The sequence below is a fragment of the Barbatula barbatula genome, assembly GCF_947034865.1.
Source record: "Barbatula barbatula genome assembly, chromosome: 20".
Lineage (NCBI taxonomy): Eukaryota > Metazoa > Chordata > Actinopteri > Cypriniformes > Nemacheilidae > Barbatula > Barbatula barbatula.
In genome coordinates, this window is record NC_136783.1 from 3,674,294 (window position 1) to 3,818,472 (window position 144,179).

General features: G+C 39.6%; 2 protein-coding genes across 2 annotated transcripts; both read left to right on the top strand.

The window, feature by feature from the left end:
* Positions 1–3,669: 3,669 nt before the first annotated feature.
* atp2b2 (ATPase plasma membrane Ca2+ transporting 2) lies at positions 3,670–78,514 on the top strand (the record flags this gene model as incomplete). Its single annotated transcript, XM_079482383.1, has 23 exons — positions 3,670–3,860; positions 23,350–23,920; positions 44,738–44,935; positions 49,079–49,336; positions 52,606–52,731; positions 53,421–53,546; positions 54,042–54,074; positions 55,650–55,742; positions 57,140–57,181; positions 58,245–58,409; positions 58,722–58,936; positions 59,428–59,670; positions 64,307–64,548; positions 66,474–66,702; positions 67,924–68,103; positions 69,249–69,336; positions 69,900–70,006; positions 70,979–71,170; positions 71,718–71,931; positions 72,017–72,228; positions 73,017–73,124; positions 73,388–73,570; positions 78,206–78,514. The coding sequence occupies exons 2-23, from the start codon at positions 23,722–23,724 to the stop codon at positions 78,512–78,514; spliced, it is 3,762 nt and encodes a 1,253-aa protein (XP_079338509.1). The 5' UTR covers positions 3,670–3,860; positions 23,350–23,721.
* Positions 78,515–95,737: 17,223 nt separating this feature from the next.
* On the top strand, positions 95,738–117,383 carry slc6a11b (solute carrier family 6 member 11b). Its single transcript, XM_079482517.1, has 15 exons — positions 95,738–95,895; positions 96,304–96,540; positions 96,788–96,922; positions 97,038–97,178; positions 97,264–97,345; positions 98,902–99,034; positions 102,931–103,065; positions 107,725–107,828; positions 108,601–108,725; positions 109,610–109,722; positions 109,973–110,110; positions 113,270–113,372; positions 114,239–114,339; positions 114,473–114,643; positions 115,597–117,383. Exons 2-15 carry the CDS (start codon positions 96,318–96,320, stop codon positions 115,744–115,746), a joined length of 1,854 nt encoding a protein of 617 aa, XP_079338643.1. The 5' UTR covers positions 95,738–95,895; positions 96,304–96,317; the 3' UTR covers positions 115,747–117,383.
* The last annotated feature ends 26,796 nt before the right edge of the window (positions 117,384–144,179 follow it).

Below are 144,179 nucleotides of genomic sequence, written 5' to 3' on the forward strand. Positions count from 1 at the left end.
TCTTGACCTTTACGTTGCTTCCAATAGGCTCTCTCCTCTGCCATATCCCGTTCTTCCAAAGTTCCAACCAAATCATCAGGTGACTGTGGCCCTTAGAACATTGGCGAGTAGAGGATTACAGTTCCTTAGCGTTACTTAGAAGTATCTCTCTTTCTGTCATCGCAGGTCTTAGTCTCAGACATAGAGCTGGATATTGGTAATCAAATGTTCGTATGGTTTCATTCATCCCTTGCTTCCTCTCTCTTATTTTCCTCGCAGCCTCTACTTCGTGGTAATCGGGTAGAAAGGAATGTAAAAATACACTGTCTATCTTTACAGCCGGATATGCATGAGACACAGAAGTTACCTGACCACTCGGGAATGATGTTACAAAGGTTTGTTTTTGTTGGGCTTTGGGAGTAGAAACAGCATTTGGAGCTGAATAGACCATCGACTTAAGCTGATCATCTCTTCTCTTCAAACAATCCATCATAGCGTTACCCAGATCTTGCATCTGTTCTCTAAGACTTTGCTTCAAATGACAACACCGCCTTTCAATTTCCTCTGCAAGCTCCTTATGACTAGAATCAATTAGTTGTGCCCAAATAATCGCCTGTTTAGACATCTCAAGAACCTGTCCTTCTATGGTTTTAAGACAATGGTCATGACGGCAAAGTTGACCTTGTATGCCTTGCTCCACTCGTCTGACACACTCCACATTATCCTTCTCCATCTTATCCATTCTCATGGATAGCTGCTTTACCTTGGTCGCAATGGCACGACTGATAAGACTTTCATCATCCTCTTCTATCGGTAGAAGTGGTGGTAAACCACTTAGATCATCCTCCTCTTCCCTCACTGCTGCTTCTCCTTCAACTTCAAAATACGAACTATCAAAGGATTTTATTAGTTCTCGCATTGGTTCATGGCGAGTCATAAAAAAGGTTAAGCAGTGAGGTCTGGGTCCGTACCCACATCAACTTCAGCAGAGGATGCATCTATGATTTTACACTCAAAGGAAGGTAAATAATTATATCTAGCAGGTTACCCCAAATAAATGAATCTCACATTTGCAATAACAATCATCAAATGTATCTTGCTCATAGCCCCTTAACCAGAAGGTCCCTGTTCGGGCGCTATTAATATGTAACGCATCTATTTTAGTCACATATATAAAAATGTAATAAAATAAGGGGGATCCATTCATCTGAGAGTAGAGCCAAGTATATTCAACATTAACAGCGGATAACCCAACCATACAAAGATAAATTCTTTACAACATCATCACTTTGGGCATTTTAGACCAGACTTAAGTTTGAAACCAAACCAAGAGTTCACAAGTCCACAGTTTGAGAAAGAGCTTAACAGTTCAACAATCCTTAGTGTAGAAATCCAATATATAGTAATCCGAATGAAAAAGCATAATCCAGTAAAGAATCAATGTGATCGAAGGTGAAGAAATTATAGTCCAGAGGAAATGTCCATCTTGTTATATTAATGAGGCTAACAATGAACCCCCTAAAACAAATATAAAAAACATAAATAAGAATAAACAAACTCACAATACGGCCAAGTACAAACAGCACAAAATATACACAACTTATTATTAGCCGTAGAACCAAATAGGCTCCTCATTAGGGGGGTAATAATAGCATAAAGTTGAGCCTAGCAAACTCCCACAGCCATGCTTGCACTTCCATAACCAGTCTCACATGACCATTTTTAAAGGGACAGACCTCCTAAGTCTCTTCCTATTTCCCCCTTCAGGTGTGGAGAGGCATTACAATAGAAAAACATGGAACAATTTATCAAGACTGTTACAATATTTTTAAACATTAGTTTCACTTAAGTGTGTTCCAATTATCATGGTATATGTCCGCCACCCAGTGGCCATTTTCCAGTATTGAAGTTTGCGCAGTGTTGAGATTTAGAGCTCATTCATCGTACAGCAGTAGCCTAGTTTCGGTTCACAACGCGCTGTAGTTAAACTCTGATTGATATATTGAAAGAATGTCCTATCGAATCACATGCACACCCATGTGCAGATTGTAAATGTAATGTAAGTAAACATTCAGGAAAGGATCAACTGCTTCGTGTGTTTGTTTGCTAGCAATCTAACTTCTTCAGAGTTACGCAGTTGCGAGGACAGCATAGTCCGAGTTAGTTTATGGGTGGAGTGATACAAACAGTCTGTGAAGCGGTCCAACGGTCAGTTCCCGTGATGATCCTGGTGGAATATCGCACAGCTAGAGAACTGATGTGTAATAGTGTGTTTGTCTATCTGTCTATCTGCCTGCCTCTCTGTCTGTCTGTCTGTCTATCTATATATTTAAAATATCTACAGTATCTGTCTATCTATCTCAATGGCTTTTCTGGCTATATTTCTGTCCGTCCGTCCATCCGTCCATCCTCCATCCGTCCATCTATCTGTCCATCTGTCTATCTATCTCAATGGCTTTTCTGGCTATATTTCTGTCCGTCCATCCATCCATCCGTCTATCTATCTGTCCACCTGTCTATCTATCTCAATGGCTTTTCTGGCTATATTTCTGTCCGTCCGTCCATCCGTCCATCCTCCATCCGTCTATCTATCTGTCCATCTGTCTATCTATCTCAATGGCTTTTCTGGCTATATTTCTGTCCGTCCATCCATCCATCCGTCTATCTATCTGTCCACCTGTCTATCTATCTCAATGGCTTTTCTGGCTATATTTCTGTCCGTCCGTCCATCCGTCCATCCTCCATCCGTCTATCTATCTGTCCATCTGTCTATCTATCTCAATGGCTTTTCTGGCTATATTTCTGTCCGTCTATCCATCCATCCGTCCTCCATCCGTCTATCTATCTGTCCATCTGTCTATCTATCTCAATGGCTTTTCTGGCTATATTTCTGTCCGTCCGTCCATCCATCCATCCTCCAGCCGTCTATCTATCTGTCCATCTGTCTATCTATCTCAATGGCTTTTCTGGCTATATGTCTGTCCGTCTATCCATCCATCTGTCTATCTATCTCAATGTCTTTCTGGCTATATTTATGTCTGTCTGTCTGTCTGTCTGTCTGTCTGTCTGTCTGTCTGTCTGTCTGTCTGTCTGTCTGTCTGTCTGTCTGTCTGTCTGTCTGTCTATCTATCTATCTATCTGCAAGGTTCACACCCCTCTCTCTCTCTCTCTCTCTCTCTCTCTCTCTCTCTCTCTCTCTCTCTCTCTCTTCCTCTCTCTCCCTCTCTCCCCCTCTACTCTGTTGTCTAGTACAGTTCAGGCAGCTTGTGTGTGTGCATCAGTAATGTAGTCAAGTCAAGCTCTCTCTGTACAGATGCTTTATAGGTAATTACAACTCTGTGACTCACGGCGTTGTGGATTTGACACGATCGCCTTTCTCGGTAAGTAAAACTGTACCTATCGGTGCATCCTTTTGCCCTTTATGCATGTGCCGTGCAGGAACGCGTGTTGAAGAGCAGCTGTGCTGTCCTGCGTCTCTGTCCTTGAAGAGTTGGCAGGTGGGGATTCCTGCCCTCCGCGCATTAGGTTTCATCCAGCCTCTTACACAGGGCACACGAGCCAATGGAGTGCTTGAGCAGTGTTGCCGCTGTTTTTTTTCAACTTTAGAAGCTCCTGTTACAGTTGAATGGGATTATGTCAAACCTCTCTTGCATGGGTGCCCTTAGATATGCCTGAGCGCTGACAGATTTTGTTGCGGTTGAGCACTGTTGAGGCAGACATATGTTTCAGAGTGCATCAGGCAGGGCAAAAGTTTGTTCTGCGGAGAGAGATTTCTGACGTGGAGCAGGGCAGAATTACCTCAGGGGACGAATGGCAGTGACCTCCAGAGCAGTATCTTCACTGCGACAAGTGAGATTTTTTGGAAACGGTGGATGCGCTAGGTAAGAACACAGGGTGTGTTGTCCGTACTGATGTTAGATTTGACGATTTTCATGTGGTAGTTTTGTAGTTGGAAGTTTTCATTGTCATATGATACATATTACTACAGGGATAACAAGTGTAACAAATACAAAGATATTTAATATTCCTATATATATAATCTGTTTTTTTTTCAAAAAGAAAAAATATTTTCAAAGACTGAAAGAATTGATGTAAGGATATGCAAACTCCTTGACCTTTTGTCTAATCACAGCTGTATTTGTGTTTTTGGTAGCTATTTCAATATTTTTGCCTATTTACTGTTACCGTATGCCGCAGTCGCCGCATACACAAGTGCCGCGATAATGCAGCTTCAGCTGTAAATCTGACTCATAAATGAGTATCTAATTACTGCAAAAATTGACCGTCGCTGCTGATTTGCATCATCCTTCATCGTGTCAGGCAGTGGGGAGGTTTGCTCATTACGGCGCATGTGGGTGTGTGATTGTTTCTATAGGGGATCGGGTTAGCGCATGTTGCATTCTGATGCGTCATCCTAACGCACACATTGGACGTTAACGAACCCACAGCTGGGTTATGACAGACAGAAGTGTTGCCTGCAGTGGTGGATCGCCTGTCACATGAAATGAACGTGCGGTGGATGAGATCAAATGCTTTGCATTATCCTGGAGGGATCTTTATCTCTTTACTCTTTCTCTTGCCAGCTTAGCCCTCGCCTCTTGCATTTTGTGCTTATGGAAGTCTACGGTGTAAATAATGAGCTAAGGGATTGCGGGGGTTTCCGGCAGAATGGGGGGGGTTCACTTTTTGTTCACGTTTAGAAAGTGCTTTGTGGAATCATATATGGATAAGGGTTTATTTTTAACTACTACTTTCTTATACTTGGGGTTGGTTATTTGAACAGACCCTGCTAAACTTTGACTGCAATACTGCAATGAGACAGACGATATTCCTTTTCTTTCATTACAGCGGGTATCCATAAAAATCAGGGGAGCCGTTGCAGGAACTGGACATAACATGTGCCTTAAGGCTGCTTTATACTTGTGTCTCCAAGGTGGAGACTAAGACACAATCTTACGCCTAGTCAAAGGTAGACGTACGTGAAAATGCTTAAAATGTTTCTATTGAAAGAAATACAAATAATAGAGTATAAAGTTGAGATAAGGTTTCATTTCAGCAGCAAGGAATTTTCTGAATGAATCAAAGTATTATGCTAGAAACCACACCTATGCATGAAACACGGGGGTATGGAGGAGTGGTGCATTGACTGTTATCTTTTCAACATATTTCATCGTTGGAGGCAATTTATGTAAGAATGTCACAAATGTCATCTCAACTCTCAATGCGGTAGAATGTGCCCGCAAGGACATTCATCAGCCTCGCTGCACCTGGTCGTTGTTTTAGACGGTGCAATAGGTGTAAATATTTATCACAAGACTGGACATAGTTAAGTAGGGCTTACAGGAGTTGGTGCAGCCGGCCCCAGAATATCGTTAGCAGGATTATTTTAACCGAGCACTCCATTAGCAACCTCACACTGTAGCAACACTGGGAACTGCTCAGACCACAACAAGTCAAGTCAAGTCAGCTTTATTTATATAGCACTTTTGACAATTTTCATTGATACAAAGCAGCTGTACAAGAAAACATTGACTATAAGTAAAACATAAAAGGTTATGGAAGTCAAAACACAGGTCAAATATCAGACACACAATAAATTCCTATATGCAGAGTTAATTAAATAAGACTATCAAATTCTAGCAGCCCCCCGGGCCAGGCAAACAGTGCAAAACAGTATGCAAACGGTGGCGAGGAACCCAAAACTCCATTGGAGGGAAACCAGGCCTAACCAAGGGATTCCAGTTCCCCTCTGGCAAAAACTGCTGCCTCTGGACAAGCTCGACAGTGTGCGCACAACAAGGCAAAATAATAACCGCACAACAGTTTTAGAAATATTTGAGCAGCAACGCCCTTGATCGAGGTTCTCCTGCAGTTCAGATATAACCCCAATCAAAGACAGCCGAACCGTCTAAAAGAGTTAAGGCAGACAGGGGTGTTTAGAGCAGATTGGATTTAAGAATTGGAGATCCCTGCACTAAATACCACCCACAGGAAACTAGAAACCACCCGATACGCCTTAGAACACCCCCCAAAATATATCTATATGAATATTCAATTAAATGAAGTCACATTTGTTGAGCACAGCAGTAAATAGACCGTCTGGCTCCGTGGGACCTGTTCTCCGTGTTTACTAAAGAAACAATGTGATTAATGGTTTTCGGATATTTATAATTATTGTATAAAACATAATTCCTCACACTTACTGTAGATGCTGGTTTTTACAAAATGTTAATTTGGAAATAATGGGGTTCAAAAATGAATCTTTAATTCCCGCTGGTATGTAGTTTAGTATGAGCAGATGTACAGAACTTTTTTGTATTCTCTTATATGCTTTTGTAAGCTTCTTAGATCACCTTATTGCGGCAGTATAACAGATGCCTGGCAACTTCTCTCTGACACGCACACACACACCTAGACATCAAAGAAAGCTTTTTGTATTTTTAGATTTGAAAAATATTGTCCTGTACGATTTATAACCTTAACTTTGGTCCCCACTGTGACACGAGTCATATAAAACACGGGTGACATGGGATATAAAAACAAGGCCATGCACGCACACGCAATCTCTGGATAACTGCTTCATATTAGCAGGTGTGCAGTTCTTCACATCATTTAGTCGCACATCCACTCAGCTACATCTTGCTTATTTCTTGTAGATTTAGCAGCAGAGAGAAAGAAATTGCCTTTATTGTACTTACATAATAAAATGGACATAAAATATAGTTTGTTGGTGGCTTATCTACCAGACCAGACAAACAAGTATTATTAAAGTGAAATATTGACTTTAAAAAGTCAATGTAAAAACGTGTGTTCATTGTTTTAAAAGGTGTCATAATGTATTGAAATTATATTAAACATATCCCTTAAAGGTCTCGTCTAGTTGCATTTCTAAGGAGCCCCTTTGGGGACATGGTGGTGTTAAAAAAATGAGAATATGTTTTAAAGCCTTTGTGTTCCCCTGAGAAACGTTGCATTCCCAGGCAAAAGTTATGAGTTCACAATTAAATCTTGCGTGTTCAGACAAACACTTCATGTTTAATGTCCCGCTGGCAGAGTTTGAGACTAGCTCCGTACATAAACATTGGTCTATAGTCGCATATTCCCGGACCAATAACTTGTGAGCTAAACGTTCTTATGTAACGTTTACAATGAGATACAACTTAATTTTCCACAAACCGTGTCTTGTATTGATCTAAGGTGGCTGGGTTCGTCTGTAAAGTGCATAACCTGAAGATCATTAGGCTACAAAAAATATCATTAACTTCAGTGCTACATACTTTTGTATAAATAAAGCCAGCTTAAATTCAGCAGGAGAGCATTAATGTGTAATCTGAATTTGGTGACACTACTGTGTGTAACATTGAAGTTATTAATGGATTAAAGGATTTACAGTCACTTTGCAGACAGTCCCTTTGTCTATGTCGCCTGCTCATATAGAGATCAATTTATATTCTCGTTTTGAGGAAGACTACGTTGTAGATCATTGTCTAAGAAATGATGGGTTATTTGTGTTACAATTACATTTAGCTCACAAGTTATTGGTCCGGGAACCTACTGGTCCATTGTTAAAGGTTCTGTGTGTAAGTTTCAGAGGCCACTATTGGCGATGTAGGAAATTGCAACCTACAGCTCCGCCACCCCGCTCCCCCTCCCATTAGAGAAGCTACGGTTGCCGTAGCAGGACAAAAGGATTCCGTAAATAATAACGGCCACTATCGGTGGTGTTGATAATTGCATTCTACGTCTCACAGGCGAACAACAGACTGAAGCTACGGACACAGGACAGAGATGTCGTCGTCTGAGACAGCAGAGAGTAACCTTTGCAAGTCAAGTGACGAGGTTTATTTACAAAGAAAAATAAATTAATTAAATTGACGTAATTCATCATTTACTCTAATCGTTATAGTGAATATTATTGTGTCAGTGATTTATTCGCTTATTTTACATGCCGTTTTTTGGCACGGTAACTTGGTTCGTAACTTACTGCCTATTGAAACCACGTGCTAATGCTAAAGGAGTGTAATCTAACCCGGGAAAGTCTGAGCAGACGTTTTTCTCATCATCACAGAATCAATCAGAGGACTTAACACAGGTAGTAAGAGGGAGAGGGCGGAGAGGTAGGGGTGTTGGAGATGCAGGCAGGTCGAGGACAGGCTGAGGAGCTAACTTCACCCGGGAGGACCGCACAAGAGAGGATTTTTTGTCTCAACTTCACCTTGCTGCATCGTATTTTCTCTTTTTTGACGACACAGATTGACGCTCTGTCGGCTCTTGTGCAGAGTATGTGTGGTCCGCCATTAGCGCAAATTTTACTTCTTATTGCAACAAAGAACCGTTTATATTTCTAATAAAAAACACGACAAGTTGATTTTCTTGTTGTTCTTCCTCTTTTTCTGCTAATCCTTCTATGCAGTAGCTTTGCAAGCTTCCTCCAAAAAACAGCCGAAGAAGAAGACCATAGTCGCTCAGTTTGTCCGTGTAGTGCTACTATAGAAACATGGCTGTGCAATTTTATAAATTGCATGTAAGGGTGTGCCCGCGGTGTATATACATAAAATGGCTCATTGTAAGGTAATATAAACATTTCGGTTCATTTTGTAAGGCATTTCTTCACCACTCACAACATAGTTTTGTATTATATATTACATTTTGGCAAATAAATCCTTCAAAATTCTACACACTGTACCTTTAATGCACGGAGCGGTGTTTGTCCGAAATCACGGAATGTTTTGCGAGATAATGCAAATATGTTTTCTGAGAGAACTTAAACGTTTTGTGCGAGAACGCAAATATCTTTGCGAGACAGTGCAAAGGTTTAGCGTGGGATCGCAATGTTTCTACGGGGGAAGGCAAAAGTTTTGCGAGATATATAAAAAAAAAATCTTACCTCTCATATTTCTTTCCACCACCAAGTGCGTAAAAGGGGCTCCGTTCATTTCAGTCTGTTAATGTTGGTTATTACAGGTTTCCAAACTAAATGAAAATACTGCATTATTACTGTTACCAGGTCATTGTATGCACTGGCCTCTGGTCATATTATCTATAAGAGGCTCGGCTCTGTAATTGGAGTAGACTTTCTCTGAAAAAGAGTGTGTCTATGTACAGGACAGTATTACACATTACCAATGATACGGAAAATTTATTTTTGTCAGCACTGCAGGTTAACGCTGTAAAGCGTCGGTCCAAAGGGCCAAATGATTTGACAAAGCTAGAATACTTTATTTCACAATGTCAAGCGAAATGTCACTGACAGATTGTCCATCGACAAAAAGTTGATCGTGAAGGTGCGTATCAAACATTTCGCAGTTATTCATGTTGGCCTAGATAAAAAGGTTGGAAATCAAAATGATGACACCTAATCATTTGTATTTTATTGAAAGCTATTGTTGAAGTACAATCTTCGGAAACAGTTGGCATATTAGTCTGTAAATGAACAGCATTACTGTTCTGGAAAAGAACAAATCTCTGTTACACAGCCATAAACCTCATTTACAGAATTAAACTCACAGCACAATGACTCACAGTGTAATATGATTCAAACACCTGTTTAATTATACTTCATTATCAACATGTCATCTGCTGTTTTTATCGTGAAGTCACGAAGAATGAAGGATGTAATGTAAAGATCAAGTAGTTTACAGCTGCATGAAAGCTTACGAACGTTTATCGTCCACAGTTTAGTAGCTCTTAGACGTTCGTCTTCATGATCACTTTTGTAAATAGCAGTATTTGTTCATTTTCAAACGCAATGCATAGAAACGCATATTTTTCCTCTTAAACAGTTTTTGTGTAACATGCAAGTTATAAAACATATCATAGAACAAATGGTTTTTAGCATTCAAAATCAATACACTGGCTCATGAATAAAGTCTTTGAAAATCTGGTTTTGACATCATCTTGAATGTGTTCTTAAGGCTGTGCTGCATATGCATGCTCAGACATGTTTACATGCTGTGAGAGCACACGGATGAGAAAACTTTGACAAACATACATAAGAGACTGAATTCCTCTGAATCGATACATCACATCAGGGAAGAAACTTCCTTTAAATGCCCTGTCACGACTGCCAAATCGAATTAGTTTGTCCCGAAAAAATTTAGGAAAACGTCCAACTAAAATGTATTGCAATTTAAATGCGAGGCCTGCTCGCTGTACGAAACGTCCGGCAACCCTAAACCGTGAAAAAGTGTGCCACGCATCCCACTTCACTTCCACTGTAAATAAATGAATCCCAAATGTCCAAGATATGGCTGCTGACATATTGTGCCGATGACGTCACTTGGAGCCACTCAGTAGTGAGTGTTAGGTGGAGGTTTAATGTCCCGCCCATTCGACTTAAACCAAACTAATCAGTGAATCAAATACTTCACTGTGTAAGAAGAACCCATAGCTGGCGAAACTAAGTTCGAAGTGCAATTTTTTTTCATAGTTCAACGCGATTCCCATCCGTTTACATGGAGAGGGCGGGTTTATGTGACTTGTAGCGTGTTGCTATACATTGTAAATAGTATGTGTGCTAGTATTAGTAATCATTTTATTGGTTGATAGTTTTAGCTATATTGGAAATAATTTAATACTACTCTCCTATTATTTCTGCAGTATAAACTGTACAGTAGAATGTATGTTTGCTGTGACCCTACACCTTTTGGGGGTATGTTTTTGTGCTTATTTTCTTTTTAAATGCTTTCTGCATGTCACAGCAGAAATGATTTTTCCAGCAAACATAAAGTCGTCCTCACACACCGGCCCACTGCAAGCCAAATCTGCAAAGCAAAGGTGACATCCTCTGCGCCAGATCAATATGCACCGTCAGCACGTAATGGGTCCCCGGAGGACACGCAGCGGTGGATCGGGCACAGCAGACCTGGAGACGTGACATCTGAGAGGGTTTATACTGAGCGAACCCACCGGCGGTCCTCTCACAGAGCCACTGACGCCAGCGGGGAGTAGTGCGTGTGGCCCGGAAGTGACATGTCATCTAAACCCACCTAGTGTATTAAAGGGCACAGCTGCTCTGAATTCACCCTCAGCATCATGATAACGCTGTCTAGCCCATCTGTTTTTACTATGATCTGTCGCTGTTATATAGAAAGATTTCCATTTACTACTAATACAGTAAAATCTACTAAATCACATTCATATAGCTCAATTTTGCTTTTCATTTCAAATGAAAATGTTATGCATGCACGTCTGTTTGGGTCATTTGGAGAAAAGTGTCTTCCAGCTGCATTGACATATACATGTAGAGGCCAATAGCCCCTTAGAAACCTTCTACCTTTAGAGACATTTTGTAATGTTCAACCACAGAAGCCTATATTTTTATAGGAAAGAAATGGCGTATAGTTGGCTGACAAATGTCTTGCTGTATATTTACCGTTTGATAAAATGGACACTTTTAGGGATGTTACATGTTTCGCATTGGCGTAGGTTCAACAAATGAATCGACTAAAAGTCAAAAAAAGCTGACAGAATTTCTTCACAGTATGAACAACTCGAGTTGTGTCCACCTTGATGTGTCTGTGGGCTTCTTTAGTGGCAGCCCTTTTACCAGCGTTGGCACTGAAGGGCAGGACACATTAAAGTCTTGGCGGCAACAAAGGTTGATCTCTCCGGTCGCGGTTTGTGTTCAGTCATGTGAGAGACATAGCGGGTAATATCCAGCACTCTCCGCAAACGCCTGACAACCCTGAAGCGATCCACGCAGCCATTCTTTAAAAGACCCTCTCTCGCCGTGGACAAAAGAGGAGTCTTGGGAAGAAAAGGCTATGCAATCTCTTTACCCTTTACACCAAAATGACTTCAGTGGCAGCCTTTCATTCGGAGCTATTTGTTTCAGAAATAGCTTCGTCTCTGTAGGGGCATCTTTGCATTCAGTCCTCTTGATGTGCGGGACCAAAACACAATTAAAAATTGCAGTGCCGCACAAAGACAATCTGTTTGCAGTGTCGAAATGCCTCTTGAGAATTTGGCGAAACAGAGAAAATGTTTTGAAGACAGTGTGATGTCATACTGTTTTATACAGTGTAGATGCATAAGATAGGAATTTAAAGGTTAAACCCATCCTTTGGGTGTTTTTAAAGGCGTAATTTACTCAACTCTTTATTGTCATTGTAACAAATGAAAGTCCAATGAAACTGTGTGGGTACTCACAGTGCAGGAACAATAAATAAAGAAGATTAGACATACAAGGTATTTCACAGGTAATGCAGATCGACAACATTTCCAAGACAACTGCATCTCTCAAAAAATTGCACAGATAAGATCTTGCGCGGACAAATCATTGCACAGATTAAATATTTCACAACAATTGCACAGTTTGCATGAACATTCTTAATGCAAACACTGTCATTTGGTATTTAGAAATTGTATAGCTACTGGGTAGAAGCTGTTTCTATAGCGATGTCCTCGTTTTTAGGGCTCTGTACCTTCTGCCATCTCTAATGATATTTTGAGCTTTTTTAAGGCAGCGGGCACTGTGTAGGTCTTCTAAGTGCACGGGGAGAGGACACCCAATGATTTTCTCCAAAGACTCTGAAGCTGTTTTTTGTATGCTGCGATGCAACTGAGAAACCACTAAAGGAAGGCAGTAAGTGAGAATGCTCTCGATGGTAGACCAGTAAAAGACACTAACAGAGTCAATGTTTCACTTTACTTATTAGACAGAAGGAAACGCAGCTTTCGCACAAACATGCCAAATATAATAAATTAACGGATTACAATGTAAACGGTTATTATTGTGTACATAAAAATTAAATTTGGACTTGTCCTGTAGATGGTCTGCTCGCGCTTTAACCTCACACACAAGCAGATGTGCTTCCTCTCTGGAGAAGTGTCCAGTTTTCGCTCTTGCAAATTCCGCCGTGCAAATAGCAAATGCGCCATGGCGCGAGCACAACTGTCTCTTAAAGGGAGTTAGAGATGAGACTCTGATTGGTTTACGGCACGTTACGCCCCAAAAAACACCCATTATTAATGAAGAGAATCGGGTGAACCCGTTTAGACCATGCGCGCCAACCTTTAAAGAGTACGTAACATTGGATTTTTAAGGTCCTACTTTGGTTTATGGAGTGTCCAACAAGTTTATGTACACACAAGGTGTAAAAACACTATTATGTCGTAATGATGGGAAGTTTTTCTTACCTTACTTCTTGACTGACTCTCAAATGATTCGTTCAGCGATTCATCCATCTAATTCCCTCCTTTTGCTCATCATTGAAATAAAATATTATTTTTACTTAAAATACTGTAAATACGTTAGTAATAATATTATTTTGTCTTTACTGTGCATTATTATGTTACATAGAGCATTTTAGACCGTCAACGTTATAAAAAATTATTTTAGTTTCACCCCTATATATCTCTATAGGTGCAAAAAGAACATTTACACTTCTCTAGTAACAGTGTTATACTTGGACTACGGCATACAGTGTACGGTGTTCGTATCTTCAGATGTTATTACAATACAGATAGTTCTCCACCCAGTTCTTGAAATAAATACTTTGAGAGTTAATAGATTGAACACTTAAATTAGCTGAGTTCATAGCTAGATAAACAAACTGTAATAACCCAGAAATAACAGTACAATGTTAATGTTTGTCTTATATGCATTAGCTAAACATATAACACATATATGCCTTAGCTAAACACCCTTTGTCACCGGTTCTGTTCGTAGTTTTTATGGACAGAATTTCTAGGCGCAGCCAGGGGCCGGAGGGTGTCAGGTTTGGGGACGACACGATCTCATCTCTGCTATTTGCGGATGATGTTGTCGTGTTGGCCCCTTCAAACCATGACCTTCAGCATGCACTGGGACGGTTTACAGCAGAGTGTGAAGCGGCTGGAATGAAAATCAGTACCTCCAAATCCGAGGCCATGGTCCTCAGTCGGAAAAGGGTGGCTTGCCCACTTCAGGTTGGTGGAGAGTTCCTTCCTCAAGTGGAGGAGTTTAAGTATCTCGGGGTCTTGTTCACGAGTGAGGGAAGGATGGAACGGGAGATTGACAGACGGATCGGTGCAGCTTCTGCAGTAATGCGGTTGATGTACCGGTCCGTCGTGGTGAAGAAAGAGCTGAGCCGCAAGGCGAAGCTCTCAATTTACCGGTCAATCTACGTTCCTACTCTCACCTATGGTCATGAGCTTTGGGTCATGACCGAAAGGACAAGATCCCGGATACAGGCGGCTGAAATGAGCTTCCTCCGCAGGGTGGCTGGGCGATCCCTTAGAGATAGGGTGAGAAGCTCGGTCACCCGGGAGGAGCTCGGAGTAGAGCCGCTGCTCCTCCACATCGAGAGGGGTCAGCTGAGGTGGCTTGGGCATCTGTTACGGATGCCTACTGGACGCCTTCCCCGGAAGGTGCTTCGGGCCCGTCCGACCGGGAGGAGACCCCGGGGAAGACCTAGGACACGCTGGTGGGACTATGTCTCCCGGCTGGCCTGGGAACGCCTCGGTGTCCCCCCGGAAGAGCTGGAGGAAGTGTCTAGGGTGAGGGATGTCTGGGCATCTCTGCTTAGACTGCTGCCCCCGCGACCCGGCCCCGGATAAGCGGTAGAAAATGAATGGATGGATTAGCTAAACACAGACATAAGGTACACAAATGTTTATTTAAGTTAAGAATAAAAAGTCATTCGGTGGAGCTAAATGTTCCAAATAAAGTTGGTATTTCCCCCTCCTTCAAGCATAGTTCGCGTCTCGTTTGCGTGATTCGGAGTCGACTCCCTTATTTACAAGCCAATAACTTTGTTATTCATTTACCTTCGGACTTACAACTTGGCAGACTGCTTACTTTCAAACATGGCAACATAACACACAAATGTAATTTTCATGATCTAACATCTGCGCCGTATGCTTTAGACCATGCACTTAAGCCCTTATTTAATTAATCTACCTGTGGTTTGGTCATAAGCATTGGGTTGGTGGTAGACCTGGCAACCATGGTAATCACTCCGCTGTAATCTGTAACGTTTGCCCCTATATCTACATCTTTGTTTTGTAAACACAATATTACATGCTAATTTACATAGTTTCCTTGTTGAAGTTAAATGCCATCAGTCTTTTTCCACAAAGTTTGGACAGCTCAAATAAAAAAATTTGTTTTGGAAAACATGTAATATAGAATCTATCTTGACGTGTATCTCTGTCAAAGCTGGTGTGGGCACAGGCTAGTTTAAGCAAATGTCCAACCAAATTAGTTTTCCTATTAAAGTCCCAATGAAATAAAAAAATTACCTTTCTTATTTTGTCATGAAATATTGCAGCGTTTACAGGAAATAGCTTTTCAATGTACCCTCATAATTCAGTTAAAATCAGAAAATGCACCTCCGCCCTGAAATTACTATCCATCTCAGATGACATAAATTAGACTGCTTGGCCGGAGCATATGTTAACTCCTCCTCTTCAACTGTCAGTCTGCTTCCAGTTTCATTACAAAATCAATGCAACAGCAAACACATCCAATCAATTCGGAGTGAAAAACGCAAGCCACGCCCGCTAAAATTCCTTTTCAGAAGTAAAAATGATGGGAACTTCCTGTTCACAGGGACTTTAAATTCAAAACGAATGTTCACCTTTAGCAATTTACACTTGTACAGTAGGTGGCGCACCCACCATCCAGTGGTTCAGCAGCCTTTCGTTTTTTACCGCTTTGAAGAAGGGACAGTGGAAACTTGGCGCATATCATCCAGAGAATTGACTTTTCTGTGCTTTAGCGCCACCGTCTCATTGTTTTGAGTTACGACATTGACTGAAAGGTCCTGTGGAACCAAAAATGGTTGTTTTATGGCATTGCTGTGAAGAACCTTTTTAACTTTATTTTTGGGAGTGTAGTTTTCTAATGTGTTTGTTACGTCGAATCGGATCTGGTGTAGACATGACGTAAGGAGACAGTTTTAAACAGCCTTTTTTTAAGGCACTTGCTCAATATCTTTTATTTCATTTTTAATAAAAACGAGTTTAGATTGAGACTTTAAACTTTTTTCATCGAGCAAAATTACTTTTTGCTTTCGTTCCCAAACAGCTCAGATAGTCTAGACTAGAATGCCAGAGGCGTACTGTAGACATAGAAGGGGAGTAAAAACAGTAAAAAAAATCCTAGTGCCTTTATGCTAATTATCAGTCATTTTGCTTAGCCAATTAAATAAAGGTCGTTTAACAGATCTCAAAATGATTTCATCATGACCTGTTAAAGAACTGTCTAAAATGCTGATTTTGCAAAGAGATGCTTATTTACATGTGAAGACAGTTTAGGATACAGTCGACTAATGCTTATGAACAGTGTGCAGCTGTTATGGTGAATTGTGTGATGGCTGTGCTGTGCTGGTGCCAGCCTGATACCTCATTCCCAACTACTCATCATTACCACCATCATTAATGTCTTTCCTCATTTCACATGGTGCAGGGCACGTCCTTACTGCATCGTCCTGCCTGGAGATCAGGAGGAAATGATGACGCCCCAGCTGTCTTCAGGAGTTTATACTGTGCAGCTACAGTAGGGGGCAGAGCTTTAAAAGTAACCTCTCCAAAATTAGACCTCAGACACAATGTGCATGTGGTGATCACAGTTCTATGACACGAATCACAGTTCTGCTAACACTACATCGTTAAAATGCAGCTTAAAACAGCCCTTTTAACACCCAGTTAATAGTTTAGTTTGTCAGGTAACATCGTACAACAATACAGTTTCAGCATATTTTTCACTTTATATCAAAACCTCTGTTGGCATTGACAATATAGAGCATGAGAAAATGAAAGTGATTACTGCTACAGTTGGAATATTTGCTCTGTTCGCTACTTATTGACTACGTTTTAAAGCAACAACATAAACAAACGTTACTGCGCATGCGTGCGTTCGTGGACTGCAATTAACTTCCGGTTCACATTCACAAGAAAAAGAAACAGAGAAGAACCGATACTTGGCTAAACTTGCCTCTCCAATATGTTGAATTTGGACTGCGATACCAAGCTCAACCGCTATATGTCAATGTACCATACGGTTTGTTTAAATGTGACCGAACTACAGGACCCATTCAACAAATTGTTTATTTAATAAAAAAATTCAAAAAAAATAAATAAATAAACAGGTTACAGTATATTATTAGACACTAGCCAGACCGATAGACGGACCAGAAGTTATCTGAAGTCCAGGCACACGCATCCGATAACATTTTTCATAAAAGGCACACCTGGACACGTTTTACTTTGTGTTTTATGCAATAGCTAATAACAAAGTTCAACAAACAAAAGGAAAACAGTTTGAATAGAAAACAACCTCATATAAAGGCGTCTGACACACACACACACACACACACACATATATATATATAAATACTGTATATTATAGAGTTACTGTTTAGTAAATATCAGTTTCTTCCAACTTAGCTTCTTAAGGACAAAGAGCAGTTAACAATAATTATCCAACCCATATGACCTGATTTAACATTTAAAGGAACAATTTAACAGTAAATTACATGTTCCTGTTCATTTAGAACAATTAAATGTGTCTCATGAAATAATTACAAGCCTGCATTAATAATGAAAATGCCTGCACTTCCTCGAATTGCTCCGGCATGTCAGCTATTATATTACTCATTTGAAGATGGCTCAGGAAAGAGGAGATACTGAAAGAGATACTGGTCAGAGAACCGCAGAAAAGGAGAGTGCTCTTATGGATGGAATGACGATAAACAGGCATGTGACCAATGCAAAAGAGAAACAAAAGCCAGAGGACTGATTTTCTGTTTTATGGACGGATAAACATTCTCCTGTTCACTTTGGCAGAATGTTTATATATATATTCAGTGTACATTTTATTTGACTTTACAGCATTGATTGTGTGTTGAATAGATGGCAGTTAATCACATAGACATAATAGACATTCTTTAACGTCTGGGTTTAGTAACATAACATTAAAGGTATTTAGTAACATAAAAACTGGGCTGCGCTGTTTCAGATGTGATCTCTGTCTTAAAGGGTTTTCATCAATGTCAAACTGTACTGATGGCCAACCAATCAAACGAAAGAAGGCGGCGGTCCATTAGCCAATCAAACGGAAGAACGCTGGAGCGAGTCTATAGCTAATCAAATGAAAGAAGGCGGGAGTTACTATTCCCAGAAGCAGAGCGCGAGATTCAACGCGATACTTCTTCAGTTGTTAACGGTTTAAGATTATGACTACAGATTCATAATGTCTGATCCGCATGAATATAACGTGAGAAATGTCATTTGTGACACTCTGTGGTCATAAGGCAGCGCTTCTTTGAATGAACAAGGGATTCACATTTAAATACAGCCGAAATTTCTATTTTACGGAGCCCGTCTGGTCACCCGTCGGAGAAAATATTTAAATAATTAATAAAAAGAATAATATGAATAAAAAAATATCAAAAGGGAATAACTTATACCCACAAAACTACAAAACTAACTGTACAGTGTGTATGTGTGTGTCAGCTATATGCACAATCTTTTACATTATTGAGTATTAAAATAAACCATCAAATTATATGCACATGTTTCTTTACGTATTGCAATTGAGCTTTAAATAACGGTATATTTGTGTATGAGACCATTATACACAGGAATGTTTGGATGTGATTTGACGGTTTATTTTAATACATTTCAATAATCTAAAAGGTGTGCATTCTATCTAACACACACATGCACACTTTACAGTGAAGTCATTCCCTTTAAATGCTATTGAGCTTTAACATTTGTATTTAATTCATATCAATAATGTAAAAGTTGTGCATAATAGCTGACACACATATGAACACTGTACAGTTAGTTTTGTGGGTATAAGTCATTCCCTTTAAATGCTTTTGATGTTGGAAAAAGGTATATTATTGTGCATGTAACTTTAGAGATGGTCCCTAAATTCAGGAATATCTTAATGTCAAACCAACTTTACGACAGTGAATCGCGGCAATGACATATGTTTATGTAAACACATTAAGACAATTTATAATATAATCTAAAATCTAACAGTATACAATATTTGTTAATCTTCCTGTTCTGTTGTTTCTCAACATAAGTCCGTCATGTTTGGGGACACGCTCAACAGCGTACGAGGAAAGCAAATTACGGAGCCGGTCTGGTCACCTGTCGGGAAAAAAAAGCATGCAAATCCGTGGCCATGGTTTTGTAATTCATTCCCTCAGTTTAAAACCTACTCACAGATTCTAAAACTGTTCCCAGCGTTTACAAAACCGTGCTCTCGGATGAATAAACTGTACCCATGAGTTTCCAATCCGTGCTCTCTGTTTTGTAAACAGGCCCATCAGTTTTTGAAATTTGTGCCCACAAATGTATAATCTGTGCCAACGCTTTCGCAATCCATACTCGCGGAATTGAAGCCTCTGTCATAAGAACTGCATATACAATATAACGTGACAGTTACAGTAACAAACTGTTTGAAAATATGCTTAATTGCTAAATCTAATCAATATTAATAATCGCAAAAACCATGTCACATAATATAAACAATTATTATTTTGCCATAACCATGCAGCCCTACCATAAGGTATTTCATTATTGCAATCAAAGTTATTATTTTATGAAATAACACTTTCTCTTTAAGGGGAAACAAATGTGTGTTTACCCAATATATTTTTTATTGAAAACGAATTGTTGGGTCCTGAGATTAGATCTAACATTGCAGTAGACTGTTTACACGTACTGTGTTTGTCAAAGTCAACATCTGTATCTGACACTCCCCACATGGCTTTAAAATGTCTGGCATACGTTTTGAGAGCTTCTCAAGGTCTAACACATCATTTGTCTTTTTCAGTTCTATTTTTTTCATCAAAACTGAATGGGTCTCATAGTGCAGGTGCTGGATACTTTATTGAAGTATGGTTGGAACGGTTTTGTCGTTTTCTGTACATCGCGACATCTTATGGTGATATTGTTTAACAGATTTCATACCTGCTTTGGTCACTATAGCACTATGAATATCAGTCTGTTTACAAACCTACAGACAATTATTTTCACCGCTAGAATTGCCAATCTTATGAAAAATCCACAATATATTCTGTGTATTCTATGTAATTTCCTGTTTTAACTAATGTCTTTACTGTCTGTAGTACTTACAGTATGTGCATTTACTGTACAGTTGCATTATAAATAACATATTCATTGAAAATGGCATTACATTTTCAGAATACATAGTATGTTCATTGTTAAATTACTGCAGGTGTCATTGTTACTCTTGGTTATTCTGTTGGAATAAGGTGCAACTCTTTACTCCGCACTGACAGCACCAGAGGAAACAATCCTCTAGAGGGATAGTTAGGCTATTGTGCCCTGTCACTGCATCCACATAGAAGCAGCTGAAAATGTATTATTACCCACATTACCTGTTGGAACAAGCCTCTGGTGGACTTAATTATACCTCCCAGAGGAGCTCGGTTCACTTTCATGGGCACAGTTGGTGGAGATGGCGTTGAGCACAGGGGTGGGTGAATATTGATGTATCCTGGTATGGGGTTAGGCTTTGGGCTGCGGCTTCTTCCTCTGAATTAAGGGTTGGTTGGGTGTTGGTGTAAGTGAAAAGTAGGACTGGGCTATACAGTATACCTAGAATAATATCTTGAGCTTTTAAGATTTTGCTCTCTCTCTCTCTCTCTCTCTCTCTCTCTCTCTCTCTCTCTCAGAGTAATTAAAAAGATAAGATCCCAGGCATGATATTTAACATGAATTTTGTTCCATAGCCAATGAAATATGTTGATCCTAAAGTACTTGGGAAAGTGTCAGTGGCCAAAAAAAGGGATTCGGACAGATTGTATTGGTCAGCATAGCAAGTCTTAACTTATATATGCCTGACAATAAAGATAGTGCCTGTCCAAAAGAGAAGTGCTGTGTCATGGTTGACGCATGACAGTCTATGAGCGTAAAGCTGAAGACCGTAAATACAAGTATTGCTTTGGCAAACGGAGATTGCATGTCAAATCTTTTTGTAATGAAGTTCTCAGGGAAATGTGCAGTATTTGTTCACAGCAGAAACAGTATTGATGATCTGCCCTCATTGTTCAGATCTATGAGAGTACTCCTGGATAGTGAAGTTAATGGAGTACTTGCACCTAGTCTTCCACATTCTCCTCGATGCGGCTCAGTCATTTCCGGTAACAGTGTTCAGCATATCTACATGCCAATAAATCCTGTTTGTGATGTTAACATGCTTAAATGGGTTTTTTATGACAGATCTTAAATTAGCAGAAGTTCACCTCCTAATATATTTTATAAACGTATCGTATACTCATCTCCTGAATAATAAAGCCCTTGAACAGCCCTTAAAGGGATAGTTCACCCAAACATCTGTCATCATTTACTAACCCTCAGGTTGTTACAAACCTGTATACATTTATTTGCTCTGTTAAACACAAAGAAAGATATTTGAGAGAATGTCAGCGATCTTCAGTTCTGGGACATCATCTACTACCATAGTAGGAAAAAATATAGTATCTTTTTTGTTCTGTGGAAGTTTAAGATTTTGGGGTGAACTATCACTTTAACTGGGCAAACTTTAAACGTTTAACAATTTTTTATATTGGCCTATAGCTATTGACAAAAAAATGCATGACATATAAAAACACGTCTCCGGTTCCTGTCGTAACCTCAGTTCCCTAAGAAGAGGGAACGAGACATTGCGTGAAATACTGGGGGGATGCCCTAGAGTTTCACGCAATGTCGAGAGACAACTCTCGAAAGGGAACAACACAACATATTGATCCAGACATTTAATAAGAACGTGTTGGGTGTGTTGGTCAGGTCTTTGCTCTCTCACGCATGAAACACTGCAGTATTTGAAGTCTGTGGTTATTTAAGACTACCCTTTAAGAGGCAAATGCAAGCTGAACTGGCAAAGCGGTCTGTGACGATTGTCACAGAGAGATCTTAGCATCTAACGCCTATTTCGCCTAGCAAATGAACACATCAGCCCACCTTCAGTCGGTCTATCAAACTGTGAAATGTGTCAATATCAGCATTATTTAAAACACAGTGGCAGGTGTTTGACTATTGATGACTATTGATGGAAGACAAAAAACAGAAGTTTACTAAAAAGCTTTTTTCAAAAGCTGAAATAATGTCCTTGTTTTATTTATTAGTTAAAATAGGTCAAACTCAATATTTTAATGAATTGCAAAAACTGAATAATCGATCAAAGCCTTCTCATTATTCTGCGAAAATAATCAATGATTAGTCGAATAATCGTTCTAATAATCGTTAGATTAATCCATTATCAAAATAATCATTTGTTGCAGCCCTAGTCGCCGATAATATTTGTGCATATAAATCTTTTTGAACCGTTTAGGTTTCACAGAGAGCAACGCTCAATTGTAAATACATATTACCAGAACCTAGTGAGCCGCACGATTTCAAGTTGGAAGTACTTCACAATGTGCAAGTAGTCCATAGGCTTGTTTCCAGATAATTATTCGTCGTGTTCGGTTTGGGTGGGGTTAGGTTACTAAACCATGGCCATATATTTAAATTCGAGCATAGCTATTTTGAAAATGCTTTACATTTGCTCCATGCAAGGAACATTGAGAATTTTATTGTAAATGACCTCAAAGGGATAGTTCACCCAAAAAACTAAATGATATCGATATTGATTCACCCTTATGTGGTTCCAACCTGTTTATGACTCTTTATTCTGTGGAACACAATAGAAGATATTTTAAGAAATGTCTTAGTGGTTTTGTGTTAGTTGGGGGCCTGATTGTTTAGCAATGTTCTTCAAAATATATTATTTTGTCTTCTGAGAAAAGATTTAAAGTCCTGTAAGTTTTAAGTTAGGGCAGGAGGGTAAATAGGAATTATAGATTTCTGGGTGAAGTGTCCCTGCAACGTCATTTTGTGTCTCCAATTCCAAAATTTCTAGCATTAGCTACAGTAGCGTTTATCGCGCTTTATGTTAAACAAATCCATTAGGATTGAATTATATAATTGTCCGCCATTGCTAGATCCCCACCAGCTAACATTGCTGCAGTGTACGATGCATTGCCCTCCATTTCTTGATAGTGTTGATCCCTTTGATGCTCACTGCAGCCTCATTCAGATCCACGGAGTCCCTTTAGTATTTCCAGGGCTCTGTATGAAATCAAAGCACAGCACGCTGCAGCCACGCATGTGACATATGACGAGGAGCATCACAGGAATAGATAGACACCCTCCTCCCACCTCCGTGTGCGAATTGAGACGCAGATGCGTCGACGGCACAATGCCGTGCTTTCCTAGCACCTTTCTCAGTTTTGTGCCACGCGCAACTCTGCGATACACTCATGCATCTCTCTCTTTTTTCTTCCCCCTCCCTCCCTCTCTCTCTCCCTTCCTCTCCCTCGCTCTCTCTCCCCCTCTGTGTGTCTCTTTCTGTCTCTGAAGGAGTAATGGAGAGGTTCACCATGTAGACAGCAGCCGACTGGAAGCAGGTAGAATGGGAAACCACGTATGGAGTGCCGCCAGACTGCAGCCGTGGTGAGCGCAGACGTCCTCAGGACCTCATTCGGGATCTCGCAGATGGCTGTCCCAACCTTGCTCGCTTAATGCTGTGGAGCCTCTCTTCAATTCAGCGGACTGGATCTGTTTTTTGCTTCATCCTCCTCTCTTACCTTCTGCGGTCTTCTGCGTTGCTCTAATTTTATTAGATACCCATTGTCCAGGCACGCCGGGGACTCCTTCTCTGCCCGTGTGGCGTTTTCTCCATTTGTCTAATCTCAAGTTCAATCGGCTTTGAAGAAAAGCTAACGCATTACCATGGGGGACATGACGAATAGCGATTTTTACTCCAAGAACCAAAGAAACGACAGCAACCATGCGGGAGGCTTTGGCTGTGGGCTTATGGAGCTCCGCTCTCTCATGGAGCTCAGAGGAACGGAGGCAGTGGTGAAAATCCAGGAGGACTATGGAGGCATTGAGGGACTGTGCCAGAGGCTGAAAACCTGTCCAACAGTGGGTGAGTGTGGGCTTTCTCTTCTGTTACAGTAACTAGACCTACATGAACACACTCGAACACTGTGACATTCTGTCAGATGATAAACATGCCATTCCCTTTGCGGTAGATTTAAAGATTCCTCAGACCGTAGTTTTCCCTCTTGTGGAGTTATTAACTAGAATGTGTCTCCCAGGTAACAGCGGAGAGGTCAAACTAAATTTGAGACTTATAGAGATTATAGTGTTGCTGGGTAAAAAACAGTACATGATTTGGTATAGGATTTTATACACATATGACTCTTCTCCTAGCAACACTACACGATGCCTTCCAGAGCGTTTCCTTGGACCACAAATCAGTCGCATCACCTTCACAGTGAAAAGGCCCTTGCACACGTTCATGAGGAAGCGATTGGTCGATTTGTTAAATGCTTTGGTGCAAAAACTATTGAAACGTGTGGCTTTGGGATGTCCAAACATGATGGTGAATAAATGGTTTCTCATAAATTGTCATAAATAATTATGAATTTCTTGAATGCAACCAGTTGGTAAATCCATTCACAGCCCCAAGCATGACTACCATGAAATAGCTTACTTTTTCATTAAAAAGAAAATGATCCACCGGTCGTCATGTCCATGCCTTACCCAGGAGATTACTGTAGCACTAGGTTGATGGATCCATCATATCGCAAGGCAGCATAATCTTGCCGTCTTTGCAAACTATGTGTTTGGGTGTTGGGAACAGGCTGTTGCCCTGCCGTGCTGGAGTGACTTGTGTTGACACTCCAAGTGCGATGTGATAATGAAGACAAATGGTCACATCTTGTCAGTTAGGCATTCACTCTGTCAGGACAGTCATCACTACCCAGCAATGGCCGTTTAAGACTATCATAAACCATCAACTGGATTTTGTTTCAATCTTTGCATCTAATGTCTTTGCAAAACACAGTGTTTTCTGTGAATCTATGTGTTAGACAGGCACATCATCACATTAAAATGAGGATGAGAATGGTGGTGCTCTTATTTATACCTTGTTAAAAAACCCAGCGTATGCTGGTTAGGGAGATTTTGAATCATGGTAGCTGGTTTGTGCTGGTTTAAGATGGTCACGAGGTGGTCCTAAACTGACCAGCACATGACCAGCTAATGACCAGCTTAAAGGGATACTTCACCCAAAAATGACCATTCTGTCATCATTGACTCACCTTCGAAATCTGTTTAAATTTCTTTGTTCTGATGAACACAGAGAAAGATATTTGGAAGAATGCTCATAACCAGATCCCGCCCCCATTGACTACCATAGACGAAAATAATTAGGGCTGTTCATTAATATTAACTTATCATAATTAAAGTGTTATGGAAAATTAACCCGATTAAATATTTTAAAGCATTAAAGGCACCCGCCCCAGACATAAGTAGGCCATCTTACATCCATTTCATACAGTTGACCCATGACAAATATGATGCTGACAACAGCTTACTGTGGGATATTACATACGGAGTGTCAGAAAGAACCTAAAATTAAAGATATCTGTGCAAAAATTACCCTGAATGAGCTTTTGTCTCATATTTATTTAGTTATGCAATCACACAAGCACATATCATTGCAGCGCTATTTTTGTTCAGAGTGCATGTCATGTTGTTTTTATACAACAGTTAATTAAATAAGAAATTAATTTTAAGACATATTTCATAGACCGCATTGTCTGTTAAGTTTCTTGAGCGAATCAATTGGGTGAATCAATGAATCAGCTGCTTGTTCATAAAGAGTCATTTACTGCACTCCTGAACGAATACAGGGAATCTAATGAATTAATGACATTAACCGCCACGTACTGGCAGTTTTTCATTCTTCAAAGAATTTGAACAGTATTAAAATAAAAAAGTGAAATAATAACAATACTTATAAATTGGTGATAGTTTGCCCCAGCCAAAAAAATCTGCTTTTACTTACCCTTATGTCGTTTCATCCTTTAATCTACGTTTACCTTAGCATAGAACGTCACATATCAATGCTGAAATCTGGGTTAATGGTTGTCTATACTGAATAAAGAGATTAGTCCGTGTGTAGACATGAATCTCCTGCATCCTCAATTCTAGTGCACTTTGTGTGGATATTATGGAGCTTCTAGAGCGCCCACTTTTCTCAAAGTTGTGGGTGTTGGCCACTCTCACAGTGAGAGTTCCTGGCAGATGGGAGCTGGGCAAGATATTGCTGAGTCTGGCGACCTCCCAAAAAAGACAAAGCATCTCTTTTAAGGCAGCTTGCTATGGATAATACCGCTAAACGACTCAATGGACAGGTAACAAACATGAAGAAGAATCAGGCACATATTTGAAGGACAGTGAGAGGTGGTCCTATTTTTACACTGTGAATGGAAGTCAATGGCTTCAGATTGTGGAAAAGACATTGCGGTATAGTATAAGATTCTGATGGTATGAAAACCTAATGAAAACTATCACGGTATTGGTATTGCATCTCTAAAATGTTTTATTTTTAAATTAAAACAGCCTTTTTCTACGGAACACAATATGCATTGTTCACAATATCCATCGAACTTAGTTGATTAGCCATCTTATTTGCCTCGGTAGAAAGCCAAATAGTATTTATTTCAGCCGGCTAAACACTCTAACTCTCTTAGATGGTTGCAAATGGCCGTGTTCTGACTTGACTTCTTTTTTTAAATTGCTAGCATCTGATTTACATTATAATTCTATGGAGTAAACGTCACGAGCGCTTTTTTAAACGATAGCGGCGACGTCTTTTTCTGAAGCTCAGAGCGTCTTTAGAGGTTGAAAAAAGTTAAAAGAAAAAAAAACTCCCTATGTCAAGCTCTTTGGAGCATAGTTTTGTATAAATGTAATTAAAATTTTCATTCAAATCTGATTGCATTTCTGTGGAGAAATTAGTATTGCAGTTTTTAAATATATTATAAGTTATTGTTTATATTTCAAATAGACTTCCGTTATGGTGCCTATCTGTTTCTCTGGGCTGCCTCCGTGCACAGACGCTGCCTCGGAAGTCATGGTGTTCGGCTGCTATTTGTAACCAAATGCTGGGAGCGTTTTTTTAAGTTCCAAGGATTCATCTCCTTCGGCCATCCTACACACAGGTGACTCTCACTCACTGACCGCTTGCACCCACAGGAGGGAGGACGCTACTCGCTGCACTCAACCTGAGGGAATCCTGTACTTTCCGTCTTTGAGGACGAGTAAAAAGCAATGCGTACCGCAGGAACGGTATAACAGGACATTTTAGTGGTTTTGAAACCGCAGCTTGTCAAAACCACGGTATACCTTGAGACCGGTAATCGGCCCATGCCTAATGCTGTCGTATCTGCAACAACAGTAAACAAAGAGGTGGGGTGAGGTATGACTTTATGAAATGTCTATTGTATGCTAATGTTCTAGTGTGCAGAGCCAAGCAGAAGTATCTGTTCCCTTACCACGACTGTCCTCCCCCATACCAGCCTTCGTTCTCATTTCTATTTCAGTCTGATAGCCCATCTCACTTCAATGCAGTGCACATCCTTACCTAAATTAGCCTGTTCAAAAGTAACCAACACTTTGACTGTCTCGCTAATCTTGCCGTTCAAGTTTCACACATCCTGATGCGTCTCTTGACTAAATGAAGGTTAACATACCTTCTGAGGCTGGCCCAAATGCCACGAAGAGGTATGCATATATATCAGACACAGATCTGAGACTTTTAACTTAACTTTCAAATTTATTGTCTGCGGAGCAAATGTCAAAAGCAGCTATATGTATAATTTTCATGTTTGTAAATATGGGCTATTAGCTGCTTTTGACATTTGCTCCCCACACACTAAATTTGAAAGTTATATATATATGAATGAAACAGAATGTGATTGTATAATGAGAGCGGAATAAATATCTCAAATTAGGTATTTTTAAAGCGACTGTATAGCTTTTCTTTTTAAATTAGCAATGCACAAGGGTAAACAAGTTGTTTTGTTGGGTACAGATTCACAGGAAATATCAGCTTGACATCATTTGACTTCAACGCACGTAAAGAACAGTATGTGAAGTCACCTGCAATTTTCTTTCAAACTAAGATGGAGACAGAGAGGCAAAAGTTATGGATTGCGGTATTAAACTGTAAGCTATACAGCAGTGAGATTAAATAGAGCAAATGGAGGTCTCTTGCTTTTAACTGTGATTTAATATCATATGTCCCCTCTAAACCTATCAAAGAGATATCATCAATATGCTCAGTTTTCCCCAGATTCCACATTTTTTGGTATCTGGGAACAATTTTAAGACTGTTTTGTCTCAAGAACAAATTATCTGAACAGTCCTATTCAAGTAAATTTTTATGTTCCTTCCTTTTATACAGTATATGATGTTTTTATTTTGTTGAAGGAATTTTAGGGGAACACAGGGTGTCCGCGTGGTAGTAAAAATAATCTTCATCTATACGGTGCTAACAAGAACCTGAGTGAGTCGGAGTTGATAGCAATGACGTAAAAGTAAACTGTGTAGAGTTCCGTGGTTGAAAGGCTATCAGCGACGCCAACAACATTTTCCGCCTTTTTGCCTCAGTTGATATTAGCCACTTGCCTCTATTTTTTACCAAATTTACAGTGTGAAATGGGGAAATGTAAGTTTTCGTGAACTTGGGTTGACGACCCGTCATTTAAAGACTGGCTTAAGCCCGTCAGGGGGAATGACCGGGTAGCATTTTGCACCGTCTGCAAAAGAACTATAAATGTTACCTGGAACAGCATTACCGCTATCAAGTCACACAGTGGATCGAACATTCAGCAGCAGCGACTTCACGTGAGGGGGGAGCAGCTCCCTATTTCGTTGTTTTGCGATGCTAGCAGCACTACACATGTCGCGGCAAATCATGCCAACTCAAGGTCAGCTGTCGTCGCACCACCTCAGCAGTAAACCAGTGCCACCAGCACTACCACGACAGCGATAGCCAGACCGCAGACCTTACCGTCACAAACATCAGCCCTCAGGGTGCCTGAACCATCATTCATATAATTCGAATCAGGGCATTGGGGAATTGTTCCAAAACATGTTCACTGACTCCGATATAGCCAAAAGTTTGTCGTGTGTCAAGGATAAAACGGTGTACATATTGGATTCAGCATTGCTCCACATTTTAAGAAGCTTCTTATAAATGGCTATGGTTAGGATAACTCAAGGGCAAGGGTTAAGGTAAAGACAACTGAAACTCAACCCTTCAAAAAAACATAATTCACAATGACAATACTTAATGATCAAAATTAAACATTAGTGTACCTAATATGTATTATGGGTGTGACAGTGTCACACTTATACCTTATAGTAAGTAGTAAGTGGTGCTTCGCATACCCCCACCCCCCAAAAAAAGGGCTGCTGCTGGATGTCGTGTTGGTAGTAAAAACATTGTGGAGGTGGTAAAAAAGGTAGTAAAAGGTAGTAAATTCATCTCTGATTCCTGTAATACCCTGGAACATCTTCGACAACATTGAGACCTAAATAAAGCACGACCAAGCCTTCCAATAGGTATTGTGAACTTCAATGGAGCAGCCTCTGAGCAATAGAGTTTTCCTCCGGGTTAAGCACTTAAATGTAATGTGATGCGGTGTTCAAACTGTAAGCAGCTATGAAGGTCAAAGTGAGCTGGCAAAACATCACTGAGGCAGGCAGCAAACATAACATGACCACAGCTCACACAATCAGCATCAGCCGGCCATGACACCCAGCCGCCCTTATCTGTGCCTCCATGTCACCTGACTGAGCACAGCCGATGCTCTGACATTGCGTTGAAGGTTCACACGGTTGGTTACACACCCTGTCTCACCCCAGTTCGGCTTAAAACTCTTCCCATACCCTTGATCAGCACACTAATCTAGTGCGCCAGTCTGTTTTCTCATTCCCCTCTGATATATCCCATTTAATCTGAGGTCCCAACAGGAATTGCTCAGAAGGAGCGCAATCTCCTCTAATAAGGACAGTTCTGGTGCCCTCATTACGGCAGCCGGTCTTAAAGGGAGGAAGCATTTCCTCCGAGGACAGATTATAAATAAGACCAGGCCGAAATGATGCTCTTGAATGGATGACCTTGAAGGTTGATGTCTGTCTTTTACACAGAATAGTATGCAGTTCATTAAAACATTTTTGGAATGAGTCACATAGTCGGTCATAAGTGAGTTAATCTACTTTTCATTTTGGTACTTGAATTAACTCACTAACAGTGCAGTGTTTCCACTAGGATTGTGTGAAACTGTGGCGATTGATGACGTCACATGCTAATTCAGAATTCGTGACATCATTGTGTAGTTTTAATACCACGTTCAAGACACCTCTGAAGTCGGATTTTTCCCACCACAAACCCCAAAGTAACGTCTGGAATTACTAACATTAAAAGTATTTGGTAACATACATTTTACTGATGATTTAGTAGCTTTAAAACATTACAAGTATCTTTTGACATTAAAAGAGCACTGTTCCATTAATTATTTTAGGGTTGAAGTGGGAATTATCAAATTTCCGAGAGCATGTGAAGGCAGCAAAGTGTGCCGGTAGTAAGCTTTTATGTGGCAGTAAATGATGAAGCTTTTATTAAGGTAGACGATAGTATCACAGTAATTGAATGCATAACAAAAATTGTGCCATGTGAATCCACCAACAAAAATTGTGCCATGTGAATCCACCATTACGCAGCATAAATGGAGTGTTATTTTATCCAGTAAAAGGAAAAGATAAGGCACATTTTTCTCGGATTCGGCAATGCCTGGGGTATGCACCGGCGAGACGAAAGAACGGAGACGGGAGCCCCCGGAGCGACAGGGACGAGAGAGGGGAGAGAGGAAAAGAAAAAAAATTGTCCGGTTCCCTGACACGCTGTCACTCGGTCCTCAGCCCAGCCGAGAGGCTCTTCCTCGCGGTGCGATGCGGTAGTGCTGGACGTCGGGGGGACGGCCCGATCCTCCTTCGCCTCCTGGCGGTTGGCGATGGCCCTCAGCGTGAGGGCAGCCAGTAGCGGGTCCCCCGTTTCCTGTTCCTCACCCTCATAGTTGTTGGACACAGGATTCCGGCCCACGGCCAACGGCGACGACCCCTCCGCTCCCTCCTTAAGGCCGCCATCCCACCTCGGCCCAGGAGCACGGCAGCGGGCTCTCCGTCCCAGCCGATTTTTCTTGCTCCAGCACCACCGCCTCGGGCAGCCGCCGGCGGACGTCCCTTGTCCGCGCTGCCCGAACTCCTCCGCACCACGATGCCTCTCGGCAGCGAGGGCTCTTCGACAGCATGCCCCTCCTTCCTCCCGGGTTTCGGCACCAATGTAACAAAGTTCGTAAGATGGGAAGGAAGAAAGCGGGAACCGGCGAACATTCAAACAATAAACTTTAATTAAATAAACAATTAACACTGAAGTAACTGAAACATACACACACTAAACACAGTTCCGGGCCCGGTCCTCTCTCGTCAACAGTCCTGACGAACATCCATTTAAGCTCCCAATCTCCTCCGTGATAAGATGCGGGACCGGTGCGCGCACAGCTGATTGCACTTATCACTCACGCCACCGGCCCCGCGTCACGGCTCTCGTCCCGCCTTCCTCACCACAGCAACTATTTGCCCAATAAAGCTGTTGCCATTTACATATTTTCTATTTCTGTTGTCAGTTCTTTTTTATAAGCAAGATACATTATCTGATAAAATCCACATGGAAACCAGGGCATTAGTATTAGCCATTACACTTTTTGACTAAAGGTTGTAGGCTCTCCATTTAGCGTCTTTGGCGTCTCTCTGCCTCCTGCGGCTTGCTCACTATCCTGCACCAGAAAAGCGAGACGTCACGCAGGCGTGGCAATACTGACGACAGTTTCCCACTGAATGAACGGTTTATCAAAAAAGACACTAGAGTTATCGTTGTACGTGCTAAAGGGTTTGGAAAACTCGCTAAATCTGCAAATTTAGCAACAATGGCCGGACAAATTATGACTGAATGGGAAACAGTGCGTCACGGCAGAGAGGATTTTTCGCGTGGTGACCTGCCATAGCGAAATGAATGTAGCAGAAACACTGCAGTGTGCTGTAGTCCGTGTACTTAGGGGTTTTGTGTTCACACCATAGAAGTAAATAGGGTCCAGTGTTGTTTGGTTACCGACATTATTCAAAATATCCATCTTCAGCTGTTGTTGGGTCATATGACTATACGCAATGCATGTATCCAGAGCACATGATCTTTTGCAGCGCCCAAGCTTACGAAACAGCTTGGGGCTACCTCTATAATATATTGTCCCGTCCGAATCGGTACATAAAAATCACAGACATCGCGTTGAACAGTTTTAACTCAGACGTCGTTTAGAAAACTAGTCCCGTCCGAAAAGGACTTTAGATTTCTTAGTTACAAAGTTCCTAAAATTATAATTTTGGACTCAAACGTATGCATGAGAACAAAAATGAATGCCCTTAAAAGAAGGCTGGTGGCCTCAATGACGCTGGCAGTGGGCGAGTGTGCTACCCCTCATGAAGTGTGACAGCTTCATTTTGGTTTGTGAATCACATCTTGTTCTTCGAACTTTGGCCTCCCTATCCGTCATTCCGCTAGCTGGAGCCGACCTGATGTCTACCGTACACTGTTAACCAGAGACGAACACACTTACTGATTTAGTTTTATATTGTAACCTTCTCACTCACCCTCTTCACCTTCACGTTTATTTTTGCAGCTGTTTGTACGTTCTGTGGCATGTGCTTTATCATCCAGTCCTTGCTGTAACTTTGAGTTTTGGCACTTTTCAGGGATTTATAGATGGTTTGCCATTGTCAGAAAATGTTCTTGTCAAAAATGTTGCTATTGATGCCAAGGTCATGGGGGACACACACAAACGGGTTTAACATTGAATGCACTGTGAGGACTGAACCTGGGCACACTAAAAAGCCAAATCAAGACCATGGCAAATTACTTACAAAAGTATCAACGTATAAAACACAAGATCACCGTTGAATGTGACACGAAGAACACAATGATCCGAGTCACGCTGGTGTGATGGAGCTTTCTCTCGGTATAATATTCAGACCTTACAGTATTGCTGTCAGCTTTGATATACAACATCAAAGTAGAGTTGTACACGGGACATTTTAATGTAACCTTTGAACACCTTCTGAAAATACATCCGTGGTTGGATTGGTGGATTAATAGTAAGTAACCACATTTAATCTACCGAAGCTTTAAACTACTAAATTAGGGATGCAAGATAAATTATCGGCCATATTGGTTTCGGACGATTAATGGTCATTGCTTAATGTTACCGGTATTGGCTGATAATAAAAATTTAGGCTGATATATTATATCGAATAATTTCCTCTGGTTGAACCACTTTAAGTTCACACTACTCACAGTTAAAATCCAGTACAGTACTCTCTCTCTGTCATGATCATTCAGCGAACAAAAGCCGTTTGCTGTCCTGTAGCTCAGTGGTAAAAGCATTGTGTTAACAACGCAAGGTTGTGGGTTGGATCCCAGGGGATTGCAGATACCTATGTATAAATGTATAGTATAATGCAAATGCAATGTCGCTTTGGATAAAAGTGTCTGCCAAATGCCTCAATGTAACTGTAAATGCTTGACTTGTGGCTGTTGAGAACACTTCTGGGTTGCACTGGAAGAACATCTTTCATTTGTTTATTAAATAAACATTACACCAGAAAAGTTTAAAAATCTTCAACTAGTGTAAAGTAGGCTTTATCTCACATCCTGCTTTTTCTGCTTTAACGTTTTGTTTCACTCCAAAATGCCACATTACATTACTACAGAAGTCAAATGGATTTCAGGACTTTTTAAAATTGTTTAAAATTGTAATTATTATGCAGTATTTTTCGATTAATGCAGTTTAAGCCCCATTAAGTATTGTAAAGCCTACTGCGGGGTAAATTCAGCAGTGGTTTTATGCATTATAACATCATGTGCTAACATTTGCCGGCATAAACGTTACAGTGCTTCAGCCTGGGGTTTGGCAGCTAGATAATAAGCATTAGATGTTCACTAACCCATTAATTGACAGCAGCGGCTAGATTAAATGCTAAACTGTGCTTGTGTCCCTTTGCAGCTGTCTAAGAAACATCAGCATTTATTAGCTTTTACATCAGAGATGTGCTTCAGTCACATGCAGTTCTCACCAAATTAGGTTGAATGTTAGAATCTAGGGCTGCACGATTTGAGGAAAATGTCACATTGCGATTATTGAGGTAAAAATTGCGATGTGAGATTACAATAAACTGGGTATAATGAGTCAACTTTCTTGATATCAAGGAAAATGCACACACAGATAACTGAAAATGCTGAAATTTGTATTTCTCAAATGAGATATACAGTTCAAACAAGCATCAAGAACTAGAAATGCACAAAATTTTCAAATTCAAATAAAATGTTATAAAATGAAATAACATTTGCATTACTGAATTAAGTTAATTTAAAATATATATATATATTCTCAACAGTAGAGGTAAGTTAAACGAATAGAACTTAAATACGGATGGACACATTTTTAGGAAAATAATCCCAACAAACGGACAATTAAGCAGATTGTAACATATACTTGGTATGAACTATTTTGAAAAAGAAACTGGAAATAAACTTAAACCTCTATAATCTTTTGTCACGATCACGGGGGGAGACACAGACAGAGGACCCTAGTGCAGACAGCGGGTATGGGGTTAACAGAAACTTTAATATAAATTACAAAACAAAGACCCACGAGGGGGTAACAGAACAGAACAGGGGAATATAATAACATGACAGGACAGGACTAAAACTAACTACACTTAAGCACAGACTTAAATAAACTCTTGACATGAACTACAAATAACTAAACTAACAAACACATGACCTCACAACACAACCACACTGAACCAGCACAAGACAGACGACACAAGGGCATTAAATAAGGGACTAAATCAAGAGGGGAACAGGTGTAGGGCATTAATCAATAACGAGAGGATGGGAACAGAGACGAGACCGGAGAGAGTGTATGGAAGGCCATAAGGGACATAACTGCACACCTCCACACAAAACATCAGACTCTGTCATGGTCCTGCCACTAAACCAAGAGAAACATGACATGATGCGGCAGAAACATGACTATCTTTGTCGTTACTTTAAATGTTTGTTACTCAACCAACTGGTTGAATCCTCTTTATATTTAGTACTTTATTTACAACTTTAGTTTAGCTAATTCTGCTCGGTACCTCTCTGTGCTTAGTGTCTGATATCCGGAATATATCTCTTAGAATGGATGTATTGTCACGTCCACGAATGCACTTGTTTCTTTAATATAATCGCAACATTTTGCCGTCATGTAATCGCACAGCCTTCCCCGCCTATCTTCTGCTTTACGGCATATGTCGCGTTTTACTGTGAGCCTGGGAGTATTTAGCCAACAGCAGAGCTAAAATAAAGACAAAACTAACCAAAACATCTCCATGGCAGACCCAGCCAAAAAAACCAAAGAGTGTTTTGTCGGAGAAAGCAAATAAAAGAAAGCGAGAGAGTCAAATCAATATCGGATGGGCTTACACTCGGTGGCGTGAGCTGCAAGAGGCAAGGTGTTGCAAAACGGATGGAGACCTAGCGGTCCTGCTCCTGGATTTGTAAGTGTTATTTATACATTTTTTGTTACTGTACTTTTGAACGTATTTGATATTAGTCTGTCATTGGCACACCACCGGTTCACACTTTATAACCGTAAGGTAGCTGAGAGATAATAAATTGTTGCCGGTGTCGATAGCTAGCGAGTTCTCGTGTCTCGTCATGAATGTGTATAGAGCTTGTAAATGAAGACTAAAAAAACACAATAAAAAGTAACAGATTCTTTAGTTCAGACCAGTAAACCCCGTAAATGTGAACAGCTCAGTCATTGAGTAGGCTAATGTTATCATTATATATATGCATGCTTTGCACTGTTTTCATAGCGAGTTGACTGTAGTTATAACATATATTACACAAAACACAACGCCTGGTCACGATTGTGTTTAGTGACTTCCGAAAAAAGAACAAAAGAAAAGTACTTTAGGTTACAAAACACATTCACGTCCATGCGTTGTGTTTAGGGTAATTACAAATGTTCTATGTAGCTAACACGCAATGTGCTTACTTCTAACAATCAGCCGAGTCTACTACAGCCCATAGTGTTGGTGCCCGTGTGATATACATCGAAGATGAAACGCTGATTTAAAAAACAGTTCAGTTACATATACAGTTTACATATACGTATCTGTGTCCGCCGGGGCTTTGTAAACAAACTCACGTGTATTGAGCTGCCAGCGGGAAATCTTTGTGACAGTTTTTACAACACTCTAAACAGACAATTCCGTTTATCAACCACGTGGGGCAACAGTGAGCAGGAGTAGCTCGTTGTTGCTTTAATACCCTCCATGATTGATAAAGAACAAAGGCAAGCAGTAATTATGATTAGTCTCAGAGCCGTACGTTAACTGTTTTTTGCACACAGCACTGGTGCTACACAGGCCAAACAGTTTTAAGCTTGTAGCATTAAAAAGGTGTTCATCCCTTGTTCATTACAGGTGTAAGCAGATAACTGACAAATGGTATTAATGTCACATACAGATGGATAAATATGGGCCATATACATTTTTGATTACCTAAATTTGTTACCTAAAAAGTTCTGTGTATTGAATTTTTTACAATATATTGTATGTTTGTCTACATACATTACTGTAGTATACTATATATTTACTATTGTAAACTGCAGTAAAATTAACCTTTAACCTTAATATAGTATAGTTCAGTGTGTACTACAGTTTATCAATTTTCTACAAGGGTATATATCGACCCTTATCATCGGATGTTTTTTCAAGCGACACCGATTATTGTCCGATCTCTAAAAATGATCTAAAGAGTCACTTTCTATTAGCAGTTATCTAATCCTGACTGCCCTGACCAAGTTTTGGAAAGTCCTCTTCTATACGCTAATTTCTCATACGATTTTCATGAGTTCAGGGGGCTCCTGTTTATTTTAATGGGCACAATTGTGGCAGAGCTACATCTGAGACCAGCACCAGAAACCTGACTCTGACATTCAAGCTGAAGAGAGAAAGAGAGAGAGAGAGAGAGAGAGAGAGAGAGAGAGAGAGAGAGAGAGAGAGAGAGGGGAGGGCTACTGCGAACAGCTCTTCCTACCCAAACACACACACACATACAAACACACACACACACACACACTGCCCACGGTAGCCACACTATCATTACTCTACACAACAACAGTGTGAGCGTGGGTTTAAAGATCACTACACTTGTTCTTCATGACTGCTGGTGCATCGGGGGTGTTCACGTATAAAGAACAGAAGAATCATCAGTTCTTCAGTTCTCTAGTCTGAACAGGAGAAGCCCGTGTCAAGACACACGTTCACATCACCACCACCGGCAGATGTCTAATTAAATTGTCCCTAAACAGCAAGAAAGCATGTCAGCCTCAGCATCATGATGTTCTCAGGTCTTCTAATGAAGTCTTGTCCGCCCATCACTGCCTCGAAACAACCTCAACAGAATGAGCTTAATTTCAACACACGTCGCTGAACAAACCTTTTTTTATGAATATGTACAGCCCATTCTACCCAGTAAACTACAATAATAAAATGCAAAAGTTATATTGTAAATGTAGTTACAGGGCTCCAGACGAACCTTTTTTTACTAGAAACTTGTGTTTTCACGTTCTTACAATCATTTTATTGTGTATTAAGGACACTTTTCCTCTTGTTCACACGTCACATCTAAATATAACGTCAAATAAAACTTAACAAAGACAATTCGCCTGTCGTTCGTTCTTGCTGTGAACGGATTTGAAATGATCCAACGGCGTCTCAAATAATCAACAGATAAATGACGTTTCCTGAACACCGCAGTAAATTTTGTTTTAAACGTCTCATATATCTAATCGTTCGTCCTCGGGCTCAAGAAATCCGTCACAGCAAACTCATAGTAATGCGCTCACTTGTCAATGATGAGCTGGATTGTGCACAACTGCGAAAGGCGGGACACGTTAATGATGCGAGTGACCCGCGCAGTTGACTATCACTCACAGCCTGCACTGCTGGCAGGTCACGCTTTACTCGTCTTTCCACATGAAATAACAACGAAAAGAAATTCAAAATTTGCAGGTCGCACATGCGCGAGCCCTGAGTTAAGGGCATTGCATGAGCTGCAAGTTACAATACAGAATAGCCTCATGTGCCATATTGCTTTTATGTAACGCTGTGATTAAAGTTAGCTGCAGCCTGATTCATGAATACAATGCTCTCTATTGAACAGACTGCACACGTAACACTCTCACATCCTCATTTTCATTTGCACGAAACAGAATATGGCGTCTTCCCTGACTAAGATCTGTTGCTGTGTTGATTGAACGTTTTCTTCTACTCGTCATGGTAGATGGGATGAAAAGTATGGTGAAAGTCGCATAGCAACATGAGCCCTGTGACGTACTGTTAGGTCATTCAGACGTACATAAATGCAGGTGTTATGAACTATATGTCATCTTCATGTGCCTGCACTGCTCTTAACTAGCTCCCGTGTGGAGCGCCCAGCCGATACCCAGAACGCTTTATGTGTAGGGTTTCCATGGTGATCTATATTTAACCACAGTGAAAAAACGAAGTATGCAAAGTGTGTGAAAAAAGAAAAACGCACTCTTGCTCTCTCTCGCTCTCTTTTGAAAAGGGTCTTTTTGACTATTCTATCAAACCAAATGAGCACATGCTCGGTTAAGGTTGGACAATCTTTAATATTTTTTACTTTTACAACCTTATTACAACAATATATGTTTTATCAAATGGAGTCTTTATGTGTCCTGGTTTTACACCCTAATGAATTTAATATTAAGTGGTGGCATGAGTCCCCAGTGTGGATTTACACTCTTTTAGAGACTAATGAGGTCAGCACTTACTTTTGTGGCTTTCACTTCATTTAATGGAAATGACTTTTCTCATTCTCTCCCTCATTTTGTCTTTATCTTAATGCTGATTCCACCGCTTCTCCGAGTGCCGTATCATTGTATCAAATCGAAAATGATCTTTCTTAGAGCCCTGTTTTTACATTTTGGAATGATGATTCGTGATAAGCCTGTTAGCTAAATGGGAATCCATTTATATATTTTTCAAACCCATGTCATATAGTGTACTTTCTTTGGTGAAGCACAAGGGGGGATATTCTAAAGAATGCCATATTGCTCAATTTCATTTCATGAAGGGGTGACAAGATTAAGAATCAGCTCTTTGTAGACTACTGTATATATACGTGTGTTGAACACCGAAATGTAATTCTAAGTCGCAAGGAATTGGCAAGAGTCCGATGTATGTTGTTAAAAGGATAGTTCACACAAAATATTCTTTCATCATTTATTGACCCTCGTGCCATTTCAAACCTGTATGAGTTCCTTTCTTCTGCAGAACAAAAAATACGCTATTTTGAAGAATGTTGGTAACCAAACAAACAACATTAGACCCAATTGACTTCCATTGTATGGACACAAAACTTGTCTCAAATTTCTCCTTTTGTGTTCCATTGAACAAAGAGTCATATACAGGTATATGTAACCATTCTGGCACACATCGAGCTCTTGTGCATTCATTTTCCTATAGAGTACTGTACAGCTTTTCACTGCACGGCCTTATTCGATTTTCACTACATTGTATAAACTGTATGTTTTGCTGTGATTTGAATCAGTGGCAGTCACAATGTGCGTATCGTATAAAGTGGACCGCCCCCCTATAGATCAGCACCCCCTGTTGTCATTTACCGCCCGGAGATTGCTCCCAAACAATAAATACTTATGTCATCAACCCCCACCAATCTCTGCACAACAGATATTTTTGTCACAACCCCCCGAAAAAAAGTTTCACCCCCCTTTCGAGGCACTTTCAGTTTATTATACCTGGACCGGTTTAAGGGTTGTCGTAATGCCATTAAACAAAAATGTCAAGCTTGGATTTACAGTCACTGCTATACACTATTATGCTATAAACAATGACATATAGCTCAGGATATTTAAACTAAAATGGCATCACAAATCAATATATTCCACCATAAATGTTGAGCGTGATATACTGTATGTGATCTCCAGGCTACCTCAGCGTGTAATAAAAGCAGGTGCTAGACAGTCCTGAGACACTTTCATTGTGTGGCACACGCAATGACAACATTTCTTCTTATTTCCTTTTCACCATCATGTTTAGCACAGAAGCCGTTTGCTGACACCTTCTAATGACTGCCGTTTATGAAACATTAATGTACAGTAGTTACATCTCCCCACGCTATCTTCCGGTTTCCTTAAATAAACCTTTAACGCCTCTTTCACGTGATGAAGAGTACGACCACGCGCCCTCAACACCTGCTGTGATATCCGCTTATTCAGTCATACGTGTACAGCTCATCGTTTCATGACAATCACAGGAATATAGCAACACAACTCTCATGATGAAAGCAATGCTGAGAGTCACAGACACAGCGGCGGGTGGAAGGGATGCATGAGAGGTCTCCTCCATGCAGAGAATCAATTAAGATCCAATGTTTAATGAGTTTATTTTTAGCCCACTGTGGAATTTGCAAACTGGGTGGCAGGAATTGTTTTGTGCCAGTGTTTCCCCCTTTAAATTTCTTTTTTACACAGCCTCACTACGGTCTATGGTGTATGGGTCTCTGTCATTCGGCGTTCCCATGGAAGCAGCCACCATCTTATTTCTTGTCACTTCAGCTCCGTGTCAGATTTGATGATACTTTTTGTGTCAGCCTCCTGTCAGTCGCAGAAAGTATTTCATCCATCCACAATTCCTAGAAAATCTCAAGGTCATTCTCAATGATTAAATGTAATTATTAGTACGTTTTGATGTCGAGTCCTTCATATATTTCCGTTCACATATTTGGTAGATGCTTTAGATGCATTCAATGTAAACACTTGATCAGTATGCGTGTATTATTAGGAATAGCGTATTTAATCAATAAGTGTAACAAAACATAAAAACATTAGTTAAGTTAAAAATAAATCCATTCAAATAAAAAGCCATCAGCCTTTGTGATCCCCCCCCTCGATCATGACCCCTGAGGTGTATACGTCACATCAGCAACTGCATTTGCGCAGAAAGTCAATTTACATCACCACGGTAAACATTCCCATACGTGCATGCCGATTATTTTTCTGTCTTTAAATTTAGGATATTTGTATTTGTTGAAATGAAACGTTGGTTCATTTAATGCAAGGAGGCCAGCAGCAGAGGTCAGAGAAGCGCTGCCGTCAGAAAGGCTATCATCCTCAGGTAGGCTACAAAAAGAGGCCGAACATCCATCAGCGCTCGAATCAGTTGTAGCACTTTTGTGTTGTCATTATGCGTGTGTTTGGATAGACCTAATTAAGTGCATGTGCACAGTTACGTGCAATGTTTGTGCACGTTACCCACCTCCGAGGTTAGTGGGGGTCTCGAGGTTGGGAACCCCTGGTATACAGTACATAATATATTCTTTAACACTTCAGTATAGGGGACAATTCTCATTATATACTAGTCATTATTGGCATAATGGCTGTTTATTACTACTTATAAAGCACATATTCTGCATGACCATACTCTACATCCCTAATCCTACCCAACACCTAAACCTAACAACTACCTTACTAACTATTTATTAACAACAAATTAAGACTCTATTGGGGAAAAAGTCGTAGTTAATGGTTTGTTAGTTGCAAGAATTGCTTCCATACTTAAGTGTGACCGTATATTCTATAAAGAATCAAACCCATATATGCTTCTTTTTAAGTTGTTCGAAACATTTTCTGAGCAAGTTGGAAAAATGCTTGAAATTATAAAACAATACAGCACAAAATTAAATAGCTTTAATGTATTTTATTGTTGCTATATGGGTGTGTATATCATTTGTTATGTATTAACTTGCAGCTAAATGTTCTTGCATAAGTTATCGTGACACATGATGCTCTAGTTTGTCATCGGCACAGTTAAACAGTTGATGTTGACCAGAACAGTGTTTAATACCAACATTTGTTTTATACTCTATTTTATACCATGCCTGGACAGAGTCAATGATAACATGGGCGGACACAAAGAGAGGACAGCTGCTGGTAAATTATGATAGGCCAGGTTTTTGTTGCACTGGGACTGGGAATCAGCACAGCACAGCTGGATCCACAAACCGAGCACATGCCACAAACCCCGTTTATCAAGACCCTGGAAAACAAGAGCTCTGGCCCAGTCACGCTTGTCCAGCTGCCAGCTCCTAGTCTGAGCCCTCGTATGCTCTCCAAGAGAGTGGAGTGCCCATCGCCGCCCAGAGTCATTGAGTGTGTTTGGCCGGCTTGTTGATATACCGGAGCGTTGGGTTGGCACTGATTCTTGGCCAGTATGCCTCAATGATAGCGATACACGTCATGCGTGTGACTGCCATACTTCACAAACATGGTTGTTTGTCATGTTAAATCTTTGATTGTTTTCGGGGACAATTCATCCTCTAGTAATTAAATAGATTATTTATTTCGTGAACTACATTTGCAGGCTTATATTTTCATATATTAACATTGAAATAAGGAGTAGAGGACCTAAAACCCAACCTGATGGATAATCTGTCATGATTGTAATGTCATGCCCAATCACGAATTGCATAATACAATATTACATCATTTTGCCATCTGGTTTGTCAATTCTTTTACAAAATATGACATTATAGGTTATAGTTATATTAGTTCATCAATACCCCCTCTTTTCTCTTTCATGCTCTTAGCAGATGCATCGCATCATGCGTATTACAATGTTTTGTGAATCTGTGCATTAATTTATTTACCATGATCAACCACAGTCTCTGTGTGAAATATACTGCCTTGACTTTGGCAGCTGTGTCTTTTAAACACAGAAAGTGTGAAGTCTGGAACATTGTGTTCTCAACATTATTTGCCTCACATCAAAGAAAAATCCCTATTTTAGGAACTAGGATTCTGCAGAGTTAGTACGCTTATGAAATGCAGGAGACATATATTAGACCCTGCCGAAAAGACCAATCTGCACCTGGTGTTGACAATTTACAGGCTTTATCATAAAAAGTTGATAAAACGGGTCAAGGAGCATTGTCATCCTGGAAAAAGAAGGTGTCTGGTTTGCACAGCAGAATTCCAACACAATGTGCTAATTTTCATTGTGTCATATGATTTAAAGCTATTGTGTTTGTTGCTATAGTACACTGGACAATATACAGTACTCGCACATTATGTTGGATTGCTGTTCTGGACATGTGAGTGGGACAACAGACGTCAGTTGTACATTACTTGAGGAGTATCCAGTTCTTGATAAGCATCTTACGGACTGGTTTGGTTTATTCAGTTTACATTAGGGTGGACTAGGTTACAGATTCCCTCGTACTCATAGTACAACATTACAATCTATGTATTTGTCCTCTGAACTACAAACTAGGGTTGGGCCGAAAGACGATGCCATCGCCCATTGCCGATGGCTGGCAGGCATGACGATGTTGAGCCAGGATTCCAAATAAGGAGGGTGCACAGTTTGCCAAGACACGCCTAACTTAACCGTATAAAGAAGACGTGTCTGCGCAGCCCGCGTCGTATAAAGATGCGCCTCATTTTGTCATCATCCATCACGATGTTTCACTGTAGACATCGACCGATTCCAACTTAAAAGACATCACCCAACCCTACTACAAACTGATAGCAGATATATTAATGAAGTTATTAAATTAAATTGAACACCAAATAAATTAAATAAATCACCAAAAAGGACTGCAACATTAATTCACTGTGTAATGGAAATAAAATGAAAACTGTAATCCATGACTTTTTTATTGAGTAAATACATAGTCTATTTATTTGTTTCTACGTCTGTTTAAAGTGTAAATGAACATCCAGACAAATTAACATTATTTATTAAATAGGTTTCCACTTCAATCAAAATTGAAATGGTAAACCAGATTAGTGTGACCCTTCAAAAGAAAAAAAGGATGCCTTTTATAGGTTTTGCAGCAAGCGTGCCGCCATCTTTGAGTACCGCTGAACGGGGACATCACGGGTTGGTTGGCTTTCCTGAGATCATCAGACACAATGGGAGAGACGCTATTAAATACAGGACAGTGGAGGTATCAGCGGTACTGCAAGATGGCGGCGCCCATGCTACAAAACTTATACAAAGGCATCCTTTTTTCTTTTAAATGTTCACACTAATCTGGTTTACTATATCATTTTTGATTGAAGTGGAAACCTATTTAATAAATAATGTTAAATTGACTGGATGGTTCATTTCCACATTAAATCAAGGTGACACCCATGGCAGTGCTCCCGGCCTGCATCTACACTGCAAGTGAGTGGCGTTGCATGACTCAAAGTGAAATGTTCCTGTTATAAATGTTAACTGTAACAGAAGCGTTCCAGTTGTGTGGCGAGCCGCTGCCTTGCTCTGTACATGTGCTATTAGCACTAAAAAGGGCTTTATGTAAGTGTGTAGAACAGCCTGAGCTATGAGTCAGCAGAGTAATTGAACATTGTGGGTGACATAAGGACCCAATTTTACACGGAGAGATGGATTGCTCATTTTTCATCCGTGGGCACGGAATGCAAAGCCTTTTTTACTGCAGCCAAGAAAAAATGTAACATATCTCAACCAGTGCTCTGGACATCACATCTCAGTGTGCTCTAGCAACGAAAATAGTTCAGTCCCCTGTTGCCATGGCCACAAAGGATTTTGTGACTTCATATGAAACTGGCTGTACATCAAGCTTTAGTTCCATGAAACAATCACTTAGTGCTCAGTGTTTTCTGCAAAGTTACTAACTTGTTATCTTTGTGTCCTTTGTCTACCTTAGGTTTGGAAGGTGATACTTCTGACCTAGATAAGAGAAGAGAAACCTTTGGGGAAAATCTTATACCTCCAAAGAAGCCAAAAACGTTTTTACAGTTAGTGTGGGAAGCGTTACAAGATGTTACCCTCATCATCCTTGAAATCGCAGCCATAATATCGCTGGGACTGTCCTTTTATCAGCCGCCCGGAGAGCGCAGCGAGGGTGAGTATCATTATGCCTTTCTCTTTGGGACACATAAGATGGCTTTTAGCCACAATATCAAAATGACTCCTTGGCTTTTATCATTTCTGACTATGCTTTGAAGAGAAATGTTCAGGTTTTCTTTGGCTGTGGTGCAATCCATGCGTTATTCAAAAAGTAAAATATAATAAAATTTGCTAAAATATCTCTCTTTGGTTTGTATCCTACTTTTTATGATAGGGACAGTTCATTCAAAATCATTTACACACTCTCATGCCTTTCCAAACCCATGAGCATTCTTACGTGGGATGCAAAAGTTCACAATTTTTTTTTAATGCAGTTCATTTCATGTGAAAAACTAGCATTGCTTGTACCTTGTTGTTTTATGACCAAAACTGATCTTGGTGCTACCATTTTTGTGTGCATCCACAGTATGAAATATGTAAATCACAATGCCTTAATGTTCTCGCCATCTCGGTGTTTGTCTTTTCACTCTGAGCTGCTGTTAACAGTCATGACGATGCATTCAGAGACCATCATAGGGAGTCTAATGAAAGAATGGTTTCCGAGCCTTTAGAATTAATGAAGTGTGCTCTGGAAGAATAACCTTTGGGTGATGGCCGTACATCAAATTGCCAGGCTATAAAATGTGTGGCGAAGACAAAACCATTAAGGCGCATGTAAAAGAATGCTGAGCAAGTGTTATCAATCACGATAATGCTCGAGGATTCAATTACACCGGGACTGGAAAATGATCCTTAATTCCAGTGCATTTTGAGCTTGGAAGCCGTCTAGATACGTGCAAAGAATAGCTCATTAACTCTTGGCTTGTAAAGTTGTTACTTTGCCTAAAGTGAGCCGAGCCACATATGTAGGCAGAAATTATGGGACAAAAAAGGTTATCACGAACATTATTATGCAAATGGCTCACATTCATATGCAAAGTACATCTGCAGTGGACCTTTCAGCAGGCAGTATTCAGAGATAGAAATAATCTCAAATCTGTTGAAAATTGTCTTCGGACAATATGCAAGAACGCAACAGTTAAATCCGCTTGGTCCTTCCAGTCATTGCGTCTGAGATTGGTGACTGTGCGTGCTTCTTGCTTTTATGGAGAATGGCACTGTCTGTGTCTTTTAAGGAAGATGGATTGTGGTGCAGCTCCCTGTGTCCAGACAGCCCTGCTGTTCAGATTGAATTATGCCTTTACTGATTTTCTGCCTGCTGCTCCCACATGCAAGATAAGCACAGGCACCATACAGATCGATAGAGAGAAAATCGTACTTTTCACAGTGAGAGGAGTAGAACTGACAACAGCAGGGAACATTTGGAAATGAATTCGTACTGCAGGTTGACATTATGAAGGTAGTTTATTTACATATTGTACAAAACCTGGAAGGAGACCGGAAGGAATAGTTCACACACAATATTCCATCACTGCTATAGACCTCTGTGGGACAAGAAAGTAGGTTTTTGAAGGAATTTTACGCAGCTCTTGCAATGTTGTATAGCTTTCAAAATCATAATGGATAAAGAAGATTTTAATGAAGCGTAATAAAAATTCTCCATATCTTGTGACAGTCTTCTGACATCATATCAACATTTCCTAAGCCTTTATTCGGTAATAATGTCCTGTCATCTTAAGAATTTCCGGTAACACTTTACTTAAAGAAGCGAATCTGAAGCGAATCAATGGGTTTGTTAAAGAGAAATATCCATATTGTCAGCGCTATTAACATTGATGAATAGCTTCCGCTATCCCTCTGTTGCGCGTGAACCAAAGTCTTTTTTTCCAGCAATTGATGGTGACGAAACCTCTCGCACAGAGACGGCATCCTGTTTGAACAGAACAAATTATGCAGCGTACATCACCGGAACTTATGACACGTCTGCGTCATTTGCCTGGAAAAACAACCCTCTGGTTCTCACGCAACAGAGGGATAATGGAAACTAGACATTAACGTTAATAGAGTTGTCAATATGGATATTTCTCTTATACAAACGCAATTATTCACTTCAGAAGACATTTGTTGAGAACACAGAGCCATGTCGAGCCGCTCTTTAATCGATATTGATGGAGGCACTTTTTGGAGCTTCAAACAATTCACCACCATTCACTCCCATTCTACCGCCCGATGCGTGGTTGTATAACTTCGAATGCATTATTCTTCAAGAAGAAAGTTATATTCAGTCAGGACGCCTTGAGGGTGAGTAAAACACGGGGAAACTTTAAGTCTGAATTTCCTTTAGAATTTAACAATGGTTTAAGTTGCGAATGTTTGTTAATGATTTGAATTTTTTTGCACGCTTTTATTAAGAAATTTACGATCATAGACGAAAAGTCATAAGGACCGTGTTATTTATCATTTATCGAGCTTGACAGACATCAGTGTATATTGTGTGGAAATTATAAACAGTTTACTTTTATTTCCAGCGAGCATATTGGGCAAGCATTATCGGGGACCAGTTACGTATTTTAGCTTTTAAATCGTAAAGATTTACATCCAGGTTATGCATGTGTTTTTCTGTGGTTATCATTATGCCAAACAATGCCCAGTTATTCACTGCAAAAATGCACATTTGAATCACGCTGTTCTGTTAAAAATGCGCAGTAACACAGAAAAGCACTGATGGAAGGAAAGAAAGGGTCCTGCGGGATGGGCTCGGTGAACCCTCACGAGGGTGTTTCAGCGTCTGCTCTGGTGTGCAGCTTGCAGAGTCACGAGCTGTTATCTAACGCCTGCTGTCTGTGCTTCAGCACCACGGACAGCTCCAGACAAACTCAATGACATTGTGCACCCAGAAGTGCCGTACAGAATCAAGTGCTTTGCTGCGGGGGACCTAAATCAAATCAAGTGATCTACAGAGTCCTGTTTTTGTGCTGCAGCCACGGGCCGGGGAATCAGCAGGTGTCATACTACCAGGCTTAAAACTAGACACTTGAATTGTTGGGATAGTCATTGCATCGAAAATGGCTTATTCTATACTGTATAGTAGGCGAAAATCAATGTTAATAGTATCCTGTATCTTCATTTTATACGAGCTGTCACAGTATGCCGGGTATATTGTTTATTCAGTTTTCTTTCAGAGAAGTGCAGTTTAAACACGATGTTTTACCCCATAAAGCTGACTTCTGAAAGGGAGCACAGAAAATAACATCTGGTTATACAAAACAATCATTTTTAAAAAGACCCACGGAAAACCAGTCACCGTATGAGAGCTACTGTAGATTTCAGACCAATGTGGCTTTAGGTGCCCTGAGTGTTGACTGGATGGTCAACTGCAAAATATAACCACACGATGGTCAGAATATGTAATAAAGTGATTCCGTATACTCTGATTTAAAAGTGGCTGCCTTATTGGCAATGTTGAACACGTGGTTGTTTGAACTTATACAGCAGATGAACAGCGATCGTGATGGTTCTTGTGCTTACAGAGACTGCCAGCTGCTTTGAATGTGTCTGTTAGTTTATCATGCACAGCTGGAAATGAATTGGCCCTCTACAGTAGACGGCCTCCAGTGGAGTTAGTGCATCACAGACTACAGCAATTACCCCCTGAAGAAACCCCAATGTCAAAATAATCAACGTGACCGCAATGAGTAGAGATGAGTTTTAGAGGGGCTTTAACGCTGGATAAATATGTGGGTTTTTATATCTGACAGTTTTCTCTGTCAAAGTCATCTTTTTCATTCTTGAGCTATTCCAAATCTGTATTACTATGCATATTCAGTAGCTGCAGTTATTGCGAATGACTCTGTTTGTGGAATATTCTGTATGAAGTGTCACATTTAGATACGGTCATCCTATTCATAGTACGTGTATAGGTTCATATACTCCACATTTAGTTCAAATATTATCACAAAAACAGTATAACATTTCAATGTCTGCAATTCCCGTTTCCTCATCTAATGCTAGTCTGTCCTGAGTACTGACAAAAAGTCAAAAGAGCTCATCCCATTATAATCTCAACATCTCTGTTCCTCACGGAATTCAATGGAATTTTATAATATATCGATAACACGAGTGGAGTCTGTTTTCACACAGCCTTTTATTTTCGTAAGAGTGTGTGTGTGTTTTATCTGCTTTCGTTTCTTATTATGGCAATATGAAATCTCACCTCACAAAGGAAGGTGTTAACGTTGTGTCCCCTCTCTCATATCAGCCTGTGGCACAGTGAACGCGGGTGCAGAGGACGAGGGGGAATCGGAGGCCGGCTGGATCGAGGGGGCTGCCATCTTACTTTCTGTGGTGTGTGTCGTCCTGGTTACGGCTTTCAATGACTGGAGTAAGGAGAAGCAGTTCAGAGGTTTACAGAGTCGCATCGAGCAGGAGCAAAAATTCCAGGTGGTGCGTGGAGGCCAGACCATCCAACTTCCGGTGGCTGATATTGTAGTGGGCGACATTGCACTAGTCAAGTATGGTATGTCAAAGATTTTATATTGAAAGATTTCATGTGTTTGCGTTTTGAAATAGTTACTTTGGCTACTTGCAGTCCGACAAAACAGAGCAGTGTGCATTGCAAACGCTGCCGAAGATGTGCCAGCTGGTTTAGGGATGTGCACGAATATTCGATTTGCAATAATTATTATATATTTGTATCAAAATATTTATATTATCAAAATTATAAACAAGAGCAGTACGTTTTGTCCGCTGTCGGCTGGTTTACCGCTGGCTTGTTGAACAGACTTTCTAAAATAGGCCTAGATTCTTGTTTTTCTTATCAAGAACATGTAAAACTAAATAAACAAGATAACCATATATCACAGACTTTCAATATAAGTTGCATTTTAATTGTTCGTTTTGTTTTGTATGTGTGGTTTTTGTATGAATTTGCTCCGCGCAGGTTTAGGCTAAATGCAGTTTTTAATGTATTTTTAATGTTTTTTCCCCAACGTTGCTAATTTTTAAACATTTAAAAAAATTATATACAGCATATGATATTAGAGTGTCATGAATATTTAATGATAATTATAAGCTTGATGTGAAATTGTGACTTTAAGTTACACATGACGTCTTTATTCATTACATTTAAATAAACTAATATTCAAATATTTTTTATTATTGAAAACGCCCATCCCTATTGTTAATACCACAAACTTATTTTACCAATTGAAACAATACCACCCGTTAGAACACGCAGAAACTAAGAAATATGATTATTCTGTCAATTCTACCTCACATTTTTTAAATGTTCAGCTTTTTGGCAAGTGTTTGTCATGTTCTGGCAATACACAGTTGTTTTATAACACAGTTAACAGTCTAATCTGCCTTTAACATATAAGAAATAAAGATTTACATTTATTGTGATAATTATTGTTATCGGCTGATATGGAAAATGTTATTGTGATATTTTTTTAGCCGTATCGCCCTGGTTTAATTGACCCTAATCACTGTGAAGCAGTCACCCGTCTGCATCATTTATTTTAAGGTTGATTCGAGACTTAGTTAAGTCGTTTAAGGTTTTAGATCAGGGGTTCTCAAAGTGGGGTCTGCGACGTGTGTCCAGGGGTCTTTCAAATAGACCTAAGCTTATAAGGCTAAAAGTCACTGAGACAGGATCATTTTATATTAATATTGTTAAATATGTTTAGTAGCTATGCCATTTGTATATTAAGACTGTTTACGCCACTGAATAATAAAAAAAAGGTAATTGCGACTTTTTGTCCACTTGTTACCACAGTGTCTGATCATAAATTTGTATTAAAATCATATATACAGAAATACTAAAACGAAACACTGATTGTGCCATAGCACAACAATCTGTCAATCACTTCATTTACTGTCATCATTAACTCACCCTCAAGTTGTTCTAAACCTGTATGAGTTTATTTCTTCTTCACAAAAAGATATTTGGAAGGAAGTATGTGTGTAACCAGGGCTGCGTTTACCGATAACGTTGTTAAATTCTAACTATGTTAAAGTAAAAATGTACATTTTATACTAAATAGAATTTTATATTAAATTATTATATAAAATATTATATGTGAAATTAAACTGTGATGTAGAAAAGCTTATTGGATAGCAGTATGAACCATCAAAGGCGATAATGTATAGCTAAGAGCGCTCCAGACCAACCTTACGAAAGTATAACTTACAGAAGGTATACTTACCTAAGAAGGTTTCGGGAAACACATATTAACGATTAGGTACAGCTTAAGGTATAACCTTAAGTACGATGTAGTGTTAAGAAGGTTTCGGGAAACGCAGCCCAAAACATTTCTTGTGGTTTTTTCTTTTTAACATAATTGAAAGTCAATGGGGACCAGAAACAGTTTGATTTCCCATATTGTTCAAAATATCTTGTTTTGTGTACATCAGAAGAAGAAAGTCATACAGGTTTGGAACAAATTGAGGGAGAATAAATGATGTCAGTAAATGATGGAATATTTCAATGTTTGTGTTTAAAAGAGCTCTATGCCAGTCTTGCTACTGTTGATTTATGAAAGATATTTTAAGATCAATTTTAAGGTGTAAATGATGACCCACTGTTTGCAAGTAGAAGTGGTATTAATGTGATTTAAATTTAAATGTGTTTCTGTTCTATTACACAGGTCTGAAGTGGATAATTTGGGTAAATATTACAATGCAATAAAGCCCAAAGGCATTTCAGATTACTAAATGTAATAAGCATTTACTTTTATGAGGGGGTCCTTGGAATAAAGTTTGCCCCAAAAAGTTTGAGAACCCCTGTTTTAGATAACACATTTCTGTCTGGAGATTTCCTAAAATTAGGATTGGCCTGGATTTTCAGTGTTCATGGATAAATTATGTTTTTTATTTTGGATCTCTTGAACAAGTGGGAGTCAGAAAATGTAGTTGTTGACATTGACGGAGAGATCCTGTGGGTGAGAGCATTTGGCAGGCTGGAAGAGGGTTCCATCTTGTTGACTAGTTGGAAATACAGTGATGGATTGCAGTCCCAGGCTTACTGTTATTTTTGAATTTGTGTGGGAGTCCAAAGAAAGGCTTGATATGATGCATTGCAAAGAATGAAACGAAAGCAAAGTGAATACTAAAGAAAATTACAGTTTTCTACTATATAAAACTACAGAAGGGCCAAATACTGAACTCTGGGGAACACCTTCAATATATAGCCTTGTGTTTCACAACACAGTGCAGATATTGACTCAATAAGGCCTGTAAATTCAGAAATATTAGTGAGAGATTCTGTTGTAAAATGCATGACAAGTCACATCTTAGAGGATCAACGTTGGAATTCACTGGAAACAACAATATTGATCCACACATTGTTTGGAGAAACTGAAGGGATTATTTGAAGGAACACAAAGGCTTTATGAAACGCTTTCGCGATTAGATTCTGAAATATGCTTCATTCCCATGCATGTGCTTCTGTTCAGAAACCAATTAATCTCCTTGTGTCCTTGAACACCAGGAAGTGCCATAGTATTACTTACTTGAATATGATGCACATGAAATATTTCACCTTGTAATTCTCATTATTTTAAAACAGACTGTACCATTCAACACTATTAATTGTTTTTGTAAACAGATCAATTCTGATTCCTCTAGGTTCAGTCAACTTCTAGAAGTTCCGCTACCTGGCAGTTTTGACTCTTTTTCCTTTTATCAGCTGCTTAGAGGCCCCACATCTGGGTCAATGTGCCAATATACACCAGAATTAGAATCTATAGTCGTACGGTTTCATCATCTAATTGTATATTTTTTCAGGTGACTTGCTACCAGCCGATGGAATCTTAATATACTCCAGTGATATGAAGATTGATGAGAGCTCTCTAACTGGGGAATCAGATCATGTGCCCAAAGATATAGAGAAAGACCCAATGCTCCTCTCTGGTAAAACTTGCATGAATTTAAATGTTGTTGATGTATACATTACACACCATGGGCTTTGTTCCAAAACTACGTGAGCTGTCCTGCCTGCTGATTGATTTGAAACACAACCTTCACTTAGTTTCTAAAGTTTAATGTTGAAGTATTTTTTGCATTCTTAACACATATGACCTAGTTATCACTTAACTGCTGGTTTGTAGATTTCATCGAGATATTTTTGACAAACTATGATATAAGAAATAAAAAAGGTGTAACCTTAAGAAAGTGAGATATATTGCCCACTCACAATGCTGATTTCTATTGTTTGATATATTACTTCTGCTTTATGCAAGAGAATATCTTAATAAAAATATCAACACATAATAAACAATCTTTAACTTTATCTTTATAAATAATTTATATTTGAATGATTGGAAGTGTTATGTTAATTACAATTTATAAACAACTGACATTTTAAGTTATTCAAAAATATATTTTTCTTAATTATATTTCAACTCAGCAACTTAAGTTTGTATTGTTCATTATTTGATGTGATTTCTTTAATCATAAAAGTACAGTCAGATATAAATCACATGACAACAGTTTCTGTGGGGTTGTCATGTCTGGGTATTACACGGTGCTGAGGTCAGGCACCGCTACTATTATTTACCGTTTCCTCATTACTTACTTTACTCCTTTGATTGAATCACCAGGCACCCATGTGATGGAGGGCTCGGGTCGGATGGTGGTCATGGCCGTCGGGGTGAACTCCCAGACTGGCATCATTTTCACCCTGCTCAGTTCTGGCGGAGAGGAGGAAGAGAAAAAAGAAAAGAAAGGTACGTAACTAAAGCTCACCTGGGCAAATGTCAACAAGCAAAGCCAGAGTCGCGGTTGTCTTTTGGGTTCTTTATTGGGGGGCTTAAATGTGCCTTTCTTGATCGTCAAATGTAAAAACAATGATTTAAAATAACACCATTATGTCTGGCAGTGTCGTACTATTGGGGATGATAAAGATCCAGATGTGTCACAATAACTGTATAATTTGTGCTTTTTTGCAAGCATTACAATATTACTATATTAAAAAATCCTATAGACTTCTTTGAAAGAAGGGACCCAAAACTTATTTATAGACAATAAAATGAAAGTGTCATGGGTCATTGTTTTAGCTGCTTTTAGTAGCACACAGATGACTCATTGACACCAGTTATGTCTCAGATTGTTCACTTAATTTCTCATGATGTGGTGTTTTTTCTGGTTGGGTGTTATAAACTGCCCAAACTCATGTGAGCCTAAGGCCTTCTGTGTTTGTTATTCTGCAAACTACCACACAGGTCAGGCTCTGGAAGATGGCCATCATCTGGCAGGTAGAGTATACATCTCTCTGCCCCAGGGAATATCCACACAGTAATCGTCATTTATACCCCCACTAAATATCTTCCCTCCCAAACCCCGCTTTAGTGATCCATCACTTAAAAAGAATCTCTTTTTAAGTATTACGAGAAGGGCATTTCATCCATGTTCCCGCATAGATATGATGATCAAGAGGTTTTTTTATTATTTTTTAAGTAAATGAGTCACTCAAGGTCATGCCCTGAATAATGGCTATTTTCATCTCATTTTGGTTTAGAGGATTTATTATGTACTCTGATAGACGTCAGCTTGTATATTGTTGTTGTTACGGAAGCACTTCGTTTTGATTTCCAAGCATGTATTTTTCATGTCCGTGTCTGACAGCACACCTGTATTAAGTTCTCTTTCGAGCGTGAATGAACAAAACCAGACAAGATTATGTCAGAAAGCCCGTTTTGTCTAGCATTTTCGTAAACAAAGATTTTAAGGTGTTAAATCAAATCTTAAATGAATGCAAAGAGGCGTCAGATCTGCGTAGAGCGGAAGCTCTTATAGGGGCGGCATTCTTATAGAGCGTTCACACCAGACGCGATGATCGTGCTATTCGCGCGGAGTTAGAAATCTGAGTTTACTGGCTTCATTCGTGCGTGAAATTCACTTCACAACAGACGCTTCAAAATGTAGATATATAGCTCAAATTGATTAAAGAGCGTTATTGACAACTAACCAGATTGTCCGACCTCCTCGCTCACTTTCTTCCAAGCAAGATCCTTTTTATTGCTGTTTCGATAAAACGCTATCGTACAGCTTTGGGTATCCACATACAGCGACAATGATTTTGTCCTCCAATGTTGTTTCGGATTTCTGCCATCAGAAGCAAACTCCTGATTGGTTAAAGCGGCACGAATATTTGCGAAGTTCAGATTTTTCAACTTGCGTGATTCATGTAAATCACGCGTTACAAGCGTCAACGATCAAACAATCTGTATTAACAATAAAAAGAATACACAGAAGAGTATATAACATGCATAATAGTGCTAATGTAATGTCTTAACATAATAGTGCTGTGACTGTTTACACTTTTAGCATAAGGGGGTCCCTGCCCCATGCATCTCTTTTCTAAGGGGTCCTTGCCCCGAAAAACGTTGAAGACCCCTATTTTAACCATTTCTAATCCCAATAAGACAATTTTTTGTTTTGAGTTACAGTATGCTGTCCACATTACTATTTATTAAAGCGGAAACAAATGTGATATAGGAATGACTCTGCGATTTCCAGTTAGCTCACAGTAAGCGACTTATGAATAAGACACATTTTAATTTGGGAATTTACAAAGCCTTTGGAAGTGTTCCCTTTTCAATGGTCATTTTCGGGCGAATGACAGAAATGTGTTAGCTATTTGTGCCATTGATCATTGTGTCGTTTTGTGGCTTGACATTGTTTTGTCCTCCATATTACGTGTAACCTGTCTTATGTTGCATTTTATTACCATCAGTGTCACTTTCATTTGACAGCAGTATATTAAAAGAATACTAATCGTGGTGACGATGCTTCTAACCATGCTACTTTTGTTCATTATTACTGGCTAGACTGCTCCCATCCCTCCTCACACCCCATCGCAACTATAGCTACTGATGGTGCTGCAAGCGCAAATGCCCCTGGTAATACCAGCCTAGTCAATGGTAGGTTGAGCAGACCTCCTCTGGCCGTCCCTCACTGGCTCCGCCTCTTTTCCTCCAGTTGTCTTTATCCTCCTCTCCTGCCAACTGTCCTCTCAATGCATGTCTATTTCTTTCGACCCCTTTTCCCACCGTTAATATCAAGACAACAAACATTAGGATGTGTATACTTGAGGTTCTCTCAAAAGCAATATGTTTTGCTCCTCTGAAGTAGTATTCTAAATTTCATGTATTACCCCCGTGGTTCTGCATGGCTGTTGTGTATTAGCTTCCCTGCATGTCCAGTAGAGTCATGTGCTGTTCCTCCAGTCCTCATTGTGTACCTTGTGTGTAATTTATCCTCCATGGAATATCTGAAGAACTGCTTTTCAATTGATGAAAGATGATAGCTACAAACCAAAACTGAATTACAAATAGTTTAGGGTGAATACAAGTTAAAGACGACTCAGTTTGAGTTTTTACATTCATTCCAATCAACCTGAATTCACACAGTATGTTTACGGTATGCAGTATACAGTATATACACATTAGATATTCCATGGCATTCCTGTCAACAATGCCTACATACATACATACAAAAGAACATTATTTCCACTTCTTGTTGAAACACATTCACAAACTGCAAAAATGTAATCGTTAAAATAGCACATCCCCATATGTATTTGATTCCTACACATACAGTATTGCAGAGTAAAGTAACCTGACTGTATGAAGACACAAGCTTTGGCTTCATAAGAAGCATTACATAACCAGAAGTATGTGGACACCTCTTTATAAATTATAGGCTTGCCTATTTCAGCTCTGCCCACAAATGTCAGACCTGAACCCCACCGAACACGTCTAGATAAATCAGATGAGTGATGGCTGTGAGCAGGACCCTATCACCCGACATCAGTTTCTTACCTCACTGAGTCTCAACTGTCTGAATTGAAGCAAATCTCCACAGCCATTTTCCAACATCTTTTCTCAAATAAATGTATTGACTGAATTGAAGGATGTTTCAATATTTCTGCACCACTCAGTGTAATTTGATTAATCGAATACAGATTTACATACAAAGAATTGTGCTGTTTTTTGCCAGTGTCAAGAAAAAAAACGTGCAGTTTTAAGTTTAACGAAGAACTTTTGGTTGTAGCGTTCATGGTGTCCACTTCATTTTGTGTATGTAGTGTATCCTTGTGCCGACTTTCTGAGAAATGTGCAAGGTCCTCACACAAAGCCATGCTGTACCTCATTACAATACTCAGTGTTATGTATGTGACTGTCACAATGATGTTGATAAATTACTCATTCTCTGTCTTCCCTTTTCATTTGATTTCACTGCAATGTCCACGTGATGAATGTTTTATCGTCTGCTTTCTGTTATTTTTGTCCTGTGTCTGTGGATGCCTTCATCATAGGTAAAATGCAGGATGGAAATATGGAGAACTGCCAGACCAAAGGTAACCTGCTTTCACTTTACCGCCTGGTTTGAGCTCTCACCATTATTTGATTCCTCTTTTCCCTTCTCAACAAGGTCGAATGTTTGTCCGTAAAGCCAGATGTCTGTTTGTGCTGCTTCTCATGTGTGCGTCAGGGTCTCTCGATTGCCTCACACTTCCTGTGTTTGTCAGATATTAAATTTTGCTAAAACATTTTTATTTAACTATTGTATCTAGCAAACGATAATAAGTATTTGTCCACATGGTTTGAAGGCTCTTGATGTCTAGTGTCCAAAGTCAGGAATCAGTTGAGAGCCACTGATCTTGATTATTACATCTGTTTAACGCAAGAGCGGGAATAACAAACTCGCAACAAATAAGGTTTAGATTTATTGTGTTGTTTAGCCAGTATATGCTCCGTATCTTTATATTTGTTTTACATGGTAACGAATGTTTTAGGCGCTGACTAATGTTTGTATAGTTGTGCTGACTGGGTGTGTTTCAGAGATGGCGTAGCTTGCAGATTTCTCAATTGCACTTGATTCAAAGATTGTAATACGTATGTTTTTGTGCTTCAAAAGAAGGCGATTCAAGATGTTTTATTTGAATTTATCAGGCGACAGACGTCATACAACAATAGTTCCTGGCATCTAAATCGAGCCGACTCTTAACCATGTAATGTTTTTGGGGAAAGGGTTTACATTTAAGAATGTTGTATGAACTTAATTATTTGAAGACTCATGCTCCCTGACGTTCACCTGTGATATACCTAATACCTTTTTGAATATGCTGGATTTGGTGATTTTGTTCTGGTTATTCTGAAGTAAACAAACTTTAATGGTCCTACTGAAATATTGACTGCTGTTGGAATTTAAAAGTGTGCAGTATCTGGTGACTGCAACCATGATCATGGATCAAGGAAGTTGTTTGATTCAGCCTTTTCTGTTCATTCGCGATTAGAGTTCAAACTACGATTTATGTTCATTTTACGAGTTCCCCACATCAAAAAGTGCCAGTGAAGGTCCAGCATTGACTTAAAAAGTAAAATTTAGACTTCCCATAACCGATCATTTGATTTTTACAGTTAAGAAGCAGGATGGTGCCGCAGCGATGGAGATGCAGCCCTTGAAGAGTGCCGAGGGTGGGGAAACCGATGAGAAAGAGAAGAAAAAATCCAGCGGGTCCAAGAAAGAGAAATCTGTTCTGCAAGGAAAACTGACAAAGCTGGCTGTACAGATCGGCAAAGCAGGTACTAGGTTTCGATAGGTTGTTTTGAAGCTATCGTCACATTCCTATAAAGGCAAGCGGGTTTACACAGCAGCCATATTGGTTATGTCTCCCAACAGCTTTTTATCGTCTACTTGATTGGAGAAAGATCAAAATATCCCACATTGTTTATTGATATTTCGTTTCAACAACATGTTTTAATCTGATAATAACGCTCTCATTTTAGTCTAAACCAAAAGATTTTTTTGAAATATAACCATAATAATAAGCATTCTTTGTTGATATTGTGATGAAATACATGAAGCACTGATGTTTGATGTGTTCTGCTCCTCAGGTTTGGTGATGTCTGCCATTACAGTCATCATTCTGGTGCTCTACTTTGCTATCGAAAACTTTGTGTTTCAGAAGAGGCAGTGGCTGCCAGAATGCACTCCCATCTATATACAATACTTTGTCAAATTCTTCATCATTGGTGTGACAGTGTTGGTGGTTGCGGTACCCGAAGGCCTTCCGCTTGCTGTCACTATTTCTCTCGCCTACTCGGTCAAGGTAAACTTTAAGCGTGACTTGAATGTCAACCTGAAAAAGGTTTTCTGATCTTGTGTGAGCTTTAATGATACCACTGATATGGTTTACAATTGGTGTGCACCTTTGTTCGTATTTTTGCTCCCCATTTGCATTTTTTACGGTTTTAAATATTTGGGTATACTTTTAATATATTTAGAACACACACCCACTGTGTCAGGTCATGTTAGTAATTTATGTTTTACGGCACTATAGTAATAAATCATGCAAATTTTGTTCTGTTCTGGTTCAATTTGATCTGTTTCAGGTAGATGAACATTTATTATGTACACACGGAATAGCACACAGACAGAATATCCAACATTTAGAGAGTTTTAAATGATAAGCGTATCACATGCTAATGCCTGAATGTAGATACTGTACATGTGTATCCACAAGACAAGTAAGATTTAAGACACATCCACATGAAATATGTGGGCTTCTTGAATTGTGAATTCATTACTTAATTGTTTTAGAAAATGATGAAAGACAACAACTTGGTACGTCATCTGGATGCCTGTGAGACAATGGGCAATGCCACGGCTATATGTTCGGACAAGACTGGAACACTGACAACCAATCGAATGACAGCAGTGCAGTTGTATGTGGCGGATTTCCATAACAAGGTGATCCCGGACACCGGATCCATTCCACCCAAAACTCTGGATATTCTGGTCCATGCTATTGCCATCAACAGCGCATATACCTCGAAAATACTGGTATGTCAATCTTTTGGAAAATTTAGTAACATTTGCCTCCATGTCGCCATCTCTGTGTGAAACATAACATCGCAGGCTACTGATTTCAAACATTATCTGCAACTTAAACTCATGCAGCAGCTCAACTCAGAAATGCAACTTCTAAATCATTATTATAAGCTTACTGTTTTGAATGTAAGACAATTTCTATGTTTTAAACCAAAGAATGGTCTTAGTGTATTTCTTTTTTTTGTGTATTTATTGAAGCACTCCATTCTCAACCCTCAAATACACATATCCAGAGTTGCATGTCATTGCAAATGCTTAGTTGTTTTCTTCTAAAACTAGCGTTTTTAAGTCAACATGAAATCAAATGAGACTTTTACACGTTTTGAGTACTATTAACATTAATTATGCATGGGTTATTTTTTACTCCAAGATATAATGGTTTAAAGGTCCAGTGTGTCGTCTATTGGGAAATGCAATAGAATATACATAACTACAGCTTCAGAGGTGTATAAAGATCTTACATAATGAAGCGTTATGTTTTTATACATTAGAATGAGCTGTTTCTATCTGCATACATGGAATTCATCATGTGGTTTCTACAGCAGCTCTAAACAGTCGCATTGCATCAGAAATAATTGCGATAGACGATGTTATTGTCATTTTATAAATATTTGATGCCACTGATTAAATAATGATATAATATTGCAAGTACACCCTTTTACAGAACAAATACCTTTTAATATCATTGAAATTGGAATGTAAATAACTTATTTAAAATCAATCAATACAGCAGACACTTCCATTTCTCAGTTATAATTGGTTGATTTACGTTACAAGTTTAGGGTAAGCAGAGCCCTTGATATGTGAACCATGGAGAGGTCAACTCGACCGCATGTCATCATGTGGCCGTTTAAAATACACTTGCCCAAATGAGCAATGAAAAACAATGTGTCTTTATCTGGAACTACTTTTCCATTCGTGAAGTGGAGCAAAGTAGCAAAATGGAATGGAATTAGTCTGAGGTCTATTCATACATGTGACATGGCACATTTAACTTAACTGTCTATAAGACATCTCTCGAGCTCCAAATGCAGCTTTTGTTTGAATCCGTTGTGTTGCTGTTTTCATCACCTCCGTGTTTAAAGTGTAATAGAGCGTCTTGTTTTCATATCGGAGTGTGAGGTTTGCGGCTTTGACACCAGTCGATTACTATTCCGAACTGGCTTTATTCATCAGGATAACACAGTTTAACTCCTCGAGTCTTTTCACATGCCGCCGCCCGCCCCGACTGTGCAACAGCTCAAGCCCCGGTTTCGACACAAAAACAGACAGACACAGGGCAACGCTAACAGAGACAACACGATTGTAAACAATGCATATATAAACACAATGGCATCACCAAAAACTACAGACATCAAGTGTATATATCGCACGATAAGGCCTGTGGACAAACTGCACTACAAAGTGAAGTAAAGTGAGTCGCAACCTCACCACTTAGGGCTGTGGCGGTGATTTTGTGGCTCTATAGTGCGATCCAGATTATGTAATGTATAATATAAGTATTAATTATCAAACAAATGAAAATATATAAAAGTCAATTGTGTAGGCTTGATACGAGGACATTTACGGAGCCTCAGCAAATTACAATGGAACTCCCATTTGCTAAATTGAACTATTTTCTCAGTTTCCCATTTCTGTAAAACTGCAACTGCAGCGGGTTCTTCCTGTGAAATGCGCAAGTCACGCGTGCATATAGCCCATTAGTGGAATTCTGAAACCGAAGCGGTACAGGTGATGTAGACTGATACTTCAGCTGGTAGTCTGAGCTCCGCGGAGACTTCGTGTCTCACCAATGTCAGGTTACTTCACCACCTGTTCTGTCAGACCTCCGAATGGAGAGGTCAGGTCAAACACTGATGTCATGTTCCCGGGCTCCCATCAATTCTTCATTAGAGATTACACGGATGCATGTGGTTTGGTGTGTGTGTGTGTGTGTTACAGGCAGGACTGGTCAGTGACAGTCCATTAGGTCATCGAGTGAGCTGTGTGTGAAGTATAATGAACGGATTGTTAATTCCTAAAATGCACCAAAATGTAGATTAAATAGCTGTGATTTATCCATCCTTGATGTGTTTTTCAATGGCTTCTGCAGGGAATCTGGGAACAGCTTCATAACATTTAAGTAAGTTGTTAAATGTCTTCGGGTTTTATATTTGGGTTTTCTATGAACAGAACCGAGAAGATCACATTTAAATGCTGAGAATCAGATCTGAAACAACCAATATATCATAAATACATCATGGAGAATCATGGAGCCGGTGGGTTGCCTGAATGACTATTCAGCACAAGGAACAAGGGATCTCTTAATAATTTGTTAGGTTTAGGGTTCATCTACATTTGTTCGTAGAGAAAGTACACAAAGTACAATTGTATGTTGAGAATTGGCTAGATGGACTGCAGGGGTCTCAAAACGCATTCGAGGGGTTATTCAGAATTCTTGTTAAATTGCAACTAAATTCAGCTAAAATGTCAGAACTAAATACATTAGTTTTTTTATTTGAAGTACTTTGAACCATACAAAGGCCATGGTATTTACAGTTTTTTTTCAACTGCTAACACAACATGTTTACTTGTCACACAATTTCTGAAACCTTGCACTCAAACACTAGAACCACACACCAAATTCTCAACCTTTGACTCCGTTTTCAGTTTCCTAATACACTTTTTGCAAATAACAAAACAAAATTCTCTATAAAACACACGAAAATCTTACAGGAAGTAAATTGATCTCCTTTTTCAAACACAACCCATCAAAATGCCACACTAATTCATCAGTGCCTCACGCTAACTACTTGCTTTTTTAATCTATACACAATTGCTTTTTAGTTTTATACAGAATAGTTAAATTTTTCTGTTTCAGTTTGGACCTTTGTGCGGTGCACTGCACTGTTTTTCTGTATGGGTGTCAGTTCAAGTCATACGCACAAAAAGGAATTCTGCTATAATGTTTTTTTGTAATACTATAAGATTGTTTGGACACAACAGTTCACCGCTTCCATGTCAAGGTGAAATATCTGGCAGTCTTGTTTGATTTCAGGCAAAGCTGTAGTCTCTCTATGTGGCTCAAAGTCATTGCCAGATTTTCTCTGCGGTGCTTTGGCCTGCCACTCATTCATTCGAGCCAATCCGTTTTGGCAAACCAGATCGCTTCATGGGCCGTAGCGGAGGACGTAACTGTCAATGCATATAATGGTGTGAAATCAAAGAAGGGCTATGACAATGACTTTGGAGAGAGGAAAGTGTGAAGGAGAATAGTGCGAGGGCCCGTGTGGAGGGAAGGAGCCGGATAGGGTGCAGAGAGGAAGTGGAACTGCCAGTGCATGTTTTGCCATATGCCCAAGTTCATAGGAGTGGGTGCTGACCGGGGAGATGACAGCTGTTCAGAAGAGTAATGTTTGCCAGCACCTTGCTGAGGGGTGCCATGAAATCCATATGAAATGCATGAGCACTTTCTCTTTTTATGATCTTAAATTTCCCAGGTGAGGACATGTGAGGGACTTAACGGGATAGTTCACCCAAAAATAGATATTCTTTGATCATTTATTTTCTCTCTCACGTCGTTCGAAACCTTTATATGACTCTTTCTTCTGTGAAACGAAAAAGAAGATATTTTGAAGAACGTTGGTGACCACACAACATTGGCCCCCATTGACTTCCATTGTATGGGCACAAAACCACTGAGACATGTCTCAAAATATCTTCTTTTGTTTCAGAGAAGAAAAAGTCATACACGGGTTTTAAATGACACGGGAGTGAATAAATGATGACATGAAATGGTCCATTAAACACTTTTACATCAGGATATCAAGGAAATTAGAATTTGTCGCGATTTAAGGCCATAAAGCTCACAAATATTAGTTTTCGCCTCACCAAGACATCATTATTTCCATAATGTACCATCACAGGACCTTGAATGTAAATTATGTTTGACATTTTGTGCCGCATTATAATGTACCAGCAAGCCCTGACTTTAGCAATAATGAGAAAGTAAATGCATAATAACATTCTCCTTTAGCATTTCTCCTCATGAATAAGTAAACAGATCAATAAAATGTATTTCCCACAAGTAATTTTTCATTGTTGCAGACGCACAGAATTCATTCGGGCATGTTTAATCAAGCGTCACACTAGATTTGAATGGGTTTTGCCATTTGAAGCAATTTCAGTCTTTCCTAATAGACATCAGTGTATTTACATAGTGAAACATTTGAGATTTTGGCAGATCCAAAACGACATATCATGCATGCAAGTTACATTTGGTCGACGTGTGTGTTTCCTGGGAATCAAACCCTCATGACATTAAGATTGTATTGTGTTTCAAACCCATGCACGGTCAAGTTTGGGATATATCTATCATCATTTTATAGAAACTTCATGCACTACCCCTATAGCATTGTCAGTGGCTCAATGTTCAGTGCAGCATAGATCACCATCTGTGTAGGTTACAAAGCAATGTTTCTTTTACCTGTTTACAAGGTTGTCATGGCAATTGACTTGAACAGTTGTTCACCTTAACAAAACATGTTTCGTTTAGTTTGCGTCTACGAAGCGTATTCCTCATCCAAGCTTTTTGTTCGTACCGTTCCAGCCTCCTGATCAGGATGGGGCTCTTCCCAAACAAGTGGGCAACAAGACTGAATGCGGCCTGTTGGGACTGATCCTCGACCTGAAACAAGACTATCAGCGTGTCCGGGACCTCAATTCGGAGGACAAATTTGAAAAAGTCTACACCTTCAACTCTGACAGAAAGTCGATGAGTACCGTCATTAAACAACCGGACGGAGGTTTCAGAATGTTTAGTAAAGGAGCCTCTGAGATTATCCTAAGGAAGTAAGTGCGTTTCATCTGGCCTCTGATGTTTCTGCTTTTATATGTGAATCAAAGCATTTTCACGTCTCAGTATTACAGTTTTTCTCGATTGCTTCAACACATCTCTTGAAATGATGGCTTGTTTTTCTGACTTCAACACAACCGTCACTAAGCAACAGGTAACGGCGTGCTGGTTTGTTTGTCTTGAAAGGAACAAAACAGACCCAAGAAGCATATTTTGGGGTAAGCGCGTTAACACACCGTGTTAAAACAGAGTTTTCTGGTTTTGCAAATGAACTCTTCATGTGGATGTCTATCCTAGACACTTTTAGCAGACCATGAACTATTCTGTTTATGTGCACTGAATAATATGAAATACAAATTGTTACAATTATTGTAATAGTTCTATATATATATATATATATATATATATATAACTATATACAGTATAAACTATGACTATATATATATATATATATATATAGGGGGGGTCTCGCATCATTGTCACCTTTTTTCACCCCGATAAGATTGCATCCCTGACTAAAGCTCCAAGAGGTCTGGACTTTATATCTTCTTCCAAACGGAGGTCTGGACAATATGTTTTTTGAAAATAAATAAATATTTAATCAATTTAGCCCAGTTGGATATACTGTACATACTGTGTGAAAGACTTTTATCAGGCCATTTATTTTATATTTTGATATCCACAGTATGTATTTATCGCAGGCTCTGTGTGTTTTAAGGGAATGCCCTCTTAATAGAAGTCTGATCATTAATATTTGTAAAAAACTACTGACAACATACAAACAACAAACGTGATGCTCTCATCATAAACAGAAAACACTTACTAAATTAGCCTTTCCGTGCCATTCATGCCAGAACTACTTCTATCTCTGGAACCTTATGTGTCCCTACTTGTGAAAACCCAGCAAAAGTTTTTCATAAAATCATCCTACAGAATACTCTGTGAAAATATATCAATATCTTCAATATTGACTTAATAATGCCAAACTCTTGAAAGTGAAATAATTGCTTGAAATTAATATTTGATGCTTGTTATCTAATAATCAATTTGATTATGAGAGTTTAGTCTGGGTTTTCACAGGGTCACAAATCTTTACATGCTGACTAGTAATGCTAAAGCTACATTTAGATAAAAACGGTATGGTTCATAAAATATCACAAACCTGGTTGAAAGGTTGGAGACATAAAGCAAACAGTAAACAGACTGACGGATAATGTTTGTGTCCATTTACCTGCTCTGCGTGTCTGCACTGCTGTTGTTAAAATAAGCACGTGTCTGCTGCTCTTCATGCGTAGCATCTTTGGCGGCAGAGAAGCAGATCGCGCTGAGCGGAAATGGTTCAAATGTTCCATAAAAAGATATTAGAGGACATAGCGGCAAAAGATCAATTACATAAATGTTCCTGTGAGCGTGTGTGATGTGATTCTCCGCTGTGAAGACGTGCGGCTCAATTTAAACGACCAAAATAGTCAAAAGTTTTAAATAGTTTGTTCTCGCAGTCCGGATGGAACGAAGTAGAGGTCCTATCATCAGTTTTGCTACTGATGGATAAATGTGTGCTGTTTGAGTTTACATCTTGACACTTCAGTTCATTATGTGTTTGTGTTTTCTGAATGAGAACATGGTTATCCTTGGCAAAATTAAGAATTTTTAGGAACTGTTGTGAGAACATCTTAATAGTTTTGAGAAAATGGTGAATTGTTTCAGGAATTGTGTGTTAGCAATCGAGAAAAACTATAAATGGAGGGAGTATAATGTGCAGTTTCATGTGTCTACGCTATAATCTGTAAATGCTCTTTGTGGGATCACATAATGATGTAATGTCATCCAAAAGGTCTCAGATATTGCAATAATGGCAACATGTGCATGTCGCTGTCATGGCCGTGGTTTATGATGACGTGTCGTGCTGTCTTCGGTTAAGGTGCTCTTACATTCTGAATGAGGTAAGCGAACCGCGCGTCTTCCGGCCGAGGGACAGGGACGAGATGGTGAAAAAGGTCATCGAACCCATGGCCTGTGAAGGACTCCGAACAATCTGCGTGGCGTACCGGGATTTCCCAGCTCAACCCGACTGGGATGATGAAAAGAACATTTTGTCCGATTTGACCGCAATATGTGTCGTCGGGATTGAAGATCCTGTCAGACCAGAGGTAAGAACTTTCCTTTAGTTTCGTTACAAAATTTGATCGGTTCTCATTCAAGTTTGCACATATTTTAAACTTCTGCCTCGACAATTTTTAACGTTAACGGTGGTTTCACACCATCACACATTAAACCAAAACCTACTTGAAGGTTAATTCAGGTCATGAATCAGATCCTAACTTCTGTTTAAATATTTGAATACGTATGAAACCTTTTTTCAAAGACTTGGATCTGTTATAGATTACTGAAAGCATCTAAGCCTCCATATCCATAGATAATTTCTAAAGAAATGAGGGGAATGTGAGGAGAAATTGCGTCAGGTCCAGATGCCGTGGTGTACTTTGGAAATGGCAGTTCTTCACGCACAGGGACTGAGGAGGCGTCTATACTGCTGCATTATTTAATCTCTTCCTTTTATCACACCGTTTCTTTGCTCTGCTGTTCTCTAACTTCGTCTCAAGAGCCACGCTCAGTAATTGTCAGTTTGTTGAAGGCTTTTCACAGAAAAAGCAACATCTGCGGTATAACAGAGGACCAAGAGAAAGAACACAAAGCTCCGACTTTAAAACAAACCCTCTGTTCTCTCTCTTCAGAATTGCAGAAATGTGATTTGGAAAAAGTAACGGCTCTGATTCACGGCGAAACAAATGTCTTCATATTCTCCCGGCCCGACACGTGAGCTGGAATCTGTGGAAACAGGAGAATCCATAAATAAATCCATTGGTCTTAAATGTCTAGCGTTACCAGCGGCCTTCCTCTGCCGTGATGTTTTATTAATGAAGCTCTTTCTCTTCTCCTGATGAGTTAAGCTGGACTGGATTCTCTTGACGTTTCGCAGAAATACTTAGATGTCTAGTCTAGGAGATACCAGATCACACTTTGGCGTCTAGACCGGCCCCGTTTCCATAACGTATGTGCTTGGATTCACTCCACCGCCGAGACATGACACTAAACAAGTATGAGTTGCGTCACTATCAAATATAAATTACGCAAGCTGTAATGTAACAATATGGGAAAACGTCCAATTGAAAAAACATGTACAGATCGCGTTTCACCTGGGTCAATCCACCTCGGTTTGAAAGATAAAATCGCTGGTTACTTTATAGACTTATCTTTACCAGAGATTAATGGAGGAAACAGACGGAATCAGTGAATCGTGGGTGTGGGCTCGTGTTTTGCGGAGACCCTGTGCAATGCCCTCCCCTCAATGAGAAATGTTGTGCCCGCAGGTGCCAGACGCCATCCTGAAATGCCAGCGTGCCGGGATCACTGTGCGTATGGTGACGGGAGACAACATCGATACCGCAAGAGCTATTGCAATCAAGTGCGGCATCATCCACCCCGGAGAAGATTTCCTGTGCATCGATGGGAAGGAGTTCAACAGGAGGATCAGGAATGAGAAGGGAGAGGTACTGGACTAAACAAGATCACCCTACTGTAGATGAATCATGTGTTGAACTTGAGTGGTATTACTGGATTTTCTACACAGTAACTCGGGAGCGTGTGACTGACGCTGTAATTGTAATTTATTGCCCATGTTATGATGTTGCTATTACACCGGTCACATTTTAATCTTTGGGAGTAATGCACTGCTGTGATTGATGTTGACGGTTATTGAACACATTGAATATATGACCGTTCTGTAAGTATTGGAATGTCTACAATCATTCAGATGTAAATGCGATTGCTGCATTTTACAGTCCTCTCTGCTGTCAATACTTATTCCAATAATGCTACATCTACACTGATCCAGATGCTGTACATAAAAAATCGCCAGTGTTTATCCCCTTAGCTGCTTATTCACTCGTATCCCATGGTCTGTTTGAATACTTGGCTGGAGGGAAGGCATTAAACCCAGTCAGTTTGGTTACATTCCAAATTAACTGAGGAAAATAACTGTTATTTTCACCGGTTTGATCTAAATTTACACTGTAAACAGCTTTAATTTGGCAAAAGGTCACGGTTTAAGCGGGATAATCCACGGCTAGCTTCACGTGGGGTGGTTCCTGTCCTCCACGTCATGCATTAAAACCCGTTAACGCACGGCTAGCTGTGGATTATCCCTTACTGAAATGTTTCAAAATGCTAACATCAATATGCCGCACAAGCATAAAACTTAAGATGCATCAACATCATTTCTGTCAGGCATTTCTTTACTTTCAACTTCTTTCAAATGTCACAGAAATGTAGAGGAAAGGCACGTTTTTAAATAGACGGACAATGAGTTGTCATTGTTTCTGCGGGTATTAAAGACGCCCAAAGATGCAAAAGCTAGTGAAAATGTCTTTGCGTTCCACACACTATAATCGGAAAACAGCCTTTTCAAATGTATTTCCTCATTCGTTTTTTTTCCAAAAGCTCCGTTCGTGTTGACAAAAATGCATCTCGGTGTGAATGGAAGGCCAAAATAGAGAAATAAAGATGCGTTTTCAAATCAAGTGTGGACAAAACACACGAAACATTTGACTAAAAGACTGTTGCCTTTACGAATGCCATTAAATGGGTATATAAGAAGTTTTTGTGTTGATTGATGGCTTTCTGTTGTGTCTCACAGGTCGAGCAGGAACGCATTGATAAGGTGTGGCCCAAACTGCGGGTGCTGGCCAGATCTTCACCCACAGACAAACACACTCTGGTCAAAGGTCTGTGTGTATCTGTACTCGTGAATAAGGACACAGATGTGTAAAATGACATTCATAGCACCATAAACATGGTTAAAGCACGGTCACCACTTCATGTGGATAACATCGAAAAGGGTCATTTTTCGTTAATAAAAAATGGGTTTAGACGGACAGTCACTTTGTACAGTTAAAAAAAACATTACATCTGTGTCAATAAACGTTATGTGTAATCCCGTGCACTTTATGTAATAAATAGTTTAATATTTCATATGATCATTCAAAAATAATGATTTGTCTTCGCTGAGACTTTGGTGTTTAACTCTTTAGCAAATTTAGCAAAATTACTGATTCGTATCATCCGCATCTCCTGCCTCTTTGCGTCTATTCATGTCTTTGCATTGACTATGTATGTCATTTACTCGGGGAAATCACTTCGTTTGTGTTTGGTGTGATTACATAGTCTGAATGCCAAAGATTGGCACTGATCATGTGACCCTGAAACAGCTGGCAGGTGCTCAATAATGTGATTTTATGAACGAAACATCAGTCGGTCTGAATAATAATTCATTTGTAATGTCTGACAGGTATCATTGATAGTACGCTGGTGGACCAGAGGCAGGTGGTGGCTGTAACCGGTGATGGGACCAACGACGGTCCGGCTCTTAAGAAAGCAGATGTTGGTTTTGCGATGGTGAGAGACGATTCGCTCCCAAGTTCATCCAGTCGAGCTGTGGAAAAGCAGCCGTAATGTTGTAACTTTATCCTTAAGTCTCATCAGATACAGACTGTCCTCATTTTCAGCGCTGTCTCACACAGCTCAAGAACGCGACGAGAGCGCCCTCTTGTGAGAGGAACCTCTTTTCATGCCAGTGTCTTTATGACTTGACTTGCATAAACTGAAAATAAAGCTTGTGTCAGCACCATCTTGCCATTTCTGTTTTCATGAGTTCAGCTGTGGCCCTGGAGAGGATGTTCTTATATTCCTCTTGATCAGACTGACACGCTCTGCCTGCGGGCGGGTTCCTCTCTGTGGTTTTTACCCTGATTTAACTGTCAGCTGGAGCTTAAGGGAATACAGTCCCTCAAGCTAGATTTCAACAACACAAACGCATTGTGTGGTGAAACGTGTTTACACAGACAACAGTCAGTTCACACCTCACTCACTGTCTGTAGTCTTTAGTTTCTATTGGCTCTTCCACGTGACATTTGATTTGGCTCTTGGAAATATATCCAGGTCACATTTGTACCTTCAAATCAAGTAATATTAACAAAACAATATTTTCTTGTTTATTATACAGGCAGTGGGGTACAAATTCTACACACCTATGTAAAGTAAAATACATAAAATATGCAGCAAAATATTTTAGGGTTAAAATATGACCTTGATATGTTGCATCTTTTATCTCTCACGTTTTTCTTACTCAGCCCATGTTCCCACGTCTAGACAGCATATATGCTTTAGAATTGTCATCTCTGTTTAATCACATGTAAAAAAAACGATCATAGGAAAAATGGTGGAGTTAAACTATTTTCAATAAATATTGTTTTAAGCAAACACCACCCAAGAATGTATTAACTTTTATTCGTATAATAATCTCATAATCGGATCGTTTTTTTCTTGCTTGTTTCATTGATGCTTGAATGTACACGTTTGTGTTGATAGGGAATCGCAGGTACAGATGTGGCCAAAGAGGCGTCTGACATCATCCTGACAGATGATAATTTCTCCAGCATTGTGAAGGCCGTGATGTGGGGACGCAACGTGTACGACAGCATCTCAAAGTTCCTGCAGTTCCAGCTGACAGTTAATGTGGTGGCTGTGATCGTTGCCTTCACCGGAGCGTGTATCACACAGGTCTGTGTCTCTGCTCGCATCCAAATGCTTGCGCAATACGATCTGATGTTCCTAAATCACGATTTAAGGAGTGGATACATTTCCAAATGTGCAAATTGACGAATTCCTTACACGTTACACTGAATCCGACCCAAACCTCGTCGGGGTCTAGCGACCACCCACAACAACCTGACATGAGCAAACTTCTTACACCTAACCTACTATGAAATCTTAAATTTCTTTCAATGCTTTCATCTGAAAAAGAATATATATATATATCAGACTTCTAGGCCAAGGAGATCCCAGTGATCTAAAATAGCATTGTTTCATTTCCTAGAGGATCACTAACCTAATAAATGATGCAGCACTTCCAGAGAAAGAGACCGGACTGTTTCACATCACATCACTGAACTTCTAATGAGATCAAAATGGACACTTAGTCTAACATTGAGACAATCAGTCAAATCTGTATTTCTGGGCTATTTGCCCACATAAGATCACACAACAATATGGTCCTTGTGTCAGTGATGAAGTCCTGTCAGTTAAACCGGCTGCTGTGTTGTTTCAGGATTCTCCTCTTAAAGCAGTCCAGATGTTGTGGGTCAACCTGATCATGGACACTTTTGCATCTTTGGCTTTGGCCACAGAACCGCCCACCGAATCTCTGTTGATGCGAAAACCCTACGGCCGAAACAAACCTCTGATCTCCAGTACCATGACCAAGAACATCCTGGGCCACGGCATCTACCAGCTCATAATCATCTTCACTCTGCTGTTTGCGGGTGAGTCACTAGACTGAAAGTCTTCAGTAGTGTTTATTTAAGAGGAAAGATATTGTTTGATGGGTGTTGTTTCGTCATGATGCAGGCGAGCAGATCTTTGATATCGACAGCGGCAGGAACGCACCGCTGCATTCCCCTCCATCTGAGCACTACACCATCATTTTCAACACTTTCGTCATGATGCAGCTCTTCAATGAGATCAACGCCCGCAAGATCCACGGAGAGAGGAACGTGTTCGACGGCATCTTCAGAAATCCTATCTTCTGCTCCATTGTTTTGGGCACTTTTGCAGTTCAGGTACCGGCGACGTTCAGTTTACATGAATGAGATAAAGTGTCCTTTTTGCGCTGCTAGCATCACCAAACTGAAAGACTTATACCATGTGCCTTTGGTCAAGCAGATGGTTACATTTTGCCTTTTTTTATGTTAAATATATGACAGTAACAGCATTAACATGGGCGGTTGTATTGGAGTGTAATCGTACATGACACAATAGGTAGCAGGATATTTACACATCCTCTGTTCCGGGCCCATGTCAGATTGTAGCTCGATCATGGTGTAAGTGCTGAAAACTATTCAGCTACACTTGTGTTACCCATATGGTGTCATCAAACGTGTACTTACCTACCGAAGTGCCACCTAGTGGCTGTTACCAGCGAAACATCAGCGTTCGCCTTCTTGGGTTCTATTCTCTTTGTTGACAGTCAATTGCTCTTCCTCGCATTCACGGATATTACACTTGGTTGTAGCAAAAATCAAATTTGATGTCAATAAAAAAAAGTCCTAGTGATATAAATCTGACGCCATATATCCAGGACTGGTGATCCGATTTCGCATAATTGACATGTTTGCTTTATTGTGACTTTAAACCTTTCTAAACGTTGACTTAAAGTAGGGACACACAGTGTTGCAGTGGGACTTTTGATGTTTGTTCAAACGTTACATTTGGTTTTTGAGCCAGTAATAAAACAGTCATCATGAAAAGGTTCCAGATGACTTGTTATGAGGTTAGTAGAGCTACAAATACAGCGGACGCACAGGTTATAAGCGCCTTACATTTCTAAACTTGTTTCTTAACATTTTAGATCGTGATTGTGCAGTTTGGAGGAAAGCCATTCAGCTGTTCTCCTCTGGACCTGGAGAAGTGGATGTGGTGTGTGTTTCTGGGACTGGGAGAACTGGTTTGGGGGCAGGTAAACAACACAAACTGGTGCATTAGTCTTGGTGTATGTCATTTGTTTACTTGTTTAAAATGATAAATAAATGAAGAAATATTGTTGAAACATTGTTGAATGATCTAAATGTTATTTTTACTTTTGAATACTTTATTGGCTAGATATTTGCCCAGTGATAAACATGAAGGGTGACCAAAAATAATCATTTAGTCACGAAATATGGAGATACAAGGTTTCAGAATGACGGCAGCGATATGACATCTCTCTTGCACGTGCATCAGGTTATATCAACAGTCCCCAACAGCAAGCTGAGATTCCTCAGAAGAGCCGGTCAGCTGACGCGGAAGGATGAAATGCCCGAGGAGGACCTCAACGAAGACCAGGAGGAGATCGATCACGCGGAGAGAGAGCTCCGGCGAGGGCAGATCTTGTGGTTTAGAGGCCTCAATAGAATTCAGACTCAGGTTAGCCACCATCACTCTTTAGATGCGACGAACGTTTCACATTTGTGCAACCGATGATTGATAAAATCAGGTGTAATGCACGACATGTGATTCAATTTGCATATGCAGGTTGCGTTTTAGTGTCAGTTTTCTGCGGTCTGTCATGTGATATGATAACAATGCTCTTCTAGTCATTATGATTCAGAAGTGCGGGTCAGTCACCTAACAGCTCTTGAAAGTGTCGCCGTGTTTATCATGCGCGCAGCAGCGAGGAGGACCTAACTGAAACCACCCAGGCCTCAGCACTAATTTTAAGATGAAGTGTTGCAATGTGCGCCGAAAGCCTGTCTTCGTTATTGTTAACCGTGTCCTCATCTCTGAAGCTACATCTCTCTCCCCCTTCCTGCAGATCGACGTAGTGAACACGTTCAAGAGCGGGACTTCCTTTCATGGCGCTCTGAGACGCCAGTCCTCCACCACCAGCCAGAATCAGGATGTAACCAATGTTTCTAGTCCTAGTCACGTTTCCTTGTCCAATGCCCTTTCCTCTCCTACCAGCACTGCTGCTGCTCCCTCTGGGCGTGAGTGAGACTCTTCTCTGGGTGTCTGTCAGGGATGCCTCTGTGACATCAGAGCAGGGGCCGGCCAATCACAGCGACGAGCACAACGCTGTGAATCTTTTGGTCATGTTGTTTTCAGTTGCTAACCGATTAGCCTACCAAGCTAATGCATCCCACGGATTTGATCGCACGCAAACAGTACAAAAATTAGATACGAAATTGCTCCACCAATGTCGATAGCTGATTATAAATGGAAGATGACATTTATATTTCATAACTTTCTGAACGATGTTAATTCCTAGAATGACTATTAATGTTGAACAGAAAAATGGTTTAGTATATACAGAGCACAAATTCAGAGTCCTCTTTTGATTGATAGGATATATCCGCCCTGATCGTCGGCTGATTTAAACTCAGACAGCCGACAATGTGAAAAATTGCTACCGATACCGATGATAAGCCGCTTTATCGGTGCATCTCTAACACAATATTGTACCATTATTAGTTTAGCCACTAGAACAGGAAGGCCTGCATGTGAAAAAACGGTACCATACTTTGATATGTACTCTAGTACACTGTTGTTATGGCAAATAAACACTACAATATATTACAGTATTTCAGATGCATTATATTCAGATTCAATCTCTAAACAGACTTCTCTTATACATTATACTTGCCTATATTATCTACATTGAAATAATGTTATTTAGTATTTACACGATCAACTGGAACCGGATGATAGTATAGTTTTAGTCAGTCCACCCGCATTGGTCCAGTATCTGCTTGAACAGGCAAAATAAAGCGGTTAACTGGTCTTCCAGATCTGTTATCTCGGTGTTCGATGGGTTTCGGTCACTTGTGCGCTGGTCAGACTGGAAGATTAGCTTAACCAGCAGGTCATTGTCTAAAGGCATCCCTGAAAATCTGCTTTACTTCTGATTTTCTCTTACTCTTCATGTCACTGTTTATCAGATCATCTTTAACCCACTTTTCAGAAAAAAACATGTGTTTCAATGTACCATGTGTTTGTTCTCCCCAGAGTGCTAAGAGCCCTGGACTAAGGGTGCAGCCTACGGAGTGAATTTAAGGTTGTGAGTCCCTCCATTGTCCGTCGCAAAATTGATGTGAACTAATATTCCACCAACAAACTCACCAGGCTGGGTAAACATTCAAGTATAGCCAATGATATCAGTTCCGACTCGACTGAAGCCCATCACGTCCGAGGCTGCATTGTTGAACTTGCGCAAGACTGTTCGGTTTTTCTTCCTGTGATTTTTCTCTCCACACAGCTACGAAGACGCGTGAAGAGAGTGGCGACTCCTCCCCATAGTCTTGTCTCTTTTGTCGTCTGTGTGGTATAAATCGGAGGCCGCAGGAGGCCCACAGCGACCCATCTCGTGTCTCGTGGCTTTACTCTGTTGGTCATGTAGTCCGCTTTGTCAGTCAGTCGCAGAGCTAAACGCTAGGCCAGTCTTCATCTATGTACTTCGTTCTGACATTCGTTTTCATCTGTCATTCAGATCAGTCTGTGTTGAACTGGTTAGAGTTGAGTTTGCGCTGGCTGTGATGCTAGGGAAATGCCTTATTACAGAATGTATGGGCCAGTTAGGGGCGCGATTAGTTCCATATTTTTATATAAGAACCAAAAATTGGCTACTTTATTTCTATAATTATATTAAAGGGTCATTCTCTCAAAACATATAATTCGGTAACACAATAAAAAGTATGAATAAAGATAATTGTGTTCTTTGTCTTGCTCAAAGAATACTTTTAACATAGAAATGAATTCTTACGATTTTTCGGCTGTTATCGTAATGAGATTTTTATGATTTAATTTAGAAAATAATGTTAAAATGTGATTAAACATGGCGGCCCTTGTTTTTGATGCCTTAAAGGGGAATTTGTTGATGCAAGTAGCTTTAAAATAATAATGCATGACGTCTTGGAAGAATCACACATAAATTTAAATAATCAGACTCAACAACAGGTATATTGATGACCCTATTTTTATGTTAGCAATACATAAGGGCTCTGTTCCAAATCCTAGTGTACTACCTCATTTTCATAGCCGATTACCTTTTAAGGGGATCCCTTTCAACAATTTTCATCAATTCATAGTTTAATATAACTATACATTAGAGTTTAATATTAGCATGTTGCTAATCTAACAACCTAGTAATTTGAACAAAGTGTAACAAAACTCAAATCGTGTTTCATGGTCCAATACAATTTTGATTACAAGTGTAATTGGCACATTTTAGGCTAACTCATAATGTCATTTGTATGCTTTAGTATGATCTGTTTTCACTCCAGTTATGGTTTAAGGGTGGCACCTGCTTTCTTGTAATGATCGTATGCTTTAGTATGTTTCACATTGTGAAATCTGAGAAAATAGATGCATTATTTCATGAGATCATGTTAGACAGTCAAATATTCCTTTGCTTTTATATAACTTAAATTAATGAAAAATCTTCATAGTCAACCGGGTCCTTGACTCCATAAGAGTTTTGGGTGAATTGATTTTAGGCACAGTGCATTCTCATTGACATTAAAGCCACAATATGGAATAATTTTGTTATGAAGTATCCCCAAATCACTTTTGCACAGTGTGATATATTCCATGCAGTGGTCTACTTACATTATTCCAAATGTTCCCAAGAATGTGCAAATCCACAGAAATTCCTATTTACAATAATGTCCCGTCCCTTGTCTCCCTTGTGTTTGTGGCATATCAGTGACTTAATATCCGCTTAATATCTGTTGTTCTGTTATTATGGATCTTTTGGCGAGTAAAGGAAACCCAAAAAAGCGTAAACGTAGTTTACTCTTTAAACGACGACTGTATGACTGTTTTAAACACGTTAAACTGTGTAGCCTTACGCTACCAGATCAATTGACAAAGTCCAGTATCATTCGCGGGCTAACGTAGCATTACATTAGCTAATTCATTACGATGACATCCAATAAAATGAATTTGTTACCTCGTCCGTGAACATGATGGGCGATCTCCATACGCCTCTGGATGTCCCATGTCCCATTATTCCACTCTCCTACATGACGTCATTTAGCTTTGCCATTTGTTGTTGTTTCGAAAGTGCGCCATCTAGCGGCCCAAATGTACATATTGTGGCTTTAACCGTGAAAGACACATGCAATGACATCTTAGATGTTGGTGTAATTATTTTAGAAGGTAGCATACATGGGTTGCTTGCTTTTGTAGATTTAAGTGTTCTGTACAGTAGGGTTTGTAACCGAGCCACAGAAGCATTATGAGCCCGCTTTTAGAAAACATTTTAAACTTTCAAAAGGAATTATTGGCTCTTTTCTTTTTTCTGCAAAAGTGTATTAGTGTAGTCTTCTAAACCTGGACAAAGACCATTTTCAGCCTATACTTGAGTGTTTACACAGAGACGCATGGAGTTGTTGAAAGAACAGACGTTGCGTTTGTTCTCGTCTCTTCTTCTTCCACAGTCTGTGTGCCTGTGTTCATCTGAACATTTCCACGTGGTGTTGTCCTGAGCTGCATGTTTCGTGTCGTGTGTAGTCGTTGTGTTGGCTTGTCAAGCTTTTGTTTGCCACTGTTGTGTCGTGACCCAATGCTCTCGTAGCATAGGATCCACTGTCCCAGTCATCCTGTATTGAGTGTTTTTGTGTTGACATTATACCTCCAACCTCATTCTGGATCTCAAATGCTAATCTTTTCCTTTGACTTTCCACCAAATGTTTCCAACTTGCATGTTGTTATTTCTTTTGTTTCATTTTGGTTGTGTTGAATTAACAATGCTTGTCTCTAGGTATACAGCTCTTTGGACCTTTTGAACACTGTATACTGTATTGTGTACTGTACGGTACATAAAAGCATTGCCTATGTTTTCTTGTTTCTTTTGACAGTCGCTTTATTTTTCCATGAGTTTGAGTGACCTACCCTTGAGTTGCTTTGAACTTTTTTCCATGCAAACGCTAAACCGTCAGTGCACGGTGTAGAATAAGCGGATGCTTCCCAAACGTTAAGGCGATAGACTGCTGACTTTCCTTCTTCCTGACAGTCTCCAAAAATGCCTTTTAAGCATCTGACGTTGTTCTTTTCCTCACGCAGATACGCGTCGTGAACGCATTTCGTAGCTCGCTCTACGAAGGCTTGGAAAAACCCGAATCCAGAACCTCCATCCACAATTTCATGACTCACCCGGAGTTTAGAATAGAGGACTCGACGCCCCACATTCCTCTCATAGACGACATCGACATGGATGACGAGGCCGCCACGAAGAACTCCACTCAACCCTCGTCTCCCAACAAGAACAACAACGCCATCGACAGCGGTATCAATCTGACTATCGACACGAGTAAATCTGCTGCGTCCTCCATTACCGGGAGCCCGCTTCATAGCCTGGAGACATCGCTTTAGCCACCTCGCACCGGAGATTGTCCACTAACCGTCTTAGACTAAACCTTACTAAACAAGCGCCCGTTGACTGAAGGTGCGGTCACGTTCTTTTGTTGTGTAGGAACGGGATTGGACGGACGGACTTCTTTACGTTCTACTGGAGAAACAGCGTGAGAAACATCACCACTCCTTTTTCCTGAGGAAACGAGAGACTACTTGAGTAATTTAAAGCTATTATTAATGTCGCTCCTGCATGAATGTACATTACCCAGGTTTTTCTTTGAAGAAGGGTTTATTTTTATTGAAATGGTCGGATTGGATTGGGCGGGACGTGCGGTCGACGGCTATTTTAAGACAGCTTCTCTGATTCGCTGATCTGTGAGTGTTGTGTGTGGCATGTATCTCATTGTATAGATTTCTTTGGTCAAGGTGTATCCGGGCTCAACTTGCACAGTAGATCCGCACCTGCCGGAAAGGAGAAACCCTTAGAATTTATTAAGCGTACATATATATTTATAGATCCATTATAAATATATATTTACAGAGTTGATCTTTATTTGTTGGCATGTTGCCTTGTTCTGCTTCAATGACTCTTAACTACTTTAACTTATTTATGTCCTAAAAAGAATGTAATTTGTTTACAAAACCTGTAGATACGTCCTGGTTTCTTTGTAGGGTTCAAAACCACGCAGCAGACGTAGACAGTTGTTCAGTTTCTCCTCTAGGTGTTTTATTACCAATTGTGTGCTGGACTTGCCTGCTATTTTGTCAACTAATGTAGATCTTTTTTAGAGGATAACAAAAAGAAACCAAAACATAGTGGGATATAGCCTAGCGTTAATGTGGCATCTTAGTATTACACGAACCACGCCGAGCGCCTCCGAGCACCCTCGTCCGAAAAAAGAACCGGATCTTCATCGTGAAGACGTTTGGAATACAATTCGAAGCTCGAACGATCTCGCGGTCACGTGAACGGATACTTCAGGTCGGGTTGAAATGTTTTCTTTGGGAATGAAAAAGATGGATTTTATGTTGGAAACATGTTAACTGCTCAAACTTCTATTTGGCATCTCTGTACGGAAATCAAAATTGTGTTCAAATCTTGTGCTATATTGTGTTGATTCATCTTTTTTTGACGTTTGATTTGTAGATTTCTTTCGTTTAAGGAACCCAGCTCCCGAGCTGACGTCCCTTTGAACAACTGAAGTACGAAACGAAACAAAAAAGGAATGTTGCTTTTGACTCTTTTCTTAAGAAAAAGAAAAACCCGAAGCGAGAAAAAAAACATTTACATTTATGATCCTTTTCTGCACTATCCGGATATGAATGAATTTCTGTGGTGTAAATTTAGATGTGCTTCTGTGTTAAAAAACAAGCTTGTCTTCCTGCAGTCAGTAAAATATACTCTAGCATCTCAACAGTATTCACTAGTGGTAACTATTTATTGTACTGGAGAAACGAAAAGACAAACGGGGTCTGCTTACAGAGTCACCCATGTGTTCATTCCTCCATTCTTACCAATTGGAAACGTGGACAGACGTGATGTCATACGCTTAATATGCAAGTTCAAACGAAATCTTCGAATCGGACTCGTTTTTTCTGATTATTAGTTTGCTCATGGAGAGGGGGTGCACAAGCTTTAACCGTTAGCTCAGGCATGCAAACACGAACAAGAACAAGAGAAAACGATGACATTTTAAGAGCGGTTGTCTCGGAAAACGCATTTCATTCTCACAACATCAGCACCTCGGCCGTTTTTTAGGCGACGTGGAGGAGTTTGTCTTGATACGTGTGTGGATTGTAACGACTCCGGATGTGAACTTTTACAGTGTGAATGGCCAGTTCGATTTAATACGGTTCAGTTCCGCGCCCTGTGCTGACGGGCCAACTAACGGATGCAGTTTCAAACGCGTATAACCAATAAACCGAAATGACAAGACGGTCTAATAATCACAGACAATAATAATAGTAATAATAATATTTCTTGCAATACATCAGCTTCTATGTACTGTACTTAGCAGCATGCATTTTGTGGAACAAAGAACATACGACGCCACAGGTACTTTTGGCGCACTAGCAAATTATGGGTCAATGAAATGTGTTCATCCATCTTGTTTTTATGAATTTTATAATCTATACAATAATTGTAAATAAAGAACTTAATGTCTTTGTTCATTTAATACTATGCAAAAAGCTTTTGATTGTTTCTCATCTACTCTAGAGTGTGTTGCTGGAATGTTTGTGGTCTCAAAGTCAGTAAAACAAAACGACAACAACGACAAAAAAAAACACGAGAAAAGAAAAATGTGATGTAAATGATTTTCTAGCCTGACAACATGAACTGACTCTTGTTGCTTCACTGTTCATAGCACCATTCTGGTCAGGAGCGCAAGTGATCAAATAAAAAAACAAGCACTTAATAAATTCCCAGAGGAGCATGAACCAGTGTCCCGTGAGCAGTGTGCGTGTCTGGTGTGTTATGTGTTTCTGTGGCACGTCTTGGATGTATCCGACAGATTTCAATGATGTTGTGCGACCGGAGGCCGATCATTCTGATGTCGCGTTTAGTACGTATGCTACACGTCATGACTGGGAAGATGAACCCGTCAGATGTGCTGTTGTTTCTCTATATTTGTCATCTTTGCCATAATGATCGTATTTCTTTGGCTCAGAACGCTGAACCGCCTTATGTCAGCTCTCTGAGGTTCTCTGCTGAGAACTGTTCCTGGCGGCCTTCAGTTCCAGCGCCAAAAGCAGAGATACTCTGGGAACTGCCGATGACAACAACAATAAATGATAAGTGCAATAACACTTCGAAAGCAGCAAGTATTATCTGTAGCGAGACAAGCCACGTTTAAACAACTATGAAGTATTACATTTCATAATTACTGCAAAAACTAAAGTGTCATTGTAGAAATACCGTAAAATGATAGTTCACCCGAATTCTGTCATTTCAAACCCTTCTTTCTATTACAGGAGATATTTGGAAGACAGTTGGTAACCAAACAGCACTGGACCCCACTCACTTCTATTGTATGGACACAAAACCAATGCAAGTGAGTGTGGGCCCGGTTACCAACTTTTTCCTAAATATCTTTTTTTGTGTTCTGCGGAAGAAAGAAAGTCATAGAGCTTGAAAATGACAAAAGGAAATGATGACAAAATGTTTATTCTTTGGGTGAATTGTTGCTCTGTGGTTCAAATAACATGCTGTTTTGGTTGTATTGCCCTTGAATGCACTTTAATGGTTACAACTTTATTACATTTACAGAAAATGCGAAACATAATGGATTAGGAGGCATTCCGAATCAAAAAGCGGTGCCAAACACTGGAATCAATTCCATCAAAGGGAATGGACTCTTCTTTAAAAGCCATTTACTCCGCCTCATAGCAAGTTCTATTGGTCAACTTAATCACCTGTTTAGAAAGTTCAGACTTCAGAAAAAGCTGACAGAGGCATCTAGAGCTGGAAAATCTATACTGGTACAAAAACAAGATTCGGATGCAATTATTGTGTTGTATTGACAATGTGATCACAAATAATTCCGTTTTTTTTAAGTAACAAAAAAGGTTTTTGATAAAGAAGAGAAATCAAAGGAGAATCGATAACAATAGCAAAGGAATCACGATTCTTTCAAGTCCAAAACCAAGAATCGAAGTTGGAATCGAACAGGTCTAACATTCTGAAATACGTGCAATCGTTGTGGGGTTTTTATATGAGATACATCAGCTGTCAAAAGAATCAAGATCAAATGGAGAGTTGCGATCAGATCAAATTTCTCAAATAATATTTCATTAAATGAACAATAAAAACATTGACTGGAAAGTCATAAAATAGCTGTAATCCCAGAGAGTAGTTTTTAGAAGGACTTGTAGACCTAGACTAGAATTTCATATTTAACATCGGAAATATTTTGATCTGCGCATGCAGAAAGATTATTTAGAGGCGAACATCCCTGGTTTTTCTTTCTAGCATCCTGACAATCGGTTCACTGCAGCAAAATTTCATAAGCAAATGCAGAAAATACAAATATTTTCTATAAACCTAACCCTGAAACTGCAACACGTGGTTAAAACACCAGAGGGCGCTGTTGATGACAGTCATTCAGTGAAGCGCGCACACACACACACACACACACACACACACACACACACACACACAGGCATGGTGCAGGTTAATTGGCTGGAAATAAAACAAGATGATGTGTTTAACATAGGTAACATCAATCTATCACATGACATAACTTTGATAAAGATTCATGATGAAGTCATTTTCTTTCTGCCCAGCAAAAGCCACATAAAAACATCACAGTTACATGATGATGAGATTCCAGTTGTTACTTTAACAGGTTGAAAATTAGTTATCATCATCATGTGTAGTGTAGTACTACAAGTGGCTGTGTTCTTGAAGATGTTTGGTGTATGATGTCTTTGAATATTTATTCGTTTTTTCCACCTTATTGAGTTTTCATTTAATGTCAATGTGTATCGTGGTCACAAAATAAGACGCTCACAAGCAAATAAAACAGAAAACCTGAAAATATAACTCGTGTTATAAACAAACATGCATGACATTTAAAAAATACACTTTCACCAAGGCATAGCCTGGATCTGCCGGTACTGTATGTCCTTCTGCAGAAGACGAGCAGAAGATCAGAAGTGTTCTCTGGAGATTACAGGGCCGGTCAGAAAGCTTCAGCGGGATATGCAGGCAGGACATTGGTTGACATTAAGCCAGATCTCAAAGCTTCTCATCGTGTTCTAAAACAGCACCTATAGGCTTTCTATAGGCCTCTTCAGTTCCTCAAACCTACAATCACTCTGGTGATCAGGGGACTGGTCAGACCTCAGATCAAGGTTTTGCTGAAAACAGAGCCTTATAGGTTTATCATTCCTGTTGGTAAAATTGCACTTCACAGTAGTTGAAACTACATATATATAGCATATGGGTGAATGAACACAAAACATATGTAGTTTGTCAAGAATGTTTACATACTTCCCTTTATATATAAATAAGTTGATAAGTATGTGCTATATTTAAAGCACTTCATACTGTTTTATCACAATACACAATTATAGACCAGTTATGATTTCAGGATTTGGAGTTCTCAAAGAACTTAGTTGCTAAACCTCTTACACCAAACTAGACATACGGTATATATGGTATTTTTTTTGAAAGCTAAGAACCCCAGCTGTCTTATTGGTCCCATCATTTTCACGTTTATGTTACAAACAAGAAATAATGAGGTTCGAAATCTTTCCAACACCCAGCCGACACTCTCCTCTGTGAAAATCATAACTATGAAATTGAATATTATTCGTATATCCCACAAAACATTTATAACTCACAAAAAATGTTTTATTAAATGAAGGAATATCACAGATTTGGTCACCAATTTAACACTTTACGAAAGGGATAATCCACAGCTAGCTGTGCGTCAAAGAGTTTTAATGCACGACGTGGAGGCCAAGAACCACCCTACGTGAAGCGAAGGGTCGTTGCCTCGGTCATAATGTTAACTATGGCTTACAGTTGCCTTACATATAAACTGGTACTTGTTTGAGAAACAATTGTCTTCGTAATGACGTTCACAAGCAAAAACAGTTGCTGTCTGCGAAATACAAACTCCATCCACTACTGTAGTTACACCGGGTCCTTTGGAAACCTGAATAAGACTTTTCCACCCTCACATCGAAAAGCACACCTCTTATTATTAGCTCTATTTGCTTAAACAATAATAAAAATACACTATTACACGCGGTGCTCACCACGGATTCTGCAGGAAGGAAACATGCTGATGGGCGGCTCTTACGCTTGCTCTCTGCGTCATTCCTGGGCGTGCTCTTCCAGGAGAATGACCAATAAAAACAGAGGATCCTTGTTTCGAAAAAGGGATCCAGACTTTTAAAATACTTTCCAAAACAGGTTGTAGTGCCGGCTGACAGTATCGATCACAGAAATACTACGTCATGCGTCCAACTCGTAGTTTGACAAGCTGACCATGTTAAGCTCGAAGAGCCAGCACGCTTAACAGTTTAAAGAAGGCACAATGGATGAAACTGATAGATGGAGCGATCCCAGCGCTAAAAGATGGCTGACATGAACTGCATGTGGAATTAAGTGACTCAGTAAGTGCAACTGAGTCATATGTCTGTGTTTTGTTGGCAATTGGAATAATGAATAAACAGTTATGCAGGGATAATGCTGTAGTTCCGCCCCCCCCTACACAGGTCGTCTTTTTCCGGAAATAATCGTATCTCTCTTTTATAAATGTGATCAAACTAAATACTCATCGAAGATACGAAGTATGCAATACTTCCTCAAAATAAATAAGAGATTGGACCCCATCTTTAACTTTTCTGCTACTGCGGCCAATGCAACACTGTGCATCAGCTCATGTGTGCTGTCATTATATTAAATGCAGCTCTACACAGTTCATAAGTACATAAAAGCACCTGTTAGGCCTTCATCGGGGGTACAGACTGTAATAAAATCTGCTGGACAAAATAAACAAGATTTACCAATTACTATTCAAAACAATTCATCGAATGTATCTTAGAATTATAAAAATACATTTACAAAAGAAAAGCAACAATACGTAAAATATCGACGTATTGAGAAATGAAAAAGTTATAAAAGTCATTTACAGTTTAGTACTAAAATACACAAGCCCACACAATTTTCACCTTGTGGGAAAACTTTAGCCTCACCAGACTGTTATCTTCCCATCATGCCATGCTGCTGATCTCTTAGTTAAAAAGCTTTTACTGGTGATCTTGAGATGACCCACAAACCACATCAGGTTTTTGAATAATTGAAGGCAAAGAAGCCCAAGAAGTGTCTGAGATGAAGAGAGATAGAGTGCTCAAGAGAGAGAGATAACCCTGAAGTATCTCCACGTCAGTACCGTTTCATTTGCATGCAGTGTTGTGCCTGGCACTGCTGATGAATATTTAGCGAGCTCCCACAGACGGGCGCAGATTCATGCCGAATGAATTTTAAGTCCATGCGCGGGTTGATTTCTACAAAGAATGGCTCTTTATCTGAGCCCGGTTGAATCATGCTGCTTCCCTTTTGCTGAATGGAGAGAGAAGTAATTGACAGTCCTTTAGAAAGTGCCAACACTGGTGCTTTTTTGGATGGGATTGGTTCTGAAATTGCATCGCCCTGGGGTCTTTAAAGGCTGGGCTGGAAAATGCAGGCCTTTTAGTCATTGTTCTAATGAGATCAGCATACCTACGGTTCCTGTTAGGGAAGCCCGGTTGTAGGAATGACATGAGAAACAGAGAGAACGCCCGGACAACACCCTCCCTCCTTGAAATCACCAACCAAAATGGAGAGGGAAGAGTCTGCTTGTTCCTTGTTGTGGCTTATGTTAACTCTTCAAACACGACACTGTGGATAACACATGCTTACACGATGTTTGATTACTCATTTGTTCTGATGACTATGGGGATCAGGCAACCATGTCATGAATTTGTTCCAAAGGTATACAAACTTGTGCCTATATTGGTATGTGTTAACCAGTAAACAGTACATAGCACTGTAGTGTAGTTTAACTGTACACGTAAGTGTTGTGTAGTAAAATGTAATATCTAGTGTAGTATAAAGTTATGTAGTGTAGTGTGGTAAAGTTGCTGTAGTGTAGTGTCATGGGCGTCGTGCCTAACAACCAGGGCCGGATTATCCAATGAGCATTATGGGCACAGGCCCAGGGGCCCACGTGCGTGCACTTGGGGCCTAAGCAAGGGGAAAAAAATTCACATAACAGCATTTCCGCTATATTCATTCAGCCGTGCGCTTCTCTGGCCTGCGCATGTGGAGAGGCACACATAAATAAAATGTTTATAACTCAGGAAGTCTGTCTCTTGATTTAGTCTTTCTGCATTTGTTGAGAAGAAGCGCATAGCGACAAATCTAGCGAGTTCTTGGATAATCCTTAGATTTCATTCAGTGGGAAAATGTGTTTCCCGGCGCAGGGATCCCTTCTCTATGCATCACTCCGTACAGTATGAGTACAATGAGTACAAAACAGTGTTTCCAACAACCTGTCACTGTTATCGACTGTTTGGATATTTAAATATGAACAAAGTTCGTCAGTATAAGTATAATAAAGTTAAACAAATGGACAAATTACTCTCGTAGTATAATCTTAGAAAAAATGAAGATGAAAACACTTGTGCCCAGGGGCCTCTGAATTCTTAATCCGGGCCTGCTAATAACGCCCCTTAGCTGTTTTAAAATCAATGTAAACCAAGGCTTCACAGGGCTTATTGCTTTTATAAAACTGTCATTCCATATACGTTGCAAGGTTTCATCAAATAAAATGTAATGATATTAAACATATATATTATTTCTCCGCCAAACTATGTAGTTCCGCAGAAAAAGAAAAAGTGGTTGTCGAGCCACATAGATGCAGCAGCATACGGGGGCGCAGTGATACCAAAGATTTTAACAAGATGCCCCACTGCCATTACAATGAAAGCAGTGAAATGAAACGCTCGATGTGACCGCTTGAAAAAGGTCATTTTAGTCAAATTTAAGCTTGGCAAACCAAAGATAGGGTAAAGTTCTCGTCAGGTGTAACTATTGATATGAATATGCTATTGAATAATTCAGATTTTTGAAATATCTGCCTGTTGTTGAATCAAGCAGTTCTAACAGGTTACGTAGAGTCTAGCTTGCATCAGCTGATCAAATCAGGTGCAGCTTATAGTCATACAACACATACTAGACTGCGTCTTATTTAAGTTGCCTTTCTCTGTTTCTTATCAGCTGCTTAACCACGCCGCACTCGAAACCCACCTCCATCCCCATCTCCACTTTGTCTGCTTGTATCTGTCGGATCATTTTAATTTCAATCCTGTTACACATGATGAACTGTTCATCCTGTTGATGAAAAGTGAGTAAAGCTCGAAATCCTTATAATAAGTTTAATTTCAATACACAAATGCATTGGGAACACTGCACATTCTATTCTAAATCAAAACACAAAGAAAAAAGTATAAAATATATTATTAATCTACAGAAAGTGGAGAAAAAAGAATGTTAAGCTGTAAAAAAAAACAGTGTCTGCAATTGAAGATTTAGCGTTCTTGTGAGTCACAGAACTAATATTTAGTTATATAGCCACGGTTTCTGAGAACTGCTTCACATCTCTCTTGCATTGAGTCGACCGACTTCTGGACCTGTGTATAGGTATTCCAGCCCAGGACTATTGCACTACAGACCTCAATTCCTCTGCATTTCATGGTTTTGCCTCAGAAACAGCGTTTTTTATGTGACCCCACAAGTTTTCTATTGGATTAAGATCTGGAGATTGGGTTGGCCACTTTATAACATTAATCTTGTCGGTCTGGGACCAAGATGCTGTTTGCATACTGGTGTGTTTGGGTTCGTTGTCTTGTTGAAACATGCCTTTCAAGGGCATTTCCTCTTCGGCATGAGGCAACATGACCTCTTAAAGTATTTTAATGTACTCAAACTGATCCATGATCCCTGGAATCCAAAATATAGGCCCAACACCATAGTATGAGAAACAAGCCAATTAAACAATGCTTGCGCCACCATGCTTCACTGTCTTCACAGTGTACTGTGGCTTGAATTCAATGTTTGGGGATCGTCTGACAAACTCTGCGACCACTAGACCCAAAAAGAATAATGTTGCTTTTCACCATTTCTCTTTTCTTCCCTCCATTCGAATGGTAGTGAACAATGTCTGGGACGACTCAGATTATCAGAGAGAAATGTAGAGTACAACATTTGCTGCCTAAATACGGGCCACACTGCTATTATTTTGAACACAAACATTTCAATTAATGATTCAATTACACATAACTAGAAGCATGCATGTCATGACTGTTGGGTCTGTTGGTTTTCTATTACTCTACTACACCTACTAGTAAAATATTTGCCATTTAGAAATATAATTTCTACCAAAAACAGTGACTGATATGGTTAGTGATGTTGGACTGCTATTATTTTGAACATAACTGTGTATTGATAACACAGATGCAACAATTAGCAGCTGTCTCAATGGGTCACTATACGTAGGTTGTCCACCATATTGGAACAGTACAACCAGTGTACAGTGTGTTGCTAAGTCTGCGGTTTTCTCATTGAATTGAGCTACTTTTCAGTTGTTGCTTTGGGTTGTTTTTTCGCGGATTAAAAATGGAAGGATTTTGTTTCATCGGTCAATCTTAAGTAAGTAAGTAAGTAAAATTTATTTATAAAGCGCTTTTCACAGATAGAATCACAAAGTGCTGTACAACAGAATAGGTAAAACAAACAGTATAAAATGCATATACATATATCAAAAGAAAGGGATGCTATTGTGAACCCATCAACCAAAAGCTTTCCTAAATAAACAAGTTTTCAGATCCTTTTTAAAAGAGACAACAGAGTCAGCCAGACGCATGGACAGGGGCAGGGCGTTCCACAGTCTGGGAGCAACAGACTGGAAAGACCGGTCCCCTCGGGTCTTATAACGAGTCTTAGGGACTGCAAGCAAATACTGGTCAGAGGACCGAAGAGTCCGGCTAGGGAAATACGGCTTCAAAAGGTCTCGGATATACTGTGGGGCCTGACCATTTAAGGCCCTGAAAGTCAGCACTAAAATCTTAAAGTCAATCCTGAATTTTACAGGGAGCCAATGGAGAGCCGACAAGACTGGAGTAATATGAGACCTTTGAGGGGCACCTGTTAAAAGTCTAGCAGCAGAATTTTGAACAATTTGCAGTTTGTTCAAAGCCGACATATTCAGACAGGTAAATAGAGAGTTACAGTAGTCAAGTCTTGTTGATATGAAAGCATGAATTATCCTTTCCAGGTCATTCTTTGACAACAATTTGCGAATTTTAGAGATGTTCCTAAGATGATAAAAGCAGTTTCGGACGAGCTGTTTTGAGTGTGTCTCCAAAGACATGGCCTGGTCAAACATAACCCCCAGGTTTCTGAGGCTGGGTTTGACAGAGGGGCCCAGGGAGCCAAGGTGCTGTTTGATCAACGTGATCTTATGGTCTGGAGCAAAGATCAGCGTTTCAGTCTTGCTTGAATTTATCTGCAGATAGTTATTGGCAAGCCAGTCTTTGATGGAGGACACACACTCTAGGAACAGAGACAACCGATGAAACTCAGTATCATTAAAGGAGCAATACAACTGGACATCGTCTGCATAGAAATGATACGATACATCCTTGAAACAACCAATAATTTGACCAAGTGGCAAAATGTACAGTAAAAACAAGATAGGACCCAAAACGGACCCTTGTGCCACTCCGCAGGACAAATTGGTTACATCAGACTGTACATTGTTTACAGCAACGTTAAAGGTTCTGTCATGTATATAGGACGAGAACCACTGAAGGACAGATCCTGATAGTCCCATCTCATTATGAAGCCGATTGATCAGTATACTGTGATCTACAGTGTCAAAAGCAGAAGACAAATCAAGTAGTACAAGTACAGTGTAGCGGCCAGAGTCTACTGCCATCATCACATCACTAGAGACTTTAATAAGGGCTGTTTCAGTGGAGTGTAATTTTCGGAAACCAGACTGAAAAGTATCAAACAAATCATGCTGCTCCATAAAGGAGGTCAGCTGGCATGCCACGATTTTTTCCAAAATTTTGGAGATAAATGGAAGTTTTGATATGGGCCTGTAGTTTTTTGGTTCTGAAGGGTCAAGATTGGGCTTTTTAAGGATCGGGTTTACCACAGCATGTTTGAAGTAGCTGGGAACTGAGCCAGATCTAAGTGACAGATTAATTATTTTTTCCACACAGGGGCCGACAGTATCAAACGTTTTCAACAATAGAGTTGTTGGGACAATGTCGGCGGGGCTCGAAGACGGTTTCATATTTCCTGTTATAGTCTTTATATCCTGTAGGCTGACAGGAGTGAAGGACGACCAAGATGACACAGGTGAAAACTCAGTAGAACAAACACTAATGGGTGGTGAATTAACACTGGCCCTAATGTCATGTACTTTGTTCACAAAGAACGACAAAAAGTTGTTACAATCCTCTTGTGTGTACACCGGCACAGGAGGAGCTGAAGGTGCAGTAAGCTTCTCAACGGTGTCAAACAAGACTTTAGGATTTTTCTTATTTCCTGACACAAGGTTGGAAAAATAAGATGAGCGAGCCTGCTTCATCAATTCATTCAGATCCAGCATCATGTCTTTTAAATGGAGTCTATGTACCTCTAATTTAGTGGCTTTCCATAGGCGCTCTGTCATCCGACATTTTCTCCTAAAACTACAGATGTTATCATTTATCCAAGGGAGGGCCTTTTTCTGTGACCCAGAAATCTTTTTAACAGGCGCTACCATATCCAAAACTGACAGACAGTGGTTGTTGAAACATTCCACAAATGAATCAACATCATCACATTCAACAAATGAGCGAGAGTCGAAAGAGGCAGAGAAATCACTAGGTGTTTTCTCACTAATGATGCGTTTTTCTGTTACAACGTTACAAACAGTAGGCATTATGGTAAGTGACAAATTAAAAGAAATACAGCAATGGTCACTAATTTGAAAATCGTCGACACTCAGATTATCAATGTTTAGGCCATAAGAGAAAACCAGATCTAACGTGTGGCCTTTTTTATGCGTGGGGCCAGAAACATGCTGTACAAAATTGAAAGAATCCATAATAGTCAACAGATCAGTTGCAATCGAACAAGAGGGATCGTCAATATGCAGATTAAAGTCCCCAAGGACTAAAACGCGATCTAGTTTGATGATAGTCGTTAAAAACTCAGAGAAGTCGTCAAGAAATGCACGTGCAGGACCAGGAGGTCGGTAAACTAAAACACAGTAAAAGGGGTGTAATTTTCCAACCTTACACATCTGCAGCTCAAAGGAGTTGAACGAGGCGGTGACCATCAAACTGCAGCCGAAAGAATCCCGAAAGACCAGCGCAAGTCCGCCTCCACGGCATGCCAGCCGAGGAGTCCCAAACACAGAGCAATCCGGGGGGCATAGTTCTTTAAGATGGAAGTGCTCGTTTTCTCGCTGCCATGTCTCCGTAATGAACAGAAAATCCAAGTTCTCCTTAGTGAAAAGGTCATTCAAGATAAAAGCCTTGCTCGCAATGGAAATTATTTAAAATTAAAATTATTTTATTTATGAAAGTTATATTATTTGGACTAGGGACATTGATGATTCTTTTTACACAGATCTGGCGACCCTGCCAAGCCGGTCTGTTAACACTCAAGAGCAAGCTGATGCTCCAGGTGTGCGTTTGCAACTATAGCTGTATGATTATTTACCCACAGTTGTGTAAACTCAAACATTTAATTTGCTATACTTACATATGACAATGGGTGGTGGTTTCCATGGTTGCATTCTAGCCATCTGTGAGTGATGTCAGTGGACCGTTCCAAAATGGCAGACACATCTACGTTCCTGAAGCGCTTGAATGCAACACCTGGTTGTATATATGTATATGTGTGTGTGTGTGTGTGTGTGTGTGTGTTTACAACGGCTTAAAACACTGCACAACACCAACCACCAATCAGAATCATGGAGCAGAACTAAGTTTTATTAAAGTAATTCCAAGTTACTATTTACAATGTTTGGTCATGTTGATGTAACTTTCAAAGATGATTTGAAAACGTATTGTGATGAGCTGAAGTAATATAAAGACTTTCGCTGTGCACACGCATGGACGTTGTGTATTTGACATAATGAAATGCAGATCATTTAGGAACCGTATTACCAATATTATGTAAACTAATACTAATGTTCTGTTATAATGCTAGTCCTGCTTCTGTTTAAACATGTAAAAACTCATTTTGATTTATGATCGTCAAACTAATTATTAGAACCACAAAAGGTTACGCACACCTCTGTTACCATCAGAAAACAACAATGAAGGGATGAATATATCAGCAGGGTGAATGTAAGTGTCATAAAGAAAGAGAAATACAACAGCTGATGTTCTGACCACCTGCTGAACTCAAGCTGTCATGACCACCACACACAGGTTGTGTACAGTACCAGACTATCTACAGAAAAATGACAAAGCACAATCCTAAAACAACGTTGCCGTAAAATTGCTGTCAGTATTCTGTATAATAGTGATATTGCTGTAAAATACATACAGTAGGCCTATATGTTTTTGGTTTATTTAAAATACGAAGTCTGAGATTATAAAATAAAATACTTCAAATTCAAATTGGAGGACAAGTAAAGTAAGCTGCTCCTCAATATTGTATGTCAAGAACATCAGCAGTAAAATAAAGTGTGTTTACCTCAATATGAATTTCAAACTTTTCCACATCAATAACCGTACTGACACCCACTTAAGTATTTTAGAGAAATGTTCTTCCTGTTATTTCGTTGTGTGGTATATTGTGCGCACAGAGCTGTGGAATTTCAACAACGCATGACAAGACAATCCAGCTGAAGCAATCTCAAACTTTCTCAAGAAGTCAACAAATACTCTTTAGTCCGAGGAGTCCAGAAGACATCACTATCCTTAACTTAAGACATCACAATCATTAGGGTGTCCCTAACTTCCCTGAAGTTATACTTCCTGCCGCTTTTATATACTTCCCACCCCTGCCGCCCCCCGATCGGCCTGAGAGAATGAGAGGACACAAGGGGCCGGTTCTTCTCCGACCTGGAACCAACATTACCATAGAGACTCGCACTGTTTGTATTGCTCAACTTTGAATCTGTCTACGGCCTTCAAAGGCCTATTTTACATGCTTAGCAAGGGGCCACCTTTTATGCGTTACCTCCACTGTGATATATGCGTGTTTTCCTTCCATTCCTTTGGCAGGCTCAGTTACACAATAAAAGCAGGATGAGTCCAAATGGTTTGACCTCTCGATTTACATCTTATTGGAGGACAGAACTTTATGGCTGAGGATGTCTGTTTTTAGACAAGGGGTCGCTTGTAAATGAAGACCTCAGTCCCACAACCATAAGACTTTTTGTGTGTTGAAGATGAAGAAAAACTCTCACTGTTTAATAAACAGTATTTGTATTGTACAGTATTAGTACTATTGCTCTTTTATGACATATCGCTTATTGCTCCCCGAACTCTTTGTAAGTCGCTTTGGATAAAAGCGTCTGCTAAATGACTAAATGTAAATGTAAAACGTTAAGTGTCGGCTGCCACATGGTACGTTTACAGCGCCACCTGGAGGAGTATAGTGTGCAATTAAAGCATTTAGTATTGTACATTTGTTATGTAAATTCATGGTGATGATAATCTGATGCAGGTGTGAAAAAGGACCCTCTATGCCATTTCATTGTCCTTTCCAAATTGTAAAACATTTCAATTCGATATAGCAAATTAAATGTGAGATAAATTGAATAAATACATTATTGTTATTAGAGACCAACACATGTTTACTTTAAATGTGAGTTAATCGTTTTTTGCAAGGGAGCAGGTGGGGTGGATGGGGAGAAATCATTAGCTCATTACAACAAAGTCATAGAAATTGGAAAATCTTCTGTGCTAGTGTGTGTGTGTGCACATGTATTCTTGTGTATGGTTTCTGGGGACACAAATGTGTGTAATGACATTTGTATAACAACGTAGACGCTTCCTGTGTCCTCAGGAACAAAATTGCTAAAATAACAAACTAAATGGTGATTTAAAAAAAAGTTTTCTGTGATCGGGTTAGGGGATTGAATATGCTTGTTGCACATTGTTTGTACAACATTAAAATCATTACGTCCATGAAAAGTCCTCGTAAACCATATATGCATGTGTGTGTGTCTTCATGAATAGGTTATTAAACATACAATGATGGTTATATGAAAATGTGAAAAGGTTTGTGCGAAGGTTCCGTCTAGGGGTAGGCTGAAGGTTAGGTGACGCAATACAGTTTGGATAATATAAAAGTGACCAGTCTATGGAAAATATGCGTGCGTGGTTAACTAGTTTAATGACAAAACAGAGGTGCTGTATCTATGAGACATTCCCCATTTTTATTTTAATCACATTTTCACTTCTTTAAAGTTCATTTTGTTTTTGATGTTCAAATTTCTGTTTGAAATGAAGAGTCCATATTTAGATAACAATGTTTTTAAAAAATTTCAAAACTCTTTTTTTTATTGTGCATTCCAATTAAAACCAATCAAACTGCAGTTGGTGTGTTAAGATTTAAGCCACAATAAAACACACTGCTTACTAACACAACAAAAACATTATAACATAATAAAAAACATGATTTATCTCAGTTTGGAAACTCTTCAAATATTCTTTGATGTCTCTTATGTGAAGTTACAAAGCAGTTATCGGCGAGTTGTGTCTCAAGGGAGCAGTGCATCCTTGCCAGCGTCTTTGGTGGCCTCTCACTATGCAGAGTCTTGCTTCATTCAAGTTCAAATGACAACTGACCCTTAATTGAGGGCTCTATAGTGACTAGGTCAGTCTTTTCCATGATACACAAAACACTGAGAGCAGAGAGAGCCGAGAGCAAGCGATTCTTCCTGTTCGGAGACCAGTGTGAAAAACTCCATGAGACTCATTAGGGCTGCGTGGAGACAACATTTGTAGCCGTTTGGAGATGTAGACTGCTCGTCCAGCACTGACACTTTATCACAAAATGTACAGCATTCAGTTCAAAATCTGCACCTGGTTTTATTTCAGATTCATTGTTAACCAATATCACACCGCCACAGTCTCATTTGTTTAGAACACGCATGTATAACAATACCAAATAATAGGGATAATTATATTCATGTTCTCGTCTGTAATCGTTTGGACAAAAGCATCTAAACTTTTTTTATTTGTACAAAAAAAAAAACATGATGCGAAAATAGTATATGTATAAACAAAGAAGTATATAACAATAATGACAACAACAACAACAACAATAATAATAATAATGTTTTATTGTTATTATGGTGATGACGATTATTATTATATTATAACAATTACTATATTTTAAAATTGTATAAATACATGTAAATGCCAAACTTGCTATTTCTATACACTAAGCACAAAACAGTTAAAATGATTAACCAGAAAAAAACCGTATGGCCTACCTTGCGACCAAAAGCGAAGACGACGATCAAACAATGACCAGAGAAACAATAAGTAGGCTAAACAAAAGCTTAAAAACGAGCCAAGGAACGCAGAGTTGTATAAATGTTATGAATGGAGGTGTTTAAGGAGGTGTGAGCATCACTCCAGCAGAGCTGCGGATCTCCACACGTGGCTCTTTTCCAGTGAGAGGCGTTGGAGATCAGATTCAGATCTTCAGCTCTGATCACAGCACTGGTGATCTGCCCACTGCCACACTCACAACACCAGGGATTTTCACTTTCTTCTCATGGTCTGTTTTCCATCACACCGGCTCACACTGAAGCATCTCTTCCAGCAGGTGGTCATCGGGTGATCCAAGGAGGTTTGCTGTACCACCTACACCGGTAAGTGTCGCATCCCCAGCGGCTTCAGCTCTCACAGCCCACGGGAGGAGTGAAGTGCTCGTCGCAGCTCAAACTCTCAAAGTCTCGTGTCACACCCTGTTTAATTTAATTTGCGGTTACTTTTGCCCACACTGGCCAGCCGAGCTCATTCCGTCTGCACCTCTCGAGACGAAACAGACGCGATGAAGAAAGCGCTCCGTGCGGCGCAACTAAACCAAATGCGCTTTTATTTTAATAACGCAATGTACGAACGCGCGCGTTTAGTTTGTCAAACGCGTATTATAAAGATTGCGCTCTTTTCCCGTTGCGCTCCGTCAACGGTTTCCAGACGCAGACGCGCGTTGCGCACTATAAAGTGCCTGACAACTTTGAAATGAGATCACATGAACTCTGATGCATCTGTTTCAGGCTGTTAGGACGCCATGACAGCCGAAAAGATGACTCCCATTATAAATGGAAAAGCGGACGACGCGATGGACCCGGAGGCGTCAAACCCGAGCGCGGTGCGCAGCAAAGATAAGAAGGTGGTGAATGAAAGAGGCCAGTGGAATAATAAGATTGAGTTTATACTGTCAGTGGCTGGAGAGATCATCGGCCTTGGCAACGTTTGGCGGTTCCCATATCTGTGTTACAAGAACGGTGGAGGTAAGACAGCATCATTACCAAACAGTCAAACACTTGGACATTCTTGCTACTGATATTGCTACCAAGTTCCTGCTCCTATATATTGAAACTGTTACGATACACACATGCCATATCCCGGCTGATATTAGTCTCGTAAGTATAAATTGAAAAATACAGCGAAACAATGGTAAAAATGACTCAATAGCCACTTGTGTTGAATGTTGCGTGGATGCCACTCGACTGACACATGTTCCTGTGAATGTTTCAGGTGCTTTCTTCGTACCGTATGTCATTTTCTTCATCTGCTGTGGGATCCCGGTGTTTTTTCTGGAAACAGCACTGGGTCAGTTCACCAGTGAAGGCGGCATCACATGTTGGCGAAAGGTCTGCCCACTCTTCGAGGGTAAAGCGTAGTTCACTCATGACAATTTGAAGCAGTATTGTGCTACTGTGGTTATATTTGTAAAAATTAAGCTGAGCATTTTATGAACATCAATGTTGAAAATCGTTTCTTGCAGGCATTGGCTATGCCACCCAAGTCATCGAAGCCCATCTGAATGTTTATTACGTGGTCATATTGGCCTGGGCTATTTTCTACCTGTTTAACTGCTTCACAACAGAACTGCCCTGGGCGTCGTGCGGTCACTACTGGAACACAGGTCGGTGGATTTAAGGATTCAAGCATTGCGAACTAATAAACGGTGCACACATGAAAAACTAACAAAGCTAATAACTGTTTTCTAGAAAACTGTGTGGACTTCAACAATGAAAGCATCGCCAACGTCTCCAACCCGTTTGCCACCTCACCAGTCATAGAGTTTTGGGAGTAAGTGTTATTTTGACTGTTTAGTAGCTGTACAGCACATATTGTTGTTTAAGGCACACATTCATACCAATAACAGTGTTTGGCAGCTGTTCAGGACAGATTTTTAAAAGATATGAATCCAGTCTACGATTTCATTCAAAATTCAAAGCATGAAAGTTAATATGCTGGTAACACACTTGCTTGCCAGACAGCATTTGGCACAGTGCACATGTGGAGCGATTAACCACAGCTTATTATTCATTGGGAACCCATAACCTTCTTCACTGATAATTTGTCATTCTTTTTGCATTGCCGTTGTCAACAAGCATCAAAAGGGCACTTGCACAGTCAGGAATGGTATGGACACAAATTTGGCCGCAGTCGGCTACTTTTTCTTTAATAACACAGAGGAAGTAGTCGTCAGTTTCACATATTGCTGGCCTTAGTTCACATCGAGCGGGCGGGACTCTGGTACCGAGAGACACAGAAGCTGTCAATTAAGGGGTTGAATGGAGAAGGTTTGTACGAGGGGGGCATGGCTTACGCAGTGGATGTCACCCAAGAACATGTTATAGATGACAAATGGCACTACAAGAAAGAAAACTGTGGCTTTCCCTTGCTACTACAAGCTTACATCACTGCATTTCAATCAACCACTGTTCGACACAGTACAAGTTGTTCACCTTAAAGTTATGACAGATGCTTGATGACAAAAGTTGGATGATAGGTTAAACATTAAATTCATACGAATTTAGCTACATGCGGTTGACTGTATCTGGCACGTGTCGACGGTTTCATGTAAAGCTGCATGAGCTCAGATTATAGTCCAGTTTGGAGCTTTAACCTTGATTTCGAAATTATTCACATTACATTTACATTTACATTTACATTTATTCATTTGACAGACGCTTTTATCCAAAGCGACTTACAAGTAGTTTTATACAGTGGAACATTACTGCAGAGCAATTAGGGGTAAGGTGCCTTGCTCATTATTACATTATTACTTACATTATTCTTGCAAAATGTGGCATTGATTTGTGTTCAAGTATAGGAGACTTTTTATAATTATAGAATTACTATACTACTGCTATATAGTATTTTCAATTGAACCTAAATGATGATGTCAAATAAATCTACGTTGGTTTTTAGGCATTAATACAAGTTGAATGGTTGAAGGATTTTCTTTGGTTTGAAAATCAGGACAGAGCATGAAAGCCTGCAACAACCCAATACATTTATAATGAATTTATTTCCAATAGTTACATCGATCTGTTGATTTTCTACACACAATGTGTAGGGTCATTGGAGGTGCTGTAGCCTTTTTACATAAACTTTATTAGTTAAATCATGCAAATGTTAATGAGGTTATGGCATTGTTGTATGATATGTGTTTAAATTTTTGGCTATAAAGAAGGTCAATATTTAATGTTTGGGATGCAAATTTTTGATGTGTGTAAAACTAGTGGATATTAAATTCTTAAAAACCTGGGCCTTTTATGTATAAAAATGTAATATCTGTGAAAAGTGACAACATTACTTGCACAAAAGTGGTTACGTTTAGTATGTTTTTCCTGCAGGCGGCGTGTTCTCAAAATATCCTCTGGAATTGAAGAAATCGGCAGCCTTCGCTGGGAACTTGTGCTCTGTCTTGCACTAGCCTGGGTCATATGTTATTTCTGCATTTGGAAAGGTCCCAAATCGACTGGAAAGGTAAAACAAAGATCAACTCAGTCACCAAAATGGCAAAAATTATACACTTGGAACCCTAATTTTACAGGATGAAATTCAATGTTTGTTCAATGAGAATTGCCTTTTAGCTTTGCAAATGATGTTATCAACACAGTTCTGCATGTGGACGGCCAACCAGATCACACAGGCACTCGTAACACTTAATATGAGGTGTCTAATTCATGAATCGTATAAAAAACACCATACTGAAGCCCCTCCCCTAAACCTAACGTGACGAATGAGAATGAGACTCAACAAGTTCTGAATTGTTTAGTTGAGATTGTTTTGGGAGTGCTGTGCAGAGACCATGTGGCTTCAATGATGTTATTACATCACATAGATTGGAAAGTGATAAGCATCTGAAAGGGCTTACCATCTGAATACAGTAATTCTTCTTTAAAAGGAAAATGCCACATGCCGTGTTTTGGCTTCGGACGCAGATTGAGAAACTTTCATATCAGACTGGCAGGATGTCCAAAGACCTGTGAACAGAAACAGGGAGCCGTCCAGAATCCGAACGGAAACGCAGGTGAACAAAGGCGCATCCTAACAATAACCAACCGCTTTATTCGTCAACTCGAACCAACCTACCGTGACAAAAAGCCCCTTCGGAAAACAAACAGTTTGCATTCTTCCAGTCTCTGGAGCTCGCTCTGTCTTCGCCTTGTAACCACAATCCCCTGCATTATGAGAGCCTGTGTCCCTCTGCCAATCTCTAAAACTCAGTCAGTTGCCTTCCTCTGCATTCTATTCTTCCATCAGCCTTTAAGAAAGTCTAACAAACTCAATGAGCCAGAAAGAAAGTGGAAAGAAAAGAAGAGGGTTGTGTGAAGAAAAATAAATGGGTTCACATTGTACAGGTCCAGGAGAAAAGAGCTCGGCAGCAGGGCCCATATCTCCTGAAGTGGCTTTTGTTTGGCCGTGAAGCAAGAGGAAAGAATGCTCCTTCACGGCAAGGCTTTAGCCGCCTGTCCAAGATTGATTTCTGTATTCACAGGGGGAAAGTGGAGCGTTCATGAGGAGCATGCAGAGTTCCTCTGCTCGCCTCTTCTCTTCTGTGAGGAATTATGTCTGGCGGATAGCAAACTGCTTTCTCCTCTCCTTTGACCGCTATACAGATTGTAGCATTCAGGACATTCGCTAAGCTGTGCGCCCACAGGTCTTTTGTGGCTGTTTGCGATTCTCCCATAAACCAGCGCTAGATTTATGGCATGGGGTAGACCTGTGAAAGCCGCTCTTAAATGTTTGACCAGAGAGAGTTGGGAGAGAGTCAGCGTGTGTCAAAGTCTCACGGCGGGTTTAAACATTGCTCCATTCATGGGAGAAAAACCAAATGCACGAGCAGGGGGATGGCCTTGTTGCGGTGGCCATGGTTTTTGGATATGGATATGTAATCATTTTATGAGACTAATTGAAAAGGGTGTGAATCTTGGCGAGCTCTCGTGCTCTCGGGCTGTGAGGTACCATTCGGATTAAAGGATCTGCTGTCTTAAAATGGCCTTACAGGTCTCTTACTTGGTCTTTGGGCAAGGTTTTTGATTTATTCAACTGGATTACTAAGCAAGCACACATGTGGAAGCGTTAACAAAGGTCTCTGCAGATTTTTATATTGCTACTCAATTTGGCACAAAAAACGAATAACTGGGGTTTGGTACTGTAAATTTCCCAGGTCAAGCACTGGTAATTGTGAGCTTCTGCACCACAGATTTTCCCACGCAGCCAACACAACCCGGTTGGGATGAGGGAAGCAGGGTAGAGGCTTTTGTGTCCAAACCCTGTCTTGTCCTCGTATAGTCTTGACTAGGTGCCAGAGGAACAAGAACCTAGTGCCGCCCCCAAGAGTGGTTTTGTTCACGGGACTGAATGAGCTTCAAAATGTTGAAAAAAGGTTTTTCGTATTTCGCGCTCAAGAGCTTGAATGGATAGCGCGGAAGAATCGCATTGTGATGTTCTGGTATGAGAAATACAACCCCAGTGTGTCACCTGTGTTGGTTGGTGGTGACTTGGAGATAATTCCAAACAGTGAACATCGTTTTGACAAGTCGCAACATGATGGCTGCCTGCCTATTTTTGTCGTATTGTGTGTTGCGCTGTTGAGAGTTTTCTTCGTGAAAACCTCTGGCTCCGACCTGCAACTTCTCAACTTCCTCCCCCTGAGAAACATTCTTTCAATTTGCACCCAATTAAGTCTTTGGGAAGAGTAACTGCCCCTTCTGGCAGACCCTGAGACATTCCTTAACCCCTTCAAAGTGAGAGCACGGCTTCATTCAGTCATTCAGACATATAATAGACAGATGATTTGCAAAAAAAGAAACGTCACAAAAAAGGGAACAATCGTATCCTGGATTAGTTTACAATGTCTCCAATCCCAGACTGATCACTTACTCATTAGCATCTCCTTAAGAATTGGTTAACCTTAAAAGAAAATCCTGTCAATATTTGCTGTATGTATATTGCATTCAATTATGTTTTTTTCAATCTTCTCACAGATCATTTCTCTACAATATCCGCATAATGACATTGCCAAAATATTTCCCAGTTGAAGTCCCACTTCATTGGATAATTTCAAATTAGTCGCTCCTCCAATCTACATACATAGATTCCGCATTGGGCAGTTCCAGGTGATGCTGAAGCATTTTTCAATGCAAATGTGAGCTGCGTATTAGCAACACCTTTTTCGGGTCTGATGTTAACCTGTAAGAATTTACAATGCACTTGTAAGCAGTGCATGCTTTTGTTGCAGAAGCAGAGCTGAAATAGCAGTGCAGCTATCATTTCCACAGTAAGTCTATGTGCAATCCTCTTGCATATCTATGGGTTGAACTGCCAATCCACTCGGTCAAAAAAGTTGTGATGATTGGTTACAGGGTTATGATGCTATAAACCGGGGCAGTTTCAAACCTCATTATTTAAACTGTCTTTGGGTAATGACGTTTATTAACAAAGTTCGGGAGGAGCAAATCATTAACACAGCTGGCTCGTAATCGGCAATTACATCGCCATCCTCTCACCATTTTCTCTACCTCAGTGTAACTGGGGGAACGCAATGGGTTTAGGGCAAGAATACCTACCTCGGAGCCCTTTCCCCAGACAGCACGCCAAATACGCTTGCCATCTTTCCCGCTTATTTATTTGCTTAGGCGAGCTTGTGAAACACCTTTATAGAGAAAATATTCAGCAATGGTTTTAAATGATAAACCTGTACATTGTCTGTCTTGAAGCATGGAGATATATACAACATCAAACTTAATTTTAGCCACAGAGGGACTTAAACCCTAAAATCCCATTTGTGTTTACATGTAGACTCAAAATGTTTGACTTCACTGGAAGGAAGGAAGGAAGGTTTTTCATCGTGTAAACGTGGCCTAAGTCTGCCTAACCAGAAACTGACTAGGTTTCTTCCTGTCAAACACGGAAGTAACACATGCATGAAACGCATTGGCAACATTTTAGGTTGACATTTAGGTATGGTTCTGTCCTGGGGAAAACTCCCTGTCGAGTCCTGATTGTAAATTTGAGGTGGAGTCATTTGCTGGTTAGGCTGATGATAGATGACGGAATGTAAAAGGGAAGCTGTGATATATAATGTTATTTAGATCAGATCCGATGATGCCAGCTTGACTCACATGACCTGCCAGAACTAACACTATACGCTTGATTTCTTTTACATATAGCTATGTTTTTCAGGGAATGTTTTTAATGGGTTGACACTAAATTTTACAAAGTAAAAAACACGCAAAAACAACGCACACATCTTAATATCCAAAGCAGCATAAATCTGCCTTGTTTTGTTTTCTGAAAAACACACAAATAAAAACTCAAGAGTAATGTGTTCTTAGTGCTGTATTGTAGTCTTGATGTCTGTTTGTCTTCTGCAGGTGGTGTATGTCACTGCAACCTTCCCTTATTTCATGTTGTTGATTCTTCTTCTGCGAGGAATAACACTGCCAGGAGCTGCTAATGGAATTAAGTTCTACCTGTATCCCGACATCTCCCGTCTGTCCGACCCTCAGGTAAGGACAATGTCTTTATCCAATGTCATGATTTTAACACACATATGCCACCAAGAGTTTATTATCATTTTATCTAGCACCCATTCTTTCAATCCAAATCTTTACGTTAAATCTCTCACCCATCTTTGTCTCCCTTTGATATTTGGTATTTACATAAAAATATTTTACATCTGAATGGATCGTTATTTCTTCACGTTTGTCTGCCGAATGTAAAGACTTGCCAGTCATTTTAATGTGTGGAATAAACAACAATTTCCAAATCGGATTTGTCAAACCCTCTCATAAAGCCATGTCACGTATCCCTGGTATAGCAATTCTCTCGGTAAATCTTGTCTGATTGCTTTTATCAGCTGTTGTCTCAACCGTGGCCCTCAGTTCATATCCTTTGAAATGAAATGTGAACTACTGTGATGGATTTGAGCCGAGTGTTGCTGCTACTGCCGGTGAATTTAGTTAATTTCCTCCCAGCTGGTGGTCTGAAATGCACAGCATAATAAATGTTTATTTTACAGCTGTGTGGAATAATTGATTTTGATTGGTCAGTAGTGGTATTCGGCCAATATATTTTTTGTATGACCACCACTTAACTGTAAAATTGACTATTAATGAGCTACATAGCTGTATCTCAAATCATCCAAGGTGACTTCCACTTAATCAAATCATTTAAACGATTTATTTATATATTTAAAAAGAAATTAGCTGCATAATAAGCAGGATAATGTAGAGTCAGACCGTCATTGACAAAATAAATCCGTTCAAGATGAAACAAGGTCAAACAAAGACAAGAACATGTCTGGAACAGTAATAAAATAGGACTCTCAAGAGATGGTCAGTTGAAGGGTAATCCTTTGGAAGGGTCATATCTAGAGACGTGTGTACTGTAAAATACAATTCTAAACCTCAATTTGATGGATATTTTGAATGTCTAAATGTACAACTATTCTAGATTTTTCTATATATATTTTTTCGTTAATCATTTAGGTAACAGGGTTGAAAAATTAATACAAATAACAATAAAATTAGCAAAGTTGAAAAATTCTATTTAGTTGCGTTCCTTACCAGGGGTGCGTTTCCCAAAAGCATTGTTTGGCAACTATGGTCGACTCGCAAGTCGTACAGTATTTATTAGTAGATGTCATAACTTTACCACCTGTGTGGCGTCATCAACTAGATTGCTGAAGCAACTTGGATCAAACAATTGATCTCCGATGTTGATGCATCGGACTAAGCGAGTTACGTTGTTGTTCGGGAAGCGCACCCTTGGTCATTGGGTTCTCATCATTTTTAGGAATATAAGGTTTTTATAAATGGGAGAAAATCATACTGTAACAGGGTTGTGGGACGCAGATAAACATGTTTACAGTCATTAAAAGTACCGTAACAATTGATGATGGTGTAGAATGATTATAAATGTAGTAAAGAACAAACTTGGCTTGGCAAATTTTCTGTTTGTCAGCTTATCGTATTTTTTAAACATCACAGACCTCACTAAACAGTAAAAAGAAATGTAGAGTAACGGTAAAGCTGGGAGTTTCGTTGAAGTACTGCTAGAAAGCAAGAGTTAACGGATTGGATGTGAAGTAGCATGGATAGCATGAGAGAGCGAGCGATGTGAATGAAAGGAAAGGAGAGAGGGGGGAATAAAGAGCTGCTGTTTGCTGATGGGGGGCGTCTCTGACTCCAATGTTTAATTAGCTTTCACGCCGCACAATAAGCGGTCTGTTCACACTCTGTGTGCTCTGTTGTTTCATTCACCGTCTTTTTTTACGATCAATTCAGATCCACCCAATTCACTGTTCTGTGCCAAAGAGCTTCCTTCTTTGTTTACAACGTTTTGCGTTTACAGAATGTAAAAACTATAGTACGCTTTATTCTGGACAAAAAATTTTTTTGAGAGGGGATACTTACTAGTATTTCAGTTTTGTCTTATAGACTTATTTGTGAAACTTTAAAGTGATAGATCACCGAAAAATTTCTGTCATTATTTAATCACTCATATTTCATTGCAGAACTGTACGACTTAATTTCTTCCGCCGAACAAACAAGAAGATATTTTGAAGAAAGTTGGGTGAACTATCCCTTTAAATGCGCTATTTGACTGCTGCATATCGAAACTGCGCTAGCGTAGTAATGATTAATAATCATTAGTATTGTATATCGAATGCAAGAAGACAAATTTCGTACTACCTGGGTTGCTTTAAAGTAAGTTGCATCAGTAGAAATTGTGTGGACGTTGACAGAATGAGTCAAGTTTGCAGTGGAAATGTGTCTTTAGGGTGCGCTTCCTGACTAAAACAAGACAAAACAAACCTCCAAATTAGCCACAACATCAATAAGCAGCTTTTAGAGAATGTATTGGCATGTCTGAGTAAAGCCAAAGCGGAGCAATCGCACTGGCCCAGTTTGAAACAGAAAGGACGTAAATGACCATCCCCGTAGAATGGATGTTCTTGGAGGGAAACTGCTCTGTGTTTGTGAGGTCGGAGGGGTTACCCTGGTTACCCGCTGGAGGAAGCAAATACTGTGAGTTGTCAATTGGTTTCCCAGTTAAGGAGATTAGTGGCTCAATGGTTATGTGAGAGTTTTTGGGAGAGATGCTGGCTTTTTTTCCACCAACTCACATGGCTCCCCTATGGCGACATTTTTACACTTTTCTCGCTCTGTGGGGCAAAAGGAGTCTAATCAGAGCGTAAGGGTTTCGCAAGAGAACTTCAGCGAGCGGCAGGTGAGGAAATCCTGAAATGAGAATCGGAAGCTGGTGTGTGAATGTGAAGTCGGTGCATATGGGAGCTTGAAGGATCTGGTATAGGCCGTATACAATCTGACTCTGGTGACCCATGGATAACATCACAATGATCTGTGAGCTGACTAAACATGGTAGAAATAAAAAATATGCGTTTAATTGACATCCCTAGGTTCTGTTATTCGGAAACATGGCTTTTCCAACCTGTCATTTCAGTCCGACTGTTTCTGCACGCATTTCAGCATGCCTGAGTGACATTTCATTCTGGATGAAGGACCTGCAGCTGAACCTTGCAAAAACAGAACTTCTTGTGATCCTGGCCGACTCAAGGATTCATCACAACCTATCCATTCAACTGGGCTCATCAGCCATCACACCTTCCAGAACGGCCAGAAACCTGGTAATCAATGATCAGCTAAACTTTACGGATCATGTTTCCAGCACCACCCAGTCCTGTAGATTCATCCAGACCTTTCCTGTACGAGCATGCTACGCAAGTCCTAGTCCAGGCTCTTGTCCAGACCAGACTGGACTATTGCAATGCGCTACTGGCTGTATTCCCTGCTCGCACAACCAATCCTCTACAGATGATCCAGCATGTAGCGGCAAGAGTGGTCTTAAATTAACCGAAGAGAGCACACGTCACTCCTCTTTTCATTAAGTTACATTGGCTCCCTATAGTCGCTCGCATCAAATTCAAAACTCTGCTCTTGGCCTACAAGACGACCACTGGTTCGGCACCCCCATATCTTCACTTACTAATACATTTACATTTAGGCATTTGGCAGACGCTTTAATCCAAAGCGATTTACATTGCATTATCCTTACATAGGTATATGCAATCCCCCGGGATCGATCCCACAACCTTGCGTTGTTAACGCAATGCTCTTACCACTGAGCTACAGGAAAGCTATAATACAGACTTATGTACCCACCAGATCCCTATGCTCTGTAAATGAACGACGTCTTGTTGTACCATCCCAAAAATGGAAAAAGTCACTCTCCCGTACCTTCTCTGGATCTGTTCCATGTTTGTGGAATGATCTGCCCACTGCTACAAGATCAGCTGATTCTGAAGCCATCTTTAAGAATCAGCTGAAAACACATCTCTTCCATCAGCATCTGACCAATGAGTTCTGACTTCTATTTCTTTTCTAATCTTTCTATCCTCCAAAAATGTAATAAATAGCATTTGAAAAAAAACTAAGCTTTGTATACTGTTGTGGGATATATGAGACCAGTACTGCACTTATGCTAATTGTTTTGCAGATATAAAAGAGAACTCAATTGAGATTTCCTATGAGGTAGCAGCATTTTTTGAGTGAACTGTCCCTTTAATAGAGAATGTTCAGCCATCTTGGGAGGATCGCTGCTAGTGCGTTCAATGCAGTGTTTTGCTTTTCTTCTTTGATTAGGAAATATACTGTAACTATGGTAGGTCGGTCTTGCAATGTTTAAAACTGCAATTGCATTAAACGTTCAGGAAAAGCCCCTGGTTCTTTCACTTTCGATTTCTCCACATATCAAACAACGGTACGTATCAAAACAAAAATAGCATTGGAGTACGATCCTCCAAAGATGGCAGCGCCACTGCAACATGCAACATAGGGTGTGACATCAGCTTCACATTCTCTATGGTGTTTTAATACAATTATGGACATAAGTTCGGCCACTTTTACAGAGGATCCAGACTATGTTTTGTTGCTCACAGTTTTTTCACTAAACCCATGTAATTATGTAATGTTCTACTCATAAATGCTCATCAGAGGCCTACAGTTGTGATGTGTAAAATACAACAAGACAATAATAATTGACCTCACGTGTACTCACTCAGTGTAAAACTTAAACATGATGTCTGTGTGTTTATAACATTAGTCCTCTCAGTGGCAGTGTGATTTATTGGCTGGTTTTTGCAGGTGTGGGTGGATGCTGGGACTCAGATATTCTTCTCATATGCCATATGTTTGGGATGCCTCACTGCTCTCGGCAGCTACAACAGCTATAATAATAACTGCTACAAGTAAGAGTCCGTTGAAATGAGGACATTTCATCAGATGCTGCTATTATAAAGACTTTTCAATAACTTTCATGGTCATGTGTTGGGTGCTACACTTTACCCTTTGAGATGAGACTCACGGGTATGTTTATATTTCAATAGCCATGCCTAATCTTACAGTTATAGTATAACAGAAGTTCCCTCTCTGTTTGGCAGGTCAATGTATTCAAACAACATCCGTGCTAAAACAATGCAATAGAACCCTGCCAAAACACAATATCACATGTTATGGGTTTGGTGGTTATAATGATTGGATTTAGTGCATGGAAATTATAATGGTGTCTACTGGTATGTGATGGATACTATTGGTTTACTATTAGTTTAGCAGTCTGAAAGAACTAAGATGGCTAATTTAAGGTTTCTGTAAATCTTTTGTAAAGGTTAATGCAGCTTGTCACGAATGTCTGTTAAAATGGATTTTAAGGTACTTCACTGGTGAGTGTTGAGTCCTTAAACGTCGTAGAGGGTGCCAGAGAAATTATGAGATGAACATTTCCAAATTAAAGTCTTCTCAAAGTCAAAGTGTGCCTATCCGTACAGAATACTTGAGCAGTTGGGACATTGTTCAAAGCATGACATTAAAGTCATTACATCACTGTTAATTACTGTTTGATACAATCAAACTAATCTGTGATTTAAATCAATATTTGTAAATTGATAAACATATTTTTTTGAATTATATCTAATGAAACAGTAGGCTGGTTGTAGAATGTGAATGTTGCCTGTGTGTTTGCAGGGACTGCATCATGCTGTGCTGTCTGAACAGTGGCACGAGTTTTGTGGCAGGATTTGCCATTTTCTCTGTGCTGGGCTTCATGGCATACGAACAAAATGTGCCTATAGAGGCAGTGGCGGAGTCTGGTAAGGACCTGCGGTTCTGTAAGGATGCATGCACTTCTCTGAAAGACTTTCATTATATGACTTATTGAAGCTCGGCATTACTTATTTAGGAGATTGTTGAGTCTGGCAATATATCACATGCTTTCAAATCAGTGCTTAAGGTACATTCACACCTTGTTAGAATTACTGAAATGACAAGATTTGTATAAAGCAGTCTCATAAGTACAGCATATGAACTGGGAGATTTCTGAGGGTTCTGACTTGTTCTGCCTGACCGCTGCAGTCACATGAAAAAACACCTTAAGGAGATATACAGGATCAAGTTTAGATAGTAATCTCAATAATGATCGCAATCGACTACTGAATCATTTTTAAGTTGTAAGTCCTACGGTCTATCTCTGAACTGCCATCTTGAGTATTTTTGTGCGACGGCCGGGTGGTACAAGTCAGTGATCTCTGAAGGTTTTTTCCTGCACTGGAAAAAAAAGAATTTGACTTCACTTACTTTAGTTAAATTCAACACATTTTTGGTAAATTCGGTCACAACATGATTTTTGTTGTTTAGTCATGTAACTTCATCCATTCATGTCGGGACTGCATAAAGGATTTGTGTTGTGTTAACATAAAATTGTTACAACTGGGCAGAGGACTTATATTTCACAGCATGCTTTGCAGATGACTGGATTTGGAGTTATGTAAATAGAAATGCAAATAGTGCAGACAGGTGTTGAAAAAGTTCGAATAAATATGTTGTGAGACATATGCTTTATATACATGTAATTCTCTTCTCGCACATACTGAGCTCATCGGTAGAGAGCAAGAGAAGATACATAAAGGTATTATCATTAATTTGTAATTATTGCTATTAAATGACTAAAATGTTCAATCTGTTTTGTATTTTTCAGGTCCTGGTTTAGCATTCATAGCATATCCTAAAGCTGTGACCATGATGCCATGGGCTCCACTCTGGGCCTGTCTCTTCTTTATGATGCTCATCTTCCTCGGACTGGACAGTCAGGTAACACATGAGTGGATAAATGTTAAAGTGATTGTAAAATTGTAACTCCTATTGACCCTCTAGTGAGTGAAGTATGACAGGAGTCTTCAGTTTATAACTTTAAGGGCACTTTTAAATATAATGATAATCATTTATGATAAATCTGCTTCGGTACTAAATGTACTGTTAATAAAAACACTGGTTACATGACAGTCACAATATTACACAGATACTGTGCAGGTTTCTCACATCTGTTTAACCATCTTTCTAGTTTGTGTGTGTGGAAAGTCTCGTGACTGCTATCATAGACATGTATCCCAGAACCTTCCGCGTGGGCTATCGGAGAGAAATGCTCATCTTGGGCATGTCGGTGGTCTCTTTCCTTGTGGGGCTGATAATGTTGACAGAGGTACAGACTTTTTTTGTTTACTAATGAACATCTGTTAATGGCCTTTGCAAAGCTTATGTAATGAGGACCACCTGCATGATTGCTCGGCCATATAGTAAAGACGAATGTTCTCTACGGCGATGCCTTGTAGAGCACAACCAACCATCACCAACATTTATCTCCTGCGACAGATCTAAACACACACAGAATCATGTTGGCCAGACGATTTAATCTAAGAAAAACATCTCATGATCAAAACATTCAAGGAGAAACAGAATGACTAATCTGTTTATCTATATGGACACGCTTGGATTTTCTTCGTTATTCGTTGCCCTGAAAGCAAAGTTTAAGGCTGGTAAAGAGAAGGGTAAAGCGGGTAAGACTGTAGAGCGTTGGCATATTACTGTCTCTATCTGGCAAGTTACTGTAGCCTCCTGTTTTTGCTTTTATGGCTGGAGTGGGTGTGTAAAAATAGAGCTGGATTCAGCTCTGCTCCAGTGAACACTTCCACTCTTCCACTCCATGTTTCATGATGAAAACCATCCCAGAGTCTGACAGTCTCTTACAAAGAGGAGAATGGTTTTCTGATTAAACAGCTGTTCTCTCTCATTTGAAAACAACCTTTACCTTTCTATTTTCCAGCCTTAAACTTAGCTTTCAGTTATATGTTGGTGATGGTTGGTTGTGTTTTACATGTAGTGCTTTACATGTTTATACAGTTCGATACAATTTAATTTGAACCCCTGAGTTGACAGTATTGCACTGTAATATTATTCATAACAAGGGCAATGTATTTTAATAAAGTCGATACTTCACTCGTACTGCATAGCAAGACGCTAAGCTCTTTCCAATAATGCAGTGAAACTGCACAGCCATTGGTTTGTGAAAAGTAAAACTTTTAACCAATGGCAGAGAGCCCATGCCAATGCAGACCCCAGCGAGACCAAGCCATGTGTAGACCCGGAGCTTTTCCGGGTTCTCACAAAGGCTGTGGAGGAGCTGGGCTTAGTGTGGTCTTTTCCGGAAGAACCCGCCCGTGGCCGCCTGGATGAGTGGTTTCTGCTGGGGCGCCTACGACCCTCTTCTTCCTCCGCTTTCACCTCGATTGACGACGCAGAGGAAAAAGGCTACAAGAGGCTTTCTCCCCTCAATGAGTCTGTGGCCGCACACTTATGTCCGCCCACTGCCATTGGATGGACGGCAAAAGCAGCCCACCCATCTAAGCCGTGTAAGAAGACTTCAGCCCTCGCTGGATGTCTTCAGCTCTACACTCCATGGTGGTACTCCAAGTCTACCTGGCTAAACTCTGGATGAATGGATGAGTCTGGGGGCGACCCAGCATCCTACAGAGAGCTGCCGAGTGCGACGGATCTCGCTCTACGCGCCACCATGGCCCAGGCAATAGGCAGATCCATGGCCAGTTTTGTGGTGCTGGAGCGCCACTTATGGCTGACGCTCACGGAGATGAAGGAGGCTATAAACATCGCATTAACTTTAAAATCTTGCTTATTGCCTATAAAGCCCTGCATGGTTTATATCCTCACTACTTGAGTGAACTTCTCTTGTATTACAGTCCTTCACGTGCACTACACTCTCAGGTGTTCGGTTAGTTGGTAATACCTAGAATTTCAAAATCAAGTGCAGGCGGCAGATCCTTTTTCTATCTAGCGCCTAAACTTTGGAACAGTCTTCCCCGCACTTTCCGGGAGACAGACACACTCTGTCAGTTTAAATCTAGACTAAAGACGCATCTTTTTAATATTGCATACACTACACTATCATAATATATATATTGCAAAGGTTTAGGCTGCACTAGTTAGATCAACCGGAACCAGAAACAGTTCCATTAACATCTGATGCATTTGTTGCATCAAAGAGTGCAAAACAGTACTCTACTCTCAGCCAGTCTTGTCTCATTGTTCCAAGGTTACTAGAGCGGGCAGGACGCAGTCCAAGGTTACCAGAGCGGGCAGGACGCAGTGTGCTGTATGATAGAGCTGGACAAAGGACGTGGCGACTCTACAAAATTTCAGCCGCTATTAGATTATTAATGATATTAATCAGGAGGATCAGAAATCAGGCGCACAAAGTGCTGTTCGTAGCCCCACTCTGGGCAAACCAGCTGTGGTTCGTGGACCTGTCTCAGCTGCGCGTGGCAGCCCCATGGCTGATTCCTCTGAGACGAGACCTCCTCTCTCAGGCAGGCAACACGATCTGACTCCCCCAGCCTGAGCTGTGGGGTCTGCAACTCTGGCTTCTCGATGGTCGCCAAGCAGAGACTTTTTAAATGGATAATTGAGGCTATCTCGCTAGCATATACTTCCTTGGGCCTTCGATGCCCCATGGGAGTTAGAGCCCACTCTACTAGAGGTATCGGCTCGTCTTGGGCTTGGTCTAGCGGTGCATCTATAGCATAGATTTGTGCGGTGGCCTGTTGGGCTTCGCCAGATTCTATAGTCTGGATGTCCCAGATTTACAGGGTCGGTCCTCTCTGCTTAAGGATTTATACTAGGTTTCCGGCCTATGGTCGCTCGAACCGTGCTGGCACTAGGCACACTGTTGTTGGGACGATTACCGGACAGGGCCACCTCTTAGCTTGGCCCTATCGGCTCTGCAGGGCTTCCCTGCTAATGCTTGGCCCCCGAAACTTGTTGCGGGATGGTCCTGAGTTATCGTTCCGCTTGTAGCACAGCGGGATTTTATCGGTTCCTCATAACGTCCTGCTACGCAGTACAAGTGAAGTATCGATAGGGAACATACTCGGTTACTTACGTAACCTCGGTTCCCTGAGATACGGAAACGAGTACTGCGTTCCTGGCCGTGCTTACAAGCTGCATGGTCGTCGCTTCAGGCGAAATAACTTGAGAACACTGTGGCGATGTGTCTGCTTATCTAGCCATAAGCCCCGCCCCCTTTGGCAGGCTCCATTGCTATCGGTCCGTGCAGCCTCGCTGCCATTTGTTTAACTTTTCACAAATCAATGGCCGTGCAGTTTCACTGTGTTATTGGAAAAAGCTTCAGTCATTGGAGAAAAATTAGTTTTCTCCATAGCATCCTACTATGCAGTACTCATACCGATATCTCGAGGAACCGAGGTTACGTAAGTAACCTAGTACGTTATTTCTCACTTAGTAACCTCCAGTTTGTTTTCACTGACCGTGTGGATGTGTTTACTTTTAGGGTGGCATGTATGTATTCCAGCTGTTTGACTCATATGCAGCCAGTGGCATGTGTCTGTTATTTGTGGCCATCTTTGAGTCCATCTGCATTGGCTGGGTCTATGGTGAGAGATCATTGTCTAGAAATTCACCACTCAGTGTGAACTGCTCACTCATGTAGTGTTTTACATTCCTCTTGCTGCCAGATATCATCTTGATTTTAATCATATCTGTGATCTCAGACATGATTAAAAATGGAAATGAATGTATTGGTCACATTCATTTTTATGTTTAAAGCCTGATATTGTCATGCTTTACGTCCTGCTATTAATTAAAGTAGCTTCAAAGATACTTCACCTAAAAATGAAAATCCTGTCATCATTTGCTCACCATCGAGTTGATCTGATGAACACAGAAAGATATTGGGAAGAATGCTTATAACCAGACAGATTTTGTCCCCCATTGACTCTCATAGTAGGATAACATACAATGGTAGTCAAAAGTGCCCCAGAACTGTTTGCTTTTGTGTTCAACAGTAATGGGTGTCTGGTTATAAGCATTCATCCCAATATCTTTCTGTGTTTTTATCAGAACAAAGACATTTATACAGATTTGGAACAACTCGGAACAACAACCCCTTTAAGTTTGGACACAAATTCTGCCCCTTAAATGTTATAGTTATTCTTTTATAAATGCTTAACTGTGCAGTGAGATTTTATTCAAGAATTTAATCAATATCTTTTATTAGTAGTGGTATATGTTGATACTTGTCTATCGGAATCATTCATGTTGTGACTGATCGTCATATTTTTGTAGCTGTTATGCCACCTGCTGGCAAGAGTCAGACAATGCATATAATAAATAATGTGTTTTCCAGCAGGGTACACTTTGTGTATATCGCAAGCATATGTTTGTGTTTTTCTGCGACACATGATGGTGACATTTGGGATTCCGTGACGAAATGCTGTGTTTAATCTCATTGTATCGTCAGGTAGCGACAGGTTTTATTCGAACATTGAAGACATGATTGGATACAAGCCTATCTTCTTCATCAAATGGTGCTGGAAGTTTTTCACCCCTGGCATCTGTACTGTACGTTTACATTTTCTTGAAATCTTTTCAGTTTTAGGAAGATTTCAGCGCTTATTTTCTAATAATTCTTTTGAAGTTTAATATTTATTTGAAACCTTTAATGTGGCTTTTTTCATTGTCTATGTCCTTTCAGGGGATCTTTCTGTTCTTCTTGATCAAGTACAAGCCCCTGAAGTATAATAATGTGTACACATATCCAGACTGGGGTTATGGCATTGGTTGGATGATGGCAATGTCATCAATGGTCTGCATCCCTCTGGGAATCTTATTTCAGATCTGGAAAACGGAAGGCACTTTCCGTGAGGTATTTGTTCTGTGCTATTATGTTATAGTTTGTAGTATGTTTAGTACAGTCTTCATAATTTGTAATAAATACATTTTAAATACACAATAATTTTATTTTATTTTGCCGCAAAAATGACAAAGTAGGGCTTGATCAACACCTATATTTGTTTTTACATTATCACATTACTGTAACTCAAACTAAGTTCTATAAGACTGAAGTCAGATTAATTTTGTTTAATTTTAAATGCATAATACAACCAAAGTAATTTAAAGTAACATCAATACTTTCAGTGTAAAAATTGTGAAAAATGTATAATTAATTATTCGCAGTCATTTTTACGAAACATAAATATACAATAAAAAATACAAATGTCAGATGGAGTTTAGATCGCCGAGAGTTTCCCGCAGCATTGATCACGCTTTTCAAGGTAAAAGTTTACATATCTAAATTGTAAAATTTGTGGCAAAATCTAGGGGCGAGGAGTCTACACCCTGAAAGTATAGGGGCGTGATACGGCATACGAATGTTTGATACAAAGATGATTTCTGCACACGAATCTGCGTTAAATTGATAAATGAGGCCCATTATGTCTTGAGGCGCTGTGACATGCCAGAGATGAAAGTTGTTCTGGTATAGCGGGGCAGCAGAGATTGGGTGTGGTGCAGAACTGATGCTACACTGAGGGCACGATGCGCCCGCTGTCCCGACATGACCCCATTGTGCCCTGTCTTATCGATTGCGTCTGCTTCGGAAAGAGTACACAGCTGTTTCACGAGGGGCTTGTGTATAACACTGGTCTTAATCAGTATTTTTGTCTTGTTTTCCAAGATAAAACAACATTGCTCTACATCTCTTATCGTATGCAGTCTTGCATTTTTATTTGGTATATCGTTTTGGGGAAACTGTGATATTAAAATGACATTTACTGTCTGTTATTACTCATGCCTCACATCCTTTGAATGTGATTCCAGAGAATCAAAAAGCTCACCACCCCCAGCTCTGACCTGAGAATGAGGGGCCGCCTCAGCTCCAGGGGTCCCTGTGCCATCAATGACGCTGATGCCAAAACGAGGGCGGATGGCAAGATCTCCACCATCACAGAGAAGGAGACACATTTCTAAACCCAAGACACGGACATCACCAACACAAGACACAGAAACATGTTGTTGCCTTTATTTTTAAAGAGAGAAAACTATTATCACATTTGTAGTCTTGCTTGTTTCGCACGAACAGGTAACACGTCACAATTTAACGTCATGATTAAATCGGTTTTCTATCAGAGTGTATCTAAATCTAGATGAAAATTGTTGTTGTATCGTGTCACTCCTTGTCACGTTAATCAGTTCTGTACGTTTAGAGGGACGCCAAGGTACATCGTGCCGTGAAATGTTTTTGCGCATCGACTTTTGGCCCTGCGCAGATTACTGTAGTGTGCTTTTCTAATGGGTAGGAGATGTTTTGAGGACCACTCCAAATGTTGGCTATATGTTTGTCGATGAGGCTCAGCGTTGTTGAATGTGTCTGGCAGCTAGCATTGACTCGCCGGGCGAGCGGGACGTAGCGAACCCACTGTCCACGCAGCTCCAATTCCTGCCCATTTCACACCAATTAAACTGAGTTTAATTGAAGCTGACAGACCAAACACAGTTTAGGACTTCTTTACTTTCAGAGCAGTGGTCCAGAGAGTCAACCGTGCTTACACACTTGTATAAAAAGTCACAGTTTCACTTGTTAAAGGGCAGTCTGATGGTTAAAGGGATAGATCACTCAAAATAAACATTCTGTCATCGTTTATTCACCCCCTTCCTTGTTCAAAGCCTGACTTAACATGACTCCTGTTGTAACACAAAAGAAGATATTTAGAAAAATGCCTTTGGGGTTTTGTGTTCTTACATTGGAAGTCATTATTGTTTGATTAGGAAAATTCTTGTAAATGTCGTCTTCTGTGTTCTGCAAACGAAAGAAAGTCACACAGGTTTGGAATGACACGAGGCTGAATGAATCAGTTCATTTCTGGGTGAACGATCACTTTAAAGAAATGCAGATGAAGGTTAGGTTTGCATGTTGGGAAAAGGTAAAGTTCACAAAAGGATGAATATTTCTGTGATTGTTTACTCAAAATCAAGTCAAGTTACCCTGTAATATGCTATTATTGATATATTATATCATACACCTGACTTGACCACAATATTTAATATGATTGTTTAGTGTTAGGAAACTGTAAGAGTAAAGGATATTGTAAGAGTAAATAATGACATTGTTTTTGTTTTTTTGTGCTGCACAGATGCAGTGATAGATGTATGTGGAAAAGTGGATACAAAGAAAAGTAAAACAGGCCCAAGAACTGGACACTCTTTCCCCCCTATAAGTAAAAGTAACAAATCATCACCGCAATTCATTATTATGCGAAAATGTTTTTATCACAGTCTCAAGCACTGTTGTGTTCAGTATATAGTATCCTCCTCAGGATGAACCACGAGCCCTTTCGCACATGCAGGCAATCTTTGGTCTGGTCTCATCCATCACCAGTTTGTGCAAGTAAACTTATTTGTGTTTTAATAGCCTGTTAACTTTTCAGACGTGTGTATATTTTTACCTTTCTTTAGTTTCTTTGTACACTATTTCTTGAAAAAACATCGTTTCTCTGAGGACTTTTGATATGTCATTCAACAAAGAAGTTCTAGACGTAGAGTATATGTGCTGGATACACAGATTTTGGTATTCAAAGAACATATGAATTGTCTGCTTACTCATTTTTAAAAATAAAAGGTAAAAAGGGATGTCTCGGGTTGTCTGGGATTTTAGCTAGCGTTGAAATGAAACCCATAAGACTACTAACTGTAGCACCGAGCACAGAATGAAAGAAAGCCTTTCATGTTCACATTTTAAGCATCTGTTTCTCGCTGCCATCACCTTCTCATGGCTGTTGGGAAGGTGTGCATCTGAAATTCATGATTTTTAAAAAAAAAAAAAAAACATTATCTTAAAAAAACACATTTTCTTCCCTCAGCACTTTATTGAGCTTCAAATAAAAAGCATTTAAAATGATGTCATGTTCATGTGCCCAACCAGTCATCAGATTAGTTGTTTTAGGAGGAGCTCTGACCAAAGACAAGAAACTAAATTTGATCATCAGGGTGCAGGAGAGAAATATTATTAGAGTATGTATGATTTATTGCTTGTGATGGTCCTCACTAGTTAGGTGATTTGATAAAAGGTATCTTCTTAATGTAATCATAAAGACTTTGATGACTTGCACAATCAGCACTGATTTAACAATCATGGTGATGAGCGAGATTGGTAGAGTGTCACATCATGACACTTTCATCATGAAGTAAAATCTTTTTTCATTAAACCACAATGCTGTCATCTGCCATGTCGTGTTTTGAACACATGACTTTGACTTTATTAGCACAATGCTTTACCAGTCAAGCTACAGGAACACAAGGAGCACACTTTTTCCAAGTCCAGTACGGTGTACCACAGGGCTCAGTCTAAGGGCCTATGCTCTTCGCATTATCCATGCTATCTATAGGAGATATAATAAAGTGACACAGAGTTAGCTCTCACTGTTATGCTGATGATATGCAACTTTATATTTCCTCGAAGCCTCATGAAACAGCAATTCCATCGAATAGTGGAATGCATAGTCGATATAAAAAAGTGGATGAGTAAAAATGTCTTATTACTGAACTCGGACAAAACAGAAGTGTTACTTATTGGACCAAAAACCGCCATATGTAACAACCAAGGATGTTTCATAAAACCAACACCTGTAAAATTGTGTTTTTCCATCTTAAAAATATATCTAAACTACGTCATATGCTGTCACCATCAGATGCAGAGAAGCTAATTCGTGCCTTTATGACATCAAGACTAGATTACTGTAATGCACTATTAGGTGGTTACCTTGCAGGCTTATTACAAAAACTCCAACTGGTCCAAAATGCGGCAGCTCGAGTTCTTACACGTACAAAAAAGTATGAGCATATTAGCCCGGTTCTGTCAACCTTGCACTGGTTACCTATAAAGCATTGCATTAATTTAAAGATTTTGCTTATTGCAGACACACTCTGCATCAGTTTAAATCTAGACTGAAGACGTGTCTTTGTAATCTTGCATACACTACTCTATAATAATATAAATATTCTGAAGGTTTAGGCTGCACTAGTTAGATCAACCAGAACCAGGAACACTTCCAATAACAACTGATGTACTTGTTGCATAAAAGAACAGTACTCTCAGCCAGTCTTGTTTCATTGTTCCAAGCTTACCAGAGCGGGCAGTACGCAGTCCATGCCCAGACCTGACAAAAACTGTGATGATAGAGCTGGACAACAAAATTTCAGTCGCTATTGGATTATTAATGATAAACTTAAATCGATTTTTTTTATTTTCCGTTGTTGTGCAAGTACTGTCGAGCTTGTGCAGAGGCAGCAGCTTTTGCCAGCGAGGAAATGGAATCCCCTCGTTAGGCCTGGTTTCCCTCTGAGGTTCTTTTTCTCCTCCAGGGGAGTTTTGGGTTCCTCGCCATCGTTTGCATCATGTTTTACACGGTTTGCCTGTCCCGGGGGGGGCTACTAGAATTTTATAGTTTTATTTAATGAACACTGCATATAGGAATTTATAGTCTGTCTGATATTTGACCTGTGTTTTGACTTGCATAACCTTATATGTTTTGCTTATAATCAATGTTTTCTTGTACAGCTGCTTTGTAACAATGAAAATTGTAAAAAGTGCTATTTAAATAAAGTTGACTCGACACCTTTTCGTCAAGAAGGCCATACAGCTACTGAATTTGCCTTGGGGTTTTAATATATTGGCTGCATGGAGTGGATGGTATGAGAAACATTCAATCTAAATTAGCACGCAAAGATGACTCTGACTCTCACGGTTTATTATCCTTCCCATCCACACAATTCACATGCACAAGAACTTTACTGTGATGAGGTTACAGTCGACACTTAATTCAGTCGGCACAAGCTCATGCAACTAGGCAACATCTATTTGCCACTGTCGGTAGGTCTTGGGAATTCCTGTCAGGGTTGAATCCTTACAGTGGTGAACCTGACTATAATTTGTGCCCATTTGATCAAAAAGAATGAGTATAGACTAGACTTACTGTTTTAGCTGTAGTCTACCCTTTCCAAAAGATGTTTAATGACTCAATGGGCCCTATTTCTATGATAGCAGGGCGCTTATGTGGGCGTTTCTCAATCCACTTTTGCTAGTTTAACAGCAGAAAAAATGGTGGGAGTGCCAGGCGCATGGTCCAAAAGGGTTGTAGCCTACCTATGCTTGTAAGGAGTCATGGGTCTCTTTTGGGTGTAATTTGAAATACACTAATATGAGCCTCATCTATAGAAGCCAAATGTGCTTGCAGAAGTTGAATAACAGTCTACAAAGGAGACATATACAGAACAGTCAACTACAGAGAAGTGTAAAGAACAGTTAACAAAAAAGGACACGTAAAGAACAGTCACATCTAGATACATGTAAAGAACAATGCTTCACAAATGCCCACAGTACATGGAGAAAGTAATCTATCAACATGATTTCTCAAAATGGTGTAGTTACAGCATCTATCACCTATAGATACACATAAAGAACAATCACCTATAGAGACAAATAAAGAACAGTCACCTATATAGACTCAAAAATAACAATCACCTATAGATACACATAAAGAACAGTCACCTATAGAGACTCAAAAAGAACAATCGCGTATAGATACACATAAAGAACAGTCACCTAAAGAGACACATAAAGAAAAGTCAACTATAGAGACTCAAAAAGAACAAGCAACTATAGAGACACATAAAGAAAAGTCACCTATAGAGACTCAAAAAGAACAATCACCTATAGATACACATAAAGAACAGTCACCTAAAAAGACACATAAAGAAAAGTCACCTATAGAGACTCAAAAAGACCAAGCAACTATAGAGGCACATAAAGAACAGTCACCTATAGAGACTCAAAAAGAACAATCACCTATAGATACACATAAAGAACAGTCACCTAAAGAGACACATAAAGAAAAGTCACCTATAGAGACTCAAAAAGACCAAGCAACTATAGAGACACATAAAGAACAGTCACCTATAGAGACTCAAAAATAACAATCACCTATAGATACACATAAAGAACAGTCACCTATAGAGACTCAAAAAGAACAATCACCTATAGATTAGATCTTATTTATGCGACTGTTCTCAATATGTAGCAATGAACAATGAGGTATCACGCAAATCGAAAGTCCAGTACGGTGTACCACAGGGCTCAGTCTTAGGGCCTATGCTCTTCGCATCATACATGCTACCTCTAGGAGATATAATAAAGCGACACGGAGTAAGCTTTCACTGTTATGCTGATGATACGCAACTTTATATTTCCTCGAAGCCTCATGAAACACAGCAATTCCATCGAATAGTGGAATGCATAGTCGATATAAAAAAAGTGGATGAGTAGCAATTTTTTATTACTGAACTCGGACAAAACTGAAGTGTTACTTATCGGACCGAAAACCGCCCTACGTAACAACCAAGAATACTGCTTAACTATTGATGGATGTTCCATAAAACCCTCATCTTTAGCTAAGAATCTTGGCTTCATATACGAAAGTACTCTGTCATTTGAGAACCAGGTCGCCAACACCTGTAAAATTGCGTTTTTCCATCTTAAAAATATATTTAAATTACGTCATATGCTGTCACCATCGGATGCAGAGAAGCTTATACATGCCTTTATGACATCAAGACTAGATTACTGTAATGCACTATTAGGTGGTTGCCCTGCAGGCCTATTACAAAAACTCCAACTGGTCCAAAATGCGGCAGCTCGAGTTCTTACGCGTACAAAAAGTATGAGCATATTAGCCCGGTTCTGTCAACCTTGCACTGGTTACCTGTAAAGCATCGCATAAACTTTAAAATCTTGCTTATTACCTATAAAGCCTTGCATGGTTTAGCTCCTCACTACTTGAGAGAACTTCAAACGTATTATAGTCCATCACGTGCACTACGCTCTCAGGTGTCAGGTCAGTTGGTAATACCTAGAATTTCAAAATCAAGTGCAGGCGGCAAATCCTTTTCCTATCTAGCGCCTAAACTTTGGAACAGTCTTCCCTGCACTGTCCGGGAGGCAGACACACTCTGTCAGTTTAAATCTAGACTAAAGACGCATCTTTTTAATCTTGCAGACACTACACTATCATAATATATATATTTCAAAGATCTAGGCTGCACTAGTTAGATCAACCGGAACCAGGGACACTTCCAATAACAACTGATGCATTTGTTGCATCAAAGAGTGCAGAACAGTACTCTACTCTCAGCCAGTCTTGTCTCATTGTTCCAAGGTTACCAGAGCAGGCAGGACGCAGTCCAAGGCTACCGGAGCGGGCAGGGCGCAATCCATTCCCAGACCTGACAAATGCTGGACGAAGGACGTGGCGACTCTACAAAACTTCAGTCGCTATTAGATTATTAATGATAATTGTAAATCTAAATTTGTTTTTTATTTTGCCTTGTTGTGCGCACACTGTCGAGCTTGTGCAGAGGCAGCAGTTTTTGCCAGAGGGGAACTGGAATCCCCTGGTTAGGCCTGGTCTCCCTCTGAGGTTTTTTTTCTCCTCCAATGGAGTTTTGGGTTCCTCGCCACCGTTTGCATACTGTTTTGCACTGTTTGCCTGGCCGGGGGGGCTGCTAGAATTTGATAGTCTTATTTAATTAACTCTGCATATAGGAATTTATTGTGTGTCTGATATTTGAACTGTGTTTTTTCTTCCATAACCTTTTATGTTTTACTTATAGTCAATGTTTTCTTGTACAGCTGCTTTGTAACAATGAATATTGTAAAAAGGGCTATATAAATAAAGCTGACTTGACTTGAGCTATAAATATACATAAAGAACAGTCACCTATAGAGACACATAAAGAAACGTCACCTATAGAGACTCAAAAAGAACAAGCTACTATACAGACACATAAAGAACAGTCACCTATAGAGACTCAAAAAGAACAATCAACTATAGATACACATAAAGAACAGTCACCTATAGAGAAGTATAAAGAACAGTCACCGATAGATCCATAAAGTAACTTAAAGATATATGAAAAGGTCAACTAAAGGATAAATTAGTTTGCTCCACAAACTAGTATGAATACAGTGTTAGCTCCGGTTACTTACATGTATTTTGCACACCCTCATAGTCATTGGTTACCAATTACTTTGTACAGAAATGATGCATGGCTAAGGGGACATGAAAATAAACACATTATTTTTAAACAATGAATTGGACTAAATTTACACATTACATTGGCAGCTCTATTTGTTCAGTCCTTCCGTCTTCTTGCTCTCAAACTTTTTCACTCGTGTGCAGGAAGGGCTCTCTGACCACATTTTAATGGGAAGCATCCAGATCCTCTAATCACACATAATCACTAATCAGAGCATTTCCTCTCTCTTTTCCCCCGGAAACATGTGCTTGATCCAGCAGCGCTGGCGTATGCAGAGGCTGTTGAAATGATTCTGCTGCATAATGGAAGTGATGAGGCTTCGGCTGCAGAGAAAGCCGGAGAATAGAGAGTGAGTGAGCTCTAATGGAATGCAAATGACATCCAGCAGAGATGATAAGCCGGCAGAGAGAGCTAAGGGTCAGTCTCAGTGCCTGTTACAGCGCTGCTGAGTGCCACTGCCCTTGAGCCAAAGTTCACAAAGAGCAGGGATAATGCACATGGACAGAGAAAGGATGAGAGAGGAAAAGGTGCTGGAGTATGTGTTTTATAGTAACTAACAGTGATGTAAGGACTTTTTGAGTCTTGTTAAACAACTTATATTTCAAACTAAATGTACAACAAAAGGATCTGTTTTCCTATTTTTTGCTATGTCAAAAACTAGAGTAGGTCAAAATATTATTAAATGAATATATTATTATATGAAATATATTACGAATATTACAAGTACAGTATTTACAAGCACGGAAAATAAAATCTTTAAATACTTTTCTTAGCTTTTCCCTGAAGTGCAAATATTGTCCATTCCTGAAAGAAGGTACAAATATATTTGGATTCCTATACCAGCTCTGACCTACATTCCCAAGACAGTGCAGTGATTTATATGTTGTAGGAATGCTGAAGCAATGACTAATTAAATGACTAACCTGTGTAAGTCTTTGATTCATTCATACACTATTGCCCGCTGGCAAAACCAAGACTCTGTGCAGGTTTGACAGTAATGTCTCTGCTCACGTCTGAAATTAGGCCAGCTCTCACAGACAAAGAGAGAGAGAGCGAGAGAGAGAGAGAGAGAGAGAGAGAGAGAGAGAGAGAGAGAGAGAGAGAGAGAGGATGGAGGACTTACGTCAGTCAACCGAGAGAATATGATTCTGTGTCTTTGTTAGCCAGTAATATCTCACCAAAAGACAATGTGTGATGGTGAAAAATGTTGTTTTCATGTAGTAACATACAGAAATTAATGATCTCCCATCTGATTCCCAAAAATCTGTATTAGGAAACCTTTAAACACGTGGTGCTTCATGTATTTTTAAAGCAAATCTTTAAGTCAGGATTACACGCTGGGCAGGTGGGGTCAGCACCCCGGATCCTCTGACTGTCAGGGGCATTCAGCTCAGAGTCTAGCAGATGTCCAAACACAGAAATATGTCTCTGCAGATGAACACAGTAATACAGATAGACAAACCCCTCCAGAATGTTTGACAGCGACTGCTGCCACAATGAGAGATAAAATGGAATAAAAGAAGATAAATCTTAGCTGTACCCATGAAATGAAGGGGACACATATACATTTATGATCTAAGAGTATTGAATCTCTTTTCATTGCAACTCCGTTCTGCACAAAATAAATAAATACATAAATACAGCAGAATCAGCGGAGAGACCAATGCAGAGCCACCAGCAGAGGTCAGCAAACACAATGCTTTTGGTAAAACCCAATTATTTTCCGTTGATCTCTTCAAGCCTGCAGTGGCAACATCAAAAGGGAACAAAGCAATACTATTTCCTCCAGTGACATCCTAAGTATTTTATTTCACAGTAAAGCCCCTCTGAACGCCTCAATGTGTCGGAATCTCTTAAATTATTCCTGGATTTCAGCATTGGTCATGCATTGGATGAAACAGCACTGTCCGTGCAGTGTTGCTATAGTAACTCCAGGGGATATAGTTTCAGGTAATGAACTGCACATAGAACGACAGAAAAGCAAAAATAAACTTGAATGCAGAGAGAGACTCGCCAAATTTTGGCTCCTGGGCTATTTATGTTCCTTCCTACCTGTGTCCAAACTCATGACCAGGAAACACTCACATCCCGGTGAATGAAAGATCCATTTCTGTAAATATAATAAACATTACAAATGTTGCGTGTTGTTTATGAGTTTAAGCAACATTTTAAGATGCTTTTTTTGTGTCCACTACGGGTGTTTTCAGTCCTGTTTTACGGTGAATTCACAAGCGCTAGTTTCTATAGTAACTGAACAATATGGGGGGATGGGGGAAAAGACAACATAGTGGAAAAGACAGACAGCACACAAAGTAAAATATAGTCGATGTGTATGATGTACGAATGTACCAAAGGTACTTGACATTCGCCGCACTGTTTGTTAGCAGGAGAATAAATGTTTTTTTTTCAGTTTGGATCATAAAAATCAATTGATTCCTGGAAAATCCATTTTGTAATTTCGAATGTACCTCAACGCATATATTTTTCGCACACGTATGGCTCACGTGAATTGTTTTGTCCAATTCGGTCCACACGATGAGTGTCATTGACATCTAATCTACGTGATGCATTACAGAAACAGGTGAACTATGGGACTAATGTCAGCGCTGGGTCATATGTGTAACAGGATGGAGATGCATTGAACCAACAAGGTCATTTGTTTGATGCCCGTGGCGCTTCTGAATATGTCCACAGGTTTTTAACCTCCCCTCCTCATCCTGTGAAAAACGCCGGTTCGTTGGTCAAAAGCGGAGCACCGCGGGGGACATTACCTCTCCATAGAAATCACATTGCAAGCCATTCTTCTCAAAGGACTATTTTCAAGCGAATAAAAGGCCTTATAAGACATGCACAGAAAGATCACGTTTAGAGAAAAAAGCTGAATTTGACATACAGTAAGATTTAGATGTGTGAGGCATATTGATGATCAGTCTAAAGATAAAAAATATATAATTGAGGAGTGAACAATAATGATCATAACAGACTATAGTGATAAGTGATTTAAGTCCACGTTCAGATTTGTCATCACTATTCATATAAGCATGACGTTCAATTTCATTCTCATTCTACTAAAGAGGACACCCTTCAATATCACATATTACATTCTATAATGGTGACGATGATTCCTCTCCATCATTAATATCACTGTCACCATTATGATCATTATTACTTTTACTCATGCTTCTCCTACATAATCCATAAACTAACTGTGAGATTTATTGCTGATTGTAGATATGGGTATTAGATTTAGTTCATCAAACCCTTCATTCAACAAACCTGATCCAGTATTAGCTCTTTCAGTGATTGATCTCAGACTTGATGAGGGAGGGTATTGATTCATTCTTGGGTTCAAATTGATTCACCTTGAGGTAACAGTCAGTGTATCGGTGGTTAAGGACGGACGTATATATGAAAACAATGAAGAAAGAAATCCAATTAAGATTTGCTTGCTGTAGGGGGGATGAAGCTTTTTTGTGTCTCAATTGAATCTTCTCTGTTACTGTTCTTACGATGTTATCACACAAATAGTGCTGCTACCATCATGTTGATTCTTATCACTAAATGAGAAACATCCTATTTGATTTGTCGACAAAAAGTGAAAGTATATTTGCTCTCTACATATGAACGTTTTAGTAAAGGTTTATTTTACGTTGACATTTCACATTTGAATGGCAAACGCGCTGGCCTGAGACGGTAACCATAGCAACAGTACGCAGCTCGAGCACTTTTCATTAGCATCGTTATGCGACGGAACATCAAATAAATAAAATAAACACAAAACATAACGTGCGTGTACAAAGTGGATTTGCTGAAAGTCATTATGTAATTCACACACCGGTCCTCTTCGCCTCTACAGTGTGTGTTGTGATTTTGTGAGTAGTCCTGAGCATATTTACCTTGGCTCTGCTGAAGTAATGGGCTTTGGCAGCTGTGTAATTCTTTCTGATTTACTCTTGACCTATGACGAGTCCGACTGCACATCCAATCTCAAGAAAATGAATGCGGACCTCTCGGTGCGGTGTCTGATAGACACGTCAGCGGCCGCCCCCTATGATAATGCCATCGCCTCTGCCTCTCTGAGGGTCGCGCTGTCATTCGTGATAAAGGCCGAGGGTAAGATGCTCACATGGGACATGTGCCTTCAGACGGAAGAAGAGAATTATGCACTGATGGTTTATGAAATCAGCTACATACGACCAAATATCCCAAACAAAATAAACACGAAGACTGGAGTAGAGAGGGTCTCTGTGTAAGATCTGATGCTAGTTTCATTTCCCTCTGGTTAATGATTTGTTTTTGATGATAAATGAATATGCGGCCTATGGTAATTCTCAGGAGGAGATGCCATTTACATGCCATGTGTAATGAGTTATTACTAATAAAACGATCATGAGATTAAAATGAGTTATATTATAAGATGTAGTTTTAAGTTGCACGCTCTCATCCATTGTAATACGAATTAATAATGCATTTACTTCAATCATATTTCAATTAAATTAAAACAGTGATGTTAAGGATAAGCACATAATGGCTGTTGTCCATGTCTTTCTTAGAAAATGTACAGTGTGTAAGAGAAATATCTGATATATAAGTGATTTGATTGCATTAAACCCATCTCACATCCACTCATAAGTAGTTATAGTAACAGGTATTGTGTGGCATGCTTGACTGCCACCGGCTGGATGAAAACAATGTCCAAGAACGACACTTGGTTTATGTGTCTGTTTCCACAGATTGAAAAATGCCTCTCTCTTCTCTTTGACACATTGCCTAAGGTCTTTCATTCCATTCACAAAGACATGCTGGTTGAAACCATCACACAGTCATTGTGTTTTAAAGCGTGACAGTGTCCTCTCTCCTGAATTAAAGCTGTTTGTACCCGAATGCATCGAACGCACAAGCTTCTATTACAGTGACAGTATACAGAGATGTTTATGTATGCTATTGTGTCAGTCTCATAAAAGTCTTGTCACCTTTCTTGTGAAAAAGTAAAGCTGTTGGCATCATAATACGCATTGGTCGACTTGTGTCTTTTAGCACACTGTGATTTGCTGTAAAATCAATCAAACAGCAATGATAATGCATCGATGAGCACAGAAGGAGAGCCACTTTCACTAATGTGATGGTTTGATCTCCAATTTGTCGAATAAGAGATTTAGTCGAAACATGCAAGGAAACCAATAGGTGGTTCTTCATATTTACAGTGAAGCATTTTTTTATGTAAAAATGTAAAACCAGCTGTTATGCTGAAATGTATGCGAAATTTTTTTAAATTTACAAAATTACCTGAACATCTTTGCCACAATGCTAGAAGGTGTAATGGTTGGTTGCCAGGGTGTTGCTATGCAGTTTCTTAATGTATGTTTTCTACAACCCTCATAGGTGTGCTCATAGATGGCAGTATCTCTAGTTTCATCCCTTAAGGGAACGCTTAAGAGTCTGTATTAAACCGTCCTGCATTTGTTTATCCAAATGCTTGTGCGTTATGTTGTGTATATTCTAATCTCCAAGTGCCTCTTTCCTCCGCTGACACCCTCTCTTACTCAAGTGTGAAATGTTATTAATCTCTCGCAGACTTCATCCCGCTAGACTAAGAGGATAATGTAACAAACGCGACCCCACTGCAGTTAAAAGCATTTCAGAAAAAGCCTGTGGCGTGTTATTAAGTTTGGCACGAGGGCTGTTTGATTAACTTTGGAGTATGTGAAGGTGTGAGCAGTCTCTTGTATTCACAAAACCAAATTCGACATTCAGTGCATTTTGTAAGTCTTCAGAGACTGGAAAATTCTAATCTACGTTTGTTTCAAAGAGAAAACATCTAAACATAAAACATAACATATGCTGATCATGTGCCAACCATTAAACTGTGTGTAGGTCATTGCTTTCTGTTCCTCTATGTTCTCGCTGGCATTGGTTGTCCATTCAATCTCTTCACAAGACTTTGATCTTCAAGACTTTGATGCAAAAACAGAGATTATATTTCTGCTTTAACAAATATCTGATCTTAATCTGAAATCACATATTTTTCAAGAAATGAAAGCCATGTGACCAATGGTGCCCAGAATGCATTTAAAGCAAAGACAATAGTTTTGTTCAAATGCATCTTGGCAGATGATATAACCGAAAAAGTCTGCTTCCCGTGAATCATCTTGGTCGGTCGACGTTGTGTAACAAACAGGGCTTCTGGGGAGGGCAGATAACATTGGAGACGGACTTTGGCTGGAAGCACAGGGTGTGCGATGGGGACACTTCAAAGACTCGAGAACATTTTGTATTTATTTGTTCGTATAGCATCATGTATATCTTTGTTTGAAAGAGCTTCCTTCTCAGAATGAGTGAAATTGTGCAGCTTAAAATCACGCGACTCATTTTGTAATGCTAAAATCTTAGTTACCATACATCAGAGACCAGATCAAAAGCATTCGTATGAATGATTCACCTCACACGATACTTGACATTTTGACATTTTGCAGTTGCATTTGTTTAAGTACATCATACACAATGCTTAAGGGAATAGTTCAACAGTCAATGATGAGAATGGTGTTAGCATGATGCTCGGCTAACACTTCGGTGACTTTGATGTTCACAGTGTAAAAATGAAACTGTAACGCATCTTCCCAGATGTCATTTACTCTCGACTCATTCATTTGAGTCATTCCACTTCGTATTTCTTCACAGAGCTTGTCACACAGAATTTTACAATACACTAAAAAACAGGTACAGTACACAAAGTAGAATCTCAGAATTTCAGAAACAGAGGTCACCGTTACTAGGGTTAAAAAATTCATTGGTTTGCCAGCCACAACATTTATGTCATTGTATTTACCCTCAAGCTACTAAAACTCATTTCTCCATTGACGTGTAGAAAGATTTGATTACCATATTATTATCATACGTGTTCATAGAAACTGACATTAAATGGCGTTTGTTATAGTTTGCATAATAGGTTATATAATGTGCTGAATGTGTTGTGATATACATTTCTATATACATTGCAAACATCTACTAGATGTTACATTCTGCAAGATTATGTCCGAAATTGTATATAGCCTATCCTAATACAGCATAGGCTCCTGAAAAGAGTTCAACCATAGGAAACACAAATACTAATTAATATGTATGACTATGTTGTACCTTTGAATATAATTCAGATCACTTTGAATATTAATACAACCCTTTAAGGATTAGTGTTTCCTTTTAATAAATGACATTCCTCCTGTCTGTTCACTCCTGGGCCGACCCTTCACCAAGGGCCCCTGTCACTCTGTTCCACTATTACCCTCTGTCGGATGTCCCGATTAACATGTATTAAACCCTTGAAATGAAGGTCGGTACAGCAAAAATGACAAAAACTGGCCCGCCTGCCAAACTCAGCAAAAATGTTCTTACCTATCTGTAATTTTGAACCCTCATGCAATATGACAGTTTGATTATTATTCGTCAGTTTTTATGTGTGCGACATAATGGTATTAAGTGGATCATTAAAAACTAGGGTCGTCGAACGATTAGACTTAGATTAAAAGATTGGGTTTACATAATATATATCTTTGTATTATGTTTGTATTTAGGAAATATTTAGATGTATTTATTTATATTTACATACTGATGTAATTTGTCTTAAATATCTGCATGTATGTGTATGTGTTTAAAATACTAAATGAATGTGCACAGTAAACAGATATATATGACGTTATTGTGGATGCGATTAATCGCTGACAGCTGATGGCTCACACTCAGGTAGCATGAGTCCATTCAACATGGACTCATCTGTTCGAATCCCAACACTTGAATCTATCTTTTTGTCCTATTTAGTTTGCTATTGGTAAGGGAGCTATTTGCAAGCCTGCCAGGAGAGATTGTCACAACCCATCATGTTAACCTTTCCCTGATGGAGACATGTGATGACTGCGGCCGCCAGCGCTCTCCATTCACCCCGCCCTCTAATCTCCTCTATATTTCGTTTTAAGCAATGTGGCAATGTTTAAATAGGTCCATCAAATCATTGTCCTCATATTTAGATCTTAATAAAGAGAAATAGCAGTTTGTGGGTCTCAGGGAAATAGTGAATTATGGGAGATTTATTGAATCGGGTCAGTAGACGTATCAAGCTGTTGAGAGTTCAACAGCACAAATGAGTCTTTGCGGCTGATGTTTTGACTCAAGGGGTTAATGATGGTCATCAATCAGTCGCCTGATAACTCGGGTGGAAAGATGTCTCTGTTTGGGGTGTCTGGGTGGATATTGCATTTTCACTGTACATTGTTTCCCATTCAAATGAATTCAGAAACCTCCAACCAAAATGAACCCAAAATAATGCTTTAAAACATAATAAATGTTCATTTAGATAACGCAAATATTAAAATAGCACACAACAACTATACATTACATAAATACAGTATACATAAATTGTCATGTCTGCTTATAGATGTGAATCTGTCTTCAATATTGCCTGCCCTTACTAAAATCCAAAACGAAATCCAAAGATACCAATTTAATACACCACTATCAACTGGATTACAGATACTGTAAAGGCAAACTGTACGTAAAAATGGCAAAGAATGACCTCAGAAATGGTTATGGGCCCGTCCCAAATGGAGCACAGTGAACTTGGGGTCATGTGATTGTTGTCGCACTTGTGTGTCGGTGCAGTTCATGACACCGCAGGGTGTTCTGTTTGTCATTTTAGGTTACAGAAGGGGGATCAAGAGCGTAGACTCTGTCCCCACCGTGGAGTACTACTCAACTGTCCCAAATTTCATTATGGAAGTGTAACCTTGGATATAGAACCTTGCAGAGGCGTGGTCTCTAAAATTGACCTGTTTACAGTATAAACTCTTAAAAATCAAAACGCAGCAGCACGCCTCGTCTTCCAACAGCCCAAAAGGGCTCATGTGATACACCTATTCATCTCACTCCACTGGCTACCGGTTGAAGCCCGGATCAGATTCAAGTCACTGATGTTTGCCTACAGGACTAACACTGGATCTGCGCCGGCATACTTTCACACCCTACTACACTCCTACACCCCATCAAGAACCCTGCGGTCAGCAAACGAGCGGCGCCTTGTGATGCCTTTTCATAAGGGCATTAAATCGCTTTCTCATTCTCCTTCACAACTCCTTCCTGGTGGAACATTCTTCCTGACGTGGTCCGGTCAACCACAAAAAACTTACACTAACCCTCTTTCTCTCAACAGGTAGTGTTTCTAGCTTTTGTTGAAACTAGTAACTTTCTATTAGCACCTATTGTACTATTGCTCTTTGTATGACATATCGCTTATTGCTCCCCAAACTCTTTGTAAGTCGCTTTGTATAAAGGCGTCTGCTAAATGACTAAATGTAAATGTTAAAATAAAGGTGCTTAAAAGGTTCTTCACCGTAACACACCTATACAAGCTAGATTTCAAAAACAACCCCACAGGAAAAATGTAGCATTTTATGGAAATATTTTTTGATTGGCAACGTCAATCCATTTTATAACAATTTTAACATCAGTAGAAGGACGCATGTTACTATTGTCCAGACAGGAACTCCCTGCTTATATCCTGAGAAACTTCAGCACTAAATAACCTGTCGATTGATCATCACTGTGACAAATGAAACTTAGAAATAAAGCATCGCTGCAGTGATTTACTTTCTGTTCTGGAAAACTGCTTTCCGGATCTAACACCGGGAAACGATGACGAAATCATGTGATATTCGGCAACTCGGTCAAGGGTTGTGTGCTAAACATGCTGTCATAGCTTGGAATACAAATGCAGTCAGGGCTTTGAGTAAATCGCTTTGTTACATTCGTCCCGACTCTCCCCTACTATTTTTTTCTGCCACAAAGAAGGAAAGAACTTTAGGACTTTTTTTAAGAGTGTTGATCATTGGTATGTTCTCCCCTTCACCCTTTAGGGAAGAATCGGTATATCATTAGAATTGATGTTGCCGTGGAAAAAATGTATTACAGACCTTAGAATAAAAAAGCAAACCTTCATAGATCTTCCTATACACACTGCATTTATTTTAAGGAAATTTACCAAATTGCGGTTTCTGAAGAATCATTGCTTAAAGGGATAGTTCATCCAAAGATTACAATTCTTTCATCGTTTATTTACCCATATTGTCAAACCTGTATGACTTTCTTTCCTCATCACAACACAAAATAAGGCATTTTGGAGAACGTTGGTAACCAAACAATGTTGGACCCTATTAACTTCTATTGCATGACACAAAACCACTGAGACACAAAATGTCTTCTGTTGTGTTCCTCGGTTTGCTGTTTGCAGTAGAGGAACACTGTGATCGTCATTACACAGAGATATAATAAATGTCCTTCAAACAGACAGTCGAGTCTAGGACTTCAGCGACTGGAGGTCCTCGGGCGTGCTAGATTGGATACACGGCACACGAGGCAGCTGCCCTGCCTCTGTTCCACCCCAGCCGGCTCTCTCATTTGTCTGCACATGACATTATGAATTACAGTGAGATCAGAATCTTGACAGGAATGTCAAATCAAATCTGTCTCAATAATCGATGTGCGGTCCCCCACACCTCGACAACCAAACAACATCACTAACAAGTAACCCTCTCTCTCTCTCTCTCATTCACCCATTTCTCTATCTTTAACACAGCTTGTGAAGTGTTTGGTTTCATTATGTTAAAAATCTTGTTTCACTTATGTTATCATGTTTTTTGTGTTTTATTGACTTAGTATTTTTAGAGTTATTATGGCTTAAATGAAAACAAGCCAACTGCAGTTTCACTGATATTTATTGGAATGCACAATAAAATAAACATGATTTTTGTAAATCTCTTTCAAACCATGAGCCATTAAAGGGATACTTCACCCAAAAATTCTCTCATCATCTGTGATTCATGTAATTTCACACCTTTGTTCTGATAAACACAGAGAAAGATATTCGGGGGAATGTTAGTAACTTTCAGTAAATCATTGACTACCATAGTAGGACAAATTAAATGGTAGTCAAAGGGGCCTGAGAACTCGTTGTTTTCTCATATCTTCTCTTGTGTTCAAAAGAACAAAAAAATACAATATTTTCTTTTCCTATTATGGTAATGGACCTTCCAAATATCTTTCTGTGTTCATAGGAACAAGGGGATTTATAAAGATTTGAGACAACCTGAGGGTAAGTACAGTATGATGACATATTGCTCATTTGCCGTGAACACCATTATTATTTTTTTAACCAAAAAAGTGAACATGAATCTATATTTTTTTCTGACCAGCAAGATATTCAGAACTTGCAGGAATGTGAAAAAATCATTGTGCTTTCTATAACGTCTGGCGTGGGGCAGAAATGACAAACCTTAGCTTTGATGTGCCTCATGCAGAGGTGTCTTGCATACAGTAGATATCTCTGCCTGGTGGCGGTTTTTGTGGGTCACATGAAGGGTTGACTTCACTGATTCCCATGAAAAGGCCTCCGAGGCTGTCCTCTTTATCTGCCCTGCATGCACTGAAGACCCTCACCTTGGCACATTACTGGGGTCATTTCTGGCTCTGGTCCAGCTCTGGTCCGGACCAGATGACAATGGATTTAATTCGAAAACCATAAAAAAACTGTCTACAGCAATATCCTTCAGTACTTCAGTGAAAGAAAAAAAGTATGTTCTCACGCATTATTGTCATGAAATTCTCAGCATTTGTTTACCGAACTGTAGCACTGAATACAAAATGTCATAATAGAGCTACTACTGGGTTGTCACAGCCATGTTTGGGGACACGCTCAGCAACGTACGATGACAAAAATAGAAATCACCAGAGATAAAAACGACTGTAAGAGCTGCTGGCACTTGCTGTAGAATAAATGGACGTATATTTAAATCCCTTGTTCATTCAAAGGAGCGCCCCCTTATGGACATCGGGTGATCGCAAAGAACTACTGTATCTCACAAATGACATTTGCACATTTCTCTTGTTGTGAGCACTTATCACGTTATATTCAAGTGGATCAGAAAACAAGAAACTGTAATAATAAATAAAATGACAAAGCCACATTTGACCAAGTTATTTATTGTCATTAAGTTGCACTTTCTCCATCACGTTGTTAACGTGAAAGCGCTTAACTACAAAGCGGATGAGAGCAGATATGGAAGTTCACAACACAGCAAGCGTTCTACATTCAAATGAGTTTTAACTGTGTAATATACATTTAAAAATGTACCTTTCCCAGTCTCAACTGCAGTGTCGGTGTCCCCAAGTCACATGATGCATTGAGCTGACGTCACATTCCCATTCTCCATATAATAAAGTATTATACTTATACCTTCGAAAAGAATAGCATGCATAAATGCAATAATGCTAAAGGAAGACGATAACTTTATTTTATATAGCACCTTTAAAAGTAGCATCTCGAAGCGCTTTACATAAATAATGAAAAATAGAATATTGGAAACAGAAATTTAAAACATAATAGAATTCAAGCAAAATAAGGCAATAAGGCAGAAACAAACAGATATTAAAACAAGAAATTATACTAAAGGCATAATGGGCATATAATAATTCAAACCAATGTGAGTAAAGACAACATACCCACATTTGTCACATAAAAGCTACCCGAAAAAAGTAAGTTTTAGGATATTTAAAGATTCTGCATTTTTAATCTCAGATGGCAGGGAATCCCATTATTTTGGGGCCATTGAGGAAAAAGCCCTGTCGCCCATAGTTCTTAATCCAGTTGCCGCAACAGTTAAGAGACCAGCGGCGGTAGAACGGAGGTTGCGTTCTGGGGTGTAGGGTACTAAGAGCTCTGACAGTGACAGATATTGTGGAGCCAAATCATTTAAGGCCTCATAAGTCAGCAGGGGAATAGTGAAAACAATTCCAAACTTAACAGGAAGCCAGTGCAAGGTTTCTAAAATAGGTGTAATGTGAACTCTTGCACTTGTTCTTGACAGGAAATGAGCAACTGTAGTTGCACGAGGGCGTAAGTTTTATTTTGACATTGGTGGACGACAAAGAATTGAACTACTTTTATATGTATTTATGCCCAGGTCTTTACTGTATATATGACTGAGTGCTTAATAGACATTGATTGCTTACTATAATTATTACAGATGCCATAAACAAAAGCAATTGAGAAAAAGTTGAAGTGGTTCAATTTGGATTGTTATATATTTATATAAGCTTCATGATATGTATTTTATATTGCCTAAAACATAACCCTCACACCGCAGAACTATTCACAAACATATAGACGGACACATACTAAGAATAATATTATCGTTTGTTTTAGATGTAATGCGATGTTTGTGTCTCCTTGCAGATTCTTTACAAAGCGAGGTGTGCTGTGATTGGCCAGTTAACCAGTATGTGATGATTGGTCGAATACTGCAAGCGTGTGACGGAAATATAACGCCACTTACCATATTTGGAACATCAGGTTCCTCTTCAATTGCACTGACGGATACACCCACCTTACTTGGGTTTACATTTAGGGGGTCTTTGTCAAATCATACCACCAACTGATGTAGATTTGAGGGGGTGTGGTTACACGAGGCGTTTCAGGCAGGTCTGGGTGAGCATTCGCTTTTTGATCTTTTGTTCCGACACTTGAATTTTTAAAATTGTACGTGTCTTGTACATGCATGGGCAACTTATGACACACCAAAGCAAAAACACGTATTCGCGCCATATGACCCCTTCAAGTATAAAACACAAGACCCAGATATACATCATAGGTTATATGTGTATACTGTATTGTTTGGATGAAATTATTGTTAGGCAGTTCACCTAAAGCAAAGGTGAGGTCTGGAGAGGAGTGAGTCAGGCATGGGTGAGTCAAAATAATTTGTCACGTGTCTTTTGCACTACACCGCTGAAGCCACTCTTAAAGAGGTGCTGTTTTTACACTCATTTCTGAGGGAGGAGCCACCTACATTTTTCATTTTTATGACGTCCATGCTCCGGCAATAAATACTGCAATAAAATATTACTTTGCGTTGACCTGACCAGACAGCCAAGGTATGGCAGCCACCAGCCCCTGCCATACCAAATGACGCCCCTGTTGGTAGGGACAATTTAGTGTTCTATGGATATTGGGCACGTCCCTGCCCAAATCGACGCCCTTGATCCTAGGAAACGTTTTTAAAATGACAGCAAGAATAAAGTATGACCAAGCGAAAGCTCATTACTGGTCTATTAAAGATAAGGAGTTGGGTACCCAGAGGCAAAAGTGGGTTAAGAATCATTTGGATCAGAAATATCTCTTTTATCATTCGTCAGATGGTTTCTTTCCCATTGGCTATAGATCTGTCTTACTCTGCTGGATGGCTGCTGGAAAAGTGGTAAAAAGGCAATAAACATCTATCGATCTTGACTTGTGTCACCAGTGGCAGTTACCGCTTCACTATACAGTGCTTTGTGACAGCAGATGAATGGGGATGATAGCGTTTTTCTGTGTTCTACACCCATGTTAATGAGTGCAGCTGGTCGGCATAGATCCTGCAGGGCTAGATTGTTACATTGGGATCTTCAATTGCTTCTGCCACAGCTTATCAATCAATGACACAGACCTGCAATTGACCCGGCACATGTCACGGCAGTAAATTGTTATAATTTGAAAGAGTTCTGTCATTTGAAAGTGTAACATGTTAAAACTTTCTTGCATGTATATACAATGTATACATAAATGAGACAATTATACACTGCTTAACAACTTTATTAGATCACCTGTCATGATAAAGAGAAAACTCAAATATTTTCGCAATCTGTCAAATAAACTTGTTACTAACTTATTAGGCAACAATTAAATAGTATAATAAACAAAAAACATAATATTTTGTATGGCCTCCTTCGTCCTTGATAAAAGATCTCTCAGTTTCATTCTTGATAGCATTGTTTTTACGCACTTTTCACTGTTATTAAATGTAATTGAGCATCTGGTCACTTACGGATGGGAGCGAAAACTCTCAAATGCCAGAAAGAGGCAGAAAGCGGGCGTTTTGCGTGTTTTTACACGCGACATGTGAACGGCCCCAACATTTCTGTGATAAAAAACATTAAGGTACTTACATCAAACTCTTTCTCAGTTAAAGCGGATATAAATTAATCGTTATTCCGTTTCGACACAGCAAGGTAAACAAAGTAATGTTGTACATTATACAATAATAATAGAGTGTAAATGATTACATTTATTAAAATGATTACGAAGACCTCCGTTAAAAAATTATGTAAAATTTACTTTAAAATCGGTGTGAAAAAGTTTACATAAAAAATTTAAGTAACATTTACTGAAAAAATACGTCGAACAAAAATTGCGCAAATTTTCACAAAAAAAGTAAATACTTTAGTGTTTTGATCCCAGATAGAATGTATAGTATAATGCAATGTAAGTCGCTTCGGATTAAAGCGTCTGCCAAATGCATACTTGTAAATGTTACTCACTACACCACCGAAGCTGCTGGCAAATGCCACCATTTTCACACTCTAGATTTGTTGTTCTTCTGACGCCAATGGTTAGACCAGATCTGAGATCAGTAATCGTTTTTTACATTATTGTACGCCCATCAATAAAACTCCTACCAGGGCCCCCAACCCCCCTGTAACGAATGCTCAGTGACCATTTTGAGCATAAGCCTTAGCTTTATCCAAAAATACTTGATAATGATGCTCACTCTTTAGAATGGTAAATGTGTTTTTCATGAATTGTGACTCTAAGGTTAACTTGCTGTCTTTTAAATGCAGAATGTAGCAATTCATGCTTCATATGCCGTCATTTGTAACGTCAGACCAATCATTGAGCAATCAAGCGATCCATCCAGCCCGTTTCCATAGTGATGAATGGACTGAGGAGAGGTTGAGTGCAGGAGACTGAGGGACAGATTGCAGACACCTGTGTTTGAAAAAAAGAAGCCCTTAACCGCAGTATAGAGTGTTTTCACTCTTCTGTATTCTCTTGATTACTGCATAAAATTGTAAGATGACACTGATCGATTATGAAAGCAGATAAAATAGGTTTCTCGTCACGTTTTAGTCATGCATATACAGTACAATACGTGTTTGAAACATAAAAGAAGAGCAATGAATTACAGAGAAACTGAACTTATGAGTATTATTTCAGCCTCGTCGTGTGCCAGGTCTTCGGTGCATCTGGTTTGCTCTCTATGGAGTTGATATGCGATGCAAGACTAGGTTCAGTCATTACATGGACAATTAAGTGTATGACGGAAAACATTCGACGCCTGCCCATGCCACTGCATGTGAATGGATGAAATGTCAAAGATTAGTCATAAAAAACAGCAATGATTCTTTGACAAGGGGTGGACATTAGGTTAAATAGCTTATGGTGAGAGCACAATCTTCAAATGTCTATAAAAGCTTTTGGTGCAACCTATTATCATCTTTAAAAGGCACTAAAATGACTATTAAAGAGTGGGAAATTTCACATGAGAACGGAGTCTATAACACAGCTTCACACTTCACACAGAAAATCACAAATAGAGATTAAATAACAAAATGTCTTGATATTAAATACGACACGGATCGCATAATCGATGAAGATGATTTCATCCATTAATGTGAAATAATAAGAAAACGTAAACAAAGCTGGTCCAGAAGAACTTCCTCTTTCAGTTTTTGAACACGACACAAACACTTCAAGAGAATGCAACAAACAGAACAATTATAAATAAAATGTTAAATTTAAGATTGAAAAAATGGGAAACCAGAAGTGCTGATGTTGACATTTGGCTAAGTGGTCTATTTTGTGATCTGTGGCACCAGAAGCCTCATTTATAAAGCGTGCAGACGCACGGATTTGATCGTAGAGTGTGCGTAAGCAAAAATCTACGGCAACGTTCATGTTTATAAAACTTTGATGCGGAAAAGCCATGTCAGGGTCTGAGCAGACGTACGCACTTTTGAATGCTGGAGGTTTTGGAAATATAAGTCCTTCTTGCCGCTTGTACTGGATTTGGACGTTGACAGATGCTCTTTTATATGTCAATGACGTTAATTAGACATTGTCAAAAGGCGGAGATTTGAAGCCATTTGAAATAATTTGCCATGTATAGATTTCATATCTGAAAGAGAGGCGTGCGTTCTTTCTATGAACCACACAAACATACTTTGAGAAATGACCGTAAAATTAATTTAGGACTGTTTCTACTTTGGCCAGATTGTCTCAACTTTATTAATGACCTATGCGTTTTCGTAAAACAAATGAAACTGTGTATTTGGGTGTTTGCTTCCTGGTTTTTGTGCCGTCTGCTGACAGGTGTTCGTTTGGTTGTTGTGACACACCAACAGGAACTAGAAACATCAGAGCAACATGATCTCATTCATGTCAAAGGGAGCAAAGCGACCTTTATCTGGCTGATTTTTGAAGGCCGCCGAGATGTACCGTCACTGCTTCCGTGTCCCACAATGCAGAACTCGCCAAATAAAAACAGAGGCCGAGAAGCAAAGACGATTTTCACTTCCCATAATGTTCAATTGCATTTCCGTGAAAAGAGAATTTTTACTAATAATGCTTCATAATGCTTATGGAGCCAAATCAGTTTCCCAGAACAAACGATTCACCTTAAAACTTTGCTGTGGTTTTGCAGCCGGTATACCAGTAACTTACTGTAGATTTTATAATAAAACTACTTGTACTATTTGCAATTTGAGTTCAACTTTAATCCAAACTAAAACGCGTTGACTTTTGAGATTCAAAATGAGCAAGAAGAGACTGGTCTCATTACTGGCATTACACATTCTTTCTATAAGCATTTTGTCTTGTTTTCCAGTGAAAATATTTAAAACTTCTTAAATTACGGTACATGATACATTTACAAAACAGGATATTTAGTCTTGTTTTATGCAAGACAATCGAGTGATCCACTTCAATCTCTGAAGTCTTGAAGTCTGAATTTAAAAAGGCGTGATATTTAAATGATGCTTTAATAACATAACACAGCCACGTATGATTTCGTAAAATGTAATGGGCAGCATGCAAGTTTCTTTGAATTACACATAAACACAGTCATAAAATGTTGTGTGCTCTTTCATCTGTGCACTTTTCCATGTTAGATTGATATTATGTGAAATCATGCATTAGGCTTAACAAAGATTATCATTTTCACTGTGTTCTTGTTGTTTCCTATTTTAACAAGAGTTTGGAACTAGACAAATTGAAAGCCTTGTCCGTCTGCCTACAGCCTTTACGTAGTTTATGGTTTGTCACAGGCATTATCATGTTATGCCACCGTTTCCTAAATGTGAAGGAGAAATCAAATTAAAAAAAAACACCAATATTTACAATCCATTTTCCTGGATGACGAAATAAGTTTTCCTCTTGTTCATTTTTATTTGGCTGTATTAATGAATCACAGAAAGGCCAGACTCAAGGTGACCAAATGAACGTTGTGCTCTCTTTGTAGGTGAAAGCTTGCCTGAAGACTGTACCGTGCTGAGGGACCTGCTCTGGAGTTCTTCCAGCGAGATGTCACTGACCACCTGAGCTCATGATAATGTTGATGGCCGATGAGTGGTTTACAGAATAGAAGGACTGATCTAAAGTGAATCTGCAGGCAAAAGATCGACCAACTGATAATCTAGTTATAGACATACTGTAGGTCAGGGGTATTCAATTAAAGTTCCAAGAGGTCCGGTCTTCATATTCTCTTCCAAACGGAGGTCCGGACGAATATGTTTTTTTTAAATAGCTACATATTGAATCAATTTAGCCCAGTTGTATATTCTCTATAAAAGATATGATCTTTTATCAGACCATTTATTTTATATTTTGATATATGAAGCCTATGTATAGGCTCTGTGGTTTTAGGGGAATGCCCTCTTAATAGAAGTCTGATATTTCATATTTGTAAATAAAAAACTACTGATAACATGCAAACAACAAATGTAATGTAACAAATAAAATGCTATATAACAATTAAAACCATAAACAGAGTTACTAACTAAATGTATCCATCTTTAAATAATTTCCCAATTAAAACGTTGTTAATTACAGAATGCGAACCTGCTTCTGCAAACCCAGCAAAAGTTCTTCAGAAATCATCCTTTCTGTGAAAATATCTTCAATATTGACGGAATAACAACAAAATCTTGAAAGCGAAATTAATCTTTGATGGTTGGTATCTAATAATCAATTCGATATGAGAGTTTAGTCTGGGTTTCACAGGGTCACAAAGGTTTACATGCTGACTAGTTATGCTAAATGTAGATAAAAACGATATGGTTCATAAAATATCACAAACCTGGTTGAAAGGTTGGAGACATATAGCAAACAGTAAACAGACTGACAGATACAAATGCTTTAATATTCGCTGCATTTTGTTTACTGTTGTGTGTCCATTTACCTGCTCTGCGTGTAGTGTCAAAATAAGCACGTGTTTGCTGCTCTTCATGCGGGTCTTTGGCAGGAGAGAAGCAGCGCACGCGGAGCGGAAAGGATTAAAAAAAGATATTAGAGGATAAAGCGGCACGATATATATTACATAAATGTTCCTGAGATGTGATTCTCCGTTGTGAAGACGCGCGGCTCAATTTGAACAACCAGAATAGTTTCAAGTTTTAAATGGTTTATTAGTCTCGCGGTCCGGATGGAACCAAGCAAAGGTCCCGATCCGGACCGCGGTCCGCTAGAATAGAAGATCCATCAGTTTCTCATTGCTGGATTAGTTACCATCCTCTACTGTAAAGATAGTCTCACACTGAATGTAAGCAATGATCGGTCATTCCTAAGGGTTTACAACAAATTTAAAGTCAATTAAAAGAAAAACCAAAGCGTCAATGTGTCAATGTACTATGAAGGAAAGAGCATCTTCTTCAAAAGCTTATCTGAATGTGTATTAACCTCTGAGCTTTAATCTCGCATTTACTGCTATTCTATAAAACTTAATGAAGCCATGAGAACAGCTGCAGTAGAGAGCATCTACACACACACACACACACACACACACACGTTGAGTGCTCTGTTGCCTAGCAACCCATTCACAAACATGTGCCATGTCTAGTCTGATTGTATTTTGTAGCTACATTTTACATATTATTATTAATATACCAATAATAATAATAATTACAATCATTATAATATTAGTAAAAGTAAACACAGAAATTGTGCATGAATAATATGCATATATACAGTAGGCCTATACATATCTTGTGTGATTGAGGGCAGTATAGGTCAGTATAGGTCTAGATTTTAATGCATTGGGTATCACAGATTTGAAGTGATAGAGTTTACACAAATAAATACAAGTATTTACCATAACCGAGTGTTTTTTACAATATGAAATAATATAATATGTAATATGAATAAAAAGAGTTATGTATTTTCACTCAATCTGTATGCTTCCTCACATCAAGCTGTGAGGGCAGGTGCATGTAGTGTTGGATCTGTAAAAAGTCATTAACTCCTGATATTCACGTTGACGGGTGAATTCATTTTTGTCCACCTCCTTTACCACAAATACAGAAACCAGACACATCTCACCCAAAGGATCTCTGTTTCAACCAATCAAATGTGCACAAATTTCAGCGGGGAATACCGACTAACATTGCAGGATGATGGACTAATGTTTGACATGATTGACTGGAAGGACGTTTCCGATCCATTGGGATGAAATATGTCTTGAATCGCTTTAGTAAAAATACTCTTTTAATGTATAAATGTAGGTTTCGTCCACAAAGATGCATTATTGTCCTGCGAGGCCCCAAGGCACCGGGTCCCTTGTCACAATATCAACATAAGATGGACTACGAGATGGACATTGTGTGTGGTGAGGAGGGTCCTGGAACAGATACATTTCTGGTGCCAGAAGTCACTGCAGTACACTGATGTGTTGCAGTCATATGAGGCCAGGCCTTCATTTCTGGCCTGCTGTATGTATAACAAATCAGTTTACATGTAAATAAATCCCCAATGACGTACAGAAATCAAAACCATGTGATATTTTGTTTTATAAAATGGTCAGTTCTGGTTCTTGATTCTGATTGGTTGAGCAGAGCCCATTTTATTAGATTAATGCCGTATCCATTATAAATACCAATGTGTATTATTTGTATTAGAAACACATTAACAATAAAAAACAAAGGGTGTTTCATTCAATAGTGAACTGAATATTTGCACCTGTTCGAGACGTTCCCTAAAAACCTGTGTGCTTGAGGAAATCATATCCTGCACGTCATTGTGCTGTCCGGATGTTTCTGCACACTGACGTAGAAATAGTTAGAAAATGCTATTTTATTTGATTCCGCTTAGACTAACCTCATCATACGCCCTGTCAAAAGATTTTAAAACAAGAAGGGCAAATCCCATCCAACAAAACCTTTTTGGGTTTATACCCCCCTAACCACATGTG

What these genes read in the sequence shown, in the direction of transcription:
- slc6a11b (XM_079482517.1), top strand. Translation starts at nt 96,318, where the DNA reads ATGACAGCCGAAAAGATGACTCCCATTATAAATGGAAAAGCGGACGAC. An exon ending in GGTCTGCCCACTCTTCGAGG is followed by an intron (nt 96,923 to 97,037) that starts GTAAAGCGTAGT and finishes CGTTTCTTGCAG; the next exon opens with GCATTGGCTATGCCACCCAA. An exon ending in CCCGTCTGTCCGACCCTCAG is followed by an intron (nt 103,066 to 107,724) that starts GTAAGGACAATG and finishes TGGTTTTTGCAG; the next exon opens with GTGTGGGTGGATGCTGGGAC.